The 144,179-nt window shown below is 32.3% G+C and overlaps 3 protein-coding genes and 1 long non-coding RNA gene across 4 annotated transcripts; 1 reads left to right on the top strand and 3 right to left on the bottom strand.

Moving 5' to 3' along the window:
• Positions 1-87,002: 87,002 nt before the first annotated feature.
• LOC143079652 (uncharacterized) lies at positions 87,003-101,350 on the bottom strand. Its single transcript, XM_076255112.1, has 10 exons — positions 101,107-101,350; positions 99,679-99,823; positions 97,730-98,858; positions 95,428-97,274; positions 94,731-94,836; positions 94,240-94,341; positions 92,084-92,326; positions 91,434-91,506; positions 90,694-90,896; positions 87,003-89,702 (listed from the first exon to the last, which is right to left on the bottom strand). The coding sequence occupies exons 1-10, from the start codon at positions 101,124-101,126 to the stop codon at positions 87,877-87,879; spliced, it is 5,694 nt and encodes a 1,897-aa protein (XP_076111227.1). The 5' UTR covers positions 101,127-101,350; the 3' UTR covers positions 87,003-87,876.
• Positions 101,351-111,764: 10,414 nt separating this feature from the next.
• Positions 111,765-122,051, bottom strand: LOC143079648 (uncharacterized). Its single transcript, XM_076255106.1, has 5 exons — positions 121,961-122,051; positions 116,401-116,538; positions 115,491-115,706; positions 112,708-112,940; positions 111,765-112,370 (listed from the first exon to the last, which is right to left on the bottom strand). The coding sequence occupies exons 1-5, from the start codon at positions 121,994-121,996 to the stop codon at positions 112,253-112,255; spliced, it is 741 nt and encodes a 246-aa protein (XP_076111221.1). The 5' UTR covers positions 121,997-122,051; the 3' UTR covers positions 111,765-112,252.
• Positions 122,052-129,418: 7,367 nt separating this feature from the next.
• LOC143079645 (cytochrome b-c1 complex subunit Rieske, mitochondrial-like) lies at positions 129,419-137,980 on the top strand. The gene is made up of 4 exons (XM_076255105.1): positions 129,419-129,679; positions 131,100-131,243; positions 136,067-136,369; positions 137,700-137,980. The coding sequence occupies exons 1-4, from the start codon at positions 129,481-129,483 to the stop codon at positions 137,861-137,863; spliced, it is 810 nt and encodes a 269-aa protein (XP_076111220.1). The 5' UTR covers positions 129,419-129,480; the 3' UTR covers positions 137,864-137,980.
• LOC143079646 (uncharacterized) lies at positions 133,238-135,486 on the bottom strand. The gene is made up of 3 exons (XR_012979454.1): positions 135,024-135,486; positions 134,209-134,276; positions 133,238-133,447 (listed from the first exon to the last, which is right to left on the bottom strand). It is a non-coding gene; the product is annotated as an uncharacterized LOC143079646 (long non-coding RNA).
• Positions 137,981-144,179: the final 6,199 nt, after the last annotated feature.

Here is a 144,179-nt window from a genome sequence, read left to right as displayed (position 1 = left end):
ATAGATACAAAGAAACAAAGTATGCTAAGTGATAATGATATTGTTGATGACGACAAGCACACAATATGATATGGTTATTTTGATAATTCTGACAATTATACTTTGACGTTTCAGTGTTAAAGTCACCACATAATTTGATTTCTACCTGTCTATCCTAGCTTGTATCGGGTAAAAACCAAAAAAGATAGATCAAAGTCCTCTAAACGTAAAAGTTCTTATCACAAAACGTAATATTCAATAAAATGATTTACAAACATATTCAATATACACCTGTTCTACCATATCATATATCGTACAAGCTATTAGAGTACTTGATCATTTACGCTTTGCCTTGATTATCGCAAGTATAATCAGTCCTATTTAACTCCTTTGAACAAAAAGCAACGAACCCTGTGGTCCGTAGAGGGTCGACCAGTGTAAAGCTATTTCCGTAAATAGGGGATTTTTGTCTTACATAATATAAGGAAATAACTGATGTAACTTATAGATGAAAAGCGATAGTAAGACTTATTAAATAGACAAAACAGAATATTTTATGACCCAAGAAACACACAGTTACGACTAAAATTCCACAAATTGCAAAACACAAAATTAGATAAATAACACAAACCAAATAAATATGTAAAAGGGTATATATGCGTTATAAGTCGGAAGATTTCAGCATTCCTATTTTCTTATATCGTTACCGTGGTTTTTCTCTTAAAGTTTTAATTTTTATATACTTCCCGACTTGCTAAAACGGAATAACCTATGATTAAGCAAACAGAACCTTTTCATTTGACACATACACCTCACAGAAACGTGATTTCTAACATCACTTCAACTAAGTTGAAATGAGCTTAATTTTGATATAGTTGCTTTCAGCAGAAAACTCACTAGAAATGATATGTTTTATCCTAAAGTAAAACTGCTCAACTCCAAGGGAAATTTAAAACAGGAAGTCCTTTATCAAATGACAAAATCAAAAATTCAAACACACCAAACAAATGGAAAACAGTTGTCATATTCTTGACTTGTTACATGTATTTCTCATGTAAGAAATGTAATATACCTGGTTTTATAGCTAGCAAAACCTCACACTGTATGCCAGTAGTTTATAAATCACTTGTATCGACAACATCGTATGAGCAAGACAAACAGTAACAATAGTTAAAAATGGCAGAAATTGAGGAACCGCAGTCAACATTGTAATATAATCTTAATCGCTACAAAAATATTACAGAAAAGAAAGAAAATCAAAATTGGTATATAGACATTGTTAAAACTGAAAAAAAAACACATAATTTTGAGGAAAAGCAGAAAACAATCAACTGTTTTATCAAAGACACAAACACCTACAACAGCCCATACGATACAACATAGAAAACGAAGATTGAGCAACATGAAGCTAATCTTAATAGCAGGGTTAGATCAGCTGTTTCAAGAGGATAATTCGTGGATTCTCCAGTTGTGACACTCTGTTTTGTAATTCCTATATCCATATATAACTTAAAAGAGGCAATAATTGTTTACCGATGTCCAAACCTCGTAAATACATTTTGTTTATATAGACTAAGCGAAAAGAACCAATACAAAATTATGAATTCCAAATGGATAACGATTATTTTGACAGGAAAAGCTTCCAATGCTTGTCATGTTGTGCACCCATCACCCGTGCCATGCGTTGTACCTCAGGAATAGATTACCTTAGCTGTATTTGGAAAACGTTTAGGAATTTTGCCCTTCAACTTAGTACTTTATTTGGCCCTTTAATCATTTTTGATTCGAGCGTCACTGATGAGTCTTTTGTAGACGAAACGCGCGTCTGGCGTAAATATAAAATTTTAATCCTGGTATCTATGGTGAGTTTATATAAGAGTACAGTATGTGATACATATATAACATTATGATTAACTAAATCATGAAACGAATATGTATTATTTATTGTTGTAAAATGTTATAGAAATGTTAAATGGAGGCAACAGATACCAAAGGGACATTCAAATTCATAAGTCGAAAATTAATTGAAGTTTTAAGACAAATTTTATAATCTTTTCCCAGTTCAATCCCATAACACATTAATTTTGATATTTTGCAATATTGCTTATTATAACAGAATCAGTTATAACAAAGGAACTTATAAATTCGTGCCGACACGTCCATGGTTACAGTATCATGCAGCACGCAACATAAACTAGATTTCGAAAAAAAGAACTCCACAGAGAGGAAAGCAGTTTTATATAGGTATGAAATGAGAGTTTTCTTTTTGAAATAACGACAAACATCTGAAATACCAATAAGGAACCCCTTAACATTCGAGATTTAAAACAAGAAAAATATCCAAAGTATGCATTCTACGCTGCTCGCTGGAGAACCTTGAATACATGGTTTTTAACATAACGAATATTTAAAAATGTGAATTCCTTGTTGCTTGGTGGACCACCTTTTAAACGAGACTTTTAACAATAAAAACATTTAGAGTATGCACTCCACGTTAGTGATGGACCACCTATATAAGAGACTAATAAGATCCAAAGTGAGAATTCCAGATTGCTCGATAGACTACCTTAAATATGAGACCTTTAAATAAAGGCAACAGTAGCATACCGCTGTTCAAAACTCATAAATCCATGGACAAAAAGCAAAATCGGGGTAACAAACCAAAACTGAGGGAAACGCATTAAATATAAGAGAACAACGACACAACATTAAAATGTAAAATTAAAATGATGAATTATTAACTTTCCAAGTATGCATTTATACAGTTTCGGTTGCTGGATCCCAATTATTGTATCATTATTAATCTATTATGTCTGTTTTGGGTTGTTCACCCTATTTGTCAATATAAAGAAAGTACAACATACAGTTAGCTATAAAACAAGGTTTCACCCGCCGCACTTTCTTCGAAAAATGTCTTGGTTTTGTGGTCCATCTTTAATACGACACAATCATATTTCACGACGTAAATTCGAAGTATGTGTTCAATATTTTTCACATACGAGTCTTATAACAGTTAGAATATTCATAGTATGCGTGTCAGGCTCTTTGATGTACCACTCTAAATACAACATTAAGAATATTCAATGTATGTATTCCACGTTACTCGATTGACGACCATACAACACAGGACTGACAATAGGAAGTCAGTTCAAAGTAGGCACTCTTCTTTGTTTTACGAGGACCACATTAAAAACGAGACTTATTGCAAGAAGAAGATTTAAAATTTGCATTGCATGTTGCTATCGGGAACAATTTCGGTTTCGAAATCAGTTAAATAATCAAATAGTTATATATCTTCCTTTAGAAGAATAAAACAAATAGTTCATTGATCGAACAACAAAACTGTTACGTCACCTAATCAATGGACTTATACAGATTTTGACATCACACATATCTATTAGAGATCAGACATGCAAGAGGCAATATTGCTATTCTTATGATATGTCAGTTCTAGTGAATTTTCATGATAAGAATTCTCAGATTGCATGAATATTTAATTTCACAGTGATTGAAACCTAACCTTTTTCTCAGAGTTGCGATGACAAAATTCATAAAGACAAAACGGGGGCAAATGCATCAAAATATTATTGATACTTGATATGAATGTGTTTATATCTGGCGAAACCGAAAACAAATACATTTATTGTAAAGACCATTAATTAAGATGCGAGATCAACTATATATTTATCACGGGAATACCATTTTTTTTATAATTATATTATTTAAAAATGTGAAAACCCTTCTAATCAATGCAATATGATTAGCAACGTTTAATGGTCGTTATCAGACAACAAACAGTCTTATAATAATTTAGAATAGCATTTCGTAATGAAACTCTAACTTTTACACCAATACACAGACAAAGGGTCATAGTCGTCCATTTGAAACTGAGCATTTGATGACAATCAAAACTATATTTAGGAAGAGAGACAGAGGAATTTATTGATAATACACATGTAAAATTTTCTTGGTGTAGTCACATTCTGCGATAAAAAGGAAAAATGACTATCAGAAAATTTAAACAAATAATCTTGTGTTAAAACTACATCTGTAACTCTTCTATTTAACTTGAACAGAAATATGTAAACCATGTCTTATATTTTCGCGGTGTATTTGAGCTTGACATAGGAATAGGAAGTGCTTTAAAGACATGAAAATAAACTAATCAACTTTTGTTTTATAACTTACTGTATACTATATATTGTGCAACCACTACTGTTACACGGAACATCCTACCATTAGTTTTTGCTTCGATTACTTGACAATTTGTAAGTTCCAACAATAAGGATGAGAGGGAGACTTTTTTCTTTTTCAGATATAAGGGATTACGTCATGAGTGGGTTCATGTGCGTCTGTGAATATTTTTTACTAATGTCTTATAAATATCTTATTAATCATAAAAACTTTAAATTTAAAAACTAGGTTTGTTCTGCGGTTTGTAATCTAAATTTATCCTAAATATAAACCCAATATAGATTCAAGGCCAAAATTCCGAAAGGATTTTTACAAATACAGCTTAGGTCAACTATTCCTAAAATAGAAAATCCTTGGTAATACCAGAGACATGTGTATATATGTCTATGGTAATACGACAATTTGCGACCAATGATTCTTTGGACCTCACATTATTTCACAATCTAACACAACTCGACGTACATTCGTTACGTAAGAAAAACTGTTTTCTACGTAACTTCAATTTTTTTACGCATGTAACAACTTATTATATACGTTCTTGTATATTTGATATATATCTGTATTCTATCTATAATGGAAAAATGGGGGTGGTGGTGTTTTATTATTTCTGTATTTTATATGCTTTTGATAGTTTTCTACATGAAACATATGATTTTTATTGGTTCTGGTTTTATGTTTGAACATTTTGGGTGTTATTCTTTCAACATGTATGTATTCATAACTTCATGGCATAATTTTTCTTACTTGTATTTAATACTTCTGAAATTATTAAATTTGATTTTTCATATTTTGTTTTGTTTACTTCGGATTTAATTTTTATCAAAGTTGGACTTCACTCGATCATAATATAATATTACAAAAGACTTGTAACATATAAAAGAATAATTGATGTTTGAATTTGATAAATAACAAATGTCAAAAGGCTTTTGTAAATTTTTATTTTCCTTCAAATCTTTTAATTATTTAAAATTTTAAAGTCTTTTAGCGAAACACGATCAAAGCAATTTAAAGTAATAGACCTTAAAGACAACGTGATATCATCAATCTGTATGATATATCTATCTTGATATTTTTTCATGTTTATGCCCGTCTTATGAGTAATATTTTGTAGATTAAGCCATATTTTTTCGCAGGGGAGGTAATTAGACAGTTTTTGACATTTTTTTCCATGTTACATGGTTTGACATTAGGAAAAAAAACTACAAATATTTTTTAATCATTGAATCAGAACATTTGTGGTAGTTTTGAAAACGGATGATATACATTATCTATATCATTTTGAAATTGCTGCTTTACATCTATGCTGTCTGCCCTACCAGAAATGAACCAACCAGGGTAGAATGGGTACAGTTTATAATTAACAACACGTGCATGTAAACAAATCAATTAATAATAACTTTAAATTATTTTAAGGGCAATTAACGTCTTTACTGTAATTCGAAACTTGGTGCCCCGCGATATGGTTTATAGAAATAATTGTCTTTAATCATATTGAAATTTTTGTTTGAAAAAGATGACAGAAGATATCAAGATTTTTAGTTATGATTATATTCTAGTAATAGATTATCATTTATAAAGAAAACAATACAGAATATGGAAACAAAGGCTTTGATTACGTTTAAAAGCAAGTTAAAAAAGATGAAAAATATAGATATATGTAACGGGCACTAGTTTAGCTCATTCAGGCATGTTAGATGTTGCTTGTAAAACAACTGGGTACAAAACTTAGACTGTAATGTGTGGTCTATAGGGTTATGAATTAAATATCGGCGATGACAAAAGAAGATCATATTTTGCTATCAAATATCAAACACAAGAACTAGTAAAGGAAATATGTTTACAGATAACGTTGACATAAGTTATTAAAAGGACAAAGATTGTCATATTTTTATCCGTCTTTCTAAACTTCAAAGTCAAGCGAAATACAAACCAAAGTATTGAAAAATATGTAACAAGTGACTAATTGTAAAAGATATACCGATTACAAGATAATCAAGATGAAAGTAAACTTTTTACCTTACCCTTGTTTCGAAGGATACTTTGAGGAAATGTAGATCGTGGAACACATAGATACATCGATACTGTTGAAAAAATTTCAAAAGACTGGTTTAATGAGCAAATATTGTATTCACTGATATAAAACCGTATTATTTCAAATATTATGCAAACATTGATTTGATATTTGTTTATATATCATATTTGCTTAAATGATATAAGTATATTTTTTGGCTAGTTATCTTGGTTAATAAATTTACCTGTCCGGACCCCGAATTTGGTTCTTGTTTATCTCTATATTGCATTTTTATAATTAACGAAGAATTGTGCTTAAAGTTTCTGGACCCATCCGTTGCATAACCTCAATGCCAAGTATTCTACATCTTTGCTGACTTCTATTTGGGTTCTTCATAAAGGTAAATGCAGAGACTTGCAGTGTACTCATCAAAATTGGAATGATATACCTTTATTTTGTCAGAATGATTCATGGTTAATATTTCGGATGTTAATGACAATTTACATGCAACAAGGACATTGAAACTAAATCTAAATATTTAAAAAATGTTTTTAATTTATATTTCCTGAGATAATAAATTTGTCAAATCAAGATGATAGTGGAAAGATTGTTTATTGGTATAAATGGTGAAATTTTAATAATTTTATTTTAAATTGAAATTTTTCGAATAGTGGCTGTCGCGAACTAATTTGATGTGCAAAACACAAGTTGTAAATAGTCTTTTGTGCATTGGTTGCATGCATAAACTGAATTATGCATAAATATATATATATATAGACAAAAGAATCTATATATATATATATATATATATATATATATACATACAACTCGTCTAAACATCAACCCAACAATGTTAGATCTGTAAATTTGCTTTCCCAAATTTTTTGTTCTTCCCTCGCCGGGATTCGAACCCATGCTACTGTGATTTCGTGACACCAAATCGCCTGCACTGCAGCCGTCCCGCTAGACCACACAACCACCTGGGCTCTACAAAAATAAAGCTTTCGGTGGCCGTGTGTTACCTTTCCTCGTCAGTTTTAATCTAGCGTCGTACTACAGTACATGATATATAGGGCATGGAAATGTTATTGTTACAGATCAGCTCAATTATCTATAGTAAAGGATCCTACAAATTAATGTAAGATACAGTCACAGAAAATAATTATATTATTTATAAGTACGTCTGAGTCAGTGACAACTCTACAACAGATTTATCCATCGGATCGCCATCAATGATGGTGATACATGTCTGTGTACATTATGTATATACAACTCGTCTAAACATCAACCCAACAATGTTAGATCTGTAAATTTGCTTTCGCAAATTTTTTGTTCTTCCCTCGCCGGGATTCGAACCAATGCTACTGTGATATCGTGACACCAAATCACCTGCACTGCAGCCGTCCCGCTAGACCACACGACCACCTGGGCTCTACAAAAATAAAGCTTTCGGTGGCCGTGTGTTACCTTTCTTCGTCAGTTTTAATCTAGCGTCGTACTACAGTACATGATATATAAGGCATGGCGATGTTATTGTTACAGATCAGCTCAATTATCTATAGTAAAGGATCCTACAAATAATGTAAGATACAGTCACAGAAAATAATTATATATATATATATATATATATATATATATATATATATATATATATATATATATATGCAAATCATGTATTCTCTGACGAATGCCATATCAATAAATGTAGTAAATATCTGCTTACATTTGTGTATTTATTAAATTGTTTAATGACTTGATTGTGATCTCACCTAATGAGAATCGTTACCGAATTTCCATCTTCCACAAGGAACACGACAGGTGCCTGTAGTGGAGCAAGATATCATTGCCTTTCAGAAGTGAAGTAAATCATTCCCAGCTTTTGTTTGGGTTTGTGTTCTTCAGTCTTAAGTTTTCTATAAAGCATTTTGTTGACGTGTTTGTCTTTTCCTTGTCTTTCATTTTTTTGTCATGCCAAATTACCATGGCGGTATCAGCTTACTTCGACTAACAAGTTTTGAATGACCTCTTGCTATAATCTTCCCCTTTTTAGTACAGGAACAGATTTTACAAGTGAGAGATTTAGCTAGCTATAAACTGGTTGAATCAACCATGTTTATATAAAGAAATGCCTGTACCCAGTCAGGAATATAACCGTTATTTTCCATTCATTTGGTGTTTTTGAACTTTTGATATTACCATTCGGCAAATGACTTTCCGTTTTGTATATTCCTTGGAGGTCGGTGTTTTTACTATTCTACTTTTCACTTGTTATTGCTTGATCTTTATGGATGTAACACGCGAAACAAGGATATAATTGTTTTGAATAGACATTGAACGACAGCATTTCTTTTTTGTGACGTTTGCATTTTCTGACGCCCAACACACGAAACAATGAATGTGTTTTTAATTTGATATATGCTTTTTGTGATTTTTGTGTAGGTTCGTTTGTCTTGAGATTGTAACACAGTGATGACTGCTGTAACCATATTTTGACTATTTTACCGATCAATATCTGTTTTGTTCACTCATCATTGTAAAAATAATGGAATTTGATGCGACTGTCATAAAAGTGAGAGGTTTAGCGCTATAAAACCAGATTCAATCCACTATGTCAGTTGTTGTCCTTTGATTTTGCCATTTGATTAGGGACTTTTCGTTTTGAATTTTCCTCTGAGTTCAGTATTTTTGTGATTTTACTTTTTGCTATAAAGATATTAATCAAATGTTGTTTTTTTTTTATAATTTATATATAGGCAATACTTATTTACCGATGGTTATATCCCGTGTATCGATTATAATGAGACAAATCAAGGTAACACAAAAACGTGATGGAATTGCATGAAATCCCAAAAGGATCGAAACATAAACGTCGACATGGTACGCGTCTTCTGCTATGCAGGCATAACCCGCCATGCAAATTAACACTCAGGAAAAATATCACAATCGGGAATGTAAGACCCCGTTTACACTGACAAAAAAGATCGATCTTCAATCGGACTTAAAAAGTCTACCTCTAGAGGTGGTTTTAAACAGATTGATCTTATCTGAATCGATCTTTTTTTTTTTTTGGTGTAAACGCATAATCGATCGCGATCGATATTTTTTAAGGTGAATGTTATATTTAGATATGAAAATAAAGGTCAGATCGGTTCTTTTTATGTTGTAGTGTAAACGCACTGTATTAAATAAGATCGATCTCGGTCGATCTTGCTTGTGCAATGTAAACGCGAACTGGTCTTTTTAAGATCGATTCAATTTCGTTGCCAGTGTAAACGGGGTCTAACACAATCGGTCAAATAACAGATCATACAACTAAACTAGTATCTAATTATCTAAATCCGCAAAAACATGTCGCTAGTTCGGTCTGAGCCAAAGCTCCGTGTTGAAAGCCGTACCTTGACCTACAATGATTTACTTATATAAATTGTTACTTGGATAGAGAGTTGTCTCATTGGCACTCATACCACATCTTCCTATATCTATATATGAGAAATCGACTTATCGTATTTGTTCACCAATTCAATATGGTGAACGAAAATTTATTTTTAGTTAGAGCAGTTTAGTGAATGGGCACACCTCTGTTTATGATGTACGTATAGCGTGAACGTGTATCAGCGTAACTGAAATATGTATACGCCATGGGAAAGAGCAGATGATTTGTTATTGCTGAAAAATGGGAAATTGACAATTGAAAAGTTGGAATCATTACGTTTGTAATAACTTTTAGTTTGAAGTCATCCATCTGTATCAATATCGAGGGACAGCATCAAGATACGAATATCCTTACAGTCAAGTTCACTAGAACACCAGAGATGTTTAAACATTCATTGAAATGTCTTTATTTTTTTTTTTGTCTATCAAATTTTTATTGATTTCATTTTTATTAATTTACAGTGTATTGTATGTTTATTGTCACTTGTGTATTATATTATATTTGCATTTTAAACCGTCAGGGTTTCACTTTTTGCAATTTTGTAGAGGAAACCGCACGTCTGGCGTAAATACAAATTTTAATCCTGGTATCTATGATGAGTTTATTTACATCCACTGGTTGATGCAACTGCTGGTGGAGATTTAATTCTACGAGGGTATCACTAGCCCGGTAGTCAGCACGTCTGTGATGACAGGAATTATCATTGATATGGTAATACATTTGTTGGTAATACATTTGTATTTATAAATTAACTGTTTACAAACTTTTGAGTTTTTCAAAAACTAAGTCTTTTCTACCTCAGGAATAGATGACCTTAGCTGTATTTGTCAAACTTTTAAGGAATTTTGGTCCTCAGTGCTCTTCAACATCGTACTTATTTTGCCTTTTTAACTTTTTTGGTTTTGAGCGTCAATGATGAGTCTTTTGTAGATGAAACGCGCGCCTGGCGTAAATACAAAATTTAATCCTGGTATCTATGATGAGTTTATTTGCAAGATTCTTATTCTTTCGTCTTCTAACAAAAGGTTCTGAATTAATTCAACTTTCATGAGCACAAAAGTTCTGCCAGTAGTGGTTCACGTTAATTTATCAATAACAATATTTAAACTCATATTGGTCTAGTTTCTCATGTCAGCTTTTATCCCTTTGTTATGTTAGTATGTCTTTCTTTTGTTTTTATAAGGGATGAGAGGGAATACAACACTTCATTAAAAAGTAAATAGTAATAAAAAGTATAATCTTAAAAATTTCTTTTTTTAAATCATGCAAAAAAATGATGAATTAAATGAAATAGTCCAAAAAATGTCCGTGATGCTTTCATTAGGAAGAAATATCATATTGAATGAACATTTTTATGGACTTTCCGTTCAAAAAGTTGATCGTAAATATGCACCAATAGCATTAGCATCTTCCAAACATTCAGTTGTTCGTATAAAACCCAATTAAACATATTGTTTATGCCTTCATTTCGATGATAAAGAACTATTAAAAACGAATGTTTTTAATATTTTTTTCATTTTATTTGCTATTTTTTAAATGAAAATAAATTTTGATGAACTGAAAGATCAAATTTAAATTATTCGAATATAAAATCTAATTCAAGTCATTAAACCTCAGTTTAAGATTAATTTTCAGCATTTGTTTACATATTTTTATTTGTTTAAAGAACATTACTTTACAATAAAACAACATGAATATTGTATCTAAAAAAATATAGCTTTTCATTTAGTGAAAAATAAATATAACAAAAATACCGAAAGTGAATTCAAAAAATAAGTCCATAAAAACAGAAAAAAAGAATAAAAGAATAAAAAAAAAACAGTTTAATATTCCATTAAACTGTTTATTAGATGTTAAAATTATATAATGTTGTGACAATCCAAATGTTTTGATTGGAGCTCATCTGGTCTTATGTCAATGAAACGAGTGTTCAACTTATTAAAACATTATCCTATTATCTTTAATAGATATTTACAACCACTGGTTCAGTCCCACTGCTGGTGGATATCTTCTCCAACAAGTATTACAAGCTGATGGTCAGAACTTCTGTGTTGCATAAAACAATACCATTGATAAGTCTGTACTGTTCAATATATTGAAACGCAATAGAACCACTAACTTTTTCTTTTTGACGGTGTTCGAAACAACTTTCTTGCTATTTTGTATTCCAAACAATTGACTAATCTACCATTCATACAATTATTTCCTATACAAAACTTGGAGAAAGATTGAAAGATTTGGCATAATAAAAGGAATGACAAACGTAGATACAAATATCTTCTTTTAAGGAGGATAAGTCATACCTCGCATAGAAAATATTTGCTTTCAACAACAAAAACTCTAAAATTTAACATTGGCAAAGGAAGACAGAATATACCAATGGAATATTCAATCTCGATGACAAACTGACAACCCCATGACTAAAAAAGAGAAAAACGACCAAACCAAACCGAACAGCAATCTACAAAATACAGCGTGGTAAACTATAGACGCAGCAACAAGAACCCCACCAACAAACAGCAGTTTTTCAGCAAACAATCCGAATTCCTATGCCGACTTGTTCCTTTATTCGAATGAGGCTGAATTTATACAGGAAGAATGAAAAGAAGCTAGCATTATCCTTGACCATGTCTGATAAGAAGATGGTGTCTTCTAAATAAATAATTCATGGTATTGTGACAAGGAAGAAAGTCAAATCACAAAATTACTGAACTTCGAGGAAAATTCAAAACGAAAAGCCCTTAATCAAATGGCAAGATCAAAAGCTCAAACACATCAAACGAATGGATAACAATTGTAATTTTTCTGACTTGGTACAGGCATTTTTTTACAAAGACAATGTTGGATTGAACCTGGTTTTAAAGCTAGCTAAACCTCTCACTTGTATGACAGTCGCATCAAATTCCATTATATTGACAACCATGTGTGAACAGAGCAAACAGACACAATATGTCAAAAATTAAAAATGTCAAAAATAGGGCTACAGCGGTCAACATCGAATTATTATCTTAATAACTATAAAACCAAACAAATATGTAGCAAAGAAGCACAAAAATGCATATAGACAAAGCACGTTAGCAAAAATTTTAAAAAAAATGCAAAAATTTACATTAGCACAATAACATGATGACGGGATGTTAAAGTACAGAGCCGCATCATATATATCAAAGATGCAAAGAACGCATTTATTTCATCGAACTTATAATAAAGGATACCACAGATAACGTTCTGCTTCATATCTCCAACAACACTTAACGAATTTTGAATTCAAATTTTATATCTCTATGTAGCAAAAAGGCATTAGCGCTTTTGGAGTGTTTATCGCCCAGTTGAAACAGTATTCAAGAAATTGCGTTACGCATCCTGATTTTCTCGAAAGACATACAAAGAAGCCATCAAAACAAGGATTCCAAGAGGTAAAGTTGAGGTCATCCCTTAGAAAGTTTTAGGACGCCGTCACGAGTAGGGTTGACTTTTACTGGATATCTGTTTAACAGATACTAGTGCGAACGAAAATGTTCAAATTATCGAAACCCCATTCCCGTCTTCTTTTCCTCGAAAGTAACATAATCGAATGAGACAAATCTCTGAATTTGTAAGACGGCTGCCATTTGTGGAGCAGGATTCTGTGTTTTAGTGGGTTTTTTTTTTGTATGTCGTTTGTCTTTTCGTCGTTTTTCGGGTTTTTTTGTCATGGGATTGCCAGCTTGTCCTCGAAATAGCCTGATCTATAGGTCAAGGTCGCAAGTAAATTTGACGTTCTAGATTTTGACATTTTTTCAACTTTATATTTATACATGATAGTGCCATGGGAGTTTCTGCATTATGTTGCAAACCATATAAACTTTAAAACGTCATGAGAAGTGATCTGGTTAGAACCGGAAGGGGCTATTTTCTGTACTTATTTATTTAAAATGTAAAAGTGTATATAGAACCATATATTTTGGAATCAGTGTCAAGTAAACTATCATATTATACAGGAAGAAACTTTTTTTATAAACAGGAAGTAATAAACTATCTTTCTCTATTTTAAACAAAAGTATATAAAACCATATATCTTTGGAATCAGCACATAGTTAGCTATAATCGAAAAATGGAAAAGATATTTTAAACTCAATGTTTTCATTTTCATATCAAAATACATGTTGTTTTGGGTGGAAAGACCTGTAATTGTTCTCTGAACAGTTGGTTTTTAATTTATTTAGATTTTTTCATTTATCTATACAAATTAATTTAATTCAAAAAGTACCGTTATACATCTAGCAGTGCTTATAGTTGTTTAAGGTAGATTCATGGTATACCGCCATCTTGGATTGTATAATCACAGTACAAAATCGGTCTAGTTATTTGATCAAATCTGAAAATTTGGAGACATTTGCAATTAAATGGTAAGACTGTTTATGTATATAAAGAAAACTTGGTGATTTAATGTATTATTCATAATATTTAAACAAATATCTTTTTTGTTTTGTTTTTAGAATATTTTTTTCAATTAGCCTTTTAAGGGGAGATAACTCTTTAGTTAAAAAAAAATTATACTGGACAATTAGAGAAGAGATTTTTTTTAGTTTTATTTATATAAATCATAAAATTGTTCGATATTAAAGAAGGAAATTGATATCGATGTCTACAATGTTCCTGATATCAGTTCGATGTCCATATACCTATGATATGAAAAAAAAAGAAAATGTGGTATGAGTGCCAATGAGACAACTCTCCACAAGAGACCAAATGACACAGACATTAACAACTATAGGTCACCGTACGACATTCAACAATGAGCAAAACCCTAATGCATAGTCAGCTAAGGCCCCGAAATCACAAATGTAAAACACTTCAAACGAGAAAACTAACTGCCTATTTTATGTACAAAAAATGAACGAAACCCCAATATTGAGCACATCAAAAAACGAAAACTACTGATTAACAGGCTCCTAACTTGGGATAGGCATATACATACATAGTGTGGCGAGGTTAAACATGTTAGCGGGATCCTAACCTGGGACAGTGGTGTAACAGTACACACTTAGAATGAACTATAAAAATCTGTTGAAAAAGGCTTAACTCATCAGATGGATACAAATATAAATACATCTAACAAAACCACAGAGTGGACGTGGCCGGGTACTTGTATATCCCAACAACAAAAAGACACAAAGTACTAATCTGAAAGTACTCGTAGTTACTGACAGCTTGTTCAAAGCCACTAACAACTAATAAAAATAATCATGCATCTAAGACTAAATAAGACTGCTGGTTCACATTACTTTCATTTCCCTGTTTGTTCTTTTGATGCTTAATATGCTAAACCTTTTCATGTCATAGTTTCCTCACTTTTGAAATTTATCTTGGTTAATCTAGAAATGCTTATCGTGGCTTTAAATTTTACATAAATAACTGCATAATCCTAACTTTACAGACCTTTTCTATCGAAAACTTCATAAAATATCCAGACAATTAAATTTTATACATATTAAATTTGTAATAACACGCCGGAAACTTAAAATGATATAATATAACATTGTAATTTGCTTATAGTTTAAAAATGCAATGGAGGAAGAAAAAAGCCATGGAAATAATCTTGTAATTGGAAGGTCAATTGCTTTAAATTGCGAGGAAAACATGATCAGCATATTTTCATTTTCCATTTCCTAAATGAATTAAGATGAAATTGACTTCAAAGAAGGACTTAATTACATGTTATAATATAAATATCAGTGATAAAAATCTACGATGTATTTTATATATTAATTCAATAATGCAATTATGTTGAGGCTTGCGTGAGAAGGTCCATCAAGCGACCGCTGACTAGTAAACCGTGGATTATCTCTGAATTGAAGATGAAATTCTGATTATATCAGACAGAATATTTTTATAAAAATGTTAGGGTGACGAGTACTAGCACGATATCATTTTAACCAACTTTATATTCCAGCCGTGTTGAGTGTCTTCTGTTCAAAAGGACAATTGCGCGTGCAATCAGCAATATGCAACTGCACCGATGGTCTTAATGTTCGCATGTCATAATGTCAACTGTACTTAAGGACAATCCAATATGCATCAATTTTTACAATTGAAGAGAAAGTTTAAACAAACATCAATATGATATGAGTTAATTTCTAATGAAATTCATATGTTACACCGATTTGATTCTTTTATTAACATTTTTAGTTGATTGGTCTACGTAATGGAATTTGCAAACTTGTTATGAATTCGCTTTCAGTAAATTACTCAAAATATTATGTAAATAATAATAATCATTTCTTTTTTTTAATACTGATATTCAATAATGCATATGAACTAACATGAAGTTGCGAAATAAAGTAAAATCGATATCAGATTAAAGAATGAGAACTTGGTCATGATGAAGGAACAGGTTTTAAAATATCTAAACCGGAAACGAACACTCGGAACACAGATTTTACAGTGTATAGTTTATAAAACCATTCTGTTCGTAAGTTTGCAACATTTTTAATCGTGTCATTCGATTGATACTAATCCTAAGCGATATTAAGCAAAGATATATTTGACAGAGGTAGCTCCGATTTAAAATCCCATCAAGACCAATCTTAAAAAGTTTGTTTTATACAAATTCAAAACTGTAAAAGGACACACAAGTGGCTGATTTTACGTTACGAATATGGTGTTAACCTCTAAATGTCTTTAAGTTATTAGTACTATTGCTAATCTGTTTCATTGACATAAAGTCCACATCTCTTTTCATTGTGTCATTGCTGCTATTGGTATGCCGTTTCATTGAAGTTAACCCCTACTAGTCATTTTTTCCGTCATCGGAACTTTTGGTAATCTGTCTCATTGACATTAAGTCCATATCTCTTTTTATTTTGTCATTGCTGCTATTGGTATGCTGTTTCATTGACGTTTACCCCACTTCTCTTTTTGTGTCATTGGAACTTTTGGTATGCTGTCTCATTGACATAAAGTCCACACATCTCCTTTCATTGTGTCATTGCTGCTATTGGTATGCTGTCTCGTTGACATATATTTAACATCTCTTTTATTTTTGTCATTAGTACTTTTGGTATGCTGTCTCATTCACGTATACATCACAACTCTTTATGTCGTACGTGGTTGTCCGCATCCACAGTTTACCAGAATAATTTGGAAAAACGGGTCTACAGATCAATCAAACAGCATAGATCTTCTGCAGGATATGAAATTAAGCACTTGATATTCATATTATTTTTCTTACTGAAACCTTTCACCTGCTGTTTTGTTTTTTTATGTTTGGGGGGTTTCTTTTTTGTTGGTTGCGTTTATTTGAAAACGACAGGCCACAGACATCTTAGACAAACGAAACCTCATCCCTTTTATTCTGTTTTATCTATGATAGAGAATGTGGTTTATATCTTAAAGCATAAATACTCTGTCGAAATATAGATATACCAGGCTGTAGATCTACACCAACCATTTTGATTTCAATCGGTAATCCCATTTTTAAATCACAGAGTTGAAGAACTGGACATTTCAAGTGTCTTGTCAACTAATAGACCAATTGTACCAAAAAAGCTCCATGCAGAATCTTTGATAACCTCACGAGAGCAGTCAAAAATTCAAAAGTAAATAGCTATTTAGATTTAAATAACTTAAATTTTTTTTTTATTATTCTGAAATATTAAATGCATATGTACACAAACGCCCAATACAAATTATGATAACCCTGAACCGACAGACTTCCTAGTATATGTAATCATATATCATATATTTTGTCAATTGTGAATTTAATGGTCAGTTTAGTGAATTTAATGTTCCATATTAATATTCTTCATTCATAAGCACTCGAATAAATATTCACGCCCTGTTAGATTTTAATGAAATGTTGTGCTTCAAAGCGAATCGTTAATCTCCGGAACTGACCCAGAACATGCGCATCGCTGTCATAAAATTGAGTTGTAATGTCAAAAATCATCCATTAGCGCAATCATACCTGAAGATGAAGATGAAATATGGCTGCCATATACCCATTTAATAATTTGACCTTTATCTTATCTCTTAGTGGTTTCTTTCATCATTTCACGCTAGTCCAAAAATAATAAAGAAAAATAAAGCGGGTATTGTTCTCGCCGGGTTCAGTCTATGTTTTATCATGTTTGTATTACAGTCAAATATACAAATATGAAATTTCAGACAGCCAATAATCCTGTTGAAGTTGACAATTGAGGCGTATGATATTCTTTTATGGTTTTATTATATTTTGTACTTGGATATTTTATCATAATTGCAAAATTTATTGTATTATTACATCTGATTATTGTAACAAAAGTATTTCTAACAGTTTTTTTCACGCACGATACCACCAACCTGTTAAATTTAACATAGATTTGAAGAAAAATACTAATGCAAACAAAACAACCTATCATTATATTACCGTTTATAAAAAAAATAAGTAAAAATTAGAGCGCATTTGACATTTTCTGAATGAGCACCAGCATCATAGATTTGAAGTGACTGGTTTTGGATAAAGGTTTAGTAGTAATGTAAGAATAGACCTCTTAAAAAAAATAGAAAATAGAAATAATATACATTCGAAATTATAAATGTACTAAATCTCATAAGTTATTTCAAATATTCCGAGGTCCAAATTTAGCGATAAGATCAGATTAGCTGTAAGCACAACAACTGGCCAGTTGAATGGCACTTTTTTTTAATTTCTTCGTTCGAAAAGCTAATTTGTTTCTATCACCAGGCATACACGGCCCTCGCTTGTAATCCATATTTACTATTCTAATGCAATTATGTTGTAGAAAACGCACGGTGTTTATGTTTGACGCCGGAAGCATACCTATGACGTCACCTAGTGTAGGGACCAAAGAAGATAACATCTTTTCGCGGAATTTTCTTTAATGAAGGTTTTACACTGAAATAATGATTGAAATTTAATTATGAACTTGTTTTGCATTAGAATAGAGATAACTGTATTGTATTTGAAGCTTTGCGGACGTCCATCGGTAGTTTTACTGTCGCAAATACCCGTTTACCTGTCTCCGCTCCGCGTCGCCAGGTAAACTAAATTTGCGACAGTAAAACTACCGATGGACGTCCTTAAAGCTTCAAATACAATACAGTTATCTCTTAATTTAGTGACGCGAAAAGGAGGTTAGGTCCTGATGATCAATGAAAATGTAAATTTTGATCAGAACTTCTTTGTACAATCCATTTTGCCTCCCCCTTGGATTTTTGTTGATGTCTTTCGTTATTTCTTGGCCTGAATCTATGTCTATGAACCTTCCACTTGTAAACCAATATTCAAGTTTTAAAAGAGCGCTTTAGATGGTCTAGGATGTCATAACTTCTCGAATTAGAAGATACATGTATAATTAGCATACATTTAGCTTTCAAGAAAAGTATGATTTGCTCATTTTTTGTATTTCCTCCTAATTTAGACATTTTGTTTTATATCATCTCGGTCATATCTCTTTTAGTTTATTCTTGACATCATAGTCTCTTCGACCCTCCTCTTGTTTTCACAGGAACAAAGGAAAACAAATAAGTGCACATATAGTTACAAAAAGTATGTTGATATTATAGCTGATAGCTTATCTCAAAACTTTAATTTTATAAAAAGTTCGGAAGCTGTTTTCAGAGAAGCGTAAAAGTTGATATCAAACCGTAACAACAGTGCAAAATTGACATCAAGTTTTGACTAATTCTTTCTGAACTTTGTAAAAAAGGTTAATTTTCAAACTGATATGAATATCCAGATATATCAACGGTGCTATAACATTTGATATGATAGACTGACATATACCGTAAATATCTAAGAATTATCTAGATAAAATTATTTAATTGTTGTTTATAGGTAATGATGCTGAACGAGAAATTTAAAACGAACATCTGTAGTTTTGAAACATTGTAGGAAATGAAATGATAGAGATACGAGTAATTTAATTTTCTGTGAAAAAATTAGACTCGCGTTGATCTTTAGATAAGTATACTGAAAGTAGGTAGGGTAGGATGTAAACTATATAAGTCAGTTTTGATTGACAGTTTACGTTTTGCACTTTTATTTTTATTGTACACTCTGATAATGGCAGCAATAATATTTGTCGTACTTTTTGAAAAATTGGTCGGAGGAAAACATAGATTTGCGAAAATACCGACAGTCCAGTCATAAATAAAGCACTTTGTTTCCATTCATATTTAGAGAATATTTTGCAGAATACGAATATGGTTTTGAAAATGAAATTCGCGCCATTGTGTGCTAACATGAATTTTCAGGTGTTCCGATGTCATTACTGAACACATCAATATATATAGGAAGTCTAAGTATTGTCCGAAAGAAAGATGTTATATGTATTCAATAGTTCTATGACCATGATAAATTGTTTGTTTACGATTTTTAATGGATAAAGAGCTAGTGTTGCTGTATCTTAACAATTGAAAACTCACAGGTATGAAAAGTTTCCAAAATAGATCAAAATGACTGCGCTTTCTCGCGATTTTAAGGTTCATTGACCCAAGATAAGATATTTTCATCACGAGGCACAATCAATCTTATTACAAGTTTCGAATACTTCGATTATCGGTAATAGTTAAAGAATGAACTTGAAGCAAAAGAAATCGGAAAAATGTGCATGATACTGAAAGTCTTATATTATTGTACATGAGTAAAGTTTTGTGGAATGCTTTCGACCGCCGTGTTGTTTGTTCCGCAATTTGAAGTATTGGTTGTTCTCTTTTTATTTCTACGTTGTTACGTTTTATTTTAAGCTTTGGATGTTGTGTGATAAGGGCTTCTAAGGGTCTGGTGTTGGTGGTTGATGTGGTCTGTTGTACTGTGTGGTATTTTGGCGATTCCTCGTATCCCATATGTCACGTTAAACGTTACCATAATTCTTTTTGTAAATAAAATTGTTGCCGTTTTGCTTTTTCATATTTCTTTTTTTTTTTTATTTATATTATTTATTTTAGTATTTGTACATACAAAATTTATTTGAAATACTCTCAACTTTAGATTTTTATCGTCCGAGTTAAAAATCAATCACTACTCTTCGTGATTTTTTATCTCGCCAAGTTAATAAGGTTAATTGACGGTCTCTTCTATCATATTTAAGTGAACTGATATTGTTTGGATATTGTCTCATTGAACCATACCCGTTTGTTTGTCTTTTTGGCCATGCTGTTTCCTGTTTTTATTTTGACTTATTATTTTGTATCGTTTCTCTCGCTCTACCCAGCATTATGCTCATTTGTACTTCTAGCAAGTTTGCACTTCAGTATGTTTAGAGAAATTAGTCGTATCAAATACAGACAAAATAAAACTGATGTCAATTTCATCAGACCTGGACATTATTTACAAATGAGTAGAGGTCATAGAAAACGAACACTAATTGTAGAAAAAGACAAATTTTATTATTTTGATGAAATTACCAACCAAATATAAGACGTAAGACCTCGCATTGTAATGCGACGCAAGTCAGTCAATGTTAAATAAATGTAATGTTTGTTAATAAGAAAGGCGGGATTCTTTGTCCAAATTACTACTTCTTTTATGTCGTATCTCTTGATTATTGTGTGAGAAAATGAGGAATCTAAATCGCATCAAAATAATTTTCATGATAAGAATTTATAAGATACTTAAATGTGATCCTCCCCTTGCTTTTACAAGAATGTAATATATGGTGTAAAATGTTTTCTAATTGTGCTTTTTGAATGAACGCCTCACTTGGTGTTTTCATAAAAGTTTTGTAATTGACAACGGATTTGATTTCACAAAAGTTATGATTTACGTAATTTAAATTTTTATGCGGTTAGATTAAGTTATTCTAAATTAAAATACAAGGGTATTTGCAATAATTTATGACCCTCCAGGTTTTTTCAATCCAAAGGGGACAGCTGCGTTATTCAAAATCTTTTATATACTAACGCAAAGCATCATTCAACAACCAGAATGCAGCTTTTATGGTAATGATTAAAGTTACGCGCCAAATATAAATGTTGCCGTGCAACCTTTTTTCAATGTTGAAAAATTGAACACGAGACGTATGTGTCCCAATGATCTGAATTTGAATCGAGACAATAGTGTATAAAATAATAGTTTTGTCGAACTAGATCAAAAATAATATTGTATTGACACATGAATCATTTATCTTAGAGTTTCGTTGCGCACACCACTCTTTTTTACTTGTCCCCTTTAGACATGCTTGAGACCAAAAAGTTTGAAAACTCAAAATGAATAACGTTTGATACATAACATGTGCTAAATTTTCGTGGTGATTTTGCTTTGTTAAAACTGCCCTTTAATCAACAGGTCCGGTAACCATATCCTGAAATCCTTCTTTTTTGTTTTTTTTTTTTTCGCGGGGGTGGGGGGGGGGGGGGGCTGTATAAAAAGTAAAATCACAAAAATACTGAATTCCGAGGAAAATTCAAAACGGAAAGTACCAGGCTAATCGAATGGCAAAATCAAAAGCTCAAACACATCAAATGAACGGATAACACCTAGCTGTCATATTCCTGACTTGGTACATGCTTTTTCTTATGTAGAAAATGGTGGATTGAACCTGGTTTTATTGTTAGTCTGCTCAGACACAACGACAGTGCAGACTGGGCTTCCTTTCTGTATTCATAACCCAATATAAAGTTCAGAAGTCATATCCAGTAGCTAATATCACGACATAGAAAACACTTAAACTATGTTGGACTATACAAGAGGCAAGCGGAATCTATTGCAAAGTAAAAATGTCTTTACGATGAAAATGTCTTAACTATGTTAAGACATAGACTTCAGACAATGGAATACTCGATTTTCGAAAATTGAAAATCGAAATCTCAGCTTTATGTGATTAAACAAGTCTTTTGTAAATGAATGGCATGTACATGTATTTGGCAGCATATATAAAAGTCATTAAAATTCACAAATTATATTCGATATATATTCAAATTTTCTTTTTTTTTAAATCAATTACTCTTTACAATTACATTTTAACAATCTAATTTAGGGGAAAAGTGTAAACGTTTTTCATATAATTATTACGCACAGTATTATATCTTTAAGTAGAAGAAGACATTTATAAAATTACTTGCATGAGTATGCAGTAATGAGTTACTTAATATTACAAAATTTGGAATTGCACTTTTCGTGATTCCAATGTTATGAAGGGGGCTCTGGAAATGGGGTTCTTCAATTCTCTATTCTTTAATTTTTCATGCCATTTTTCTCTACCCTGTACATCTTTGCTTCCCGATTTCTATTCTTTATATTATATTATTTTAAAAAATATTTATTTTATAATAATTTAATTTTGGATGTAACGCGTCTTCTGATTGGCTGACGTTATTTTGTTATGAGCCCATAGACATAATTAAGTCATGGGACCGTGACGTCATCAACGTTTTTTTATGGTTTTCTATGGTTTAAAATGGAATTTAGAATTAAATTATAAGAAATGACTGTAATATTTTTTCTGTCTATTCGAAATAACATAAAAAAATGTGGTGCACACTGTTAAATAACCCGCTACGCGCGTTATTCAGTGTGCACCACATTTTTTATGTTATTTCTTCATAGACAGAAAAAATATTACAGTCATTCCTTAAGTGGATTGGGAAACAATTTTTGCAACTTATATTTATCCCCTTCAACTTTGCGGGTGCGAGTGTTGCCTTGTAGCGACATTAGCCTGCTCCTTTTCGAAATCTACATGAGTATCTTTAACGTGCAAGAGATATGGCTCTCTCTTAACACGGGTCAGCCATTTATCGTCCCCTTCCGACGGACTATCATTGTTTCCTTCATTTTTCTCCATTCTTCTATTTTTCTTCCCTTTTCATTTGTTTCCCCCGTATTTGTAGTATTGGTCCTTATTTGCAATTCTGTAAAGCCTATCCAGACCCTCAAAAAATTCTACCGCAATATGATCAATGTTTGGAATTGAGACAGTTATTAGATTTCAAATATTTACACTCTCATCGAAGATGATTGAAATATGAAAGTCTTCATCTGTTTATTGTGTAAAACAGTAATAATCCAAGATAGTCTGAAACAGCCCACTTCAACGATAGATTCAATTCGCACTTAATATGACGATATAAGATCTTATGATTTTCTTTTCTAGTAACTTTTTTTCATTTGTTTTTTGTTTTATCAAATTTTTATCAAGCGGCCACAAAAAGAGCCATTTGGAAATCTTCATAAGAAACATTTATCAATAATGATTTAACGAAATGGTAAACCATTACTTTTCCCTTAGCACATCTAAAAATATGTTTTGACGCCATTTGTAACACGTTTTTCAGTTCGTTTCATCGCATTATTATTGTTTTTTACATATATTTCTGTGAACGATACTCCCATGTGCGCTTCTAAATATGCAAAGATGCATTTCTAGATAGCATTTAAAAGGTATAATCTTTTTCATTTACATTGCTTTTTTTAAGTTATCACTTATAAGGCATAATTTTTTTCCCAAGATGACTCTAAGAAATATATGAAGTTGCAAAATCTGATAAGATGGTAGTCGTCTCTCTGTAATGTTACACGCAAAGGTAGCTCTCAGAAGCGTGAGAATAGCTGAATCTAGGATTAATAAGCGTAAATATGTATGATTGCGTATTGCTGGGTACATTTTATTATTAAACTGACTAGAATTTATAATCATTCACAAAAAGATACCAATAACAATTTTACTTGCATTTGAAATAATATCTCTTGGATACAGAATACATGTTTGAATGCAAAAGAGAGAAAGAAAGAAATTAGTACAGAAGTAGACAAAGAAAAGGAAGTGACATTTACATTGAACTCATTTAAATCTAGATCTCACACTATTTCATCAGTTCAGCTTTTTTTTTCTGTTCTTCATATTTTTGTGTTCTCCATATTTTTGTATTCTCCATATTTTGTGTTCTTCATATTGTATCATTTTTTCCCATAAATGTCGAATTACGTACGTGACTACGAAATATGTCTAAATGTAAATGAAAAAAACGTTTTATTTTTCAAAATGTTTGGCCTAAACAGGTTAATTAATATTTTCTTACAATTCCATGTAAATACAGAATCAAACGATATGTGATTTTGTTAATCAGTTTCAGGTGTATTGGCGTACCTGGCTATAAATCTTGTTACCTTTACAGTGTATATCGTGTTCAGGTTGTATTTTATGTTTAAATGAGACAGAAAATTATTTTTTCTGTGTAATTTCTGATTAAACATCAAGTATAACTGTCAAATAATGTGTTCCATATTAATAATTAATGAAATTGTCTGGAATTATTTTGTAAATTAGTCAAAATTCGGTCAAAATGACGAGTTATAGTCTGGGCTATGAGGTAGGGCAATAATGATATATTATAGTAAATTCACATTAATAGCAATTCAAGAAATGTTATCTATGAAACAAAATTGTAAGGAAATACAAACAAACAAGCGATTTTATTGTTTCACACCAGGATAATTCAGAATAAAAACATGTTGAATTCTTGTAGGCTTAATCTTAATGTTTTTCTGTTGAAATATGGAATATTTCATATTGTTTAAGTATGTGTCAAACTGACATGCAGTTTAGTTCAGAAAAAAATAGTACTGAAAGAACTCAAATATAAAGTTGCATGCAGTTAATATATTTCTGCAACAAAATATGTCCATTTTTACTTTTTCTTTCCGCAGTGCCTGGCATGACACGGTTCTGCTAAAACAATGAGTGCAGTACTGAATGAACTTGGGACAATACAAATTGTTTCTAAGACCAAGAATTATGAATCTCTACAGGCTTTTTGTACAGATTCCATATTTTTCAATATTTTGTCGATGGAAATAATCACACTTTATTCCTCACACAAAACAAAATTACCGCATAGATCAAGCTATACATTTTGACATTCGTTAATTGTTAAATTATGGCTAATTTGGATTATTGCCACCGAGTTCAGAACCGAAAACAATTGGCACATCTCGATGGAACGAACTAACCTGAACTATTGGTATTTCAATGAAAGAGGAATAAAACTGTTGATTTTTTATAGAAAGAAGTTCATATTTTCAATAAAAAGCTTAAAGTAACATAATACACTCTGTATGTATCCATATTTTCTTTCAATAAATCCATTTTAATAAAGAATTTCTAACGGAATAGATTTGAATTGAACATCAGATTAATACTTCACTGCATGCCATGTTAGATTTAATATTTGTGATTAATTTATCTATTTATTATAAAAATGCAATTATTAGATACTTTATATTTTTATATTGAGACTTTCGCTTCAAAAATTCCCCGGAAGAAATAATGTGGAGAGATTCAAATTGAATAACTTTATTGAGCCAATATTTCCGATATTAGGACTATCTATCTCATAAACTGTAGATTGAAAAGCAATATTAAAATATTCACATAAAAGGCAGTTATTGATATTAGAAATATGTACGCAATGCCTTCTATCATTTTATCAAGCAAAGCCATTGAGCAGGAAACACAGTTTACAGTCAACATTTTCATTCGATGTAAAGGGTAAACTGTATTAAATAATATTTGTCTTCTCTGCAATAAACAAAGGTCAACTGGGGTACGTTACAGAACCGCAGCAAAAGGATGCGCCATGTTCAAATACTCTGCAGTAAATGGAAGATGTCATGCTGAAACTTAAACAAATAAGGTCTTTACAATTAAATATGAGTTCGAAATGTCATAAAAACTTCGATATCGGTATATGAAAATCAGATTAAGAATCAATTTTGTAAAATAGTCAAGTGAAGTAATGATTTTAACATCTCAGCTTAAGTTAATTGTACAAAAATGGACACCAATTAACAAAATTGTTATGGACAGGGGTGATGCACCCAAAAACCATGCGTCATCACGTGTTTAAGATCAGTTGATAAGTTAATTAATTTCTCCATAGATGTATAAACCCATGCTATGCTTTCTCTTAGAGTACATCCAAAACCATTAATGTGTTAACCACTTTTTTCATGCGGTCCATTCTGTTTTTGGAAAACAAATAATTATTTATTTCAATTAAAAAGGCTAGTAGCTGCTATAAAACGGGTCAGCAGTCAAATTGTTTCCTCGATATGAAATAAATCATTTAACACTGTAGCCCATGTAAAGGGGCCTACATTCACTATCTACAAAGCAAGACCTTTCAGTTGTTCAATTAAGGTGAAAGTAAAATATATCAAAACTGTACATATGCTGGTGATTCGATGTATAAATCGGTTGTAGAGTTGTCACTGGTTCAGACGTAGTTATAAATATAATTATTTCTGTTACTGTATCTTGCATTCATTTGTATGATCCTTTCCAATAGATATTTCAGCTGATCTGTAACAATTCCATCTTCATGCCTTATGTACTGTATTACGACGCTAGATTAAAACTGACGAGGAAAGTAACACCCGGCATCGAACGCTTTATTATTGTGAAGCCAAGGTGGTCGAGTGGTCTAGTTATCAAGAGAAAAAAGCATGTCGGATGTAGCGCAGGCGATTTGGTGTCACGATATCTCAGTAGCATGAGTTCGAATCCCGGCGAGGGAAGAACCAAAAATTTGCGAAAGCAAATTTACAGATCTAACATTGTTTTATGAATTTGTATCAATCGTTCATTACATGTATCAATTTCTTCGCCTGTTGGAAACTTCCAGATTTTTTTTTTTTTTTTTTTTTTTGAAAGGGAAGTAACTCCTTAATGCCAAAACTAATAACTTGTTAGTTTTAATTATGTTTTATGAATTTATTTCAACCTTTCGTCATCAATTTCTTCCGTCTGTTGAATCCTTTCAGATCTTTCCTCAACACCGTGTTGTCTTTATTAAGGATTGTGCCCTCTTTTTTTGTTTTGAAAAGGAAATAACTCCTTACTTACCCCATATGGTTGCTAACCCTATATGGTAACTAACCATGTATTTTTTAGGACACCCTATATAAAATATATATAGTCACCACTTGTACTTCTTTAACCAATCATATCTCTATAAATCTATAGGAGGTAAGATATATATATGTATATATATCTCATATATCATATATTTCATCTCATATATATCATATATATTATATATCTAAGAAACTTGAGAGGTAGCATGGAGCAATGTTAAACACTAAATAGCCTTTTTCAATTTTGTAAAATAGTTAAGTGCAGTGATGGTTTTAACATCTCGCATTAAAAGATTAAACAAAAATGGACACCAATTAACAAGATTGTTATGGAAAGGGGTGGTGAATCAAAACTCTGTGACACCGTGTGCTGAAAATCAGTTGATATGTTGTGAATACTGTTTCTAATATCTCATCCAAAACCATTATTTTGTTAATAATTTTCTGTGCGGTCTATTCCATTTTATGAGAACAAAATTTTATCAGGTGTTAAAATCATAACTTCTTAAGCAGAACTATGGTAAATATATGATATAGTCAACGGAATCAGGCAATTCTACAGAAGAATGCTGACATAATTTCATAACAATTTTATTTAATAAAACTGAGAAAGGAAATGGGGAATGTGTCAAAGCAACAACAACTTTTTTTAATTTGCTACCGATACACTTATATACGAATGTAGAAAATGTTCTCTGGTAAGTATTAAATGACGTTTTATGTTTCCCCCTTCTCGGACGATTTGTCCCTACTCAGATTCCGTCATACGCAAACGTGATTTATTTTGCATAAGAAAATGACAGTTGTTATCCATTCGTTTTATGTGTTTGAGCTTTTGATTTTGCTATTTGATTAGGGACTTTCCTTTTTGATTTTTCATCGGAGTTCAGTATTTTTGTGATTTTACTTTTTATATTGGACAAACACATAATATTTATTCGTGATCTATTGTCTTTGATGGAATCATATATCTTATTGATAAGAATTGGTGGTCTTCGTATTATACAACCGATATTTAAACCACACTGACTTCTATCGAAACTTCTTCTAAACAAAAAGTAGAATTTTCTGATGCCAATTACTAATCTCAACATAGACACAAGCACGATTAAAAAATAAGTACACCAGACGCGCATTTCGTCTATAACAGCCTTACCAACGTACCATGAAGAAACGTCAAACAAAATACGACGGAGGAGAGAATTTTGGACCAAAAACTCCGAAAGGTTTTTCCAAATACACCCAAGGTAATTGTTTCCTTAGGCATAAAATCCTAAAGTATTTCGGAAAAGTAAAATTTGTGTAAACAGTTAATTTATTATTAGGACCATACCGATGATAATTCATGTCAATTCAAAAGTGGTACGCATTTCTACCTTTATAATACAGTCACAGAAATGCAAATTTACTCTGTAAACACTTAAACTTGGTTGCAAGCAAATACTTCGTTCTTGCATCCTAATGTTCAACGGGAATTAACTCTAACTTACCTGAGAATTTACCTGAAAAACACCTGGTTGTTCAAAAAAATAAATTTACATTGAAGGTTTTTACAAATAACAATAAATGGTTAAAGAAAATGTTTTTTTTTTTTGACAAGTTTATTCAGACGATAGCTTTGGGCAAACCCCATACTCACTCGTTGAGTTGGACTCTCTCTGACGCATACACTGACTACCATTTTATGCATATGCAGATATTATATCAAAAATGGGAACTGATTTCTTATTTACTCATTAATTTCACCAAACAAGTGTACAATGTACAATAAAATGCAAGTTTTGATTTTATAGATAACATTCCTCTAATAGTCGGTTCCTAAGTTGGTTCGATTCCAGAATGAAACTTTCAGGGACTGAATTTTCGGCTCTCCCTTGACACCATTTGCGAGCATGGCTTGAGGAAACGATGACAGTCCGTCGAAAGGGGACGATAAATGGCTGACCCGTGTTAAGAGTGAGTCATATCTCTTGCACGTAAAGATACCCTTGTAGAGTTCGAAAAAGAGCAGGCTAATGCCGCTACAAGGCAGCATTCGCACCCGCAAAGTGGAAAGGGATTAATATAAGTTGCAAAACTTTTTTCCCAATCCACTTTGAATAAGTATGTTTAAACTAAGTTGAATTTCTATTCTATAACCTCTCCGTATCTGTTTACCTTTAAAAGTAATAAAATGTAAGGATGACGTAAACAATAATAACGACATGGCTTGATACAAATTCAAATTCAAATGGTTTGTTTAACAACCAAAGTTCAATATCCATGGTGAAGTTAAGAGTGAGAAAAAGATTACTTAACACAAGTTGCAGACAGTTTTTATGTGACACAACTGAATTATAGAAAAGTTATCCCAAATCAACTAGAGTCCAATTAATGTCAGGTTCAAAAAAAGTGTATAATAAACCAAAAAAAATATAAATTTATTTCAAAGAATTTCAAAGCAATGTTAGCATTCAATGCATATTGACTGCTTGTTTCTGGTTGACTTTGTGGTTTCTTATTTGTTTTGTCAACATAAACAAATAAAACCTCTTGAATGAAACTCTGGACTGTTAATATTGGTTTCTTGGTTCTTTGAAAATAGAAATAATGCTCATTCCACTATTTCTCTTTAAAAACAACAAATCAATTTTATATTCAATATAATATTTTCTTGAAAAGATACTTGTCTTTAAACAATTTGACTGATGGCATGTAATATAATTTGCCCACGAGTATCGTCTGGTGAAGTTGTCGTCTGCTTGTACAATTATCAAAGATGGAAGTATAATACAATATGAAAAATTGCAATTGTTCTTTCTTCTTGACAGTTTAATGGAACAAGAATTATTTCTTACATCAAAAATTAAGATGTGAAACAAATGATAAATTTGCTGTTTGCGCGATATTAGATTGCCCTTTCTCAGATTATTGCATTAAATGGAAACATAGCCGAAAAAGAGTTGCGAATGTGAAGGTTTAATTAGAAATTTGAAAAATGATGATACCATTTATACTCACAAATGAAAACAATATCATATTGCTCAAGAAAATACGTCGTCAAGAGAATTTAAGATAGGGATAAAGAATGACTTTTCAGGTTACATTAAAATTTTAATTCCGAACTAAATAGATGACTGTTTGTTGAACCTCCTTTTGGTCTCTAAGATGGAATTTAGATGAGTAAAAACTTTAATAATTTATTGGTGAAAAAATGTTAATGCAGTTATAGAATACACTAGGGTGGTTCTTTCAACGGCATATATTGACAAAAGTCTGCTGTAATTACATAAAAAAAAAATCCATCTATACTTCACATATTGGGATTTTATATCTTTTATCTAAAAACCATCGATGTTTTGGGTTTTTAAGAAATGTATATGTATAAGCTTGAAATGCACATTTTACTAAAAATTATCTTATTCATATAAAAATAAGCAGCCATATGCATTTTTTCACATAATCAATAGTACAACAAAATATCGCAGATTTTTGGCAAATGCATTTTTTTTTTTGTCTATGTAGACAAAGGTAAAAATGTTTGGATGTTTTACCACATCTGAGGTAGAAGTTGACGTGTTACCATATCTAAGTAAACCAAAGATAAATAATCGAACATGCATAATTTCATATGATGGAATGCTTTTGTCTTGTACAAATGACTACCACTGAATACCGGCATTTTAATAACACATCTTTCATATTTCCTTTATTAAGTAATGCCTTAACAACGATTGGCAGCAGCCATCATCTCAATTTCGCGATACATCCAATAACCAACGAGCTGAAATGATTGGTGACTATAATATCTGTCACACAATTCATCCATCATATTTCCAATAACTAGTCTTAGCTTTAAAACAATTTAATTCTTAGAAGCAGCTTTATGATTAATCACCGATTAACCTTTCTTCAGGCTGCCGTAGGAAATCAATCAAATATATAAACAAGGTTAGAACCTCGAAACAGATAATTCATAGCTAAATGATTTTCTATATAGTGAAGGAAATGACAAATGATATTCATTATTTTCATCCCGCAGATTCCGTTGATGGCGATGTAGGATCGACAAAGACATTAAAGCTGACATCTTGCAGACGAGAAATGATAAAAAGAGATCATTTCTGTAGACAAATGAAATTACAGTAAACGTAAAACATTTGTCTTTTGTCATAACTGTTTGACCAATCATCATTTATATTTCCAATTGTTTTATTGATTATATATATGAAATCAGATCGTTGAAATGGAACTAAAGGTATGAACATAGCATTCATAGTTAGCTTTGCTTTACACATTTGGTTCATTGGACTGCCAAGTTTAGGCGTCAACCTTTTTCGATTTCTACTATCGGAAAGGGAACTGATCTCTGAAGGTGATTTAAACTTATGAAAATGTTGATGTATGTGGATTGTAAATGAAATTAGAATATGTTTAACACTCCGAGAAGAAGTAAAAGTAAGCATACCCGCATGTCGAACGATCGTTGTCCTTTTAGGTTGAAGTTAAATAGTACATTGCTATATAACTATAAATGTGTTCATTATGAGGAGTATTTCCTTGGTTTGCTTTAATCATAAACACTCTTCATTTGTGGTGGTAGTGGTAAGAGTTCCACTTTAGGGTTGGTGGTAGCGTGTTATTACTGTGCCAGTGGCCCGGATTCGACCACTGGATAGTATACAGTAGTAATTTTGGAAGGAAACCACGCTATACCTAAACAAGATATCATTTTTATAACCGTCTTCCATTGACTACGCTCTTTTAGCTCATTTGGCTGTTTACCTTATCAATGTTCACGGGGCGACTCATGGATAATACAACGGATCGTTTGTAAGAAGATCATGCTTTACTGTTACAATTGGCGTTTCAATAAGAATTAAATCTGAAAAAAATGAGATGAAAACCCTTGTCTATTATGTTTTTAGCTTGCCAAGGGGGTTACAGATACCAAACTATTCTGTTATATAGGAAATTTTGGGAAGAGACTCATACCCGACTGTTTCAACTGTTTATTCTAGTTTGGCCACCTTTTGTTTTTCTGATGTTTTCTAAGGTTAATGAACAATTAATAAATTAAATACACGTCATGTGTTGTTTATCCATAGAAAACAATTACAATATTTTAAAAAAACCTTTGAAATAAAAAAAAATGACCAATCAGAAACAAAATACATTGTACAACAGGAATTTTTCTCGTAGTGTTACTACAAATCATTTTTATATTGAAGGATATTGAAAAGTTTAAAGGAACATTCTAAAGAAGAACAGTAAATACTGCTCAGCAATTGAGCATATATTTTGGACAGGAGATACATTTCTGATCTATGAATAACACTTAAAACCAAACACAAAAAGCTATCACATTAAATATTGATATTTGTTTTGTTAGAAATCCAGAATAGAAAGAACAGGAACCAATAAAATAAATAAAAACTTAATCATTCGTTTGACAAAATTCTTTTATTTATAGAACAAAACTTTGTGAAAATCAAATTAATTTTCATTATGTGTTGACAAGACATATCATTGATATGTTCATTTTCTATAAATTTGCTGTTCATGAATAAAGGCAATGATAGTATACCGCTGTTCAGTAGTCATAAATCGATTTAACTAAAACAAACCGGATCACAGACCAAAAACGGAGAGAAACACATCAACTTTAAGAGGGAACTAATGTTGATTTATTCAAAACACTTAGGATTTTCTTTCCCTGGAAAAAAATTTCCTTGGACGTATTTGGTACAACATTTTAGAATTTTCGGATTTTTACCTCTCGTATTTGATTTGACTTTCTAACTGCGTTACACATTATATACCCCGTGTCTTTGATGAGTTTTTAAAGCACTCAAACGAACATGTATTGTTAGAAAAGAATACCATTAAAAAAACACTTAGAAATTTTTGTTGGAACCCTTTGCATTAATTCTTGAATTAACTTATTGTATGTTTACTATGATTTTGTTTGCCTTACTCATGCCACCAACTAGAATCATATTCCAAACAGTGTGGCTGTGGCCATTGATTGACGACCTAAATTATCCCATTGACTGGGACATATTAGGTGAACGTTTGTCTGTAACGACCACTGTTCACTACTTACTTATTATAGAATTTAAACTGTGGGGTCACCAAAGGCTCTTAACGCCTTTAATATTAAAATAATCCGAAAAATTAATCAGGAATAACTTTATGTTTTGATTTATATTATTGATATAAATCAAAACATCGTGTTATTCCTGATTATTTTTTCTAATTACTTTATTTAGGTGTTGAGAACCTTTTGTGACCCCACACTTTAAGTGTCTTTAACAAGTACATAGTGAGCAGTGGTCGTTACAGACAAACGTTCACATAATCTGTCCCAGCCAATGGAATAATTTAGGTCGTCAATCAATGACCACAGCCACACTGTTTTGAATATGATTCTATGTCAGGCGACCAACCATGTTATACAAGTACGTACTACTCAAATGTCTATTTTGTCTTGCAATACGCTTTTATAAAGAGGCGAGACTCTTATAACCTATAAAAGAAAATCGTCTACTTCAGCAACTTTTGCAACATATTTTGCCTTGAAGATTTAAAAATGCTGCCAAAAACCACTTTATTGAAAAGTACTTCAAAAACTTACAAATACTAACTGAAAATCCGCTACAAATAATTAATACTAGAAAACTAGTACTTTTTGTATCCAACCAACAAATGTTTAAATAAATCAACAAAAGAGGGACGAAAGGTACCAGAGGAACAGTCAAACTCATAGATTGAAAATAAACTGACAATAAAGTACGATAAGTTCATCCAAGAAGGTCTAATTATTTATAAAATTCTGAGTTCTTTTCGTCAGCATTTCCTTCCAGTAAAGTTGTTCTATTAATGTCCATTGATGATTTGAGCAGGAAACATAAACTTTTATAAAAATCATATCAGATGAGAGTCATTCTATGAGCTACTACTCTCGAGGGTACTAAATTTAAAATTCATCGTTCAGCAACAATCCTCCTCAGAAACAAACCAATAGACACAAAATGCATTGAACATATTATCTTGTAGTCCTATTTTATGATGTTTCACAGATTTTCTTTGTTTGTTTTTTGTTTTTGTTTTCCCTGTTGGTAAGCGTAGTAAAGTTTGACAATGCCATGAGTTTCAGAAAACCTTCAAAAGAAAGATATGTCAAAAGTTTTCGAAATCGACTTTACGGTGAACCCATATGAAAAAACCGAATTGTTTATGTGTAAACTTTTATAACACATAAACGTTTTAATTTAAATATCATTCACATATAAACATATCTTGAGCTTTGTCCTGTTACTTTTTAAACCTTACAGAATTTTTATAATTTTGTTTCGAACCAAGCATTTTACGTTCTTAGACAGGACATTTACGTCGAAGATATCTTTTATTTGAATTTAATTTATAGATCTGCAATGTTATTCATCTATAGTTTGCAACCTGATCTAGATATGTTTTTCTAATCTTAAAAGACCCTACACGAAATGTATTTGTTTTTCATTTTCAGAAAAATACTTTCTTCTTTCGTAATTTTTGTCTTTTATGATTATCCGTTGACATTCAGTGTAGTTTATGACAATGTAGAGCATCACGTCGGTTCAATCGTTCAAATAATTTTCCATAATAAAAAAAGAGATGAGAAGATATCACGAGGCAATCGACAATCGTAAGTCAAAGAAAGAACACGGTTTACACTATGGAGAAAATGAAATAAATAATCGTCCAAATAAAGTCAACAAAACACTTGTCAAACATATAAAAACCCTACTAAAACCTTGGGATGATATCGGAGAGTATTCTGATCCTGCTCAACTAGTAACAGCCGTCGTGCTGTCATGAGAAGTAAAATGTTGGCTGTAGGTTGCTTTTGACAGAAGTCCGCGTCCTAAATTGATATTTACCATATAATCGTAACGAGGGCACACCATTCCATTTCATTCTACTGAGTTTGGTAACAGTTTTGATTTGTCAGGGGGTGTGTGGAAATTTACATGAAAATAATAAAATTACAAAACGTATCAAATTGGACGTATTTATTTCATCGTTTATTTGTAACTCAAATCAAGGTGAACATTAAAAGACAAATCCCACTTTTTAGTAATCTGGTATTATAGTTATTTCCTTGAAGTGAGACTTTGAGCTTTTTGTTACGAGGCTATTCTCTTGGACGTGTATGCAATGCATGGTCACATCACACCATTATCTGAACTTAATCAGGAATTTTATAATCATCTTTAGATTGATACAACTAAATGATTAATGTGAAACGAATAATACATCGCCAAATACGATGAAATAAAAAATAAAATGGCTTCCAGAAACCACCAATCAGAAAGAAGATATAATTTTCAGTCGAAGATATTCATCAACTTTCCTGGTCACACGTTAATTGGGATATTAGATACCGCTAAAGTCAGTGAATAATAAATACGATTGAAAGAAAAATAATTCATCTGTAATCTTACTTCCTAATAGATAAATATTTTTCTTGTAATTATCTGAAAATATCAGCTGAGACTAAATCTCTGGAGACAAAAGGACAATGTTTCCTTGATAAAAGGACAGCGATTTAAAAGTGCGAATACTTGTTATGCTAAGTTGAAATTGATAATTTTGAAAACTATTGTGTATTCCTGAAATGATATAAAATCAAGCTAATGATATTTTATTGATATATATTCAAAGCGAAGTAACTCAGTCGTCTCCCATGTTGTCCTAAAGCAAGAATACAGCGATTCGAGCGTCACTAATGAGTCTTTTGTAGACGAAACGTGCGTCTGGCGTATATACAAAATTTAGTCCTGGTATCTATGATGAGTTTATTGTCACATGCTTTTATTTTATTTAACTTATTTGGATTCGAGCGTCACTGATGAGTCTTTTGTAGATGAAACGTGCATCTGGCGTAAATACAAAATGTAGTTCTGGTATCTAGGAGGAGTCTATTTACCAAAAAAGAATGAAAATTCCTGAATAAAACTAAAAAAAAATTTGAAAAATAAAACAATGAAACATCATCCGAAAGTCCACAAAAATCAAAAGACAACCAGGGATCGGAAAACAGTCTATACAGTTTATCTAGATTGAAAATGCATTGAGCCTTGAAAATATAACAAGAAATGACAAGCACAGACGGGGATTCTGTAGTGAAATAAGAAAAAATTGTCGAAATTAAAGATTTTAAACTTGTCCGTCTTTTTTTCATATTTCAACCAAAGGTACACATAAGTTCGCCTCAGCTGACAATGTTTTCTCGAGGTAACAATCTGCACTATCACTCATTCAGCTATGTGTTATTTATATAATACCCAACACGTTCACAACTTCAACATGTTTGAAAAATATCTATAATACTAAAATAACGAGGTCCAATTTGTCAGCCGTCATCACGTAAAAACGATGAATCAAATAATTCAACTTTATATAAAGTTAATATAGGACAATGGTGTTGATTAAAAATTACACCACTCCAGACCCTTTTGTTTTCCACATAATTGATATTGCCAATAATTAACAAGTTCCGAGGCGAATCCGATACCGATACCAATAGTATATTCACCTGTTACCTATTACCTTATCTGTACGTTCCGCATCTGACAGGCGCACCACCAATATTTTGCTATATACACGGGTTATAGTCACAGGGTTGACACTACTAAATTCAAGCATTGTCACATTGTTCCATATTGCAGTATTTCAAGCAGTATGACTTTCTAAGATGGCGATACGAATACAAAAAATCTGGACTTAAAATAAGGCGTATAGTTAGTTTTCCATTTGTTAGCCAGCATGACGTAAAACAGCGAATCAAAGAATTCAACTTCATTTATAACTAATATAAGCCATTCCAGGCCCTTTTGTTTTCCAAATAATCAATATTACCAATAATTGATAAGTTCCAGGGCGACGGGTTCAAACAGAATAATTTTGAAAGCAGAGAAAATTGTGCATCTTATATTAGCCATGACTTTATCAGATGACAATATCAATACTAAAATAAGGCTTACGCATAGTTATATACTTTAATTCAGTCACGGACCCGCGATATTACGGGTTCGTTCTAGAATATTAAATAAAGGGAACAGTAGTATACCGCTGTTCGAAAATCACATCGATTAATTTTAAGAAAATAAATCTGGGTCACAAACTAAAACCGAGGGAAACACATCAACTATAAGAGGAAAACAACGAAACAACAGAAACACTGAAGTGCAATAAAAAAAACAAACGACAATGCAACACACAAAGAAACAAACTATAAGATTACAATTGACCGTTTCAGAATCTAAAGAATCATGGGTAATTTCATTGTTCGTACCCCAAAGTGAAAATAACGTTACGTCATTGGTTGAATTTCCATTGTTTATAACGTTTTAAACCAATCGAAACGCTTTGGTGTACGTTTTTGAAAATATTACCCAGGATGCATTAGATTATGAAACGGCCAATTGCCATTTTCTTGACTTGGTACAGGACATTTTAAAAAAAGAAGGCAATAAAAAATCAAGGCAAAACAAAGATTTCCCTTATACTTTTAGGTTATTTGACGAAAAAAACAATGTTGACATATACTATCAATAAAATCCCCTTTCAAATCCTTTGGCGTTTGAATATTTATTAGTAATTATAATATTTCTGTCTTGATAAAGGATTTAAAAAAAACTAAGCGATGGTTATAACAATTTTTTTGTGGTTTTAAAATGGTATATTTTCATATTATTAAACTAATAATATCAAATACCACAATTCAATGTTTTCTCGATTTGCTTTTCGAACCAGCGAAAAAAAATAATATACAAAATATTCATGACAATTTTCATAAACTTAATTGAACAGTTCAGTATATCACATACTAAACTGTTTACTAGAAACAATAACAGATATTGATTAGCAAAACTTAGTATTTTTAACAGCAAAACGTTTTCGTAAAAAGTCAAAAAAGGTAACGACCTTATCAATTTATTTATTTTAAACAAAATAGGTAACGACCATATCAACTTATTTGTATTAATTTTATTTGCTTCATCTCAGTAAATTCATTTCGACCTTGGGTTGGGTGTCAAATCAGAATCGCTTCTAAATTAATTTTTGGTTAACTTGTGAAAACGTCGTCTTTTGTTGGATTATTTTACAAAAAAGACGAAAAATTAATGATGGAATGCTATGAGAAATTTACTTACTGGCACGGTCACAAATATTACATGTCACATTTGCCTTAAATAGAAGGCGGCCTGTTAAATACAAGTTATTCAAATTTCAATTTTTAATATAAGATAAGATTACATCGCTATAAATCCTAACCGAGTCTTATACAACAAAATAAATGTAGGTGATGATAATTTTCACTCAAGGTTTCGAATGTTACAAAATGGCAAATGTAAATGTTTTCACTTGACTTGACAATTACTTTGCAAAGATCATTTAAAGATATGCAAACATGTTAAAAGGGCTAAGAAAAAAGTAGTGTCCATCTGAAAGTCTAAAATTGAAACAAATGTTTTATGGTTCAAAAATGAAAAAGATTCAATAACTGTATGAACGTTTTCATCATCTGCAAAATTATAGTCGGATGGTCCCAAGATACAACTTGGACACAACGCATAAATTCTTCGCAATGGAACCCCTTTTAACATCAAGTGTGTCATCCCTTCAAACAGCTACTTTTATGTACTAGAAGATTGTTGGGTTTAATGAAATAAAACTACTATTAGTATTTTTTTATTTTTCCAATAGAAAAGTTCCAATTTAGGAAGGTAGATAGTTATGTAATCCTTAATTTCGCGACAGTAGTTTATCGATGCTAGGTATCGAATTAATTTAAAAAAACAGGATAGGTGCAGGTGTGTCATCAGGGAAACTGTCTTCCGTTATGCCTGCCATCGTAATCCTTATTTAGCCCAATGTTACAATAAGGCAAAGGTCACTTGCAGCAAATATTCGGATCAAACGACTATTTTTTTTAAAGATATTAGACCGTGATGTCATTTTAGACACATATATATATATATCGTATCAGTCCAAGAATGTATGATGGTGACCATTACATAGGTGCAGTAATGATTTTGGTCGTTTTGCCACGTCAGGCGCAGTTATTGCGTCAGGGGGCATTCTCTAGTTATTAAAGTCAATATAATTTGTACATGCACGAATGTAACGTATAAACTGTAATATATAAGAACAAACCAATGGGGACAGAGGGTATGTTACCGTCGGTTTCCCAATGAGCAATAATTTGCAACCCTACTGGCTGACTTGTTTTTTACTCAAATGTAGCAATCGACAAAACATGTAAAATTCTGTAATTTAAGATACCCATGCATAGATATTTATTGGTGTCTTTTCACTAAATAACCCACATTTCAGTGAGTATTTGCTTCTCACATATCCCAGTAAACTCGAAATCAAAACTAGAAGGTCTGCTTCTTGTCCTCAATTTTGACTCAGATGGATGATTTCAAACTAGAATCTTTGACACATGTGATTATTTCAACTTTCGAATTGTCATCTTTCTATTTTTCAGCAGTACCATACTCTCTGTCCCATCGTATGACGTAAACATATATTAATTAATACATTAAGGTAGTGTATTTTCACACTATATGTACTTCATTGGCAGGGGTTTGCTCTTTACACAATAAAAAGAATTGTAATAGAGTGAGTTTGACCTATTCCCAACTGTGAAATTTTGTTTATGTGTGGATTTATATGGCTGGTATTGGGTTCATAGCAGGAGACACGTTTCTTGTCCATGCACTGATATCAGCTTTGTTAAATTTCATGAGATTCTCTCAGGTTTTCTTTGTAACTTTGGGGGTGTAATCGGTAATCTATTTTTGCCTTCATTTACTTCTGAGAAATAGAAAATTGACAATAGGAAAGCTGAAAATTGATATGGTCATATTTATAAAAAAAACTTATCAATTTTTCAAATACTAAGGTTTTCTACCTCAGAATTAGATTACCTAAGCTGTATTAGGCAAAACGTTTAGGAATTTTGGTCATCAATGCTCTTCAACTTCGTACTTTATTTGGTCTTATTGACTTTTTGGGATTCGAGCGTCACTAGTGAGTCTTTTCTAGACGAAACGTGCGTCTGGCGTTAATACAAAATTGAATCCTGGTATCTATTATGAGTTTATTTCACGTCTGTCACATATGTAGTGTGACCGTCGTCCATCTGAGTTACTATCAAGAAAATAACCCAAATATGGAGCAATCTTTCCACTTTGGTAGAATCTGATATGCGAGATTCACCGGCATATATGAGATAGAAACATTCGCTGAAATGTGGGTAATTGAGTTAGCGGACAACATCAATATATTGGAAAGTGAATTTCAAGAACTTGGCATATTCTTTTTTCCTTGTTGTCATTGAGAAGGTTTGAATAAATTCTGCTTCATAATGGTTCAGATATAGTTCGGTCAGTAGGGATATATAACCAGTACCCATTGGAATACCGTCTGTTTATTTAAATATAAATCAACGTTAAACAGCTACTGTATCTTTTTTGTATAATTGATATTGGAATCACTGTGTTGCTTCACAGAGTAAGATTTGGCGACATAAAGGCTTGTTTCTAAGAAACTAAGTTTTGTAGAAAAATAGTGTTTAATTAGAAGATGAAGCCGATCTTTTATATATAGTGATGACGAGTGTAGAAAAATGATTTCAAAATTGTAATAAGTGTAATCGAAGATTTTGGATAAGATCTTAATTTAATAAATACCTCATCATAATGCTGTTATAAGGTCATATTTTACTTTAAAAGGAATGTTGATAATTTTATTTTTTTTTTTGGCTTAAACCGTTTTTTATCAAGATTTTGGCCGAGTATTGGTATCCAGTAATAAGCAGGAAAAAGTGTATCTTATTTTTTATTATATTACCAAAATATGAAATGAACGGATTGGCTATTTTCTAAAAGTAAATTGGTTTCCAGGATTTGTTTTGGGTACCAATTTTGTTTTAGGCAATATAAAATGATATTTATACTTATAAACCTACCATAAGCTGTTCTTATCGTATGTTCTTATCTCAAAATGCGGCATACATGACTGCACATGCTCTCTTCGACAACGTTACAGCAATGCTTAAGAATACTTGAAAAGCCTGATTCAGCTCGTTAAACATTTTATGTTTTTAGTGTTGAAATGCAATTACTATATCTAAAATGAATATGCACACCATTTTTCTGTAAAGCTCTCACCCCAAACGATTTTAGAAATAAGAAAATTCTATTATTTTGGTTTATTATTTTTATTATTCCCATTATCATTATCGTCATCATTAAACACGTATTATGTATTTTTTTTGAAACTTTTCATTTATATCAACTTTTAATTTACTTAATGTTAATTTATTTTATCTAAACATCTATATTTAAGTTTGACATTCGCATTGAAGACGAAGTATTTTTTCCAACTCCTACGGAATCGTTTATCTCTATAAGAAAAAATACCATAAACATGAAGGAACGAGAAAAATAATTCGAAACACATTAAGACGACAAATAGACGTGTCTCGGCTCAGCAAGGTACATTATTTTGATGAATCTATAGAAATGAAAATGGTTTCTACTACCAGGTTGGCATGCAATCCATATATCTTTTACTTAATGTTTCAAAACCAATTTGATCCCTTTATCTTATTTGTTTGTTATGTTACGCTAGTTTAGAGGTATTGTGATTATAAAGATTTTTCATTGCCATTTGATGACAGCAAAGAAGAAATAAATTTTCACCGAGTCATCCGGGGATCTCCATTTTATTAAGATTACTGTCGATTTCTATGAAATCCATTGCAGAAACTTCTATAACTTAACAATCGGCTGTCTTTATTATTACTTTTAGCACAATATTCTTCTACAGGGAGAAATAAATTTTCTCAGAGGTCGCCCATCAATTAGACAATCGTCGTAGGCAATCTGTGCAGGGCGCACTAAATATTTCTTCATATGTCTTCATAATATCTTAATTTTGTTGATGTGTTAAGATAAATCACTCGGTATTGATAAGGGAGGACCATGGTGAGGGATAGGTCAAATCTTTATTGGCCATCAACTTACTCTTATGCCAAACTGCAAAGAAACACTTAGCTTAAGGGTAAAAAAAAACTATCGATATTAACAAAATGATATTTTTTTTAAGTAATTACATTCATCAATGGTGTTATAGTAAAAAGTAGCAATTGGATATTGACTTGAAACAAAAAAATAACAAATATAAAATTCGTTGCATGTCTACATTGCCTTAATCAAGCACTTCAATAAAATTAAATCGTTTTTGAAAAGCGCACCGTTTTCAGAAAATTTAAATATCATAGTAGAATACAAGAATTGACACAAAAAGAAATTAACTAAGTATTCCTCTCAATTCTCAAAAAAATAAAGACAACAACGAAACCGACATTTGAAAAAGAACATTATATTTCAATATCAAGATACATTGAAGAGGTATTAGTTGTCGATTTACATCAGGTGCTTTTAAATTGGTGTAGCTAATGTTAGTGATCGCAATGGGTCGATGCCACCAGCCCAGTGGCCGAAACATCATTGGCAGATATATACGGTTTTATTTAATGCTGTTTCCACTCATAGTCATACATAGCTCTGATTTCTATTCCTTTGGTCCTTTTTTCAACAATAAGCGAGTTTAGATTTTATAGATTAAAGGTGTTCAGCTTTCAATAAACCGGATGTCAAAAATCGTGCGATGTGCAACACGGAAACCTTATAACTGATAAATACTGATACTCGGCATCGTCAACATACTGGTGGTATGCAGTATAAAAACCTTTAGATGATATGTATTATCGGTGAAGGTTTCTATAATGTACCTGCATGTTTGTTGATTTATTGACTATCGGTACAATTGGATACCGAAAGTTCAAATCGTCAATAAACTCGTGGTGTGCTGTCAACAAAGTGTTCCATATAACAGAAGTGCTACACTAATGGACGCTTTCTTAAACTCATATCCCGTAAAACGATACCGTTAATAATTTCTAGATGTTTAACACACAAAAAAATAAAACAAATGAAAATCAAATTTTAGTACTGTTGATAAAAAGTAAAATCACAAAAACACTGAACAGCGAGAAAAATTCAAAAAGGAAAGTCCCTAATAAAATGGCAAAATCAAAAGCTTAAACACATCAAACGAGTAGTTAGCAACTGTCATATTCCTGACTTGGTACAGACATTTTCTTATGTAGAAAATGGTGGATTAAACCTGATTTTATAGTTAAATTAACATATCACTTGTATGACAGTCGCATCAAATTCCATTATATAACACGCATTGTGCAACTCAGAAACATTTTATATATATAACTGGTATCGATAGTCTATATCGTAAACAAACATGAGGTGTGCAATACACAAACCTTCAATTTAATGAATAGCAATAGTCCATATCGATAACAAACATGCAGTATCTAAAAAATCAACGTTTAAACTGATTGGCACCAAATTTCATATGATATTACATTTTAACGTAACCACGAAACGTTTAACTTATAGTGCAATATAATTATTTACATTACAAAAAACGTTCTTTAAGGTAAAATGAGATGACAACTATGCTAGACGTGGTAATTATTGGTAAGTAATTTTGTTAAAATAACAAACTAAAAATCTGGTATGCATAATTGAGTTACCATTCGTTTGGGCGTAAAGTATTGGACATGGTCCAGGTGTAATTTACTAGGGCCATGATATTGTTGAATATAAGTAGCGAGGATGGACAATTTTTTTAATTTCTAAAACGAGTTATGATAAATTATCTGACTTATAACTCAACTACACTTGGACTATTCATGTGAATTTGCGATTCAAAATGGTTTTTAAAAAGTGAAAACCAAGCTTTGGTGTTCCTTATTGCTAATGAACTCATAATTAAAAAAAAACGAAGGTAAACAGATGTTTTTCCCGTTTGTCGTGTTGTGTCATCAATATCGAAAATCTTTTTCTAATTCCGGAAAACTAACAAGCAATCAATAAAAAGAACATTATGAAGTATAATAAATCTACAGATGAGGATAATGATAGTGGATAGCAAAGTGTCTTCCGTCAAGATGACCAATTTCTCTCTTGAGATGGGTGTAAGCTCTATATTCATTTGTTAGATCTGTAATTTTATATCAGAGTCCAGAATGATCCCGAATAAATGATGAATGCGAATCAAATCACAAGAAGCTAAATTAGAAAATATAGAAATAAAATGGTTTCCGCTTGCAATCCAATCTGAAAATGATCTAAATTCTCCTGCGGAGAAATTCATCAATTTTCTAAGACACATATTAATAGCCTGATTAGATCTATCTTAGTTAAAGAATAATAAATACGTTTAGATCTTGATAGATAAATATTTAGTTGTTATAATCGGAATAGAGACAATCTCCTATTCAGCTTACAAATCATGCTTTTTAAATCTTTTGTTCCAAATAACATTTTCTATGCTAGAGTTTGGTTGCACCTTTGGAATTAGGTCTTTATAAGCATTTGGGTCGTCTTTTTTTTTTTATAATTTACTTAATCTTTTTCTCTTACCCGTAAAATACAGATACAGGATACTAATGTTGATTCAATACTAGATAGAAATGCAGTACATGCATATGCACATTTCGAAAAGTCATTTTTCGTAAGTATGATCAAAACAAAAATCAAACATTGAAAATCCTTAAAATCGTTTTGAAAATGATCATTAAAACTGAAATTATACCAAATAAATGATGTAAAAAAACTACGAAGGATAACACTTAGAATAGAATCAATAATGCATATTTTAGATAATAATCTTACTTTCCCAATTATCAATTTAAATATAAGAACGCTATTCTACCAGTACAGGAGCACCGGCTACCAGACTAAAACCGTTAAATGGTAAAAAAAAAAAAAAACACCAGGAAAACAAATTATTAACTTTAATGAGTTACGCCATTCAATTGGTTTTAAATGTGTGCTGCACTGTTATGACTTCGTCTTTAGTTTGCCTTTTAACATAGATTCAAGCGACGATAGTTTTGCCCGTCTGACACAATTTTCAGCCTGGTACCTAATATTGGTTGATGCTTCAAGAGTAAAATACAAGTTTATGAGGTATGTTTAACCAACACCAAACGCATTTCAATGTTCCTATTCAATTCCAAGATGATATGTGACTACTTTGAACATTATTTTTTCTGAATCTAACGTTTTTTGGTAATATCTGGCTATCTTGGTCATGCTTTAGGGGGCTTTCTATAAACTTCCTTAGTGTGAGTGCCTTCGTTTATTGGTAAAAGCCGATCATTTAACTTTTTGTTTACCTTTTTGTGCTTCATTTTTAATTTTTTTGGTGTGTTTTTTTTTTTTTTTTTTTTTGTGATTGAGATTATAACACAATATTGACTGCTGTACCCCTATTATTGGCATTTTTATCTATTTTGTCTGTTTGTTTTGTTCACATATCGTTTTCAATGAAATGGAATTTGATACGACTTTCATACAAGTGAGATGTTTAGCTAGCCTAAAACCAGGTTTAATCCACCATTTTCTTCATATGAAAATGCCTGTATCTATCCAGGAATATGACAATGGTTATCCTTTCGTTTTATATGTTTCAGCTTTTGATTTGCAATTTGATAAGGGACTTTCCTGTTTGAATTAACCTCGGAGTTCAGTATTTTTGTGATTCTACTTTTTACCTGTATTTTATAAGATCCTCACTGGTTAGTCTTGTGTGGACGAAACGCGCGTCTGGTGTATTAAATTTTAAACCTGGCACCTTCTGTTAGCTATTATTCGTGTGTTTCTCTGTCCTATATGTTCTCCCATTTATATTGTAGTCCTATAATGTAATGTTGTCATTTTAATGTTTTATTAAACATTGCCATAAAAGCTGGAGGTTTGGCATGCCACAAAACCAGGTTCAACCCACTAATTTTTTTTTATTAAAATGCCCTGTACCAAGTCAGGAAAACGGCCATTGTTATATTATAGTTCGTTTGTGTGTGTGTTACATTTTAATGTTGTGTTTCTGTTGTGTTGTAGTTCTTCTCTTATACTTGATTTGCTCCCCTCAGTTTTAGTTTGTAACCCGGATTTGTTTTTTGTTTTCTCAATCGATTTATGAATTTCGAACAGCGGTATACTACTGTTGCCTTACTTTAACCCTCTGGTCGATATGTGTTCTCATCAACAACGATACCGTATATCTTCATATTTGAATGATGCTATTCCTCACATTCAAAGTATATAAATTACCTTATTTTTAATGAAGCATACACAGAGACTATCCAATAAAGTGTTCATAGAATTTTAGAATTAGTTCGAGCGTTTTTTTTTTGTGATTTTTAAAATACATAATACATGCATGTGTTTTATTCAGAAAAAATCACTTTAAATGTCAAATAAAAATTTACATAAAACAAATTGTGTTCATTCCCAAACAGTGCCTGTTCTTATCAATATTGTATGCTTTATAAAAAAATAATTTTCTTTCAAATTTCAAATATACATAACTCATATCATATCAGGTTTTTGTACATGTGGGTTGCTTTTTTTGGGGGGGAGGGGAGTTGCACCTGTAATACTGTTACTTAGTGGACATGTTGTTTTTGTTATACTATTGACCATGAATTAGAAGAGAGATCAACTCCGTATACTGCAACTTTGCAAAATTAAAAAAAAATAAACGATATAACTTTATCTAAATGTAAAGTTCAAGAAGTTCATAGTATAGCAAATACCAATAGCCTCATGCCATTTTTCTAGAATTTAATGAGATGTGTGGTACAGGAAAATCTGTATCTAATTTGAATGTTATATATTCTATTCAAGCATCACTGATAAACATTTTGTATTTTACATCAAATATGGTATCGCGTAATGTTACAAAATTGTAATTTGTATTTCGTGGATTTCTATTAGAAAAAGTAAACTGTTTAAGTACTTAATCGTATTTGCGTCAGTGTTAGCTGCTCATTTCAATATATTATTGATATCATGTTCGATGATTAAATCAGGAGGTTGACCTATCTTTGTTTTTTAAATTGTAAGTCTATCTTAATCAGTGTGTTTAGTTTTAATAGTTCAAGGGTGTCAGACATGGGTTAATATGGATCCATAAAACTTTCCAATGTTTGGACATATTGAAGAATTCCAAAACATGGTTTGATAAATGGTAAAAATGGAATCTATCCATCATTGTATAAAAATCGTTATCAAAGTATAAATAAGGTTATTATTTTCTGATGTGATCAATGCTTTTACGTGAAGGAATTGACAATAAAATTGAGCGACATGACAGGGCCGCAATAAACGTCTTAAATAATTGTCTAAATACACGGCTGAATAGAGTTATCAGAACTCAGAATTATAGAGAAATGCTTCCAAACGTTGACAATGATACGCGAGAAAATTATTATATCATGGATGGATAAAGTTAACACCAGTTAATTTCAACTCCTGACATTTCTTCAATTTTCAGTATTAGAAAGATATTATCAATGCCAACGATTCTTTCCAATTTGATGGATGGATTGACGATTTGATTATTGGACAAGAGAATTTTTCATCATCAGCCCAAATTATTTTCATTTTGTAAAGACTTGAATGATAGTGTTTGTACGACAGAAATGACAGATATCACATAATTTACCAAGCAAAAATGTATAGATCTTAAAACTACTCTACTACTACTTCATCAAAATCACCACAACGTGTCTCATATTTGTCCCAAGTATAATGATTGTTTGTCTACTAATCTTGAAGCTGACAAATGTCCGTACTTGTGAACACCTTGATGAATGAGTATACGGTAATCATCTTTATTTCTTTTCAGGTTTTAGCTACTTCAAAAGAAAGACGAAAGAAACCAAAACGACTTCCAAATTTATAAATCTGCAAGAAATTACTTTGCAAAAGCAAAACTAGATAAAAGCAACCAAAAGACAAGCAACAATTTGCAAAACACACTATAGAAAAGCAAACACTTAGCTACACAAACTCCCCCCCCCCCCCCTCAAAAAACAGGGGTGATCGCCGGTGCTATTGAAGGTACCTTTGTGACAGATAAAATAGTTATGTGTTATACATGTTTGTTTAGATTAGTTGATATATAAGGAGAACAACAAGTATCAAAACTACATCAGAGCATACCAGTCACCAAAAAAGGATTTTTCTGAGAAAACAGACGTACAAACAAAGACAATGCGTCAACGAAAACACATCGACCAGATAGTCTAAGGTGTCTCATAAGCAATTGACCAAATCTACCTAGTGTTTTAAGTTATCATTTAACTGTTAATCGTTAAGACTTGGTAAATAGTTTATTTTTATAACACAAGACCGACGAACAAGAAAAGTTATTAGTATGTGCAAAGACTACATTAGGCTATGTATTTGTGTTGTTACATTTTAAAAAAGTAGACCTTGTAGATTGTCAAACTAATATCTAATATCTTTGTCTTCTAGTAGAAAAATTAGTACATCGATTCCAAATATTTTTTCAGTAGCCATCTGAACAAAAGTATATAGGATGTGCATCTATAATATTAACTCAGACAAGGAAAATATATCCACTTGATTACAGCAGAACCTTTGAAACGAAAAAGGAGTGTCAATTTCTTAGTCATAGTTCTAAACTTATAATCAGTATGTCTAAATTTTAACACGTTAATGTTTTATATGTTGTTTTTTTTTTTAATTTAATATTGAAGCCATATGAAATAATTTTATGCAAATTTTATACTTTCATTGATATAATGAAACTGTTAAAAGTTTGACGTAAGTAGGATAATTAAGTAGATTGAAAAAAAAGATATATAAAACTTATGCCGATGGAAATAGGAATATTTTAATTGATTAAACTTAGTGGCATTTAATCTGAATCTATAGAATTGTAACAAGATATAAAATTTTCAATGCAATTTTACTTAACAACAGTTTTTTTTTTTTTTTTTTTTTTTTTTTTTTTTTGCTTTTTTTAAAGCTTTAACATTCTAACATTAATTAGTTTTTAACGCATTTTAGTGGTTTCCAATTATAAATCGTTCATGTAAGGTGCTTAAATCGTTCAAATATGAAGCGATTACCAAACGTAATTGTAATAAAAAAAAATACTTCATGACCTTGAAATATCATAATAAAAAAGTTTTCGACAGTGATACATCTATCCATATAATCACAATGTTACTCCATACTATCCTCTGTTGTTAAATGGAGTTTTGAAACAATATCGCAAATGTTACACTAGTATGTGTTTACAATCTTTAAAGAAGATTATCAACAAATGTACCTCAAATAGTTATCAAAGGTACCAGGATTATAATGTAATACGCCAGACGCGCGTTTCGTCTTCAATATAAAGGCAACAGTAGTATACCGTTGTTCAAAACTCATAAATCTATGGACAAAAAACAAAATCGGGGTAACAAACTAAAACTGAGGGAAACGCATTAAATATTAGAGGAGAACAACGACACAACATTCAAATGTAACACACACAGCAACGGACTAAGCATTAGACAACATCCGATGAGAATAACCAACATAACATCAAAACCAAATACATGAATTTGGGATAGAAAAAAGTAAAATCACAAAAATACTGAACTCAGAGGAAAATCAATTCGGAGAGTCCATAATCACATGGCAACATCAAATAACAAAACGCATCAAAAACGAATGGACAAGAACCGTCATATTCCTGACTTGGTACAGGCATTTTCAAATGTAGAAAATGGTGGATTGAACCTGGTTTTATAGCTAGCTAAACCTCTCACTTGTATGACAGTCGTATCACATTCCATTATATTGTCACCGATGCTTGAACAAAACAAACAGACACAATAGTCAAAAATGTCAAGAATAGGGGTACAGCAGTCAACATTGTGTTATCATATTAATCACTATAAAAACAACAAATGTAACGAAGAAGCACACATCAAATTAACATCCTCATTTTGATTATGATTTTATTTGTCTATGTAAAATGCACCCATCAAGGAAGGAGGGTTTTGAGTACTAGTGTAAAATTGCGCGTTTGAAATTCGCACAGGTAGACATGAAATAATTTTGTCGTTCAAAGTATGACGGGATGCATAAATACAGTCACGCAAAATAGATATAACAAAAACTGACTAAACAGTAAAAAGTAATAATAAATAAAATAATAGTGTGGTTCAAAGTATGACGGAATACATGAGTACAGAGTCACGTCAAATGTATATCACAAAAAAGTGGGTCAACAGTAAAAGTACTATTAATAAATAAAATAATTTTGTCATTCAAAGTATGACAAGATACATAGGTACAGAGTCACATCATAAAATAATTTTGTCGTTCAAAGTATGATGGGATACATCAGCACAGAGTTAAGTCAAAAAGGATATCTAAAAAAAAAACAAACCCCGACTTAACAGTAAAAGTAATATTAATAAAGACAAATAAAAGAATAATATAACACGTTATTAAGATGATAAACAACGTCAGTACGCGAAATCTATACTTCAAGACCATCGTGTATTATTTGTGAAGTTGATACGGAATATTTATCAACAAGTTCTGGGTACCTTCCGATGAACTTTTTTAGAAAAAGGACGAGACGTTCTTTGACATACCCTTGGTTCATCAACTTTCTGCTCAGACATTGGTGACGTTTTACAAAGTCTGAGTAGGAGCTGCAAGCTCTTGAATACCGAATAAGTTGGGAAATGTATATTCCATATGCAGTTGAAGTTGGTATATTGCTACTAAGGTGGGTTAAATTGATAATTTCAAAATCAAAATCGTCTCGTTTGTCATAGATTCTGATACTAAGATGACTGTGTATGTCAAATTCGAGGTATAAGTCTAAAAATGAGGCGGAGGAAGCCGTGTCTGTTGTCTCTTTAATTTTTAGTTCTGGTGGATATATTAATGGAACCCAATCAGAAAAGTTCGGATTGTTAATGGAAAGAACATCATCAATATATCTGAAAGTGAAATTAAATAACCTGGCTTCTTTGATCTTCTTGTTTTTGACAAGTGTCTGAAGGAACTCCGATTCATATGAAAATAAGAAGAGGTCAGCAAGGAGAGGCGCGCAGTTCGTTCCCATAGGAATGCCGACAATTTGTTGAAAAAGTCTACCTCCAAACTCAACAAATATGTTGTCGATAAGAAACTCCAGCATACTGACCACTTGTTCTTTTGTGTAGCATGTTTTACCTTTTTGTTTGTCACTATTAACGAAATATGCCTTATGAAATCCAAAAGTAATAAATTTATAGCGTATGCTACCATTTTTATGTTGAAAGGCATTGTGGATTATTTCTTTTAGGCGATTTTTCAATTTCACATGGGGAATGGTGGTATACAGGGTTGAAAAATCAAAAGTTTTGACAGAACTAACTTCAGAAAAAGACAGAGATTTAAAATTGTCTAGAAGTTCTTTAGAATTTTTAAGAATCCACATACGGTTAATACCACTACGCGAGTAAACAGTTTCACAGTATTTCTGAAGACCCTCTTTCACTGCGGATAGAATTTTAGTCAATCTAATGGACAATTCTTTAGTGGAACATGAAGATGAGCCAGCAATATGCTGTTGTTTGTACGGAATTTTATGAAGTTTTGGTATCCAATACAAACAAGGTAAGTCCTCCGATTTGGTGTTCAATGTAATGTTTATTGAAGCCATGAAAGACTTATGATTTGCTAAAATCTCATCCTTGTCAAATAATATGTCTTTGTATGTGGGATTACCTGAGTGCTCCTTTATACCCAATTCTTTTGCAAGACATTCGTAGTAATACGATTTACATACAAAGACAATATTATTTGAAGCTTTGTCCGCAGGAACAACAACATATTTATCATGAAGAGATGATAGACATTTCATGGCCTCTTTGTCTCTGAAAACGGACTTAGGTCGATCGTTCACACAGTTTTTCAACTTGTGAATGCGACGTTTTATCAGAGACCTGATAGTTTTAACCCATTCTGACAAAGTGTCCAGTTCAACATCTTCTCGCTTAGCCCATGCTCTGGCGTAGTCCTCAATGGAATCCATAATTATTTTGAAGTTATGGTTCCAATTGATGTGTTGGGGTTCTCTAAACTTAGGACCATGAGAAATCACCTTTCGGAGATTTTCATGTTGAATTACGTTTAGATCTCCAGTAATAACATGACCAGAGGGGCTGTAATTATAAGGCGAGTGGGAACATTCACATGTCGGAGGGTTTTTTAAGTATTGTTCTAAGTCAAGGTCCTGCAATGCTTGTTTGTAGTTAAATATTTTAGGTGCAATGGTTTTGGTGTAACTGTAGGATACAATAGGAACAGATTGATTTTGAAAATAAATAGGAATTTTAGATGTTACTTCCTTGTGATGTAGAACGTTGCCGATATTGATTGCATCAATTCCTCTATTGGCAAAATCAACAGGAAGGAATTTCCTCTTTTCCTCATGTAATGGTTCCGATCTTACTGGTTTGAAAAGACGGAAAAGAGCTACATCACAAATAATACTGACTAGTCTGTATATTGCAGAAAATGTATTGGTGCCTCCTTTGTCAAGTGCATAATCTCTCAAACGTTTTAGAAAATTAACTGGCAGTGAAAAGAGAATAGTTCTTATGTAATGTAACCCTAGTAGATGATGAAGATGTGAAAGAAGGTCATCAAAGCTCCCAGAGGGTGATCTAGATTTGGAAGACTTTTTTACATTAGGCCGATGGTAATGTTTTTGCCCATGACTACGTTGTTGTCGTAAGGTAGTATTAAATAAACTCATTACATTAACATCACTGCAGGCAGGACTTGACAAATTTCCTACTTCTTTAATATTGTCATTGCAACCATATGGCATTGCAGTCCCTAATTCCCTTATCCAGAAATTTTCTCTATCTTTGCGGAAAGGAGTATTTAGTACAGGGCTATTTGTGTGGTGATAAATTTTCTCAATGATGCGTACTTTCATAGATAAAGAAGGGTCATGGTCCGGTTGATTAAAATGGTTATAAAGAACCCTAAATTGAGGATCTTTATTATCAGACCGGTGTTGATTCATTCTTTTACGTAAAGTTTGACGAGTTTCACCAACATAAAGTAGTCCACACAAAGTACATTCGATTCCGTACACGACATTGTCCGTGGAACAGTCCAGAGGCTCGAAAGATTTAGTATAATATGTTTTAGATGTTTAATTACTAGTGAAATCAGGAGTCGTGATTAACATATCACATGTCTTACATGTGCTCCTTTTTCCCTTTTTATGTTTACAAGAAGAAATGATAGGTGTTGATTCACTTGTAGCAGGTGTCTTTAAACAGTCGAAAATATTGACACAACATGGCTTTAATTTATGAAAGGTATCTGAATTTTTGAAATAGTAATTACCTTCTGGCTGAACATATGTCAAATCAGGGGTATCCCGGAGGATATTTCGTGGAACACACAAATCAAATGCTACAGTGTTCCGTGCAGCAAAAAAGGACCTTGGTAACCCGGGCGACGTCCCAGCCGGTTTGTTATTCGTATTTTTTGTATTCATCATGCATAAAGCTACCAAGTTAATGCCCTCGGGGAATAATCCACCAGCAGTAAAGTTTCTTCTGTGAAGAAACTTGACATCGACTTGGTTGTAGTAAAAAATAAAATCACAAAAATACTGAACTCAGAGGAAAATCAATTCGGAAAGTCCATAATCACATGGTAAAATCAAATAACAAAACGCATCAAAAACGAATGGACAAGAACTGTCATATTCCTGACTTGGTACAGGCATTTTCAAATGTAGAAAATGGTGGATTGAACCTGGTTTTATAGCTAGCTAAACCTCTCACTTGTATGACAGTCGTATCACATTCCATTATATTGTCACCGATGCTTGAACAAAACAAACAGACACAATAGTCAAAAATGTTAAGAATAGGGGTACAGCAGTCAACATTGTGTTATCATATTAATCACTATAAAAACAACAAATGTAACGAAGAAGCACACATCAAATTAACATCCTCATTTTGATTATATTATACGATTTTATTTGTCTATGTAAAATGCACCCATCAAGGAAGGAGGGTTTTGAGTACTAGTGTAAAATTGCGCGTTTGAAATTCGCACAGGTAGACATGAAATAATTTTGTCGTTCAAAGTATGACGGGATGCATAAATACAGTCACGCAAAATAGACATAACAAAAACTGACTAAACAGTATAAAGTAATAATAAATAAAATAATAGTGTGGTTCAAAGTATGACGGGATACATGAGTACAGAGTCACGTCAAATGTATATCACAAAAAAGTGGGTCAACAGTAAAAGTACTATTAATAAATAAAATAATTAAAAGTACCGTGACACGTCTTATAGTAATGTGAATTCACACTCAAAAATAGGAGAAAACAAACGACACAACGGAAACACAACGTAAAAATGCTACACACACAGAAACGAACTATGATATAACAATGGCCATTTACCTGACTTGGTACAGGACATTTTTAAAGAAAAAAATGGTGGGTTGAACCTGGTTTTGTGGCATGCCAAACCTCGCACTTTGATGGCATTGTTAAATATAGCATTAAAATGACAACACAATAATACAGGACTACAATACAAATAAATAGCAGAACGTATTAGGCAAAGAAACACATGAATAATAGATAACAAAAGGCATCAGGTTTAAAATTCATTACGTCAAAAACGCGCCTCGTCCAAACAAGACTTACCAGTGACCCCCAGATATAAAAGTTCGAAAGTCAAAAGACTCCTCAGTGAAGCTCAGATGGTTTTAAGGCCAAACAATTTCAAAGTTGAAGAGCATTGAGGACCCAAAATTCCAAAATATTGGGCCAAATGTGGCTTAGGTAATCTATATCTGGGATAAGAAAATCATTAGTTTTTTTTTTAAATTTACTTAAATGACCATATAATTGTTATTAATGTCAACATCGAAGTACTGACTACTGGACTGGTCATAGTCATTAAAAAGGTACCATATATCATTACTATAGCCAATCAAACAATACTGTTAGAAACAAAATGATAACTGTAAAATAAATGTTGGCCTTATTTTTCCTGTATTTCAATACCTAACATAATAAAGACTTCATTTTTTTTACATAAATAAGGCCGTTAGTTTTCTCGTTTGAATTGTTTTACATTGTCTTATCGGGGCCTTTTATAGCTCACTATGCGGTATGGGCTTTGCTCATTGTTGAAGGCCGTACAGTGACCTATAGTTGTTAATGTCTGTGCCATTTTGGTCTTTTGTGGATAGTTGTCTCATTGGCAATCATACCACATCTTCTTTTTTATATATTCATAGTTCACCTTACAATTCAATAATCTATACTTTTATGCAAGAAGTACACATTAAGGATTTCATTCGTAAATTGTCTTTCGTAAAAGTATATTACGACAAATCGCCTAGAAGGAGCGCACACTTAATGCCCATTTGCATACCATATGCCTTTCAAAGAGTTCGTTCATCAAACTCAACAACTATCATTTCGTAAATCGATCAAGAACTCGAGCAAGTATGATAATAATAAATCTTGAAATCAGTGCGGTTCTTCATCAAATAGGAATGCTCGATATGTGACAAAAACTGAGATCTCCGATCACCGTTCTTATAAAAGAGTCACTGTCTAATGAGATGGTATGAACAAATATTAGAAATAAGAGTTTTTTATGGTCCATCGTTTTGATTTTGTTGTAAAAAATCAAAATATTAAATGAAACAAAATTTAAGTTTATCTCGATATTTTTTAAAGTCTCCACATCTCATAGACACAACTTTGATACTTTTATTTTTGGTAAAGAATTTAGGGGTACAGCAGTCAACATTGTGTTATCATATTAATCACTATAAAAACATTTGGATCATTTTCATCTAAGTTTTGAGGGGAAGCATTATAAACAATTGTTTGTTTTCCTGTGTAGACAGTATTGTTAGATGTTTTGTCAGTTATAACAAAATTAAATTTACCAAATAGGATTCTGATGCAATCTTCATCATCTCGGTCACCAAAATATTTGAATTTTGTTGCTCATTAAAATTCTCCTGTATTCGTATTTTAATTGACTAAAAAAAGGTCTTGACATAGAATATAGTGCCGTGCCTGAAAACATTAACACAGCTTAATTCTATCATGTTGAAGGAGAGAATAGCTGGCGTATAAAATTATAAACCTGGATAACTATTTGTATAGTTCAAATAAAACAAAAAAACTAAAACTAATATTTGACCTTTTTTATATCGTTTCATTAATCTTGTCTTTTCTTTGCCATCTGAACAAAGTCTGAAAAGTGTTTATTTCAATAAAATATTGCATGGAATAAGCGAGCATCTCTGCGTCAATAACGTGAAAGTTAATTAATTTTGTATAATATTGGGTTATAGAGATCAACAATAGAGCATTGAAATTGATGACGGGGTCGAGTAATAATTACTTTATGCTTAATATAAACTAAATAACTGGTATTTGTTGGAGCACGCAGTGCCATCAATGAAATATATATCATTTAGTCGATAAAATGTCTGAGAACCATGTATAATTCACATCTTCAGAACATCTAAGAGGGGCTTTCTCATTAAGGAAATGATAGTACAGTTATTTTAGATATAGCATTGACCTCTATCATCTTTCATTCAATTTTAGTTACTGTTTCTAAGCATGAGATGTCATGGCGGTTGGTAAATGATGATATCTAATAACAATTTTCTGTCGCTTCTTTAAATGATTGATGCTCTTAATATGTTCTTTCTCTGTTGTCGTTTTGTTAATTTACAAACTGGAGCTTTGCCAAAGTCTGAATTTTAATTAAAATGTCATTTCAAAATCCTAGTATTATACAAATGACAAATAGTATGGAATGAATATTCACTTGTTTAATTTGTTTATTTATTATTTTATTAGGTGTATTGATTTTTGAATTCATCAAACAAAGGTTCTGTGTTGAATAAAACAGATGAACGGATAATATAATTGTAAAACATATAATACTAGTATAGATTATTACGAACTATATACAGCTATTTTTTGAAAGACTGGACATTTTTAAACAAATCTTTAATTTCCAAATATTTCCATATACTAGTACTAGTACAGAAATGCATCAGCAAATTCTATTTATTTCAGAAAACTACAAGACTCATATAGCACACTTTATAGTTCTTAAAAATACAAAGCAATTAACTGTGCTTGCCTTGTGAAAATAACCATATGAATTGCTGTCATAATTTTAGCATATATATAAATATGTATTCAAGCATACGTACCGTATAGGTTTACTGTTTCTTTAAATCTTCCCGTATCGGTTTAACAAAAAAATAAGCAACAGATACAGAAACATCATGTTGAAAAACAACCGAAAACTACCATAATGAAAAATGTTGAAAAGACAAACAACTCTCCCCTGAACACTTCCTAACTGAAAACTAAAGACTGAACAAATATACCAGGGTGGTCTTGGTAATCCTGACTGGTAAACAGATCCTGTTCCACATGTGGTACCGTCGTGTTGCTCATGGGTCAGTACGAATTCATTGATGTCACAATCAATAATAGGGGGAAAGGATAAACGTCTTTATGTGTGTTCGGGTCTTGTTGCTCCATTCATTATTAAGTTTCGGTATACAATTTTCGTATGATATTGTCTGTATTTACTTTTCCAAGATATTTACTTCAAACGGATGTCTCTGACACTGCCTGGGAACTATATCAACTGTGTAGGGTATTATAAATCAAGTAAGATCTGCCAACGAACTCAAACAAGAGATGAGAGTATACAAACAAACAATATAATATGAAATATGTTGGAAGAATGGAATACCGTGGTATTCGTTATCAAAATAGAAAGAAAAAAGGTTTTTTGGCATAAAAAAGAATAAACTAAAATACCTAACCGTCTGAGGTTAATTTAAAACGTCCATTCAAAATGACAAAATTAAGCGTTAGACTGTAACAACTAAAGACAAAACGAATGGAAAACAACTATTACATTCTAATATTGGTAGTGTACGGGCATTCTCCAAAGAAAATTGTGGGGTTAATTTTGCACATTCCCTTACTTCAAATCTTGTATGAAGCTGACAAAGGTTTAATAAGGATAATGATATTAATTATTCGTATATCACACCTTTTTTCTTGTTGCAATTTTTTAAGTAGATTTTTTAACAAATATATATATGGTAAATTAAATCAAACATGATTTAGTTTACGCTTGCTTTGTTGATTTAAATTGTTTTGCGAGTATTTGTTTGGCAATCTAATTTAAATGGAAGAAATATTGCAAGGCATGTCTACATTGTGTCTTGAAATTTCCTTTTAACCTGGCTATATTTGTTTCTGATATCGCCGTGCTTAATTGATGTTAAGCATTTTTTGCAACTGGTCATATCTGGTTAATTTCATCATGGAAGTTCAGATGACAAAGTGCTTCTACCATTTTGCCTGCTATGATTCAATTAGCTGCAACGATACAAAGTTGATAACCCAAGAAGACAGCTATATTTATCTTTCCCCATTTATGAATGATTTGTCATAATTTGATTGTCAGTTGAAGATATCTTCACAAATCTGTCAGAGAGGATTGCCGTACAAAACAATATTCAGCCTTAATATTGTTATAACTATCAATTTTCATCGCCATCATGACAAAGAAAACCGCTCAACTGTTGGCATGTTACTTAACCTGGTTATAGTTATGAAAGATAAAATATCGACGATCTGTCTTCGTCATAACAAACCTCTTTGATCCAAATTATGAACTCTAGTTTAACCTTACTTTTATTTCATTATTATTTAAAGCCACTTTCAGACTTTCAGTTTCGATTGCAAAAAATAATCATACAAATAACAAAAAAAAAACAGCAATATTACTGAAATATTTTTTTTATTAATTATCAACTGGGATATTTATTGAAACTGTACATGAAAAGAACATCTAATTTAAGAGTAACTGAATGTTTGTTTGTATCTGAATGCTTGACCAATACAATTGAATATATGTTCCTCCAAGTTCTTCCCTGTCTTGGCGTTATGTTTCTGCAGAAAAAAAAAATTCATTACTAGAAACATTAGGGGCATATATTGCCTAAACATAAATAAACACTGGGGAAACGCAACTACTTCTTACTTTGCCAACGATCATATGGTGTTCTGCAAAAGAGGAACGAAAGATACCAGAGGGACGGTCAAACTCAAAAATTGAAAATAAAATGACAACGGCATGGTTAAAAATAAAAAGAACAAACAGACAAACAATAGTACACATGACACAACATAAAAAACTAAAGAATAAGCAACACGAACCCCATTGATATCGTTAAACATCATGCAGTAGATTGAACGAAGTAAACAAGCAAAACATCTTCGCATTATAGCTGATATTTGACGAATAGTGTGCGCTGAAACCCGAAAATAAGAAGCACTATTACTAAAAGTAAAATAAAAAATAGTATTGAAAACTGTCATGCATTCAGATCCACATTTTCGTCAATTTAAGGCTGACATGTTTGGGGGCTTTTTTATGGAATAAATCATGTAAACACACCCTAATTTATTTGTTACAGTAAAGGTTTTAATTGGCGTTGTTCTATAGAAGCGATGGACACAAGTATAGGAATATGTTTTATATAGTTTCAAACAAACAAAAAGTAAGATATCTAGGCGATAATTAAAATAAATGATCAAAGGACATGATGAAAAGGCAAACAACAAACCTCATAACATTCGACAGAAAACTAACGATTAATTGCAACAAACCCAACCAATCAGATTGAACGTATGTACTCCAGGAGAGACGCATGTTTTGTTTCATTACTGGCCTCGGCCATACTACTCAAGCACGCTGTTCATTTATCGTTCAAGTGTTTATTCAAAGAACATATGTTCTGGTTATCGGCGAATAGTACGTATATTATTACCAAATCGATATGCATCTTTCAACTTCGCTTGTGACTAAGGTTTGAGCACAATATAGATCCTCAAGATGAGGAACATCATCATAGTATGGCCTTTTATCGTCGGACTGTCGTATCTTGTGCATACAAGTCATATCCTTTTCTATCAAAGGAATAAAGCCATACATAACTTTAAAAATCGGAAGTATGTCGGCAGCAAATAAGGACAAAAATGCATTTGATATTACAAAATGATAGATTGTTTTTGTTAAATAAATAAGAAGCAATATAACTGTCGGTGAATAATTCATACACTTTATATCCAATGGTTTATTTCTAGTTATGAACAGTTATGGAATTAACCCCATCTGTTATGTTTCCCTGCGCTAATGGATCGTTTACTATCGAGACGTGACTTCAATTAATCATAACGCATTGCCTTGCTATAATAACTTATTTTCTAAGTTCATGACATTATAAGGATATTATTTCCTAATAACTCAATGATATATGGAAATGCATTTATTTGCTTTTCCAAATTGATCATATGCTTTAGAAGATGTACAAACAATGTGGCTTTTTAAAAAAAAAATTTTGGTTCCTCAGACGATACATTGCGTTGTTTTATGGTGGGAAATAAATAATACAAATGTGAAAATCAAAATCTAACAATTTGGTTTAAAAGGTGTATGTCAATAATGATTACACTAAAATATTGCAATATATTACATAAGAAATATTCCAAACCGAGGTATGCCGAATTTGGTTATTCTTAAATCAAAACCTTGAGATCGTCTTGACTTTGTTCATTTGACAATACGATAGATGTCACATGCTCTTCAGGATACCCTTACTCTTTCCAAAGCACCTGCAATTACTCCAAATGTTAGATAACAGTATTGGCCAAAGAGTTAGTTTTCAGTCTTCACAATTGAAAATAAAGAATATGTCAACTCATGGCATAAAATCACTGTACTCATATGTAAAAAAGGCAAAGGAAGACAGTCGGTATGTGTCTACATTTAAAACCAGAGACTTTAAACGCCGAACAGCAGCAAAATACGTCTTCTTCTAGTTTTTCTGTACACATGCCTTGTTGCTTTTGGTGTGTTTATTTCGTGTTTGGTCCCTGTGTTTAGATTTTTATAAAAGTTGTTTTGGTATCCGGCTCATGTTTTCAAATTATCTTGTTAAGTGTCCTAAAATAGAAACAGCTTTTAGTATGGTCATTTATCCTTGCCTAACAAAATCATTCTATTGCATTATTGGAGAAAATCCTACAAAATTCTGTTATTCAAAAATGTAAAATATCATATGTGTTCAAGAAATAGTAAACGGGATTTATGTAATTTACAATTTTCTGTTTTTTTAAACCAACAGAAAAAAATGAAGCCAGAAAATTCTTTGTGATTATGGACAGTCGGGTCACTGTCCATCTGGTATGGAAGAATTTTTTTATGTTAACTCTTTGTCATAATGAAATCATGGCATCATTTCCTTATATTCTTAAGTTTAATTTTTCTGCTTTGAAAAATTAAATGTGGAAATAGTTATGAAGTGGAATCCCCCATTGTTCATCAGTACATTTGTCCATCCGAAGAAATCTCTATTAATGAAAATATGGTTCAAACGCCCTTTTGTCATAAAAGTTTCATCTCCATATCCTTTTTGTAATAAAGAAAATAAATCACATAAATTGCGTGACTTTCTTCGCCCTTCATTACATTAACCCCACTCAGTATTGATATCAGAAACAATACAAGTGTTCTAGGATTTTCATTTATAATAATAAAAATGCATCACCTTGTCAACCATAACCATTTATTATCTTCAATTTTATTTCTCTAGACGGAATATTCGTTCTTAAGGTCTTGGAATAATCTTGTTTTTAGATGAAGAATGGATGATATTATACCCAAAAGAAAAGTATGACACTCGTAAGATTTCTCGTCAAAATAACCATGTCTTAAATAATCACAAATCTATGGGTTCCGTCAGATTATTAAAGACACTTTAGGGACTTATTGTGGTGCTGAAATTATCCAATCTCTTACTTATGACCAGTATTAGAAAAAAGATTTAAAATAAATTAATACAAAATCGTACAATTTGATGCTTTTCGAGACATAATTCAGAAAAAATTAATGATTCGTAAGCTCCTTGAAATGTTTATATCCGTCGCCAAAATGAAATGAAATTCCTGCAGAACAACAGAATCGTTAAACGATAATAACATCTCTAACCGTTCGTTACAACTTATTTCTTTAAAATCAAATTAAGCAAATATATTGCTTAAGTGTTTATTCAATAAAAGAATTTAGACATAAATATTTTAGATAAAAATAGTAAAATGTGAAATGTACTTCTATGGTATTACATTACTTAAATTACGTATATGTCAACTTTTATTAGCGAAAAAAAATCGTTTATCGGATTTATTTTTTATTTGAAATATTTTAATAAAATCACTGTAACCTTTAAGAAGATGGCATTAAGGTAGCACCCTTTTCATATAGAAGATCAAATTTTAATCTAATGAGGAGTTTTACGGGGTTTTTTTTCAAAGAAATGAAATGAAATTTTTCAAAGAAAATGAAAATATTTTTTGACGTTACGCGCGATGTTCGTACCTTTTACGTGTATGCATGTTTCGTGAGTAAAACAGCTCTGTAGGTGCAGAAAAAAAACGTATTTTAATTAGAAAAAAGATATCAATTTACTGGATATAAACGTCCTTGTTCATTTATCTCCATTAAAACAATATAAAACGCATTTGTTCGAGTTGATAAGCATTTAATTCTGGATTTTTTGTAAAAAATGGGTTGTCCCGGGTAATATTTGACGATGAAAACTGAAGTATAAACCTTCTTTTCGCCTTCTTTTTTTGCCGATTTTCTTATATTTTTTTTTGCCGCGAACCGCCATGAAATGGCAATACTTTATGACGTATTTGAATGGCGGCTACTGACGTCATTTTCTGTTTCGCCAAGCAAATCGGCAAAGTTGCATTGTGTCCTATCTCCATTTCCGAAACTAATTCACCGAAAACAGTCCAAAATACGGATAAATGATGTCATCAGGTGAGAAAATGATAAAGCTAGTATAATGTTGTTTTTCTGTAATTAATTAATTTCAAAAGCAAAATCGTTTAAACACAAAAACAAAAAAGATGATAAATTTTAAAATTTGGTGAAAAAATGTCACACGTTCATTTTTTGCAAAAACGTTGCGTACAGTCGTTATTAAAGTTAGCTAGGTTTCGTTTTGCACTTGATTGTCGACAACGGCATTCTAATATAGACATGTTATTTTTCTAGTCTTTCCAAAATATCTATATTGATCTCCATAGCATTCGTACTTTCCGAAAGAAAAAAAAATGTTTGAAAAATGGTGAAATTGATGTCACACGCATTAAATTTATAACGGCGGCAACCTGACGTCGTTTCGAATTGTGAAAACAACAAAATACGCGGCTCCATGAAAACACATTGAACAAGCGCACAACTTAGTCGATTGTCGGTGCATGCATTTTAAAACTATAAATATAGAGAGAGAGACCTTTTAAGCTACGATTTGATTTATCTATATGTTACTGATTTTTCCGATCTTTTTTGATATTCCGTGATATTAATAGGTGCTGCCCTCGACGCAGAACAGATTGAATGTTTTATTTTGCCCGCAAATTTTAACTTGGGTGCAAAACTTTCAAATTTTTTAAAACAAGTAAAACGTGGGCGCGTAATAGTTCGAGCATTTCTTTTATGCGTTTCTATCTTTTAGCACGAAAGAGGTTTCTTTTAAACACGCGTTCCATTTTTCAAAACTCAATCATAATTTTTTGGTAATGATTTTAATTTGCAGTTAACAAAAGCACGTCTGCTTTGAGATTTGAAATGTGGAAGGAAAAAAAGGCACAGAAAAACAGAGAAAGGTGTAAACAAAACTACGAAATGAAGAAAAACGACAGAATCAATGCATTAAAACAAAAATGTCACAATTGTGGTTATTCCGAAACTTCCGCGGCCAAGAGAAAAAGAAAAGAAAGGAAGATAAAAGCTGATAAACGACTTTATGAAACTGAACGGAAAAGAAAATATAGGAAAACTCAAAATAAAGATTCCGATATTCACACTATAAATGACATTAAAAACACGTTTTCGAATAAGATGGAGAAAAGCAGGGCTGTTAAGGCAATGAAGAGCACTCCCTACAACACCGAAGAAAAGAGTAGCAGTAATGGCCACGTATTTAGACAATAAACAATCCCCAACTGTTCAATCGCTTGAAAAATTAAAGTTTGTTGTAACGCCAGAAGAAAAAACGGACATTCAACTTGGCAATGCTGTTCTGAATGATCTCAAAGAGATAGTCGACCAGGCAAAATTTTCAAGATTTGATTCGGCAAGAACTGCCTTAAGTGTAATCGTAGCAAGCACAAGTGGTAAAAACAGAACTAAAGAACGAAAGAAAACTTTACTTTCAAGAAAGTTGGGACTACCCCTTAAACGAATATCGAAAGGAAAAAGAGTACGCACCCAAATATTTACTTCTGAAAAGTCATGTTGGACATATATTGAGAGAAAAACGAGGAAAGATGCTATTACTGACGATGTAAAGAAAATCGCGTACAATTTTTGGACAGATCCTAATACATCCCGTCCGTCTGGAAACAAAAATGACACGAAGCGTATCCGTATTGGCCCCAAACAATTTTTAAAACATCCTATTTATATACTTGATAGATCTCAAACTGAAGTGTTCAATGACTTTTGTATAAATAATCCAAACACAAAAATGAACCAAAGAACATTTGAGAGATTAAAGCCGTATTTTGTTCGGTCAGCAAGACCAAAAGATCGTGTTACCTGCTGTTGTCACTACCACATAGAAGCCAGAACTTTGTTTTCAAAAACAATGGAGTTTAGAAAAAAATACACGATTCCGAACATTTTAGATTTCGAGAAAAGCGTATACCCTATTTATGAACACCTGACTGAATCGCCGTTGCTACTCTATGTGATAAGGATCAAGTTAATAATTCTTACTCGAAGGCCTGTTTAGATCGTGAATGTAGTAAATGTGGACTTTCGTTATTAAAATTTACGGACGAAGAGTTGAATGTTTCGGATCATGCTCCCAATGTATCTTGGGAACGGTACGAATATATCACTGTAAATTCAAAGAAAAAAATTACACTTGTCAGAAAATGCACTAAACCGGGTGAAATGTTTAATTATTTTAGAGAACTTTTAGAAAAATTTGCTGGACATCAGTTCCGTGCACAGTGGCAAAATGCACAACTTAAATGTTTGAAAGAAAACTTATTACCAAATCACTGTATTATAATTCATGACTATTCCGAAAACTACGGTTGCAAAGAAAAGTTTGAACTTCAACAAACTTATTTTCAGCGCACTGAGGTATCTATTCATGTGTCCGTAATTTATCGACATGCAATTTTGGAGGTAGACGGAGTAGAAAGTTTGCCGGATATTCCATGTATTATTACTGAGCATTTTTTTGTAATAAGCCCGGATGAGAAACATGACCAATTTTTTACCCAAAAAGTTAAAACCCTTGTCAAGGAGTATTTAGATACGATTCAATATGATGTAAAAGTTATTCATGAGTTTACTGACGGTTGTCCGGTTCAGTATAAGTCACGAAATTGTTTTGGAATGTTAACCGACATTTGTTCCAAACACGGATATGAACTTTTCATTCGAAATTATTTCGAAACTTCGCACGCAAAGGGACCTCAGAACGCAGCCGGTGGCTTTTTAAAGAATCAAGTAGACATGGCTGTTTTTCGCGGGAAGGAAATAATACAATCTGCGAACGATTTTTTTAAATATTGCGAGGAACATTTGAAGGACACTAAGTCATTGTATTGTAAGCGCCGAATATTTAGATATGTCGAGAGTATAGATCGTGACACAATATCTTTTAAACCCGTTCCTGGTATTAGAAGTCTTCATCAAGTTTTTTCTTCTTTGAACGATGCTAATTTGACAGTTAGGTACCTGTCATGTTATTCTTGTGAAAACTGTTTGGTTGGTACTTACAAAGACTGCATGAATAATTCCATTGGGAGTAAGGCGACCGTACCGATAGTTGTCGAGAACAACCGAACCCGCCTTTCGGGTCCCGAAGAATCCACGGAAAATTACGAAATGGAAGACCTGATTACACTTGGCACAATACTGGCAGTATACACTGATGAAGCAGATTCAAATTATTACCTTTTAAAGCAGATGCTTGCCCCGAAACTCTTAAAAAGGACACCACTGATGATTGGGGCGTAACTTACGTAAAGGGATCCAAAGTTGTTCGTGGTTTATACTTTGACCAAACAAAAAAACTGTTGTCGTATAAACTATTGGATAAGAAACATTCCATCATTTCCATTGCATCTGTTATTTACATTTCACCAACTCTTCAATGTTCGACGCGTGGAACTGTAACTCTTCCGGAAACTACACATCTTGACATTTTATCAGTATTGGATGAAATGGAAGGAGCACAATAAAGTTATTGTTTAAAAACTTCTTTCTTCTATAGTTATATCCCCCAACAAAAAAAGTTTTGGGCTATACAGGAACCACCATGTCCTTCTGTCTGCCCATTTTTCTTGTTAGTGGTTATCCTTGTAAATTACTTTATGGATATTAATGAACTTAACACAACGTGATGTAGTTGTAGGACACTAGTTATAGATGGGCATGTAGGGAGATAGATCGATTAGCTAAATATTACAATATATAGCTATAGGGTATTATATATAGTCTTGTTATGTAAGTGCAACTTATTCTAAAACGTTTATTGGATTTCAATGAAACTTTACATTAGTGTAGTATACTGTGTGTATAGGATGTGCATAAAAAATAATAATGTAGTTTGACAATTTTTTCTTGAGATAATCCTAATAATTTGAGGGGGGAAGGGAACATGATCGTGACCACAGCTCTCGTTTTACCTGTATTAGAATCACATTAAAATGAATCATTTTAAAAGAGGTCAAATGGTTTGCTAAAAGTGATCATATTTATTTGTTTTGGGAATACATATCATTATAGTACAAATGTTATTAACGTTACTTATTCTAGAAGTATTTTTGTAACGTCTGAACCATAAAAAACGTCCGATTTTAGCGATAACGTCTGTTACGCTTATAGGCACGAACATCGCGCGTAACGTCTTTCTATTTTTTTCTTTCCCTAATTATATACAGTGACCAATGACTGCTCGGACAAAGAACCATAACAAAAGCGATGTGTTCTTTGATAGTTTTTGTCTTATATCTATCAACACCATCCACGTTCTTTAACTGGAACATATCGAAACAATTAAAAAAAACTTAAAATACCACCTACTCTATGTCTAAAGATTAATAAGCCCTACAACGAGTTGACTGGGAAGACATACAATTCAATTACAAATTGTACCAAAAATGATTGAAAATAAACCCGATCGTCTTGTCAAGTGTAGATATTTAATAAAACGTAAGTTGTAGTTTATAGTAACCTAAGTTATATAGTAGCAGCTATGGCTAAATAAAGGCAACAGTAGTATACCGCTGTTCAAAAGTCATAAATCGATTGAGAGAAAACAAATTCGGGCTACCAACTTAAATCGAAGGAAGTGAATTAACGACAGCAAAGGACACCACAAACTGTACGTCACATGAAGGGATCGACGCAACAAAAAGTAACACACATATACATTGTGTATGAAAATAATACATACATTGTGTATGAAAATAATAATATAACATCTACACACGCTTAAAAAACACGTGTCTCATGTCTATCTCTAGATTCACCTTCCGTGACAAGGTAACACTACGACTATTGAAATTATATTTTTATAGCGGATGTGGTCGAGTGGTCTAGAGCGCTGGACATGAGGCTAAGCGATTGGTGCTGTAGTGTATCCAAGGTGTGAGTTCGAATCCCGCTGAGGGACGGACAAAAATTTGTCAGTATAAAATCTAACTCTAACACTGTTTGGTGTAATTTTCAGACTTATATAAATATTTGCATTAACCTTGTATCTATATCACTCTTAGATTCAGTGGACATGTATATTGTATGGTTTGTCACTTGTTTAGACTTGTTTGTAATATATATATATATATATATATATATATATATATAGGGATCGACGCAACAAAAAGTAACATATATATATATAATATATATATATATATATATATATATTATCCCAGGCAGTAAACCTTAGTCGTATTAGGTACAACTTTTTGGAACTTTTGGTCAACGGTGCTCTTCAAGTTTGTACTTGTTTTGGCTTTCGAACTTTTCTTATCTGAGCGTCACAGGTTAGTCTTGTGTAGACGAAACGCACGTCTGGCGTATTAAATTATAAACCTGGCACCTTTTGATAGCTATTATTCGAGTGTTTCTCTGTCCTATATGTTCTCCCATTTATTTGTATTGTAGTCCTGTAATATTGTCATTTTAATGTTATATTTAACATTGCCATAAAAGCGGGATGTTTGCCTAGTCACAAAACCATGTCCTGTACCAAGTCAGGAAAATGGCTATTGTTATATTATAGTTCGTTTCTGTGTATGTTACATTTTAGTGTTGTGTTTCTGTTGTGTCGTAGTTCTCCTCTTATATTTCATGTGTTTCCGTCAGTTTTAGTTTGTAACCCGGGTTTGGTTTTTTTCTCAATCGATTTACGAATTTCGAACAGCGGTGTACTACTGTTGCCTTTATTTATCACAGGTAATCTTGAAATTCATACAGTGATATGGAATACCTACATCATTTGGTCTCTGGTTGAATTTGGAAAGGTGTCTGATTGGCAATCATACCTCATCTACTTATTTTATATTTTATTTCAATGCTCTTAAACTTTGTACTTGTTTGGCTTTATAAATATTTTGATATGAGCGTCACTGATGGGTCTTATGTAGACAAAACGCGCGTCTGGCGTACTTAATTATAATCCTGGAACCTTTGATAACTATTATGTAGACTACAGTCAATATTTAAAATAACAAGTAACTTAGCATATGGAAGGTGAAAATCAAACATTTAAAAATGAAATGTTGTAGAGAGTGAACTTATTGCACAGAAAATAAAGCATCCATAATTTTAAATGATTTTTGCACTGATAGTCTAGAATCAAACCAAGCATCAATCGAATATGTTATCAATCTACCATCAAAATCTGTTAAAAATTGAAATTAATTTACTGATGTATAGTAATTCAAAACAGACAAGTATTGGATCTAAAACGTGAAGAACCACACGTATTCCAAACGTACTAAAACAAAGTGCGAAGTTTCTCCTTCTATACATGCATCCCACGCCAGACGATTCCATTTAGTAATGTTCATGATATGGGTTTACCTCATTTTTGAAGCCTTTGTGATGAACTTCTACCTCACTTGGTCTCTGATGGCAATCATTTTCACTTCTTATTTTTTATCGCTAGTAAGTAACAAAGCCAGGAACAAAGTCAGTAATGTTGTCATAGTGGCGTTAGTAGCTAACTTTCATCGTTCATCATTAAAGGGATGACCGTTTGATTTTCGGTGGAGTGGGAAGCGATTAATGGGACAATAACAAGGTAGAAATCACCATTCTGCCCCGCAAATTACAGGACATGATTGTGCACAAAATCGAAAAATAAGTAAGCGTGCATAGTTACCGATAAGAAAAGAATATTCAATCTGCCTTAAATCTTCAAAACCGCAACTTCCCATAGAGATTTTATTTTCGACCCCTAGAAATGACTTAAAAAATATTTCAATGCTCCGCAGTATTAACTTATTGTTGCTTGGTGAAGTCTAGATACAAATACATGTATATGTATATTTAGGACTAACATACATCAATTAGACATTTAACCATGGAACTGTAAACTCTCAGACTAGCCAACGAGTTGTTGCACTGGTTCTTTAAAGGGAGGTTCGTTCACCAGTTAATGTCGCCATTCCGACTCGACGTGACTGAGTATTTGTACATCCCGCCAAACGGACATCATACTTCAACATGGAAAGATGTGATACCTGATGGAGCGTATGAAGCAAAAGTTGAATGATATGATAGATATAATCAAACTAGTATTTCAAATACACAACCCCTTGATTGTTGATTCACATGGTTAAACTAATGTTATTTTTGTTGTAACGAATAAGTTACTTATCCGCATTTTTGCGCATGTCAGACATCTGGAGCCTTCGTTAGTATTGCATGTTGTTTTTTTTTTATTTTGATCAATAAATATGTTTAGTTGTTTAGTAAGACGTCCATTTTTGCTCAACTAGTACACATTTTTATTTAGGGACCAGCCTCTGGGTGCGGGTTGTTCTCGCTGTGATTGAAGACTCATTGGTTGCCTTTGGCTGTTTTCCGCTTTTTGGTAGTATGAAGTCCATTTTTGCTAATTTAGTATACGTTTTTGACTAGGGACCAGCTGAGGCCCGCCACTTGGATGCTCCCGCTGTGTTGAGGAACCACGAGTGGCTTTGATCTGTTTTCTGCTCTTTGATCGGGTTGTTGTTTCTTTGACACATTCACCGTTTCCATTCTCAATATTAGTGTTCTTCTTATCAAATTTTATTCTTTTTATATTGTAATAGCACGTATCATATATTAATTCAAAAATCAGATCACCAAGTATCTACAATTGTGTCGGTTCCTTAAGTCTACTGAAACGTTAGGCTCTCCCTTGACACCATCTGCGAGTATGGTCTTGAGGAAACGATGATAGTCCGTCGGAAGGGGACGATAATAGCTGACCCGTGTTAAGAGAGAGCCATATCTCTTGCACGTTAAAGATTGTAGATTTCGAAAAAGAGTAGGCTAATGCCGCTACAAGGCAGCACTCGCACCTGCAAAGTGGAAAGGGATTAATATAAGTTGCAAAACTTGTTTCCCAATCCACTATAAATAAATATGTTTAAACTAATTAAACTACTGAAACGTTCAAAGCTTTAATTTAATGACAATGGCAGCATCACAAACTAAAGTCAGCATAACAAGATTTTGTTTGTCCAATAACTTGAATTAGAATAAAATCAGAGTTTATTCAAAGCAGTCTGGTATATTGTTTGTCCTTAGATCGTATTTTCCAAACATAAAATGGGACAAATTCTATACTGATCTATATGCATACAGCAACATCCTTTTTCTCCATTATTTCGAATTTTACTCTCGAATTTGCGTTTTTCTTTTAATAGTGAGAGTAAATTGCAAGATATAGGGTGGGTTGATATATATAGGCCTTATACCACGTCTTCTTATATCTACTTCCTGCAAGACCACAGTGCCCCTATATTGCCAAACTATAAGCTAATATCTGATTTAACTACTACATGTATATTCAAAAGAAAAATCTGCAATGAAATTCATACATTGCACATTTAACTAAGGATTCCATAATCGGGGAATTGTTTTGATATTGCATGCAAGACAACCTTAAACACTTAAAATCCATTCTATAAAACCACAAGGCAAAAAAATTGATGGATTATATATATTTTGTTTCTGTCAGTCTTTGTGTCAAAAGATGCTCTTTTTTAATATTTCGGGTCGCCTTTTCGATTTCTCAAGAGACTTAGGCAATTATTCCTATCAATCTTTTATGGCAATATTTTCATCTAAAACTAACTCTTTCTCCCTTCAGAATCATTTATTGTACATGTCTGTCTGATTCTGAAGCTTTTTATCCCAAGAGATCAATTTATGATCAATAGAGAAATCTTTTTCATAATAAAAGTTCTACAAATTTTACATTTCATAAAGAAATAAGACAAACGCAAGGAAAGTAATCTCTCATATTCCTGGCAAAAAGAATACTTCGTGCTCATTGGAGTTTCATAACAATGTAGGCGTCAAGGGAATTATCATTCATCATGCATCATGCATATTTATACATAAAAAGATAGTTTCCTGCATATATAGTTCTAAACTTTATTTATGTGTTTATAAAAAGTAAAATCACAAAAATACTGAACTCAGAGGAAAATCAATTCGGAAAGTCCACAATTACATGGCAAAATCAAATAACAAAACGCATCAAAAACGATATAACTATATAAACTTTGTAATAACATCAGTGTTTGATTTTAATGCCAACAAGACTGTGTCCAAAGTACACGGATGCCCCACTCGCACTATCATTTTCCATGTTCAATGGACCGTGAAATCGGATAAAAAAAGGATTGAACTATAGGAAACATGTGTACTAAGTTTCAAGTTGATTGGACTTCAGCTTCATCAAAAACTACCTTGGCCAAAAACTTTAACCTGAAACTTCCACTTTCATTTTCAATGTTCAGTGGACCGTGGACCGTGAAATTGGGGTCAAAAGTCTAATTTGGCTTTAAAATTAGAAAGATCATATCATAAGCAACAAGTGTACCAAGTTTCAAGTTGAAGCGGGACGAACGGTCGCACGGACGGACGAATGAACAGAGCCACAGACCAGAAAACATAATGCCCCTCTACTATCGTAGGTGGGGCATAAAAATAATTTTTGTTGTTTGGGTTATGTTTTAACATCGTGATTATATGTTCATTCGTTTGGTAGTATGCACTTTTCATATGAAGATATTTTTTTTACGCAAATCGCGCGTTTCATCTTTTTAAAGACTCATCACGGTGAAGCTTCGTTCAAGAATCTAAAAAGGGCAAATGAACAAAGCATATTTTTTTTGCTCTGTGTCGAAAGTCTCACTATGACTTTGAGATGAAGAACAATAAAAACGCTGTTCCTTTGCTTTTTATGTGTGTGGGTTTTTCGGTTTTTGTTTTCTTGTTTTTTTGTTTTTTTTTTGCTGTGTATGAACTGATTTTATTGTCATGGATGAATATTATTTGTTTTGCTATTATACATAAATGTTGCTACCAAGAGTCGGTCTGAAGTACGAATTTGAAGAGTATTACGGACGAAACTCGTCCTAAACAGATGACTGGATTTTTGTTTAAACTTTCAAAACATGTTCGTGCGAAATGACAATTGTGCACCTTCGATTCATTTTATATGTGATTTATTTATATAATATATATATTAGCAAACATTGATTGAACCATACCTAAAACAAAGCCTGGAAAATAGGATGAACATTTTGTATCAATAAACTCCTCCTAGGCAAAGGGCTGAACTTCCATGTGAGTTTCAACGAATCTCTATTGCCTGACGTAATAGTGCACCTAGTAGATAAAAATAAACACTTTTATATCTGACTATATGGTATTTTTTTTTTCTCGTTGCTGGAGGCCGTACAGTTGCATTTATTTTTCTTACACTCAAAAAAATAATATAAAAACTGTCCCGATTGCCAAATCTTTTCAAAAAGATAGACCTTTATAAAACATACAGATGACAAAAGAGTTCATTTTTTACATATTTTTATTAACATTGAGAGATGTGGGTGATTACTGCAAGTTTAGCGCCAAACAGTCTTTTGAAAATAATTTAAAGATCGCACATTGGCTCTGATAGCCCTCCCTAAATTATTTCTCATCAAGATCTTCACCTAGAGAATAATGATTTTTCAATGGTAGCCCAAAGCTTCCTTATTCATCACCTAATATGATTTAAAAAGTAATAAAAAATTTCTGTATCCCTTGCGTGTAAGACGAGACGCTTATAATTTCTTTTTTTATAAAATATGTAATACAACCAGTCGAACATATTAGAGCAGAGGGATAAGTGATGAAAAACGTCAACTTAAAATTGAAATAATTAAATCAAAGACAAAATTAACAATTTTTCCCTCAGCAATTGTCACTTGTGTAACAATATTAGTATATGATTGGCAGGCTTAGCGTCAAAATTTGTCATTGAGAGGTGAGGAAACCCTTGATAATCAAATATAACGGACTGATATGAGTTCATATTCTTACTTAACACTTATAATAGATATTTATTGCAAGCATTGATTTCAAGACGAAGTAACGGTTCTATTGCTGTCACTTATAATATTAGAAATAATTATTTACACAGATTACAATTTTCTTGCCTTTGTATGTTTTCCGGGGATGCTGACAATTCTATTTGGAAATAAATGAAATGATGGCATGAAATTAAGAATGATATGCTCAAAACAGTGTAATAAGACTAATAACCGAAAGCAAATAGATATAAAAACGCCATTGTATAACATAATTTTGTTTCGTTGCTGTAGAATGTCACAATAAATTTGTAATTTAAGGAATGAATTAATTTACTACATATAACCATTTATAATTGTTTCACGTCGATTAGCCGTGTTTTAAATCTTCTATATAACCAAATATGGTACTGTATTTTGATAAATCCGATGATTTTTATCAGTCTTTGACAATTTCCAAACAATTTGAAAAAACGATTCATCTGCGTGAAAACGCATGTCAAATAATTCATTTAGAAGAGAATCTAAAGGATTGAATGGGGTTTATAAATTTGACAACCTTTCAGTATTCTCAAGTCTTGCAGTAAAACTCGTCCAAGAGAGGGATTTCGTTTTTGAGGGCCCTCATGGGGTTTTTGATTATGTGATTACTTGGCCGTTTTTTTAATGATTATTTGATTATTAAGCCAAATATTTCATGATTATTTGATTACCTAGGACTGTATTTTTAGTTTATGATTATTTGATTACTAAAGATAAGCAAATATTTAATGATTATGTGATTATATTGGCAAAAAAATTGTGATTATGTGATTACTAGGACCCCCCCATGAGGGGCCTCGTTTTTGCAACATGCAATCAACATATGAACATTCATGTTAGGTCGATATTGTAGGTGATTTAATGTTCCACGTTCTCACCGTGTCAAAGAACACTTTACGTGCAATAGTTGATTAATCCAGCTTTCTGAGCTTTATGTCCATTGTTGTTTATAAATATGTGCAGACTCTTGTAAAATTATTTTACTTACTTTTTAAGGAACTCTTTGAGGGGGTCTTAAAATGGCCTGTTGCATGCCAAAATGTAAGGCCCTTTCAAACATTCTCTCGTATTCTAGTCGCAGAAAATCTGTCCTTCACATAACCAACTTGCTTACCACAGTTCATTAATTTGATCTCGTCCTTAATAAGTAAGTAAGTAAATTGTTTATTATAGTGACATGTGTATATCAGCATAAATATATAAATGTGTACAAAATATAATTACATATAATACACCCGGCCCAATGGACCAATAAGTCACCTTTTACTTTAAGTTCAATATAAATGATCTAATATCACGTGTCAATTGCCAATTTAAATTTAAATCCAGATAATTATAGATTAAGAATTAACGATTGTAAAAGTTCATATATTATTCATCTAAAGTTTGTGAAAAAGTTTAAGAATGTTAACTCGAGTAAACTGTTTGTTTTCTACGGAAAAGTGACGCTGCTAAGTATTTAGCTATTTTCCTTGGATGGTAATATTAACCATTAGATTCATATCATATTTGTGGCAGGGGAGGAAAATTTAAATGATATTGCCTAAGCCTTGCTCCATCTTTCCATTTTTCGCTGATTTATTTTTATCGATCATTTGCATGTATCTATTTGTATCATCCTGACGTCCCTTTTTGACTGGACTGGCTTTTTTTCAATTACAACAATGGTATCAAAATCATTACATTCAAAGAAATACTAGTGACCCTCCATTGTTCATAAATCATCACGTTATTGAAGCTGACAAAATGATTGCTGTATAATTACGAAAAATTGCGGAAAGTCATAACCGATATGATCCGATATGATCCAATACTTTAACTGATCGTCAGATATGTCATTTCAAATTGTTTCTTCGACAAAGAATTGATATAATTCAATAAAAAGGAACATCATAACTATCGAATTTACACGAATATGATATTTAAGCCATATAAAGTAAGTTTAAGTCAATAATGAGGCTATGGTGGAGATAGCCTTCAATATTTCCGATATAGATATGAATGAATAAAAAGGAAATAAGTGCCTTTGAACCAATGCAGTTTGCGGCATAAGCATATGACGACATAAAAGGGGCTTCAAAATGTAATCTTGCCCACATTTCTTTTTCATACTTGATGGCTTATTTATTTGAATCTAACGTCTTTGTGAATGTATAATGCAGACGATAACTTCTCTAAATGATTAAAATTCATATTTGTGAACAAATTATGAATGCCGAAAAATGGTTCCACTAGTTTTGCCTCTTTTTATAATGTTTATCCCTATAGTAAATTAGAAAATTCTTAACCAAACATTCTATAGGAAGTGAAGTTATGTATTGTCTTTCGAATAAAAAAATGAATGCATGTAGTTTGAGAATTTTTGTCAAAAACATGTAAAATTTGCATATCATTTCAAAATAAACAGCAGCGTTGAATAAAATAAAGTTTTAAAGTAAATTAAGAGAACATTGGTATTATTGGTGAGAAGTTGGCTCTACCTCATTTCATAAAAAGGATGCTATAGATCTCTGAAACTCATGTCGACAATGTTATGAACTTACGAGATGAGACAAAAACGTCAACAGTTTTACCCCTCCGGATATTCGGTGTTGAGTATTGTATTTTTTGGGCCCCTTTATAGCTTGCTGTTCAGTGTGTGCCAAGGCTCCGTGTTAAAGGCTTTCCGTTTAGAATTTTCCTCGGAGTTGGGTATTTTTGTGATTTGATTTTTTAGTGTTTTAACGCCGCTTCTAAGCACCGGTTTTTACTATTTCGTGACGGCCAGTTTTTAAAGGTGGGGGAGCCGGAGTGCCCGGAGAAAACCACCGACCTTCGATAGACAAGAGTGCACACGCTGAAACGTCTCGCCTTCTTTACTAATCATTGATATTATGTTGATAGTCCTAAGTATAAAGCTTAGCTTTATTACAACTGTCACATAAACTTAACATTAACCAAGACAACTAAACAAAGACCAATGAACCTTGAAAATGAGGTCAAGGTCAGATGAACCATGCCAGGCAGACATGTACAGCTAACAATGCTTCTATACAACAAATATAGTTGACCTATTACTTATAGTTTATGAAAAATAGACCAAAACACAAAATGTGCAATGAACCGTGAAAATGATGTCACGGTCAAATAAAACCTGCGCGACTGACATAAAGACCATAAAATATTTCCATACACCAAATATAGTTGACCTATATCACGTAAAAACGATGAATCAAAGAATTCAACTTTATATCTAACTAATATAGTACAATGCTGTTGATTAAAAATTACACCACTCCAGACCCCTTTGTTTCCCATATAATTAATATTGCTAATAATTAAGAAGTTCCGGGTCGAATCCGATACCGATACCAATAGTATATTCACATGTTACTATTACCTTATCTGTACGTTCCGCATGTGACAGGCGCACCACCAAACGCTGTATTTAGGATTTTGCTATACGGGTCGTTATCACAGGGTTGACACTACTAAATTCAATCATTGTCACATTGTTCCGGATTGTAGTATTTTAATCAGTATGACTTTCTAAGATGACAATACGAATAATATAATTCTGGACTTAAAATAAGGCGTATAGGTACATCATGTACAGTTTTCAATTTGTTAGCCGGAATGACGTAAAACTTTAATTATAACTCATTAAGGACAATGCTGTTGATTAAAAAATACTCCTTTCCAGGGACTTTTGTTTTCCAAATAAAATTAATAATACCAATAATTGATAAGTTCCAGGTCGACGGGTTCAAACAGAAAGATGTTGAAAGCAGAGAAAACTGTGCATCTTATAATCGGCATGACTTTATCAGATGACAATACCAATACTAAAATAAGGCTTACGCATAGTTATATTCTTTAATTCAGCCACAGACCCGCGATATCACGGGTGTGTTCTAGTAAGATAAAAAGACCAAAACTCAAAAACTTAACTTTGACCACTGAACCATGAAAATGCGGTCAAGGTCACATAACATCTGCCCGCTAGACATGTACATGTAGAGAATTCAACATTACAAAAAATCAACTTTTTTTCAAGTGGTCACTGAACCATGAAAATGAGGTCAAGGACATTGGACATGTGACTGACGGAAACTTCGTAACATGAGGCATTTATATACAAAGTATGAAGCATCCAGGTTTTCCACCTTCTAAAATATAAAGCTTTTAAGAAGTTAGCTAACGCCGCCGCCGCCGGATCACTATCCCTATGTCGAGCTTCTGCAACAAAAGTTGCAGGCTCGACAAAAAACTGACAATCCTAGTCAATTAAGAGTGGAGTATTTTTGTGATTTTTGTAATTATTACACCTACTGCAATATTCTTATAAACTGTTCAGAAAGGAAACCAGCATGTACGGAATGACACCCGATTTTTCATTACTTATTAAAAAGTGTATTTACTTTTTGTCTTTTTATGGTTTCGCACTGATGTTTTTACAAAATAGTTTTATATCAACACAATAAGCAATCAAGATCATTGGTGAATTTATATTGGTATCTTCAGAAAAGAAATCTTACAGTATTTATAAGATTAATATAAATTTTGTTGAGTGTTTAAAACGCCAATTTCTGTCAAACATTATAAAATTCCTTTTATAGCTGTTTAATGAAAAATTCTGAAGATTGAATGTTTACTTTGCATGGTAGGGTTTCCGCCAATTTCTTAATTAGAAATGAGTTTATTAAATGTTTTTAAAGATTCAGTTATTACGCTGAAAGGGGAATAACTTTTTTTTTCAATTCTATAATGGTATCTGATAATATAATGTTTATTATCATGACAAAAGATGAATTGTGCGATAGCATAAAAAGTAGTACCAATTGTTCTGCACCAAATACCGGTGCACCAGATGCACATTTCGACAATCATTGTCTCTTCAGTGATGCTCGAGACCAAAATATTTGAAAATCAAAGGCTTACTGAAAATATGAAGAGCTATAAACAAAAAGGAACCAAAAGTATAGCCAAAGCCGGACAAGGAATCAGAGCTTTGCATGAGGCAGATACATTCATTAATTTTAAATAATTTCCAAAATTTTGCAATCTTCTCACAGCATGTTATTGCCAAAGGCGTAAACAACTGTTCCAACAGGGCCGTAACTACATTGAGGCAAATGAGGCAAATGCCTCATGTTTTAAATTAAAAAAAAAAAAAGAAAAACAACTAAAACAAAAGATTGTCTTCATATCAAATTGTTTTCACTGAAAGTGTCTTGCAAGAAGCAAGTTCTCTTCACTCTCTGATGTCGCCCCTGCATATTTTTCGTAATCCATGTTTCTATTTAACTTTTGGTTTTCAGAGTTGATGGTCTATTGTATGTACTTCTGTGTCCCGGGTTTGTCTTTTGTTCATTTAATGTCCTACTTAATGACTAGTCTGAGTGTTGATTTTCATTTGTAAACGTGTCACACTGTGTAATGTTGCATGTCCACCGATGTCCAGGCATTATGCGAGAAAATATTTTAAGAATATACGATGCTACTGAACACAGAAAAAAGTGGTCGTTTCTGCATGGAGAATTGAACTTGATATCAAAGAATACGAAACTGCCTTTCTTGTATATAAAACCATACCCAATTTTTCTTAGTATGGATTGCAAAATTAGGTATTTTCTGTAGGTGAGATATGCACAGAAGTGATAGATTTGTATTATAAATATAGAAAATTGAATATCTTAATCAATAAAAAAATAAAAAAAAAATAACTATCATATACCCAAGCGCCTGTGGATAAAACTAGATAGCTGACATGGTTTAACTTAAAGTAAGACCACCAATTTCCCGGTATCAAATCATTTGTTGAAAAAAAAACATCAATGTATTGCCATATGACCTTTTACATTCAAGGGTTAAATTTGCATTAAGTCGTGTTCAAACCCTTTAACAGAAAATAAAGGAATATGAAGTACACGTGCACGGGAGCTAATCGCACACAATGTCAATGTATAGAAAAAAATACAAATGATCAATGGTCAAACTTTTTATTCCTGTTCTTCATCTTGATAGTTGCTGGAGGGTCTTTAATAATGAAAGAATCACAAACACCGTAAAACAAGGTCAATATGGTCCCTAGTGTCGACTTGAGCAGTACTAGTATTTAACGTATATTACTGCACAAATGACTGTCACTATATTTAAATCTAGTCATAAAAAATCTCAAGTCAGCACAATACAAGACAAGAACAGACAGACAGATTATGAGAATTACGATTTTTGCTTTATCCTACATATCGGTCTTTTAATGTTTTGAATTTCCCTAAAACTTTAAAGTCTTAAATAACAATGAATCTATGTTTTTGCTATGAGACCAGAATATTGTCGAAAAAATAGCTAAAAATGATTTGCGTTTCAATGTAAGAAAGAGTCCGGGAAACGCTCAGAATGCACGATTTTGCGTTATTTTTTTCAGAGCTTCTGGGGGCCTTCAGCGGCCCCCAGACCCCTCGCCAAATATTTTTCGCCTTGCTACGCTCGGCGAATATATTTTGCCTCAGTATTAAAAGGGGCTAGTTACGGCCCTGTCCAAATATATTGTTGAAATACCAAAGACGTTGACTGATAAATGAAAATGGTTTATAAACTAGAAGATGATCCATATTAGAGGGGCATTCGTTTGGCTGGCTTACTTTTTAAGCACACAAATGAAGACGCACTCGTGTCGATCAAGTGGCGCCCTCTCTCTCTCTCTCTCTCTCTCTCTCTCTCTCTCTCTCTCTCTCTCTCTCTCTCTCTCTCTCTCTCTCTCTCTCTCTCTCTCTCTCTCTCTCTCTCTCTCTCTCTCTCTCTCTCTCTCTCTCTCTCTCTCTCTCTCTCTCTCTCTCTCTCTCTCTCTCTCTCTCTCTCTCTCTCTCTCTCTCTCTCTCTCTCTCTCTCTCTCTCTCTCTCTCTCTCTCTCTCTCTCTCTCTCTCTCTCTCTCTCTCTCTCTCTCTCTCTCTCTCTCTCTCTCTCTCTCTCTCTCTCTCTCTCTCTCTCTCTCTCTCTCTCTCTCTCTCTCTCTCTCTCTCTCTCTCTCTCTCTCTCTCTCTCTCTCTGTACGTTTGAATACCCTTGCTGTAAATCTACGAGGGGTGTGCAGTTGGTAATTTGCAAGACAGCATTTCTGCTCCTATCCGACGTATTATTAGTTTTCAGTTGCAGTCGAATTCATGTAGCGAATCCTCCATTCACTTACAGTCCAATTTGCGAAAAAGATCTAGATGTTTGAATTTTTTGGGGGTTAATTTGTTCCTGTCCTCAATCTGCTTTAAATATTTGTCAACGGACTTCAACATACAATTACATAATCATCCACCCATGCTCCTCTTCGTTTACAGTATCAAATAAATAATTTGGGTTTAATGTTTTACTGCTTTTCAGTATCTTATCAATGAAAACATATTTTCAATAAAACTGAAAGTTGATTTAGAAAATCTTTAAACCATGAAAATGAGGTGCACACGCTGAAATGTCTCGCCTTCTTTATTAACCATTGTTATTATATTGATAGTCCTTAATGTAAAGCTTTACTATAACTATCACATAAACTAAACATGATCCAAGAAAAATGAGGTGAAGGTCATATAAACCGAAGGAGAAATACATGTACAACCTGAGACTACTATAACACATGTGTTATAGTAGTCTCAGGTACAACTTACAATCATTCAATACGCTAAATTTAGCTATTGCTTATAGTTTTTTTTTAAACTGACTTAACCAAGAAAAATTAAACATTGACCAATGAACCATGAAACTTAGGTCAAGGTCAGATGAACCATACCAGATAGACACGTACAGCCTACAATCCTTCCATACTACAAATATAGTTGACCTATTGCTTATAGTTTCAGAAAAACAGATTAAACACAAAAACTTAACACCGAGCAATGAACCATGAAAATGAGGTCAAGGTCAAATAAAACCTGCAAAAAATATTTTCATACACCAAATAAAGTAGACCTATTGCAAACAGTATAAGAAAACCAGACCAAAACACAGACTTTACTATAACCATTGAACCATGAAAATGAGGTCAAGGTCAGACGACGACTGCTGCCAGTTGGACATGTACACCTTACAATCCTTCCATACATCGAATATACCAGACCCATAGCTCATAGTATCTGAGATATGGACTTGACCACCAAAACTTAACCTTGTTTACTGATTCATGAAATGAGGATGACGTTGAGTGAAAACTGTCTGACTGGCATGAGGACCTTGCAAGGAATGCACTTACCAAATAAAGTTATTCTTTTACTCATAAAAGAGAGAAGTTAACATTACAAATAAATATCTTCGCTGAGCGCAGCAAGATACGACCGCAGAGGTTGAACCCTGAACAGTTGGGGCAAATTTGGACACAATATTCAAGCTTGATACTGTCTGAATTTAGATTGTGATCTCATTTTTTATATAATATATGTTTCTTACACAAAACAAATGTTAAGATCTTACAATTTTATGGTGCAATATTGTGCAAATAAATATTTCTTCTTGAAAATTCGAAAAAATTTGAAAAAAAAATTGGACCCCCCCCCCCCCTAACTTTTTGTCTCCCCCTTGGAGTAATTACCCCCACACTTGATTCCAGTCTTTCCTTTGTAGTATAGAACCTTGTAGTACGATTTCAGAGAGATCCATACACTAAAACACAAGTTATGGTCTGCCAACTAGAAAAATGCTCGTCTTTGGCCCTTTCTAGGCCCCTAATTCCTGTTAGAATGGGAAAATAACCCCAAACTCAATCCCAGCCTTCCTTTTGAGATATAGAACTATGTGGTTCAATGTCAGAGGGATCCAATAACTAAAACACAAGTTATTGTCCAGAAACTACAAAAATGCTTGTTTTTTTTGCCCCTTATTTTCTAAACTGTTGGTACAATAACCCCAAAATTGAATCCAAACCTTCTCTTTGTGATACTTAATACTGTGGTACAATTTCAGAGCAATTGAAATACTTATACACAAGTTATTATCCTGAAGTAGAAAAATGCTTGTTTTGGGCCCTTTTGGACCCCTTATTCCTAAACAGTTGGGACCATCATCCCCAAATTCAATCCCAACCTGCCTTTTGTGGTATTGAACCTTAATATCACTAAATTTCAAAGAGATTCATTCACAGAAACTAAAGTTATTGTCTGGAAACCAAATATGTCTTCTGACGACAATGACGATGCAGTCGACATCATACCATTTTATGATCCCAAATTTTTTTCCAGTCCTATAAAAATCTTTACTTTTTTTCAAGTAGTCACTGAACCATGAAAATGAGGTCATGTGACATAAGGAAACGTCTTAACATAAGGCATCCAAAGCTTCCCCTCTTTAACAAAAAATAGCTAACGTAATCGCAGGATCACTTTCCCTATGTCTCAGGCTTGACAAAAATGGACATATATGGACTAACAAGGGTGAATGTATATGCTCATTTTACTTCAAAGGAATATAATATAAAGTTTAAACAAGACTGTACCTACTGAAATGTCCTGCCTACTAAGTGAGTTTATGATGAAATTTTCAAAGATAAAGGCTAACCTACAAGTATCACATCAACTTTAACATTGAAAATTACTATAAGGTCAAATAAACCCTGACCGACAGCCATGTAAACCTTACAATCCTCCCATACCCAAAATAAAGCTGACCTATTACTTCTTATGTCCAAGAAATAGACCTAACCACAAAAACTTAACACTGACGAACCATGAATATGAGGTCAAGGTCAGATTATACATGACAGGCATACATGTACACCTCAATATAGCTGACCTTCTAGTAGCAAATTAACCTGACGATATCGGGATATGGGTATTTAGTCGGATCTTAACACGTACATGTACTTGTGATTTGCTTAAAACCGGAAATGTCGAAATGTTCAGAACTTAATTAAATCTGTTTTTGGGTGAGATGGTGCAAGCATACGATTTTTATTGCGTCTTACACTTTGAGAAGCGAATAATCTTTAGCTACTTTATTTAAATATTGTGTAAAAACGTTAATTATGAGCTATGAAAGTCAAGTGGCTCAAGCATTTTACTGAGGAAGTTTTAAAAAAATGCAAAGAAATATTTTAACAGTGGGTTAGATTTCATTAGTCTTTACTATCTATAGATTAACAACTTTTGGTTATATTTATAATTTAGAATCATCATTGAAGGTGGAGCGCGATTGCACAGTTAATTAATATATTGATGTGCCATTTGTATGCAAGAGTGACATTCCGTTGTATTATGTGCCAATTCGAAAAAGTTATGCGAGTATTGTCTCCCTTTTTAACAGGTTCATTATTTTATAATTAAGTTTAGGTTTCTGATATTAATTTGAATAGTTACAAAATGTATCGATTCAATATATTTCAGTTTTTGTTATTGGTGTATCAAAAACATTGATGTACGAACATAATTTCATAAATTTGAAACGTTTAAAATGATTACATACCAATATAAAGAACCGTTCATCATTTTTGAAAAAGACTATGATTGAAAGCCGTATTCATTAACTTCCCTTCATGATAGATTGATTGGGAAATGAACCGAAGTTCTCTAAAGATAATCACAGAGAGGGACTAGCAAGCAATTTTTAATTGTAGCTTATTTAACGTTAAAACAACTTTCCACTATAAACAAATGTTATTTTATACAAATATAAGGACCTTGTTAGCTAAATCTACAAATTTTATTAGATATTATGAATTTTTATTACAATAGATTAATATGATACTTCTAGTATTACTTACAGTACCTTAGAAGGACTGTAAAACAAGGAAACTAAACATTAATGAGTGAACCATGAAATGACGTAAAGGTCAGATAATTCATGCAAGACAGACAAATTAACCTTTCAATCATTCCATGCACTAACTATATTTAGCCTACTGCTTATAGTATTAAAGAAGAGGAACACACTATGGAAACTTACATTGTATAATAACAATTTGTTTTGGTAAATAATTGTCCTTAAACACCTTTTTCTCTTGGAATACAGAATAAAACAATTGGCCTCAGTGATAATGAGTTTTAATAAGTCAATTATATTTTAACCAAACATTTGCATACCTCATCTGAAGACAGATTGTTTTATATGTTTTATATTTCAATCTTTTAACACTTTTCTTCAAATCAATAACAAAACAAAGATTAATAATGAGATCTATAGCCCTTTATAGCTGCTAGTAGTGTGAGCCAAGGCTCCGTGTTGTAGCCTGTAGCCCTTTATAGATGCTAGTAGTGTGAGCCAAGGCTCCGTGTTGTAGCCTGTAGCCCTTTATAGCTGCTAGTAGTGTGAGCCAAGGCTCCGTGCTGTAGCCTGTAATTTCACATACAATGATTTACTTTTACAAATTGTGACTAGGTTGAAGAGTTGTCTCATTGGCACTCATTTTTTTGTAATTATTTTATTTTTCATGAAACATGTGAAATTACATACTACAGTATTCGTAAACATTTTAAAAACTAAAAGTAATACTCGAAAGATAAATTAAGTCATAGGGATATAATAAGATATAAATATAAATATTACAAATAATTTTGTTAATTAATTAAATAAAAGCTGCTTCTATCAAACTCCATTTCTGATCCATTTTTACTTTTTGTACAGGGGTTAAGAAACATACATAGTATTTTTCTATATTAATTAAATACTTTTAATATTCTATTCCACCATATTTTGTGAGGTCATGTTCTTACAGCTACATTTGTATATATAATATTTGAATAACAACAAAATATTATTAACTATTTTACTGTTGACAAAATCCTCCGACACACCTAAAAAGACTTCTTTTGCACTGAAAGGCAGGAGAATGCCATAATTTTAAATCCAATCTACGGTTTAACGGATAGCCAGAAGTTTTGTGATACATTACATTCCCAAAATATGTGAAAAATATTTCTATAATTTCTGAACAAAATGTACATAGTTCAGTTTCTTTTGATTTACATTTCAATAAAAATGAATTACATGGTAGAATCCTATCAACAATCTTAAATTGAAAGATTTGTAAAAAAAGAATTTCTGGTTATAATGAAGGGCATGGAATAAATAGCATTCCAATCTTCAATCTGCATACTGTGAAAGTACTTTAATTCGTGGATATTAATTTTCGTGGTTTAAGCAATTTTTACATGTTCGTGGGTTTTTAAATTCGTGGATTTCAGTTTTTAAAAAAAAATTTAATTAAAGCCTTATGAACGAAGGTTACAAATAGTCTGGATTGAAGGAAATTGCAAAGAAAACATTGACCCATGTAAATCGTAGTGAAAACACTAATTAACCCAAGAAAAAGTGATCAACAGATTAAGGACCATCAAAGGTGTTAATTAGGCTATAAACATGTCACCTAAATAAATCAGTATCATAAACAAATGCTATAAACGTATCTTGAATTGTCAAATAATTCTTATCAAAATCAAGCCCAGCATTAAACTATTATTTCTCATATTTCTCATTATGAGGATATAAAATGAACACTTTATCATACTAACATATCAATATCGGAAATCTGACTTTCATCGGAAAAAAATATTTTTATGAGAATTAAAAGATCAAAAGTTATGTTCTGTGACTGCTATTAAAGTATTCTCTGATTCGAGGTTATACAATATATTCTCTAGACCATATCAGTAGTCAAACCTTCATGGGGATCTTTCCATGTCTTCATTTTGACAATGGTTATTTTATTTCGTTGGACACTTAAATTCGTGGATAAGGTCATCCACGAAAACCACGAAAATTGGTACCCCACGAATAAAAGTACTTTCACAGTATTTAAATCTCTTTCCCATTTTTCACAGGAAGATAAAGATATCACTTTATTATCCTCCAAAAATAATGTATAGAAAAATTTACAAGATTTTGGTTCCTTTTTATCTTTATCTATTAATTCATTTTCAATAATTTCCAGTTTTGAACAACCCTCTATTATACTTTTCCATCTATTCGGAATCAAACTTAAAATACCATAAAACTCTACAAAATTAGTATTAATATCATATTTTTTTTAAATTCATCATATGTGAATAATGTATTATTATCTGACATCAGAACATTAATGAAGAATATACTATTTTCAATATATTTGAACCTCATTGGCACTCATACAACATCTTCTTATACTTATGTTAGTTATTCTGTAAGTTTGAAGATGTTTATCTACTTACATACATGTACCAAATACAATTGAGGATTTTTCATATGTGAATTCTATTCACAAAATTTCCAGCCCTTCATGCAGTTTGACCTATATTACACGACCTTTCTATTGTACTAGACGTCAATTAGTTCTCGTCCTGAATGTACATGAATTTTTTCCAATAAAAGTAAAGCAAACAACAATCATTAAATTGATACCTACATTTTTGTTGAACCTTTTTAAACTTTGGATGCATGCTAGTAAAATACAACAGTAACGAATGTCCATTAAACAAAAAATGTCAATTATTTGTTGGCATATCAATAACCTGTACTGGTACAGTCATAACATGCAGTGGGGATAACATTTGTTCCATCATGCCCCCATGATCTGATATTGTAGAAATGTCAATTATTTGTTGGCATATCAATAACCTGTACTGGTACAATCATAACATGCAGTGGGGATAACATTTGTTCCATCATGCACCCATGATCTGATATTGTAGAAATGTCAATTATTTGTTGGCATATCAATAACCTGTACTGGTACAGTCATAACATGCTGTGGGGATAACATTTGTTCCATCATGCCCCCATGATCTGATATTGTAGAAATGTCAATAGTCTGTATTGTTGCATTTGGCATTTCATCAACAGATGCTACTGATGTAGGAATCATAAACTGTGCAGAGACTGGATTACCTAAAGAATCAACAAGCTCAACTACTTGTGTTTGAACAGAGTGAGCAGGGTTACCAGATGGCTGCATCATAGTAACACCTGGATGAGCTACTAGTTGAATTGCGTGTGTATTTTCATTGGCAGGTCTTAAAATTCCAGAACTGACAATAGGTTGCTCTATATTGATTTCTGGTATAAACTGGTGCCCTAACTGAGGAATCTGGTTCCCTAAATTAGGTCTCATTATTTGTCCATCGGGTAGTTGCACTAGAGGCAAAGAGATATTTTGCACTACTTGTATATTGGGGACTTGGAAAACAGGTTGCTGCTGTGTAGCATGTTCTCTGTTTTGTTCGTTCAATGACACAATCCTGGTTTGTTCACTGTTTTGTATTACCCCAGAACTCAATTGACCTTCAACAGATGTCATAGAATGAGAACGTTTGTTTTTCTGAGATCTTGACACCTTTTCGTTCCCTTCATTTCTCTGATTATTTAATGTTTGAGCATGCCCAGTCGACTGTCTATTTGACCTTAGAATACTACTATTGTATGCACTGTCTATAAACTGCAGTCCTTGTTCAAATCCTTCAATATCTCTACTAGACCTTTGTGAAGCTCTTTCCTCTCGTAACAATTCTCTAACTGGTCTACTTGAACTGCTTAAAGTGTCACCAACACTTTTGTTTCTTTTTGAAACAGAGTGTTCAGTATCACTGGGAAACGAAAGTCTGCGATGGCTTAAATCTTTCTTTGATACAGATGGTGTTTCAAATGAATGACGCTTGCTTGATGCATTATTGCCTCTGCCTGAATCAAAATTTAACTGTCGCCTGTGTGCTTGACTAGAATTTCTATCTTCAACATTTGGCATCTGAATATTTTTATCTCTCTCTTGTCTATAAGTTGATTCTAAAATATCACTGTTAGGGGTTGGTTCTTCCAAAGCAGACGCCTGATCATAATGATGATACTGACTATAAGTGTGTGCTGCTGACCTTTGACCTCTATCAGGTGGCATAGCCAAACTGTCTGCTTGTTGGTTAGAACTATGCATTGCCACAGAGCGCAAAGTGAAACTACTTTCTTCATTTACTGGAGGATTTAAACTATGACTAGGGAGTTTTAAAACTTTCTTAGTAGTCAGTTGTAAATTATTACTAGCTAATTCTTTATGAAGTTTGACATGGCTTTTTAACGAGTCCTCTCGCACAAAAGATTCATTACAGAGGTCACATTTAAATAAACGCTGAAACTTTCTATAAACTAATTTATCACTTCTGACCTCTTTCTTTGAAGAACTATCTTTAGACTTCTTGCTACTACTATTGGTGGTGTTTCGTTTTGGTCTGTTCTCGTAATAATGTTCGCCATGTTTACGTTTTATGTGTTGTTCCAAATTTTGTTGATGTCGAGTGGTAAAGTCACAATGGTGACATTTTAAATAGTCAGACTTATGCATTGTCATATGCTTTTTAAGAATTTCATTGCTTGCACATCTAAAATCACATATTTGGCACGTATTGTCTGGATCAAACGGTTCATGAATTTTGGAATGATTCCACAGTGAACGCTTTGAAGAGGTTTTATATGAACAATGACTGCATTTCAGGTTTTCAGCAGAATGATGGACTTTCATATGGCTGTGTAAGTTACCTAAAATAAGTTTCATAATATTAAGATAAAGCAATGAATGTATTCAGAAATGGGGTTGTGTTCCCTGGAGATTTTCAAATTTTTTAAAATGTTTCTGTATTTTACATTGAGATGTTCAGGTTATATATGACAGAAGAGAGCCGTGGTGTAGTGGTTAGTGCATCGGACTACTAACACAAAGGTTCCTGGTTCGATTCCTGTTTGGGATGAAAATTTCAGGAACTCAATTTTCGGCTCTCCCTTGACACCATCTGCGAGTATGGTCTTGAGGAAACGATGATAGTTGGTCGGAAGGGGACGATAAATGGTTGACCCATGTTAAGAGAGAGCCATATCTCTTGCACGTTAAAGACACCCTTATAGATTTTGAAAAAGAGTAGGCTAATGCCGCTACAAGGCAGCACTCGCACCCGCAAAGTGGAAAGGGATTAATATAAGTTGCAAAACTTGTTTCCCAATCCACTATAAATAAATATGTTTAAACTAAGTATTTATTAGATTTTTTTGCCAGACATCATATAAAGAATAACACCACTGTATTTGAAAAATTGCCACAGTCAAATTTTTTTTGATTTGAAAATAGCAAATGCAGTTATACTGGCTAGGCGAAGCAAAAGCCAGTAAAACAGATATTTGTGACCTTCAAATCCAAAATGATGGCAGATATCATCCAATCAAAATTTGTGTTGCCTTATTGCTAACCTTATTATAATGAGTTGATATTACCCAGCAACTGTTTTTTTCAATTCACATTTGTAGTGTGTTTAATAAGAATTCCAATCAAACAGTTGTAAGGGGTTGTCTTGAACTTGCAGCGAGGTGAGAGTTTTGATTCCATGTTAAAGACCTCACTATGAAGGCCAAAAAATGTAACCAGTGAACTACTTCCTTATCTTTTTTCTTTAGACATGAATGTGTAAATAAGTCAAAATGTAAACTAGTAACAGTGACATCATATTCTGTTTTCAATAAATTAAATTCCATTCTTTACCTTGTGTGGTACACTTGACTTGACATTTGTCACACTGATACGGTTTTTCTCCAGTATGTGTTCTCATGTGTCTCCTTAAATCTGATTTGATTTTGAACTTTGAACTGCAGCATGGACATTGAAATGGACAATCTCCAGTATGTGTTCGAAGGTGGACGGTCAATTGACTAGATGTTCGACAACAGTAACTGCATAGCTGACACCTATAAAATAGACATATCACAAAATTTCACAAGTTGGGTAGCACAAATCATCTGAATAGGATAGCATTACCCATGATTGAGTGAATGAGAAATCTATGATAAAGAAAACATGATACATTACTTTCCATTTTAGTCCTGATCTTAGCCTTAAACAGCCCTTGACTGACCTAAGGGGGGCCCCACTCCAGTCATGCTTCAATGATTCCCTATATAATCAACCAAATTTTTCCCACGAAAGGGGGGCCCAGGCCCCCCCTGGATCCGCCTATGATATTCCCTGTTAAAATTATGACACAAAAGAACTGTTCAAAACTGAGGAGAGATGGTAAAAAAAAAAGTATTCCATAATGTCAACATGGTCAAGTGCACATCCAAAATGTGTGCAAACATTCTGAGAAAGTTTAAAGATCTTTGTCTATCTTAGGAGGAGAAATTGGATACACAAAACATATCTCTTTTTTTAACCAATCCACCACAAATTATTAACCCCAAGCCAGATTTGCAACCCAGCCAAAAAATGCAATCTACAATTCTTACATGTGAGGTCTTTCATCTGTATGTATAATAGCATGTTTCTTCAATGTACTTCTATCTACAGCTCTGTATTCACCTGGCAATTAGACATAAACATATATTTTGATTGATGAAAGTTAGATTTCCGGTATAGATTTAAGTTTCTATGATAAAGAGTTCATACAATATTCTCATAATTCTTGTACGTATGGGAAATAATAACTTCATGCTGGGCATGCTTTTGACAAGAATTATTTTACAATTCAAGATACGTTATAGCATTTGTTTTTAGCATTTGTTTTTGTAACTGTTTTCTTTAGGTGCAATTATGGCATAATTAACACCTTCGATGGTCTTTAATCTGTTGATCACTCTATCTTGGGTTAATTAGTGTGATCACTATGATTTTCAAAGGTCAATGTTTACTTTGCAATTTCCTTCAATCCACATAATTTGTAACCATCATTTCTAATGGCTTCAATTTTTTCATATTTATTTTTTTAGAAAACTCAAATCCACGAATTTAAAAACCAACCAATGTAAATGTTGCTCAAACCACAAAAATCAATACCCCCGAACTAAAGTACTTTCACAGTACATAAAATACTTTTTTCTCTCAGTACAAACAATTTAATTACATGTATATACAATATTACTTGTTTTAATGTACTTACAGAGATCACACTGAAATGGTCTCTCTCCAGTATGATGGCGAATGTGGAGACGTAATTTATCTACTCGACTAAAACTTTTCTCACACATGCCACATCGATAAGGCTTCTCTCCTGTGTGTGTGCGGATGTGTCTAGTCAGATCTTTGAAGTACACAGTAGAAAATTTACACTTATCATATGTACAAACATACTTCTTTTCCCTTTCCTTGCTGGGTTTATTTGCTGTCTTCTTGGAAGATGAACCTTTAAAAAGAAAAAAAGGAAACCATCACGTTATAACAGAACTGATTATTCATCTCACTACCTACATCAGTGTTCTCCCTAGAAATTTTGGATAGCATCACATTTTGCGTAAAATATAAACTGTATTTTTTTCAATGTCATTTGCCGCGTTGCGGCAATGCTCTATTTCCTTTATATTATATGTTTATATTGTTCAATTCATAACTGAGAATGCAATTAAACTATAACCATGATAACAGTTTTTTTTCAATTTATGTTTTCTATATTCATTTATAGTTACAGAATTATTTTTTTCCTCTTGGGCCAAATATAAATATATGCGTGGTTCCAGTTACCCTACATGTACCTTCCCAACTAAAAATGAATGAATGCATTTTGTATAAATAAAAAAAATGGAAGAGAAAGTATCATATAGCAATAAAATTTAAATTTTTTCTTTGTCATGTTTATGAAATTCCTTGTTTCATGGTACTCAATTGCAATGAAATAGTCCTAGTTGTTTCTTTATATCAAAATGATATACTGTGGATTCATTAATTTTCATGGGTACCAATGTTCGTGGATTAAGGAAAACTTGCATATTCGTGGATATTTAATTTCGTGGTTTTGCTGAAGTCTATATACAAAACCTTAGGAAATTCGTCATTCGTTGAACATTGAATTTCGTGGTTTACCTGTTCCCACGAAATCCACGAAAATTGGTATCCAACGAATAATAATGAATCTACAGTATATTTTCTGAGACTACTTTAACACATATTGTAATAGTAGTCACAGATATTTTGAACAAAAGTTAAGCTACTTTAATCATCAGTATATTGAAACAATGCATTTTCTAAAAGAATGCATTTAGTAAGAAGATCTAACAATAAGTCTGTTAATGCGTTTGGAATTTGTATTTTGAGATCAATTTTTCTGTCTACTGTGCCATTTGTGCATCTGTAATTATTATCGTAAAAATGCAAATTTTTGTTGTATCTGGTCCGGTTCCGATCCCTAGTTTACACAAATATTTCAATGTCGGTCGTAGGAAAAATTTATGAAACTAAACAATGTTTGACAAGAGATTGGGAATGCATATGATGCTTTTAATGCATTAAAGGATGAGACATTAACTAAATGCATTAAAGGGATGAGACATTAACTAAAGCTAATTATGATCTCTTTCTCAAGAAGTATCAAACTAATTTGGCTCAAAATTAAAATGTTTTATATACGCTGTTGATTGGCAAGTACCGGAAGAGAAAGCAAGTAATTTTTTGAAAGTAGTAAAAATATACGATAAAACCGCTTTTCTAAAGAGATAAATCATATGTATCTTTGAATTTTTATTATGCAAACATAGATTTCGAATTGTTTTATGATTTTCTGATTACGTTTTCTGCATGTCAAATTTTGCGATTTGACCATGTGGTATAAGTCATGTCACAAGTGTCAGCTTGGGGTATTCAATTCATAGCCAAACAGTTATCACCCAAAGGGCAATTAACAACTTTTTTTAATTTCTCTAAATTGCTTCTATTGTTGGACTTGAAGGGATTACAATTAAAGGTGATACAGTTTTATGATCACAAGTGGTAATTAAATGAAATTTCAAAATTTCGAACATGGTTTTACGATAGAGACAAGAAAAACAGCATCTTCAAAATAATTATATTGTTGCGAAAATTATTATGGCATCACAGAAAAAAAATATAGCGTCACGGCTAAAACGGCCTGGGGAGAACACTGCCTACTAAGTATGATTTTTTTCTTAAAATCAAGTAAGAATATTTTTTATGTATCACCCTCTCTCTTCTCTTGCTGTGGTCTAATTTAAAACCAAATAGTGATATTTTTACAGTTAAGAAAAGGTCTAGGCATTTTTTTTAAATTAAGTACATCTTTTATGAAATGATTAATCTTATACAAACCTGTATTTTTCTTTGATGGTATGTCAGGGTGTTTTTGTGGAATTCTCCCTTGTGTTGTCATATAGTGTTTCTCTGGTGATAATACTTGTATTATACTTCCATCTGTAAAATAGATTTATAAGCATTACAAATAAAGTAACTTAATCAAGGACTGACAGTTTTCATCAGAAGTGAAATATTTAACACCGCAACATTCTGTATGTGCCTGGTCCCCAGTCAGGAGCCTGTTATTCAGTAGTTTTTATTTTTTGCTGAATGTGATATATATTGTTTTGTACATAAATCAGTCCATTAGTTTGAAATGTTTTACATCTGTCATTGTCAGCATTTTTATAGAATGCTGTGTGGTATGGGTTTTGCTCTTTTTTTAAAGGCAATACAGTGACTTATATGTCCAAGAGAAGTAATTTATTCCAAACCCCCATTAGAAATCTTCATCTTCCATTCTAATTCTACTATTTGAAAAGGTGTAAATAAAACACTATACTTACCAACTGGGTGCACTTGATGTAAATGAACCGTGTACTGAATTTGTGCAGGAGAGGCAACTTCATTAGAACCATCTTGGTGTAGAGGAATATTCTGATTTTCTAATTCCTTCAAAAGAAAATAATAAAAAATAATGCTTTGCTTTTAATTTTCAAATGCAATTGCAGTTAAAAAGGCATCCCTTCAAATGAATCAAAAATACACATAACTGGTACTTCATTTATTTTTTTTTTTTTGCAAAAACATATTTCAATAAATAGTTCTTTTAGCAAATAATCTATCTAACTTTGGTTATTTTTTTGTATATTTTTGAGAATGTTTATAATAGCAGAAATGATAAGATTCTTTTTTTTAACTTGATGATATTTCAAACTGAGTACGGTATATTATTTATCCTTCACAGGAACAAACGTTTCAATAAACCATAAGCCATGGAGCCACGGACTTCAACTGTTGCCAAGGTATACAATTTTAAATGTTTAATGGAGGTACTGATGTTTCTGTTTCTGTTTTATTTTTGATATGCTGAATGATTTTAATGGTTTTATTTAAGTACAATGTATTCCAAATTAACCATAGGTTCAATTTCACACATTTGAATGAAAAAGGCATGGTTATTTTAAATTAAAATATCTAAATTGAGAGGTTTTGTGTTGCTAGCTGCTATATTAAAATCACTATATGATTAACTGTCCATACCTGCACTGGTTGATATGTCTGTATATCACCTTCCATCCTAGACTCAGCAGTGTTGATGGGTAAGAAATAGTTTTTCTCTGGTGTTTTATGTAAAACATATTGTATTCCTGATGCGTTTTTTTCTGAACTTTGGTCTGTATTCTTAAGTTTCAGGTTGATTTCTGATTGTGTATTTGCTTCAGCCCTATCTTCTGAATTTCCTCTCTGTACACCATGTGCTGAATTTCTATTTGAATAACTTTGCCTATTATATTTTTCAGAACTCTCCTGTTTCCTTTCTGTTTCAATATTTTGTAAAAGAGGATCACTGGAACTCTGAATTAAATTTCTTTCAGGCAGAGGATCATTTTGAAAAAAAGAGATTTGTCCCATGGCAACATCATGAGCCATTTTAAAATTTTGTACAGATTCTATTTGTTTATCTGAAGATTGATATTTACTAGTTGAAGAAGTCATGTGACTTAATGCATCAATAGTTATTACTTTTCCTTTAGTAACTCTTTTTTGTAACTGTTTTTCTTTTAGTTTTTCAATACAGTCATTGTTTATTAAAGAAACACCCTGTTCATTCTTATCGTGTATTTTATTCACTTTAAGGACTTGCTCTTTATTATTTCCAGACTGAACTAGATCAATATTCATATTCAAAGCAGGTTTTTCTTTCTCCTTTCTTCTATCAGATTCCAGCTTTTGTGTTACTCTTATAGGTAATACAGAAGTACTGTTTCTCACCTGTTTGTCAAATGCATGGGTACCAACTCCTTTAACTGAACTTTGAGGTATGATATTTTGATGTTGTTGTTGTTCTGGTTCCTGTCTCAGTACAAAAGGTTGATTTTCCCTTGATCCAGTCAGTGTTGCTTCATACCCATCAAGAGCAATTCTATTGTCTGGTCGTACAGTTAGAATACCAGATTCTAAGGAGATAATGTCTTGTACTGGATTTGTGTTGGCTGGAATCAAAACTTGTTTCACTCCTGGAGTGCCATCTTGCAAATTTTCTTGAGTAGGTTGAATATCTGGATGTTTCTCACTAGAATTTTTTTCATGAACAACAACAAACTGTGGTTGATCATACACCTGAACATGTTCCTGTCTAAATGATGGCACTGCTGTGCTGTTTGGATTTAGATTAATGTTACCTGACAAGTCATAATCTAAACAACGACCATATGATTTTTCATTTTGTGCAATAACATTTAGTACTTTTGATGAGGCAGCTGAACTGGAAGCTAGAAGTTGTGTAGTTGTTGCCTGTGTATCCAGTGCAGTATCTCTCACACTGTTGTCTTGGTAACTTGTAATTAGATTTCTTACAACTTTCAAGGGACCAGTAGATAAAGTATTCAGTGCATGATCCTGTTGGCGAATGTTCCCAGAATTGACACTAGAATGCAGAACAGATTGAGATCCATATTGCTGTAATCCGAGATTGATTGTTGATTTATTAGACTGAGATGGGTGTAAGTTGTGCTCTTCAACAACAGCAGAAACAGATGTACGCTGCAATTTACCGGAACTGAGATACATTTCATTTTGAACTGCAATTATCTGATCAGAAGTGATTTGTGGAGACGATCTATTCAAGTCATTTGACACACTCAATATCATTCTAGATTTGTCTTCATAGTTGGGAAGGTGAACCACTTGTGGTATGTTGTCAATTGGAATCGACTTTTCTGCCAAGTGTGATCTAGGTCTGGTTGTATCTTTACTGGGAAACAATGATAATGGTGTAATAGGGCTGAGAAATTCTGATATCTGTGATCTTGCAACCAAAGAATAAGTGCCATTATGATCAATGACCATGTGTAAAGTTTGTGGAATCATCTCTTGTGCAAAATTTCCTGAAAATAAAAGGGAAAATTTGTCAAGTGCTATGAAAGAAACAAGCATATTTTTTTTAATGATAAATTTTGTGCCATTAGCACATAACACATCTGTCAACATATTTAAAATCACATCCATAACATGTAAATCTGAATATTTCATTGAATCTAGAATTTAGAAGTTTCCATTTTTACCAAATTCCAATAACTCAAAAATTCATGAAGTGAAGCTGCTTTATTCAACTATCAAAGACTCCTATTAGAAGTTCATACTTTGACCTATTATGGTTTACATTTAACAAATTATGACTTGAATGGAGAGTTGTTTCATTGACACTAAACTCACATCTTATACATGTATATCTATTTTGTAAAAAAGTTGTCAGACCAGCTAAAAAAAGAAGACCTGTATGCTAGTGAAAATAAATAGTTATAAAGATAATGACAGACAGTTCTAACTTATAACACCTTACCTCTAATGTCAGTTGACAGATCTTGTTGACACACATCACTTGAAAGTACCAAAGATTTTGAAGTTGACACGACAGGTGTCATCTTATCCAGCATCATTGAAGACTCATTAGTTGACACTACAGAGGTCATTTCAGATGACATTGTAGTTGGTATCCCCTCGGCTGACATGTAAGTTGACACACCACAGGGCAATTCAGTCGATGTCACAGGTGATATAGTAGTTTCAGTTAATAAATGAATTGATTTCAGAGGTGAGCTTTCAGTGGTCAATACTGGTGGCACAATAGTAGAAATAGCAGGAGAAACCTCTGTTGACATTATAGGTGACATAAGATTCAGAGGTGTCACTTCAGTTGACATGTTTGAAGAAGATGTGTTGTTTAGCCTTGTATGTAAAGCGGGTGAAGTCTCATTTGTTACTGACCATGCTGACGGATCTTTGTATACGATTCCATCACTTGCCAATCTGTTCTGAAGTGTAGATTGTATGTATTCATGACCAGGAGGTGGTGTACAAACAACCGATTCAGCTGAGGAATATTCAAGATGAGTACTTCCTTCACCTAAATGTTTTGATTCATTCTGATCATTGTCTGAATAATGATCCTCAACTAATGAATTTGAAACAGATTCTTGTAATGTTTTTTGTTTTATTTCTGGTGATGCACATTCAATGTCTGATTCTTTAGTTGGTGTACTGCATGACTTACTAGCAGTTACAGAGTGTTCATGTAATGCATTTAGATCTGAGCTTTCTGTTGGTAAATGGTGCAAGTGTCTTGATTTATTCAATACTAACTGTATTGATTCAGCTGTAGTATATTCAGTACAATGATACACAGCGGTTTTATCCACATGCTGTTCTGATTCCGATAATTCCTGTTCTGTACATGGATTGGCTGGTTGTTCAATATTTGATTCCTGAATCTGTTGATTTTTTTCATTTTCAGTGTTATCTGTATCTGTCACTGTTATATTATGCTCATATCCAGAAATGTGCAATGAATTTGAAGGTAAATTTGATTCGGAGTGTTTTCTTAAAATTTCTTCACTTGTCGTCTTAGGTATGGAAATGTGTTGAAATGAATTATTGCTGTTTTCTGTTTCATTTTCTTTTGAAAATTGACCCTGAAATTAAATTTTAAATTAGCATTTTTACAACAGATTTAATAGAATTTGATTTTGATAGTATTTGTTAAATCTATTATCAATTTTTATCAAAGATATGGTTGAGAGACTTGTTTATTGTTATAGACAATATGATGATGTCCAAATGTCAATTTTGGTTTACTTGTGCTTTGAGGTTGTAATCACATTGTCATATATACATCCTGTATAGAATTTAAATCAAACTATCAATTAAAAATATTATACAATTTCTCTACCAAATATGGCTTATGGTTAAATCTGTTGTATTGTTTGCTAGCATACCATTCTCTTATAAATTTTAATTTCTCAGATCAGGTTATCCATTTGTTATCCATTCATTTGATGTGTTTGAACTTTTGATTCTTGCATTTGACTAGGGACTTTCCAATTTTGAATTTTCATCAGCAGTAGGTATTTTTGTGATTTTACTTTTTGCAGTCTCATTTATTTTAACTCAACACATATTTTTAATGTAAATTAAGAATTTATGTGTGTATTTATTATTGCAATAACTGAAAAATTGACAAAATGCAATATTAATTATTGCTACATGTTGTATAATTTACAAAAATTTAGCACATGAATAAAACTGAAAAAATTTATAAAATGTAACCTATCGTTTTCGCAAAACCTATACATGTTCAATAGTGATTTTTGATGTTCACAAAAAATACAATAATGTCTCAATTTACAGTATTCATAATTCCTTTACATAAAGTATATAGTTTTTACTCAAATCTAATTCTATGACATACCGATAGGCTAAATAGAAATAAATGAAGATTTATCATTAACTTACTGAGTCGTGTGATTGCTGATCATGTCTGAATTCTTTCTGGACTGCATGTAACACAGGACAAGTTTGCTTTTTGTGAACAATAAATTCATCCAAATCATTTATTTCAGCCTTGCAGGCACCACAAATATGGGTATCCATAATTAATCTAAAATATACAGTAAACTGTTTACACACTGACAGAGATATGTCTTGCTTTATGTAATTTTGACAGTATGAAGCATAAGGGTTTAGTCACTTTTAGGTTAATGAGAAATCAACCTTTTCGGGTAACAGCCTATAGAGCACTTCTTCAAAACATTTAAAAACATGTTTCTATTTAGAGCCAAACAGGGGCGTACATGTAGCTAGAAAGAAAAGATGTGCAAGCAACTACCGCCGAGCGAAGCTATGCAAACAAAATTTGGGACCCTTTTATGCAGATTTTTATTTTTTTCAGTTTTCGGTCATAGGACAGTTTAAAGAGGAGCTACATGTACATAGGACTTATAAACAATTCATGAATGCAAAACTATTCAGAAATCTTCTGAATAGAGTAAAGCATGGTTAATTGAATACGTAAGCAACCCATTTTGTGATACAGAAATTACTCAAAATTGTTCTTCGGGTCTCAGCAGAAACGAACTTCTCTATTAGTTTGTTAATATTCACAAAGAAAATCCAGATGAATATGCAATAATGCTAGTGATGATAACCTAGCTGTAGTTGTTCATGGTAAATCGTAAATATGTTTTCAACAGACGTAGTACACTGAGAATCTCTCCGAGGTAGCACTGGCTATGTGTTAATCCAGCGTGTTCGCCATAGAGCGACCTCCCGATTGAATTTGACAAATTATATGCCAGGTCAGTTTCGTATGTCTCAGCGATTTGTTCGTTTGTTGTATTTCCTACAACATGAGAAAGCAGATAATGGGCAAAGAAGCAATTTTCTGATGATATCAAACACAACTCCAGTTACATTATCATGTGGTCTATGAACACAAAATATAATGAGACTTTCCAACAATTACAAACTGAAACCTCATTAGCGACAAAAGATGCTGGCCCGCCTTGTCGTCCCCTAAGTTTTGAACCCGTTCTAACGAGTGGACAACTACCGGAAACGCTGTTTTGAACCTTTACAGAGCATCTGCGCGACTAGTCCACCGAGTTTTGCATAGAGTTCGTAATTTAGTTTGTTTTTCCATATTTTCCTTCGTAGCCGTGTCTGATGAAAGCTCGTCAAGAAAGGCTTGTAGTCGCTTTGAACGACTGTCATGACGTTACAAATCGAATTGTTCTTTCTTTTTTTTAGACCCCACGATGTGCACGCCATGGCGTGACAGCATATATGGAGCTACACCACAGAATACACTCATCATTGCTAATCGAAAGATACTATTAGGCTTACTGTGACTAGGGTGTCAAATAAGGAGCAGGATCAGCTTACCTTTCCAGAGCACCTGACATCCCACCTTGTTAATGATGGGAATTATGTTGCTCATTTATCAGTTTTCTGTGTAAGTGTGTTGTGGTTTCTGCAACTGATTATATTTTTTTTCTTTTCTCGTTTTTGCCATGGCATTTTTATTTGTCAGTTTGTTTTCGACATCCCTTTGGCTTTTCCAGTTTGGTAGCTTTTTTCTCAAGTTGTTCTTTTTTATATTTTCACTATCCCTTTTTACCAATTTATAAATGTGGTGTCTTGATTTATTTTTCTTTCTTCTACTGGAATTTGTCTACATATTCGATTTGAAAAGGAAAATAGAAAGTCAGGTAATCGGTACCCAGTTGGAAAGGAATATTAAAACATACCACTGTGACGGACCAACAACTCCGGAAATGATTAAACAGCAGGCTTGGGTCAAGCTATTTAAAAATTTAACCTTTAAAGGAGAACAAGGTGCGAGATAAGATATAAACTAAAATATGTTTCAGTGTATTTCAATCATTTATAAAAGCATAATGAAATAATAATTCGCTTTATCAGTCACACTCAAAATAAACAAATAAACATCGCTAATGAATTATTCACTTGCAAGTGAACAATTCGACCTCATTGAATCCGTATTCATGTGACTTTTAATTAAATCAATTATCTAGAGATTTCGTATAAGTCGTGTTTATTATGAAAAGGAAAAGAATGTCAACATTGAAAGTGAAACGAAGGTGAACCATTTTGTTGACTGTCAGTTTCGATCCACAAAAACCATTCTTAACAGGTAATAACGATAATTTTTTTTTTTTCTTAAATCTATAACAACAAACCAAACAGACATAACAAGGTTGCTTTTAACAAACTTTAATGTTTATATCGCCTGGTTATGTGACCGTCGGCAGTCTTCGGATGTCATCTCGATGGCGTCTAGTCTTTAACAAAACTTGACCAACAACATGAAATTCTGATATAGATTATCGAGTACATGCATCTTTTACTGTTTATTTCAAATTTATTGTAATTTGGATATGTGTTGTAGTATGTTATAAATAAAATATTAGATTTTGAGTCAAATCGGTGAGCATTATTATGACAGGTAATGCCCCTTAATATTAAAAAGGGGATAAATTTGTATAACTTGAAGATTTCTTTCCAGCATATCCAGTGAAAAACATGGGGGAAATTGTAGAACAAAAGATTAGCCCGATGAATGCCAGTCAATGAAAAACATACGTTCAAGGCTGAGAATACGACGAAAAGATAATCATTGATAGTCAACAAAATACCGGGCACTGAAATGACTTAAGGTGCCCAGGACGACTGTACAGGTAGAAGTCCCGCTCCAAAAGAATTTCTCCAACCTCCTTGCAAGTATAAGATGATTCATAAGTTGTATTAAACTGTGGGAGAATACTAGCATACTTAAGACCGGTGGAGATGTGTCAAGAGTAAATTATTTCGCATATGCTACAGTTAATACAGCATATGCTATATAAACTACAGCTTAAGCGATAATTTATGTATATTAAATGCGGCCTATGCTGTAATAAACAGCATATATGCAGCTTAAGCGTCCAAACGCTTTCCATTAGTTAGATATATAGTCCAATCAAAACAGATTATACTGCCTATGCTACTTTCGAGTTTTGACCCTTTATTGATGTGTTTGAAATAGTACAGCATATGCTAGCCTACAATTTGAAAATATAGCATAGTCAGTGTTTGTAATATAGCATATGCGATTAAGATGCAGCATAACCAGACAAATATATATTGACCCATTTGGTACGTAAAATATATGCTTTTGACAATTGTCATGTAGAATTTAGAACAACACTATAATTATGACTCTTTATTATGTTAATGCTTTAATCAACATGTAGTTGATACTCGTTATGTAATCATATCAGAGGCATACAATACAATGTAGTATATGGTCTTCAGTTATGCTGCTCTTTTTACTTTTGACCCTTTCCGTACGCCTTAGAGATGCTGAAGAATACATATTAAACTTATCTGAAAAAATATTTAATTGATTGGTTTTTTTTACTTAATCTAACAATTTTCTTATCGAAAAAGGCTCCATTCGCCTCTGCCTTTGTCTTGTCTTGAAAGATCAAAATTGTCACTTATAGTTACCGCTTAAGAAAATTCCCAAGATGTGGATATAGTGCGTTTTCTGTTGAACCAGTTCCAAAAATACGCGTTAATATTGATATGGAATATTGAAAAGGAATCATTCCTTAGTCATAAATAGCATGAATGTTTACTTTGATCAGAATTCTACTAAATTCACAAGGTTTGACAGCAAAGCTTGGACACACTAGGATATGCATTTTAATCAGTTTGCTAAAATAGATTTCACTGTGATAAATCTTATTTAATAATTATGTATTCATATCTATTGTATGTAAAGCTAGCTACAAGCGAGACCAGTACATATCTTTAAAACTCTTTAAGTTAGTCAAAAGGAAGCTAATAACATGCTGTTTCCGAGATTATGAAAAAAAATGTCGCACAACTTAGGCTTCTTTTTTATTCATTTTTATTTGCGCTGCAGGATTTGGAAAATCCCTTTTCTCAAAAGAAAATGTATACGAGGTATGTGAGAAGAGAGATGTACTATACATTTGCGAAATATAATTTGATGTCAGTTATATCTATTTTTATTTAAAAAAAAAAGTAGGTGATAAAACGATAAATACATGGTACCTAATTCTCGTTTTCTTGCTACATGTACATAAAGTAAATCCTTAGCAAAGCATAGTTTAAATAATACATCAACCCTATAATGCAAAAAGAAATCACTAATTTTCCAAAATCCATGGACATATAAGTTTGTGGTCAATCTTAGGTGACATATATTATTATCTTTGATATATACCCGCGAAAATTACCAAAACAAAAAATTTAATTCGAGCATACTTTCCATTAACAGCATTCCTTATAATATTTGTAATTATTCTTGACGACTGAATTCTAAAAATGCGTAAGTTAAAATTTTTTTATATATATATTCTGTGCCTATATTCATATATTTTCAGTTTTTACAAGGTACTTTAGGTGTTGAAATGAATTTTGAAACAAAACTAAACTTAACTTGCTTAAAGAATAAATTTAAGCGTGATATATATATAGCTACTGACGACAATTAGCTAGGTAGAGGAAACACTTGTACTCTAAAATTTCAATTAGGGATAGTAATGAAACTATGTCTCTGATGTCAACGATACAAATTACCGCCGATTTACATAAGCTCTTAGGAAGTTTTTAATTTTGGGTATACAAATATTTCCTAAATTTTCTGTGATATTTCAAAAAGGGAGCCATTGTTTCCCAGTGGATGTGCCAAGTTTTTTAGACATAAAGACGATTTTTAAATATAAACTTATTCAATTGGTCGCAGATGAAAGATGAGAGACTGACTACTGCTGTTCGTGGACGTGACATTTTCTAATCATTCTCATAACTAACGATTGCTGGGGTGTGTTTATATAGCATTCGATCTATGTTGTATACGGCCTTGTTATGACATAGTTTGCTGAACTTTGTAAATAATATTTAATGGTAAAATGAAACTTCATCAATGAATACACCAAGACATTTGAACTCCCACAGATAAGTATCAAAAGAGGTTAGAAGTCAGTTTCATGGTTCAATGTACTTAATTGACAAAACAGTTGCTGTTTTATTTGAAGTAAAAAAAATATCAGGTGTGGGGTAAATTAATCTAGATATTATGTATTCAACCTTGTAAAATAAAATAAACTCTTAAACCTGATTGAAAAATGCTGAAGCGTTTTTCCCGTTTTTAAAATGTTTGTGAAAAGTATTATCGTCAGAATTGCGAAAATGATGAGATGAACCAAACTTTTAGTTTGTTTTGTTAGGTCGCTGTCTCATCGACGTTTTACCTAACGTCCACTCCCATTCATACAAGATCTTGACACCTGTTTCAATGAAACACAGGCCCAAAATGTCATAAGTATACTCCACTAAATTCCTTTCCTTCAGGATTAAAACTATAACACTCAGTAAATACTGTCATATAACCTCCTTGCTGTAATATAATAGTTTGTTTTCTAAATGATGCATGTATATGATAAACATTTTTTTTAATGTGATTATTAAAAATATGTTTTTGAATAAAAACAACCTCATTCAGTTGGCAGTTTTCTAGCTTCTGTTATCTAAGACGTCAAAATGTTGCTACCAATCTGCAAGCTTGTCTAATTTCTATAATCTATTTCATAGGTTGAAATTTCTCATTTAGATATCAAGGGACAAAATGATAAATACATGGTACCAATTTTGCAAGTTTACTTTATATAAATTGTACTTTAATTCTGTGCAGTCAGAAAGTGAGATCATCCAAAAAGGCAGACAAACACCATGAAATTTAAGCATATAGTTTACTTTGGCATGTTTTGTGCCTGCTTGTTGTCAAATATCAAAACACAACCTGAAGATCTCTTTAAGCTTAAGGCCAATATAACATTGTATTTGGCAAAACTTTAAGGAATTTTGGTCCTCAATGCTCTTCAACTTCGTACTTTATTTGGCCTTTTTAACTTTTTTGGATTCCAGCGTCACTGATGAGTCTTTTGTAGACGAAATGCGCATCTGGCGTATATAAAAAATTTAGTCCTGGTATCTATGATGAGTTTATTCTATACAGGAAATAGCCACTGGATGTTCAGAAACCAACAATCAATCAATACATGGAAGGAAATTAATTTAAAGTTTTTCCTGTTAGCTTGTGACTAACCTATATAGCATTATTATTAGATCTCACTTGTATTTGAATGTACAAGAAACTGATCAGAGGTCACAACTTTGCTTACTACACAGCTACTTTTGCATAGGTACTATTTCTGTACCAAAAATCTGTAGTACTTGAAATCTACTTTTAATATTCAGTGCTATTTTGTTACCTTAAATTATTGTAATATTTAGGTACCTGTATTTTACAGTACTTGATTTGTACTTGAAATTTAAGTACTGCAGATTTTTGGTTGCACGGTTACATTTTCAGCATTTTGAAAGTTTGTCTTTTTCAAATCTCAAAACGTTATGATGTTCAAACATGGAATACTGTGATCATTGTTGGTATTATTTTTGTACCAATATTTTAAGTACAAATCAAGTACTGGAAAATACAAGTACCTAAATATTACAATAATTCTAAAGTAAAGAAATAGTACTAAATATTAAAAGTAAATTTCAAGTACTACAGATTTTAAGTACAGAAATAGTACCTATGCAAAAGTAGCTGTGTATGAACAGGAAAAATTTTACAAAATGATTTAAGGTCATATCTCAATGTGATACAAGCCAAATTAAGAAACTTTGCAGGAAAAGGCACTTTTTGTAACCACTTATGTACTTTGTAAACCCAGAACAAATAATCTGTAAGGGTTCCGTGGAACCCAGTGTCTTGCCTACTTTAAGAATGTAATTAATGTTTTAAGAACTTTAACTGCAGACTGTGCTGTATGTAATGTTAACTGGAAGAAAACTAAGTCACATACTGAAAAACTGGAAATATATTTTTACAAAATTTCCTTCTGCATACTAGCTTTTGATCAGAAACAAGTTTCTGTCCAAGTTTGGTAGAAATCCATGATAGTTTAAGAAAATTATTAAATTTTTTGAAACTTTAACAGAGTGAATGTAATGTTAACTGGCAGAAAAACTAAGTCCATTTATCATGAAGTAAAATACGGATAAACAGGATTTTTTTTCACAAAATTTACTTCTTGATGCTATCTTACGATCATAGACAAGCTACTGTCCAAGTTTTGTAGAAATAAAGGATAGTTTAAAAAAGTTATTAAATTTTCAAAACTTTAACCACAGAGTGAATCAATGTAATGTTAACTGGCAGAAAAACTTATGATAAATGGATTATCATGAAGCAAAATACGAGTAAACAGGATTTTTTGTACAAAATTTACTTCTTGATACTATCTTAAGATCATAGATAAGTTGCTGTCCAAGTTTGGTAGAAATCCAGGATAGTTTAAAAAAGTTGTTTAACCACAGAGTGAATGTAATGTTTACTGGCAGAAAAACTAAGTCCATTTATATTAGTTCAATACGGATAAACAGAATTTTTTTTTACAATATTTAATTCTGGATGTTATCTTGTGATCATAAACAAGCTTCTGTCTACGTTTGGTAGAAATACAGGATAGTTTAAGAAAGTTAACAAAATTTCAACCAGGTGCTCCGCAGGGCGCAGCTTTATACGACCGCAGAGGTCGAACCCTGAACAGTTGGGGCAAGTATGGACAAAACATTCAAGCGTGATACAGCTCTGAATTTGGATTGTGATCAAATTTTTGACATTACATGTTTTTTTTTTACACAAAACAAATGTCAAGATTTTACAAATCAATTAAAGATTTCTTCTTCAAACTTTTTAAATATAAAATTAAATAGTTGATCATGACAAAGCATAGGTTTCTGACACAGAACGAATGTGGTCTAATGAACTTATAAGTTTTTTTTTGCCTTTGAGCAATTCACTAAGCTGTTGAATATTAATCCTCTCAAAAAAATGTTTGAAGAAATTTTCTTTTTATTTATGAAATCTGAAATGAGAAAAATTTAAACCCCCCCCCCTTTTTTTTCACATCCCCGTTTCCCTTTTTCCAAAACTGATATCAATTCAAATTTCTAATGGAGTTTGCAACAATAACTACTCTTTTAAATACATCATAAAATATTAAAATGTAAAATATAGTGCTTGTTATCACTGAATGGTAAAGATTGGTTGGTAGTAAAAGTGAATAAAACAATAAAAAAAACTTCATCAGCAACATTTTATATTGGCAAATTTCCAATGAAGTTATTTACATAAAGTTATTGGCAAATAAAAATAGAAAATGACATCATAGTCATGTCTGGCAAATTTCCAACATATATTATCAACTACTATTCTATACAAAGAAAGATAACTCAAATTGTAAATTAATTGCTATTGCACAATATTGTGCAATTAGATATTTCTTGCTATTGTGCAATACTGTGCAATTGAAAATTTCTTGCTATTGCACAATACTTGATATGGAATCCTGATTTGGACCAACTTAAAAACTGGGCCCATAATCAAAAATCAAAGTACATATTTAGATAAAGCATATCAAATAAGCCCAAGAATTTAATTTTTGTTAAAATCAAACTTAGTTTAATTTTGGACCCTTTGGACCTTAATGTAGACCAATTTGAAAACTGGACCAAAAATTAAGAATCTACATACACAGTTAGATTTGGCATATCAAAGAACCCATTTATTCAATTTTTGATGAAATCAAACAAAGTTTAATTTTGGACCCCCATTTGGACCAACTTGAAAACTAGGCCAATAATTAAAAATCTAAGTACATTTTTAAATTCAGCATATCAAAGAACCCCAAGGATTCAATTTTGGTTAAAATCAAACTAAGTTTAATTTTGGACCCTTTGGACCTTAATGTAGACCAATTTGAAAACGGGACCAAAAATTAAGAATCTACATACATAGTTAGATTCGGAATATCAAAGAACCCCAATTATTCAATTTTTGATGAAATCACACAAAGTTCAATTTTGGACCCTTTGGGCCCCTTATTCCTAAACTGTTAGGACCAAAAATCCCAAAATCAAACCCAACCTTCCTTTTATGGTCATAAACCTTGTGTTTAAATTTCATAGATTTCTATTTACTTATACTAAAGTTATGGTGCAAAAACCAAAAATAATGCTTATTTGGGCCCCTTTTTGGCCCCTAATTCATAAACTGTTGTGACCTCAACTCCAAAAATCAATCCCAACCTTCCTTTTGTGGTCATAAACCTTGTGTTAAAATTTCATTGATTTCTATTTACTTATACTAAAATTATTGTGCGAAAACCAAGAATAATGCTTATTTGGGCCCTTTTTTTGGCCCTTATTTCCTAAACTGTTAGAACCAAAACTCCCAAAATCAATCCCAACCTTCCTTTTGTGGTCATAAACCTTGTGTCAAAATTTCATAGATTTCTATTCACTTAAACTAAAGTTATAGTGCGAAAACTAAGAAAATGCTTATTTGGGCCCTTTTTGGCCCCTAATTCCTAAAATGTTGGGACCAAAACTCCCAAAATCAATCCCAACCTTCCTTTTATGGTCATAAACCTTGTGTTAAAATTTCATTGATTTCTATTCACTTTTACTTAAGTTAGAGTGCGAAAACTAAAAGTATTCGGACGACGACGACGCCAACGTGATAGCAATATACGACCAAAAAATTTTAATTTTTGCGGTCGTATAAAAAATTTAACCACAGAGTGAATATTTGTGGCCACAGCCGGCGGTGGAATGAAGGATCACTATATCTCGCTTTTTCGACAAAAATCGAAGGCTAGACAAAAAGTCTAATTTTCAGTAGGCGAAGCAACTAAATAACACTGTATCTGTGTACACATCTTTATAGGCAGCACCAATACTGTACTGTGTGGTATTTATTTCGCTCTGAACAAGTTACTTTTTGTGTTGTTCATCTGTAATAACTTTAGAAACAGTGATATGTCTACCATGTACCAAACTTTGATAGTACAATAGCAACAATTTCAAATGTGAACTATGTAAATCATTCAATTAATGAACCAGGACCAAGTTTGCAGGACAAATAATCCAAATTTTTATTGAAATGGTTCTGCTATAACTGACCTAATCACAAACATTCAATGTCTCTTTGACACATTCCCCATTTCCATTCTCAATTTTATTAAAATTTGTTGATTTTGGATGTGATCCTTGCTACAATTCGGTTCCCTTTTCATGAATGTGACCTAAAGAATTAGAATATTTACCTGGTTTGTAATGACATAAGCAATAACAGATGCCACATGTGTACCCATCAGTAGCAACTGAGATCACTCAAAGTTTTTGGTGGGAACTGTGTTGCTTAGTCTTTAATTTTCTATGTTGCATTTTGTGTACTATTGTTTGTCTGTTTGTCTTTTTCTTTTGCAGCCATGGCGTTGTCAGTTTGTTTTTGATCTATGAGTTGGATGTTCCTCTGGTATCTATCGCCCCTCTTTTGAGGATGCCTTCTGGTTTGACGAGACAAAATAAATAATGGTTTCAGTTTCAATTTGGAAGCAGACGTTGAGACTACAGGGTCATTTCAAACTTGCATGTCATCTCATTTGTAATAAATGTGTAATAAAGTACAGAATTATGGAAAATACTAATTCACCATTACCTTATTTGGTCTCTTGTTGAGAGTTGTCTTATTGACAATCGTTCAACATCTTTAATATTTATACATTTGCATGCCATTTTTATGATTTCATCACAGCATCCCTTTAGTTATTCTGAATTAAATCAGAAAAAAACTACTTAATTTCAAGCAGTATATAAAATTTGCCAAGTATGTTTGTATTTTTGTTCTGTAGTCTTAACTTCATAAAACAAACAAGCGAATCAAACATTTGTTGAAAAAAACTATTTTAGAATGGAATGGCTCTAAATGATAAAAAGATTTGTTAAGTATATTACATTTATTTATGATGTATATGATACAGGTAAAATGAAGACATTTATATGAAAATTTCACAAATAAAATACATCTATCAAATGTTTTACCACATGAAAACATGGATTGGTTTAAAAAATATAAAATGTAGGTGGATTTAAATGAAACTTTGATTGACAATAAGGATTTATAACAAAAACATCCCAAAATCCTGTCTAAAAAAGAGTGTGCAAGTCCCATATGGAAAATCATGAACAACCATCTCATTAGATCTTAATATATTTAAGGTTTATGAAAAAATACCCCTTTTGAATCTATAATATTCAAATGTTAAAAAAATATGTGTTAAAGATTGAATTCACACTGAAATGAATTAAGTTGACATTGTTTCTATATGAAATGTTAAAAGTTTATATACCATACAATATGTTTTTACTCAAACTCATTTTTCTCCAATTTAGTTAAGCACTTCTTATTAACTTCAAATTGATTCACTGAACATTATAATTTATAAAGTGTGAGAGAAGTATCATTTTCTTAGTTATTTTTTTTTTTTTGCACTTGTTCCCTTTTTCTCCCATAAAGCAAAGCATCTTTCAGACTGACAAAATAAATAAAATCTAGAACAAAAAAAAACACATGTAAAGTACAACAGTTTAAAAAAAATTATTGAAACACCGCTATCATAATGCTGACAAAAAGTAAAGCAAAGACAAAATAATTAAAAACTCAAAATGCAACCTAAAAAATTTAAAACACAATATTGATATCACTTGTAGCTGTTTTACTGTAAAACTTATATTTTCTAAACTAAAATACTCAACAAATATTAAGAAAATTTGGTGCAAATAAATTTTGCGTAGCTAAGCTTATTAAATTGATATCTTATAAAAGCACTATTTCGTACATAATATATTTATCATTATATATAAAAAGTATGCAATGTTTCAATTTATACTGGATTGAAAAATTCATGAAACAAAAAGTATTTACAAAATGTCATTATTTACATCATTTTAAAAAATCTCCTCTTTATTGCCTATTATTCCAGAAAAGATTGTCTGTAAAAAAAAAAGTTTAAATAGGTATTCTAAATTGACTTTGTTTTAGTCATAGATATCTTCCCTTTCAATTTCTATAAATCTTAAACAAATCAGTTTAACCCTCTACAGTAAAATGTAAAATGAAAGATTTATGAAGCTTTATATCTGAACACAAGGCACATAATATGTAACAATCACTTTCAGAAAATATACCAATACCTCAAATTGACTCTTTTTTTAAAATTTCAGTCACTGCTTTAAAATGGACCGTTTAAATTTAATGTTTAAGTTAAAAAAAAATCTAAAAATATCAAAATAAGTCATTCTAATCATTCATGTAGAAATTTCTGTTTTATGCAATTTACTACGCTGCTATGAAGTTTAAGGACAATAAAGTCACAAGAAAAATGTGTGTATTCAAACAAATCTTTTTTAAATACTGACAGTGAGTGACTTCTCATAAAAGTGACAACCTGAACCAGACAAGAGTTCGCCTATGAAGTCTCTACTCTACATCTATAGTAATTTCAATACATGGTTAAATGTGCGATCGATGACATTAGCTGCCACAGGTTATGATCGATACACTAAATGTTTGGTCAATGTTCTTCTATTTTCCTGTCTGAGAACCTGTAGATTTGGTTTCAGGTGATGATGGAAACACACTAGTCATCATCAGAACTAGACTGTTGAAAAGATTCTTTAAGTATTCCCATATTGCTGCAAAGCTGAAATGAAATAATTATACTTGATATATAACCAGCTTAAAGATGAAGAGCAACATAACAAGTTAATATGTTTGTTTGTGTGAACATTGTCAATATGGTCTTTTTTCTATGTAGAGTTGTTTTTTTAATTTCAGAAAGAACTGTTAGAACAAACTAAAGGATGGTGAGAAGTTTTGGAGACCAAACTTTGACCTATAATGGTTTACTTTTATAAAATAGGACTTGGATGGAAAGTTGTCTCATCTGCACTCATACCACATTTTCTTATACATGTATCTATTGAATGAATGTTAAAACCATGTATTTAGTTTTCTAAAATGTTAAAAGAATAACTTACTCGACTTTATTTTCCAAAACAAAACTTAGTGTTATTATAGTGACACAGGTAAATACTATAATCATGGCATAATCTGAGTTGTAATATCGACCAACGTCTGGTAAATTTCGTTTCCATGCTGGGGCAGAGTCTGAAAATCTATTGATGGGTGATTTTTTCACAGAACTAGTAACTGTTTTCTCTTCCGTCACTGTCCTTGTTACTATACCAATGTTATTCTGTGAAATGTCCGTCTGCAAAATAATAATGTACAATATATCAGTGTCTTCCCTAGAAAATTTTTGATGGGTATAAGGTGAATTTGCAATGTGAAGCGCAGCGTTGTTTTGTAGAATTATTTTTATTACACTAGTGAAATGAATTGTGCATGTCAGTTTAAAAACTTCACAAAAATCTGCAATACAGTCAGGAATAAATGAATTGTGCATGTCAGTTTAAAAACTTCACAAAAATCTGCAATACAGTCAGGAACAAATCTTAACATTTTCTCCAAAGGCCAGTCTGGGTCCAAAAGTTTTTTTCAAGGGCCCAGACCCTGTATATTCTTTTTAGGCTCTACCAGGTCTGTTTTTACTGCAGGTACATACTTATTAATAGTCTTGAATGTTCTTATATAAAAGCCAATAATATATGTTCAAAATACCTTATACATGCATGTAGCTTGTTTCTGATTATGATGGAAATAATAAGGGAATTAAAAAACCATATTGAGTTTTTCAGAATTAAAATCCATTTTAATAACAATGTATTTTCAGATTGGTTAACTTATATTTGTAATATTATGAAAAAAAACTACCCCCCATCCCTTTCCATACCCCTAGATGTAGATTATTTTAATAAAAAGTATTATCAGTTTTACCCCAAGAAATTATTAATTTTTCATGAATAAATCTTGGCAGTTAATCAAAATGATTCCAAAATGAAATTCTTATTGTCTATAAATAACAATGAAATGTAACTGTTTCCTGTTATGAAAAGAGGTTTCACAATTTTCCCGCCAAAAAGCACATGGCTTTCAACAATTGTAAACAAAGCATTCAATTTGTGATCGTGGCTTACAGCTTTAATAAATTTGATTTGGATATAGATATTCAACTGAAGGTACAGTCAAGCAATGTTTTACTTTCTTCTGGATTAAAATTAGTTTGAAAGATCTGTTTAAAATATAAAGTAATCTTTGACATCAAAACAACAGATGATCTGAAATACATTGTGAATATTCAGTGACCCATACATTTTTTTAACTCTGCTACGGAGGTCAAAGTTACATCATGTTTCAACCCAATGATGTGTATTCTCTGTTACAACTAATCAACTGCGTTTGATATAAATATTTCAATAAATTAACGATGTCAGGCTTATAATTTCAAAACGTAAAATTTATACTGCAAAAGGTTTACTTTTTATTTTTCGCGGAAGGATATTTGGAAGCTGTGTCAAGCTTTAATTCTTATCTCTAAAACAATTTGAACTTCCGATTTCTATTATGTAATCAAACGCTTGAATGTTATTCTATCTAATCCAAGTGGTTGTAATATCAGAGCGTTGCATCTAATTATGATCAATTATCAGTCCAGTGAGTTTGAAACACCTGTAGAGTTTTGTCACTTGTCACTTCATATTACAAGATAATAAAAATTTCACACATAGCGGGACGCATTGCGGCTATGATAAACGCATGTGGCCGAAATTTTACGCATAGGGGTACTGCAATGCATGAATAGCCTAGGGAAAACACTGTATATACATGTATTCATGTACTCCATATATCCGGAAAGTTTTATTTTATACTTCTTTTCTTTTAACATTTATTACATTTATAATGCTTTTATTTTACTTCATTAAGGTTTATGTACCCTTCTGTAGCCATTTTTGTACGAATTTTTCAAACCTCAATTGCATCAAAACTACAGATATAATGAATAATAGAGATAGGCCATTTAGTACATGTTCCAAGGGGAAACTTGATGCAAAGCATTATTTTTTACTGTTTCATTGCATTTGATAGAAAAAGAGGATTTTGTGGCAAATAAATCAAGAATTTTATAGAAAATCCACAGCCTTTAATACAGAGATTTTTGTTATAAAATTTGAAACATAAATTACTCACTTGATTTTCTATGATGTGCTAGTGTTTATTTTTTACAAAAAGTTCTAAGTAACCTGTAAATTCCAAAACACCTTGTGCTGAGTCACTAAAGTCGAGCGCACCCTAAAAGGTGTACTTGATTTTGGCCATATTTATACTTGTCTTAACCAATAACTACATTTATAAACTTGTTTTAAGGAAATCAATGCTAGCACTGCATGCAATAATCCTATATCTATCAGTCATCAAATTGCCAAATATGAGAGTACAAGGATAAAGGCTATGGATTTTCTATAAAAATCTTGATTTATTTGCCACAAAGTCCTCTTTTTCTATTGAATGCAATGGAACAGTAAAAAATAATGCTTTGCATCAAGTTTCCCCTTGGAATATGTACAAAATGGCCTATCTCTATTATTCATTATATCTGTAGTTTTGATACAATTGAAGTTTGAAAAGTTCGTACAAAAATGGCTACAGAAGGGTACATAAACCTTAATATAAATAAACATACAATAGGATACAGTTTCATAATGGAGACTGATACATGTAATATGAAAACATTATCATTCTCCATAGTACATTTAAGACAATTAAAATATGAAGGGGAGCATTGAAGGTGCTATATAATATAATATAAATATTTTTTCTTATTTCATTTTCAAAATTTCAATTCTACTTAGACAAAAAATACCTTTGAAGTTAAGGTTTCTGTCCTAATTTCAGATTCAGGAGTCTTTGTTTCTATAATAGATCTTCTAGACTGTCTAGTTGGAGCCCCAGTAGGAGCAGATTTTCTCCTAGAAGGTGATTTACTGGCTTTACGGGTTTTTGATCTAGAGCGACCTCCTCTGCCTCTGGATGTTGAACGAGTTCTCGACCTTTTGGCAGGTGTTTTCTTTCCTGGTGACTGAAAGATAATAACTGAGATATTAGCCTATATTTACATTTATTAGACAGTTACTCAAAACAGACATCTGTATAACACTTTTCAACTTGTAAAAATCATAAATGAGTTAAAACAGATACAGTTAAACCAGTTTCTTATAATAAGGTATAAAAATAATAAGATGAGCCTTTTGTAATGTAAACTTTACTAGCTTAGTCAATCATAAAATGATTTTTTTTATGTGACTAGGCCTACATCATGCATGTTTCTGTCATATTCTGCTGAAAAAGTTTGATAGTATAATAAATTTATATTAAACTGCAACCCCAAAAATAAACCAACCAAAACATGTACATGGATCCCTTCAGATTTAAAATTGTATATGAACCTATCCTTAAATATAAATATGCTTCTGCACACATATACATGTAGATAAAGGGTCATTTCAGATGCATCAGGAAAACAAACAACACTGTATTAAACACAGAACTAAGAAGAAGGGCATTTACTACAGTATATATTTTTCTTGAAAATTATTTCTGGATCAGCAAAGGTCATTGATGATCAAAAGAAAGAATGTTTGAAATACATTTGTACATAAAATGTGATCAGTTAATACATGTAATAGGAGTTAAAACTATAAACATGAAAACCAGACAATACTGATTTACTATCAAGTCAACCATGGAAAATATTCTGGCAATTTTGAACTTACTGAAAATCTTTTGACAATTTTTTGAGGTACACTTGAAGCTGCTTCCCATGAATCACTTTCTGGTCCTTTTCCTACCCATCTTACTAAATATTCCTTTTTTCCTCTACCTCTACTTCTCTCTTGAAGAACTTGTTCTGCCTAAAAAAGTAATTGTTACATGTTAGAGAGTGGAATAGACATAATATAGTCATATGGACCATAATTTGCTATTGGGCTCCGTTTCCTATAACTATAGAAAAGTGATAAAATTTGAATTACTGTAAGAAAAGTTGTAACTACATCTAAAGATGCCATTATTTTTATTAACATACAAGTGTATGCTACTCTTCCCTAGAAAAAAAATTGAAATATACAAATTTCAAAGATTCTACAACCGTATTTTTGTGTCGTTTCTCGCGTTACTTTTTGCTTCCGAAGAGCATAACGCTGACTGATTTATAGATAATCGTCACCGGCAAATTCGTAACTTTTGCTTTCAAATAACAAAGAACATCGACCAATATTACAGTGTTCTCCCCAGGATTTTTGGATAGCGCTGTGGTAAGCGCGTGATTTTCGACAATTCTCAGTAACTTTGTCGCGGCGCGCGGTTGGTTTGTAATTGATTTGTTATGTGTTTTTCTTATATAATGCTATTGATGTTTTCTCTTGTAATGATGTCCTCATCATGCTCATGGAAGTTACCCCTTTGTTTGCTAATGTTATTGTCTGGATATAGACATGATAGAAGAAAAGTCTTTTTGTCTCCATTGTAAATACATATAATCCTCATATCATTTGTCTATAAAACCCAAGGAGAAGTCTTTTCCATGGTGGGTCTATACCAGACTGCCTAGATGTGAAGATTTCTTATCACTAACAGGTGATGTTGCAGAACATGTAGGACCAACAATAAAGTCATTGTCAGCTTCTGTGAGAAAGTTTTCAATGACAAGATTGGTATTTTTTACATTTACTTTTATTAACATTTCTAGCAAAGTACAACTTTTCAATAAAAATGAGTATAGTATTTCAAAGGAAGAAATGAAATTGCCCTTTTAATAATATTCAAATCTTATCAAAGACTTGCTTAAAAAAAAGGCTAAAATATTCCAATTATGAATATGAAAGAAATCCTTTAAAAATATTTTAAAGAGATTTTTTTATTTCAAAGGTGAATTACCAATCAAATACATTATGTATGTCAATTGAAACAACTACCACCTTTAAAGGTTTTGTTTGAAAATTTTATAAACATTTGAATACATGCCACCAGATAAGTTTGTCAAGATTTGACAATACTTCTTTTAGGTCTTTCCCTCCCAAATTATCTCCCTTACTGGCTGACATAACTTCCTGTTTACACCTGTGTCTTTTTTTAGCATTAAATACTATTCCTTATCCAAGCCATCCTCTGTTTACATTAAATTTAAAGCAATATTTAATTAAGATATATTGATGATTGGTTGACAAATATCGATATTTTATATATATTTATACAAAATTTTCGTTTTGTTTTATTCCCTTATCCATTTGAAAAAGAGCCATGTATGGTCAAGTAATCGTAAAATACGGGCTTATAATGAATCCCTTGATAACAGGGCTGCTTCTTTCAAGCAATACAGGTTCGACAGTTCGGTTGTAAACGCAAAAAAAGTAATGATATAATCGTAGATGGTTCAAAAAATGGTCGAGACAACGTTGTCAGAGAAGGGGGTAAAACTTCCCTTGTATAATTTAGAAATGAACTTTTCAGCACCCGAGACATGTATTATATGTCTCTGTTAGCACTGTCCATTCCTTTCATACGTTTCGGCATCTTTATAAAGCGAAAAAATGTAGCAGTGTTCTGTTAACCTTACGACGTTTAACTTGGCTTCACCCAAGCTGGACATCGAGAAAGTGAATTTCTCAAGTCTAGTATCAGCTTGGGGTTTGTTTTTCTAATCATATCCTCTTAATTGTTTTCAAAGGGTAAAATTCATTACTGTAGAATTGCTGATTAAACAGGTATTAGTTCGATTGGGTGATAATTAATACTTCAAAGACTAGCTCATTGAAGCCAATTTGATCGTTGTTAAAATCTGTTTGTTCAAAGTTCGTTAAACAAGTTTGTGAATGTCGTTGGGAAATGCGGTCAATTTATTTCTTCTCATTTCATTCATATATGCCTCTATATATTCATTAAATAGATGTCAATGTTGAAATCTTTGTTTATTTTGATCTCTCAACGACGCCATTTTGTAAAATTTATTAGACTGGTCCCGCGGAGTTACTTTAATACAACGGAAATAATTCTTTCAAAAATCGTTAACCATTCAATCACGTGATCCGAAAAGAAAAATAAGCGGGAAATTTTAAAGAATACGAAAAAAATATAGCGACGCGGTTGAACGGGATAGCGACGCGGTCAGTGCAATAGGACAGCGGGAAATTGAAATAGCGCTGAAAATCGCAGCGCTAAAACGGCCTGGGGAGAACACTGAATAAGAATAGTGAGAAAAAAATGCCGAGAACTATAAGTATTTATGTAGCAGATGTAAGAACAGTGGCGTGATTTTTGTGTCCGATTTCGTAACGCAAATTTTAGATGATGTAATCTGCTTTGTAGTAATAGAATTCTTAAAAACAATATGCAAATATGAACTCTCGCGAGATGTTCAAACAGGTAAATCAGAGATGATTTACATTCTTGTTTTGATCTTCGTAATAATTAAGTAAGAAAATGATGTTATCGTTATGCGTTACATTTCACACGAAACAGAAGTCCAGTTATTTATTAAAATTGTTTTTGTCCTTAAGTTCTAATCATTTCCGGTCATACGTGAAACATGTGACTAACATGTGATCACGCCCTTACAGCCGGACATACGATATACTAGTTCTAAACATTGTTTTTGTTTCCAACGGGATGTTAGCAAACATAATCTGTAGACTTGTTTCGACTTGTTTAAAAAAGGAAAATACAATTTTCAAAGAGATTGCGCCGGGGTTTATTATTATTCCTATGTGCATAATGTTACATACGATCTTGTGTGAAAATAAATGCCCAATGACTTGACAAAATCGATTTCAAATTTGACCGACGTTTAAACACACTACGTTTCCCAATAACGATGTAAAGGGTCCTTGGAAAATTCAATCGAAATTACGTCTCTTATCATGGTGCCGATGTTCGTTGGATTGATTTTGCTTCAGCAGTAAATATTACTGGATATTTTAGGTGAATAAAGATAATTAAATGAAAAATGCATGTTAATATACCGTTACACTAGGAATGTACAAAGTTGGTAACTTTGTCACAATTTTTAATTATTTTTTTTTATTCATGTTCTGCAAACACTTTTCAGAAACGCAATAAACTTGTCAAAGGAAAAGTAAACTTTTACCAGGCATGACTTGAAAGGAAGTACTTTATTGAATTTAGCCCACTAAAGTAGGTTAAAATGTGGAAACCATGTAGATGGTGTACAGGTCACAAATATCACATGGTGCCTATTTTAAAGATTTTAATTCCAAGTTAAAAGTTTTTTTCTTTACTGGATTTAAAGAATTTTACATTGCCAATGATTTGGAATAAATTTTATATAACTGGAATTTCAAAACCAAATATAAATATATTTTTTTTGCCAAAACATCAAGATACAACGATTATGGTATCCTGTATCAATGAAGAAAATATGGAAAATTCTGAATAAATTGTACTAATTGTTTTCAAAACATGCACATATTTAGGAGTTTTATAATACTGTTACATTTAAGATGGATTTTAAGAAAAAGTATACTGTTCAGATTATTTTAAGCAGATTTTGCAATAAAATAAAACTAAAAAAATGCTTTCGGTTTCTTATGGTTTCCTGTCACGTTTAAAAAAAACTTTAATATAACATTGAAAATAGATTTTAAATATTAACATGAAGCAAGTAACACTTGTAATGGTGTTTATTTATGCCTTTTGAATTATATTGTGCAAAATAAAGAAAATAAAGATTGGTTTCCTGTTTGGTTTCCTGTCACGTAAACGGTGAATCAAAATGTATTAATTTTTTCTCGAAAAACTCAATTGTTCCATTCATACTATTCTAACACCAACACAACCCACAAAATAAAAGTTAAAATTTTAGAACTTATAAAAAAGGATACAAAAAGAAACCAAAGGCCGAATATCAAATTATGGTCCATATTAGAATCGAGATAATTCATGGACTTACTTCAACGTGTTACACAGCAAAAAAAATGACAACCAGATTTACAGGCTCCTGACTTCGGACAGGCACAAGCAGAATGTGGCTGGGTCATACCTGCCAACTGTCACTATTTGCAGGTGATTTCCCCCCATGGAGGCGCCAAAATTGAAAGTTTAAAAGAGCAATTTCGTCCACAATTTTAAACAAAACAATTTATTTTACAATGGCTACAGGCTTTTTAAAGTATAAAGAATCCCCAAACCAACATTAAAATATAATTAAAGGCCCTCTTGAAGGTTTTGAAGGCTTATAAGAGCCATCTTGCACATAAAAATCCCTGGCATTTTGGAAAGTTGGCAGGTATACTGGGTTAGACTAATTTGAAGGCAGCAACCCTTTGAAGGTCATTTACCACCCAAAACTTTAATTTCAAAATGGTTTCCCAGAAATTCCAAAATACATTACTTTGGGAAAGTATAAAATATCAAAATCGGTAAAATTTGATGGAACATGGATTTTTATTAACCAGAAGTTCGTCTTCCAAATTTTGGTATTTAGTACTCGACGGAAGTGACATATTTAGAAAATCTAGGAAACAATTTTGAAATTAAAGTAAATATTATTTGACCACATCATATAGAATCGTATTTTATTTTATTATTTATTTTGGATATTTTGTATCGATAAGAACACAAAAGGGACTTTGTTACATGTACCTTGCAAAAATTTCTGGCCCACTATGAAGATTTCAACCTTAAATTGTGTCTCAAATTTCCCCCCAAAAGTCATTCTCAAAGTCCAGAAGTAAAATATAGCTTCAGCTTCATGACGTCATACATGTGACTGTCGTAGGAAGGTTTAATTGAAAAAAAAATAGCCTTGCCAAACTTCATAATTATTTGGACAGACTCTGGTCATCATGGCACTAAACAACAATGTAGATGAATTGCAGAACTAAAAATTGACAATTCAGGTATACTATGCATAATGTCTATTATCTATAACAATGACCCAAGTGGGTGTTTATCCACAGCCACAAGCACAACCTGTTCATGACGTTATATATAGTATTTGGAATGTCTTGAATAATATAATTGTCCCACACGCCCATTTAGTATGGTTATGACTGGTGTAACTGGAAGCCATTATTATAATATTTCTAAAGAAAATAAGCAAAAAAATACTTCGGCAGATTTGTTTACAACCTTGTCAGGTGCGTGGGGACGCCAAAGTGAAAGTGGCTCAAGTGCTTTAAGTATATCAAATGCAATATAAGTTTTGGATTCCTTTATTGGTGATAATCATCATAAACATGACTAAAGTACTGCATAAGAAACCCAAAGTCAAAGAATTAAACATCAAGTATCGGATATTTGAAAATTTGAAATACAAACCTCCATGTTTAAATTTCCCGATTTCCCGTCGTGCATTGCAAATGGGTAAGGTATTTAGCAAACAAAGATTCAGTCGCGGACATTTCGAAGCGAGATTAGGACATTTCGGACCCAAAAAAATAAATCAATTTTAAGAATACTTGGACCATTTTGAAAAGAATTGTGAAATCAGTTTTCGAAATTCGAACCAAATTTATTTTTCAATCACGATTTGCAGAGACATAGAGTGGGCGCTCATATTCGCCGGGGACACAATTTCGCCGTTTTATGATTTTGAGGTGTAAAAACTTCAAAGGATAGGTAAAATGGAAGAAATATGCCGGTAAATTATATTATTACAAAAAATATGATTATTTTTTAAACTCAGACAAAATGTCGGAACTTACTGCAAAGGACCGAAAAACAGACAACGCTTTTCGGCCAATTTCCCAAATGAAATAATGATTTCAAAGAAGTATTTCTTAGTAATTCTTTGACTTCAGTTTTTTACACCTTTGAAGAGGGGGGCAAGGGGTTTAACTGTTATGTTGTTATGGGGCAATTTAATTCTTTGTTATCTGTTATTTTGAAAATATATTTGCTGTTAGCTGTTATTGTCTTATTCTTTGTTAGCTGTTATTGGGCTTCTAGTTTTTTTGTTATCTGTTTTTGTGATAATGTATTTGCTGTTAACTGTTATTGAAAATTGGAATGTTAGCGGTTTTTTTTTTGACAGTCAATATTCGATATAAATTGAAGATCATTGGACATTGGGGTCTTCCACTACTAATATGTTTGTCCCGTATTCAGAGAAGGATTCCATTAACATATACCCATCACAGAAGTGAGGTCCAGGACAATTCAAGTATATCTTATGATTATCCTTTGTAATAAATTCTATTTTTTTATGAATGTGTATTTAGAATTATCTTAATTTTTTGTATGAGAATAATGTTCCTTGTTTCCCCTACGAACATATTAAATTAAAACAATTCTTAATATGACAAAAAGGAAAACATATGGCCAGGAATATCTGACAAGGATCTCAATTAAGGACTAAGTCCTAACAACCACTTAACCTTTTATATAATATGGTACATAGACTCGGCTCTGTGATTCTTTTCAAAGCAGAACCAAATGCATTGTACAATGAAAGTTCCAACCATGTACTTGGGTCCTTAAGCTGCACATAACTCATTACAAACAAAGACTTATTTCGTTTCAAGCCATTGTTTCCATACTAAACTATGTATTCTATTTACTAGTACACTTGGTACAATCAAAAACCTGATAAAAAATTGTTCAAATAAATTGCTTTTGGAGTGTCAAAATTCGTTCGAAGTACTTGATAAATTGCAAGCTTATAATTGGTGCTTTTGATTTTTCTACCCTACATACCACTTTGCCTCATAGTCTTATTAAGAAAAATTTACACACCTCATTAGATGGTCATTTAGAAAAAGTCAGAATGTTCAAACTCTTTTAGGTCATTTTTTTTTATTAGCAACAAAGGGAGCTTCAGTCAATATATATAAACAATACACCAACGTTTCATGAGAACTGCTGAACGCATTTTTTAGTAACTTTTGAAAACTAGAAAATGCCACCTTTTTCTAATGAATAAAATCCCTTAACTCAATAACATAAAATCGAAAATTAATAAAAATCGAAAGGGAGTTTACAACAATAGATATAAACATTTCAGCAAAGTTTCATGAGAACTACTGAAAACATTTTTGTGTTAATGTCTGAAAACTGGAAAATCCCCCCTTTTTAATTAATAAAACCCGTTAACTCGGAAACGTAAAATCTAAAATTTATAAAAATTGAAAGTGACCTCATGTTAACAGATGTAAACAATTCACCAAAATTCCTTGCTTTGTGAAAGCATTTTTGAGATATTATCAGAAAACTGAAAAAAACACCAATTTTATTGAATAAAAACCCATTACCCAGAAACTTAAAATCTAAAATTTATAAAAAAAAAAAAGAAAAAAAAGGGAGCTCACGTCAATAGATATAAACAATTTTCTAAAGTTTAATGCAAATTGGTTAAAGAGTTTTTGTGTTAATGTCCGACATGTTGACAACAGACGGACAACAGTATACCATAATACGTTCCGTTAACGAGCGTATAAAAAATATTATAATATATTGAGTAGTAATTTAAACACATTCTAGATACATAAATTAATACTAAAACATAGTCATAGAAAATGGAATACATTACAAAGGATTATGTCCGTAATAAGAAATACTGATTTGTCAAAGACGATATTATTTTAATATTTCATTTACTGTTATCTGTTTTTGTCCATTTTAATTCCTTGTTATCTGTTATGAGCCAAATCAATTTGCTGTTTTGCTGTTATTGGGACCCCCCTTGCCCCCCTCTTTGAAATGTCTGCTATTCATATATAATGAAATTGATTTGATGAATATGCTGTACTTATTTGGTTTTAAATAGATGTATAAAAACCACAGGCACTCGTCTCAGAATTTGTTTTCCCCAATATACCTTAATATTAAGGTATATATATAGGGAAAAAAAATTCTGAGACAAGTGCCTGTGGTAAAAACGGCGAATATGTGTCCCCCTTTGACAAAACATCAGGAAATTTCAAATAGCCTTTAATCTAACTGTTCAGATGATTTTTTTTCAAAGAAACACATTTTCAAGCTAAGAATATTTTGTTTTTGATGTTATCTTCATATAGAAATATCAGTAAACTTCAAAAACATAAAGACCTGAACATAAACTGCAGAAAACATGGAAAGTTATGGCGAAAATGAGCACCCCATTCTATACTGAACACAACTTATGCAGTAAGACTGGCAAAAATATAAATGATAATCTGTTCCGGCAAATTAACGCAATTTGCGACAAGCCGTTTTACTACAGTATAGGAAACAAAGTTAAACATATGCTATCATATGCCAGATTGTATGTCCTGGCAAGAAAATGACAGAAAATTAAATTTCTTCTTTGCCCATCAACCTCAAAAGATGTAGAAAGCTTATGGTCCTTTTTAAAACAGGCATTAGAACTGCAGGACAGGGGACTCTTGATTTATTTATATAAATATAGTAGTATATCATACAGATAGATTGTTTTGCTTTTGAACTTTTTATGTTTTATGACTGATGTTTTCCTTTGATTTTTGTTTGTGAAATGTATATTGTGTACATGTTTATATAATTTGTCACAAACTTATTCATAGTTTACATGACAATAAATCTGATTTGAATTGAAAAAAAAAGAATTTATTCTAACTTCAAGATATCTCATTGACTTTATAAGATATCTTATATAGTTTATATAAAAAGGAAGATGTGGAATGATTGCCAATGAGACAACTCTCCACAAGAGACCAAAATGACACAGAAATTAACAACTCGTAAAGGGTCACCGTACGGACTTCATAGGCGGATCCAGGGGGGGGGGGGGCTGCGGGGCCGCCCCCCCCCCCCTTTCGTGGGAAAAAATTGGTTGATTATATAGTGAATCATTGAAGCATGACTGGAGCGGGCCCCCCTTAGGTCAGTCAGCGGGCCCCCCTTTAAGAAAAGTTCTGGATCCGCCACTGGACTTAAACTTAACAATGAGCAAAGCCCACACCACATAGTCAGCGATAAAAGGCCCCGAAATGACCATGTAAAACAATTCAAACGAGAAAACTAATGGCCTTATTTATATAAAATATGAAAGAAAAAAGCTATCTTATGACAGTTTATGGGATATCTTATATGGGTTATAACATATCTCATATAATTTTCTTCATAAGATATCTTATAAACTATATAGGGTATCTTAAAAACTATATCCACAGGCCCTTGTCTTAGAAATTGTTTTTATATAGAAAATAAATTTTGAGACAAGTGCCTGTGATGACATCTTATATAAAGATATTCAGGAGATACCTTATCTTGAAAGTATATCATGTAAGATATCTTATAAGATGTCTTGTAAAGTATATAAGATATATAATAAAGTATATGATATCTTATTTAATGTATTAGATAGATATAGGAAGATGTGCTATGAGTGCCAATGAGACAACTCTCCACCCAAATAACAATTTATAAAAGTAAACCATTATAGGTCAAAGTACGGCCTTCATCACGAAGCCTTGGCTCACATCGAACAGTAAGCTATAAAGTATCTTGATATCTTATATAGTTTATAAGATATCTATCCTATATAGTTTATAAGATATCCCATATAGTCTATAAGACATCTCATATAAATTATAAGATATCTTATATTATTTTCTTATCAATTATGTGAGATATCTTATAAATATTTAACTCATGATTTGATATATCATATAAACTATATAAGATATCTCAGAAATTGTACTAGCTATCTTATATAAAAATATTTATAAGATACTAGTATATCATATACTTTATAAGGTATCTTTTAAACTTTTAAAAGAAGATATCTCATAAAGTATTTAAAATATCGTATAAACTGTATACTGTCTGATAAATGTTGTGTGATGCGTCTAGTGTTCTGTGTTTTTTATCTGTGTGCTTCGCCTTGTCATCTCTCGCTTTCAGCGCCGCTTGCTAACAGAAATGTAAAAAGGTGCACAGTTAGTCAGTCTCTCCCTGTCAGTACATAGCCTCTCCACATCAAGTCCTATGTAGTTCCTTTCCGTGGTAACAGATGAATACTGAGCACCAAAAGGCCTTAGGCAAAACTACAAGGGCGACGGGAAGATGGGTCTTGTGAGCCTAGGTAGGCAGCCTGTCTAGTAGAAGAAAAACTCTGATTTCAAATCCCGGTTGTGGTAACCGTCACGGCGTTAGTCCTTTCAAGACAACCACTCCAGCTATTGGACAAATAGTGGGGAGATCACTGCCCCTGTGGAAGATTGCTGTCAAGCGACAACGACAAAGAGCGTAGGAGGGCAAACAATGCCCCACCGGCCAGTGACTCGTATGTGGAAAGCTGCATTCAAGATGCCTTTAAAAACCCTCCTGGAACCTTAAGGTAGGCTAATGCCCTGCTTGGAGGTAAAAGCGGATTACAAAAACACGAAACGAAAATTTACGAACCTTGGATGAAAGAGAAAGAAGACCTTTACATAGAAGGAGAATGACGTTGGATGGCCAAAACCGAAAGGAAGCTACACAACTGAGACTTCTGAACTCTAAATCCGCAACAAAGATAGGAACATGAAATGTGAGATCTATGTACGTTCCAGGAAAAGCACAAACCATCGCCAATGAAATGAAGGCATATGAAATAGGTTTACTAGGAATAGCAGATGCAAGATGGAATGATGCAGGACAATCAAAACTAACATTAGGAGAAGTGATTATATACTCTGGACATATGGAAGAGAATACCCAACATTCTGAAGGGGTTGCCATTATTCTGTCAAAAGAAGCTCAGAAAACATTAATTGGCTGGGAGCCAATAAGTGCCAGAATCATCATGGCAAAATTCAAGACCACACATAAAAGGATATCATTAAACATCATCCAATGCTATTCCCCTACAAATGACGCAAAGGACGACATCAAGGAAGGATTCTATCGATTGCTTGAAGAAACCACCAGGAAATGTAACTCCAAAGACATCACCATCTTAATGGGAGACCCAAATGCTAAGATAGGAAGTGACAACAACAGTTATGAACAAGTGATGGGAAGACATGGGCTAGGAGAAATGAATGAGAATGGAGATTTTTTTGTCAACCACTGTGCAAATCACAATCTGGCCATTGGTGGAACAGTTTTCCCACACAAAAATGTCATCTAGCAACATGGATATCTCCAGTCATGAACACTGAAAATCGAATAAACCATGTCTGCATCTTCAAGAAGTTTAGGAGTAGTTTACAATATGTCCAAGTTAAAAGAGTAGCCGACGCTGACACTGACCGCCATCTTATTATAGCAAAAGTCAAATTGAAGCTAAAGAAACACCAAATTATTGAATCAATAGGAAAACGGTTTAATTGATTGATTGATTGTTGGTTGCTTAACGTCCAGTGGCAAATATTTCATGCATATTCAGGACGAGAACAAGTTCACAATAAATACAATACGTAGGTTGTTGTAATAGAGGCCATCTAGGATGATGGTCGGGGAAATTTGGACTGCCACTGGAAAATGAGGGTATATTGGATAGGGACAGAAATTTTGCCTTGCAACAGGCCACCTACGGACCCCTCAAAGAGTTGTTGCAAGGGTTCTTAACGTGCAAAGAGCGTGGCACTCTCTTTACACGAGGCATCGGATTGATTTAACGTCCCCTTCTGACCGGACGTGACTGCGAACTTGATACATCCCGCACAGCCAAACGGACGCCCCACTTCAGCAAGCGTTTTACTGCCGGTCGGGAGAAGACCAAGTGACCATATTTCTATACCCCAGTCACCCTTGGGGTTAAAACGGTTTAAAATATCAATGTTGGCAAAAAAGAAATCAGAATTCCAAATAGAGTTCCAAATGTTCCAGAATTCCAAAAAATCGCTCCAAGAATGCAATAGAGGAAACAGTTTCAATAGAAGATCACTGGCAAGTAATTAAAAAAGCTTTCACGACAGCTAGCGAAACATCAGGTGGTTTAAAAAATAGAAAACACAAGGAATGGATAACGCCAGAAACACCTGTAAAAGTGGAAGAATGGAAAAATATAAAAAAAAAATATCCTGAACAACAGCAAAACAAGATCAGCAAAACAATTAGCATATCAGAAGAGTATACCAACTATAGCTAACAAGGATGTCAGGAACAGTGCAAGGAGAGATAATCTAGGAGGGCATTTGTAGAAAACTGACAGCAGAAGCAGAAGAAGCAGCTAGAGCAAACAACATCAAAGCTCTGTATGACAACATAAAACTGCTCAGTAACGGGGAAATGCCAGAAAGGAAGTAGACCAGTCAAAAACAAAGAAGGGAAAACACTCGTCACACATGAAGAGCAAATGAAAAGATGGGTGGAGCATTTCAAGAATGTGCTAAACCAGGATCCACCTGTAAATAAAGGTGACATTCCACCTTCGGAAGAGCTTTCGGCAGTGGACTGTAAAAGACCATCAGCTTCAGAAGAAATAAAGAAAGCAGACATTGAAACTTCAACTCAAATGCTGTATGAGCTGTTTGGAAAGATCTGGGAAGTAGAAGAGGATGGAATGGAAAGAAGGACACATGGTAAGGCTTTAATTGCAAAATGATTTCATATCATACATAGTAATTGTATAATCAGATTTAGATGTCACGGTTGCTGAATTGTTCATTCCCGGAATATGATGTTCCGGGACTATTTTGTTTTTTAATCCTCAGTCGGATTTATATTCATTTTACTCTACCCAAAAGCTCATGTCGTAAAATATATTTTGAATTTTTATTTATTATGTGTCTAAATAAGGTTGATTAATTACACTTAGATCTGAATAAAAATAAATACTATTATATAAGACACCAAAATAGATTTTTAGTTGTTAATTTTCGGATATATACGAGAGCAACTACCGGAATAAATTCTCTTCCGGTCACCTTGAATTTTGGACAAAATTTTGGGATATGTATTCCCTACCTAAATCCGCTGCTATGCCAGCAGTTTCACAAATGATAGGGAAAATAACAAGACCGATTCTACCTTCAGCTTCACTGGCACCAGAAGTTGTGTCATTAAAACCGTCCCAACACGATAAGAAATCGTCTTATACGTTACATAAGTTGGCACCGAAGTCTGCAGTCAAAATTTCAAGTAACTGGTGTAGTAAGTACATTGATCGTTGCACACACAATTCTGATATTTTTGTTTCTTTTTATATTTAATTTTTTGTTTAATTATAGAAATTGATGCTCTCACAAATACTATTTCAATACACCATGTACATAAGTCTGACATAACAATTCTAACATGCTGATAATCCGATAATGCGAGGCTTACAGTTTATTTAATAGCTGGCCCATAAATTATTCTCAGGCACTTGTCTATAAAAGAAATTAATTAACTTTAATATAATGCAAGGAACCTAACTAGTTTTATTGAGAAATGACTCACAGTTGTAAACTCCCGTTGTCATGGTTGTATATTGTCTTATTGATTCTGTGGACACAGGAAAGTGTGGAATCCGGGTCCGTTCGCGCCCATTCATGTTCTCACCCACTCATGTTCGCCCCCTTTCACTTTCGCACCCTACAAAAGGCTACATGTTCGCACCCAAAGTCCGTTCGCACCCTACATGTTCGCGCCCAATTTTAATTGGTTTTGGGTTTAATAACTTTGTAATCAAGTTTTGGCAAGTAGTAAATTCTTATAAGTATAATTGTTTTCGTTGTCTCAAAATAAAGTGACACAGCATTTTTTATTGTGTTGAATAAATCTTAATTATGTTTTGGACAGTGTATTGTTAAAAAAAATAATATTCCTTTTTAAATAAAGTAGGATTCTGTCAATGTTTTATTTTGTGTTGAATAACTCTTAATTATGTTTTGGTTAGTTTATTGCTATAACTTTGTTTCATTGACTTGTTTCAAAATGGAGTGAGATTCTGACTACTTTTTTCTTTGTGTGTTGAATAAATTTTATCATGTTTGATCATGTTTTGGTTATAATAGTGTATTGCTATATTTTATTGTTTCATTGTTTCAGATCAAAGGGACCAAGCTGTTAAAAACAATTATCTTTTGTGTTTTTCATTTAATTTAAAATCTTCAATCTTTTACTCATACCAAGCTATACATACATTCAGTATTTACACAAAAGCAATTAAAAACAAATATCATGATTTTCCAATTATTCAACTGAAATTTGAATTAAAATTGGGCGCGAACGTGTAGAGTGCGAACGGACCTTGGGTGCGAACGTGTAGGGTGCGAAAGTATATTGGGCGTGAACGGACCTGATACTGATAGTGTGGTTGTCTATCCCATTCAAACTTGTTTTGTCATATTGAAGAAATCTACGTTAAATTATTTACAAAATGTTTTTTTTTTATAAAAAAGTTTTGTTAGTACACCATACATGTCATAATGAATGAAAATGATTTTATTAATTAAAACAAAAAACATTTTTTCCATATGTAGCTAACAGACTCGTTCGTCTTCACAGGTTATACCTATAGTTAAAAACATAGAGAGACTTTTGGATTTTAAAGTGTGACAAACTTTAATATTGAACTTTATTTTTTCAGGACCACAACAAGTAAGGTATTCCCATACAGATATAAATTTTCCAGACTACTCATCATATAAAAGATCAGGTTCTAAAGATGTTAATGTATCTCAAGTACAATCAGAACCACAAAGGAAACTCTTTTCCTATTTGATGGTTGGAAGTGAGTAATGTTAAGTTAAGCAACCTTAAGCTCAGGTTCATGTGCATTAGTAATGCCATTCTTAAAGTGACACAGTTTTCTGAAAAAATATTTGATGTCACAATTACATGTATAAGTTATTATTGACAACATCAAAAGGTTATTTGTAGCTAGATCAGGAGCACTCAGAGCAAACATAGATAAATCATGTAAATACCTAAATACTTCTTACCATCTTTTGAATGAGGATGGTTTCCGCCAAGACAATGCATCTTTATATTAGATTACTCTAGTTCTTGTTATTTGGATTTGCAAGGAACCAGTGTCAAGTATCGGCATATATTCTGTTGCCTTTAAACTGTCATGTTTTTGTATTGCCATTTATAAATTATTAGATTGATTAATTGATTGATTTCTTAACATCCAATGCTAAACATTTCATGCAAACTCTAAATAAAATAAAGAATTTTTGATTTAAATTATATGAATCCACAGTATGCAAGAACATACAAATACAAAAAATTGGCTATAAATCTGTAGGCACAGCAAAAAATAATTCAATCTAAAACAATGTCTGTTATTTCCTCAATAGTAGGTTCAGCTGAATGATAAACCAACACGATTTGTGTGACCCATCCTCATTGGGATTTACAACTTGATTGAAAAAGTTTGAAATTTAGATTATTGGTACAAATGTACAATTGAATATTCCCCCCCCCCCCCCATTCATTTCAGTTTATGATAAGACATTATTATATGGAGGGAAGTAATATTTAGTTAATGGCAATGAGGCAACTATCTGGCAACACTATAAAACCTAGTTGAAGGGAACTTACGTTGTGGAATGGTCTTGGTAGATTATTACTATTAATGATCACTAGCCTGTGAGTTAAAACACTGTGAGTTTCCAATATCACCTGTAGCAGGGTGTGTACGAATCCACTCTTAATTGACAAGAATTGCCAAAAGAAGCTACCAAATTCCTTCCATCAAAAGTAGTTTTGTGTATTTTTTTAACTATCTAACATGTCTAATATGCATTTTCAGTTAAATATGTGTTGTTTTTTATTAACCGGATTTTTGTGACAAAAATGTCGGTTATTGATTTGGGGATGTACGGCGGTCGGGCGGGCGGTCGGTCGGGCGGGCGGGCGGGCGGGAATCAAATGTTGTCCGTGCATTAACTCATGAACCGTTCAACCAAAGCTTTTAAAATTTTAATATGTTGTTACTGACAACTAAATGAAGGTCAAGTTCAATAATGGCGATTTTGACTTTTACCGTTCAGGAGTTATGGTTCTTGAAAGATTGAATAATGGAGTTTCCAGTCGTGTCCCTGCATTTACGCATGAACTGTTCTACCTAAGCTTTCCAAATTTTTATATGTTGTTACTGATGAAAAAATGGAGATCAAGTCCAATAATGGCGATTTTGACTTTTACCGTTCAGGAGTTATGGTTCTTGAAAGATTGAAAAATGGAGTTTCCAGTCATGTCCGTGCATTTACGCATGAACTGTTCTAACTAAGCTTCCCAAATTTTAATATGTTGTTACTGATGACAAAATGGAGGTCAAGTTCAATAATGACGATTTTGACTTTTACCGTTCAGGAGTTATGGTTCTTGAAAGATTGAAAAATGGTGTTTCCAGTCGTGTTCGTGCATTTACGCATGAACTGGGTACAGATGCGCATTAGTTTTTCCATAGGCCGTAATGGTAACGTTTTCTTCTGTTGCTCAGTCCATATCGTTAACTTGGATATGTGTGATGGCTCGTTTCGAAGCTGAGACATTTTGACATATGTGGTTAAATTTTCGGGGTACGAAGTGAGATTACTTTTTCCGTAAATTAGCAAACCCCGAGTATCCTTTTGTGATGCGGCTCCTCATGGTAAATAATCCCATTTTTAACACAAAAAGTTCTTTGAAAATTTAATACTTTGAACACATTTAATAGCTCCATAGATTTTACACATTTATTCTGTGTTCCCCTACTTTCTAAATTAACTCAAATGGTTAAGCTCAGTCACTTGTTTATCATAGAAAAGTGTCAAATATCACTACACAGAGAATTTTTGTTTACACGTGACTTTTGAGTTCCTCATTTCAAGGCGCATTAGGGATCTTGTCCCATATTGAAATCCATACTTCTGATTTTTCCAAATATTTTTATGTGATCTTCATCGGTATAACATTCTGAATAAATCTGTGTATTTTTGTCCATTTCTGAAAAAAAATAAAGTTGTTTTAGCACTATAAGGCAATGACACTTTCGTCGCTATATTCATTTATTTTGAATACAATGAGTATGTATAAGTAATTTCTTCCAGAATACCTTCACTAGTCAAAACAAGGACAAAACTTCTGATTATAACCTCTTATTACAATACACAGACCCTGTTAAAGCATTCTACAAAATTTTCTTGTGCCTTAAAGTGCATTTTGACAGAGAAATTATGCAAAAATGAAGGTTGTATAAAAAAAACAACACCAAAATAATTATTCTTACTAGTGGAAATCTGGTATTTAATACTGTTAAAACCACTCTAAACTACTTGGAAATCATCCATATCATATAATTAGAGTACAATATAGTGCAAATTTTCAAAACTTGTCCTTTCACATAATTCTATTTGAGAAAAAAATGTTTTTTACATGTATTTCAGTGAAAACCTTTTATCAGTGAGAAATCCACAAGAGGTCTTAACGGAAACATTGTGACATCACATGTATAATGGCGTCATTAAATAACGACAGATCAAAGTAGTGCTAAATATAGTTTGCAGTGTTACATGAGAAACAGTTGCCGCAAGATTTAACTCGAAATATTGAGTCGTAACGATCTGTAACTAAGCCTTTTCATTTAATACCAAGACCATAGCAACAGTTTTCATATTAGCATATTTTTAACATACCGTCTGTAATTTCAATTGCATAAATATCATAAAAAACAATTTAGAGCTTGCCTAATAAAACAAAATGCTTACCAGTTATTCAGGACTTTTTAAAACCTCTAGTTTGCCATCTCAGGTTGAAAATAATGATACGTCTGGAACTGAAATAAGACAAAAAAAATACTCAGGCTTTGTTATCATTTGATTTAAATACATAAGTATTATTGAGAGAGAAAAATCTTATTCTTGAAAGTTTAATCACAAAGAAAGACAAATGCTTCTCCCTTGTGGCTTAGCCACCTTCATTTAAACCTTTTGTATTAGAAGCAATGGGTAGTAGCTAACTAGCTTAATAATTGAATAGGTGCAGAAATATTGTTTTCAAAAAAGTTTGACCCTCCCCCTTTTTCAGTGCTGAGAAATGACAATATCTTTTGTTTTGCTCATGTGCATTAAAAATAATAATTCATGATTTTCTTAAAGCATGTAAATGTTTTTTCTGTTTTTTATGCATATGATATCTACTGACCAGGGGTCAAATCATTGGTTAAAAGCACATGCGATGATGTATCTCACTTTACTCGTATGAAGTGTGTTATCTCCCTTGATTATCAGGTATTCCTGTAGACCAGAGTGATAATTACATAACAAAGACTATATTGTGTCATGTTTACTTACAATTTAATAATATTTAAAAGTTATTTCTTGCCTTTTCAATGTAGCAAACAAATTCCTTTCGAATCTCTCGGAAGTAAACAAAGTTATGATTGTGCCTAAAAAAAGTGTTCAGCCCCGTGCCAGTAATGTATTTTAAAAGCGAAAATTTCCTTGAGTTTTTGCTGATCTTTATCAATAATATTTATCTTAAACCATTTATGATAACTAGGTATAAATAAAAAAATACTAACCATCATTTTCGGTGGTGTACAGGTGAAATCATCCATAAATCAGTCCGACAACTTCTGGAATTGAGCTTCTAAATTGGGTACAGATGCGCATTAGTTTTTCCATAGGCCGTAATGGTAACGTTTTCTTCTGTTGCTCAGTCCATATCGTTAACTTGGATATGTGTGATGGCTCGTTTCGAAGCTGAGACATTTTGACATATGTGGTTAAATTTTCGGGGTACGAAGTGAGATTACTTTTTCCGTAAATTAGCAAACCCCGAGTATCCTTTTGTGATGCGGCTCCTCATGGTAAATAATCCCATTTTTAACACAAAAAGTTCTTTGAAAATTTAATACTTTGAACACATTTAATAGCTCCATAGATTTTACACATTTATTCTGTGTTCCCCTACTTTCTAAATTAACTCAAATGGTTAAGCTCAGTCACTTGTTTATCATAGAAAAGTGTCAAATATCACTACACAGAGAATTTTTGTTTACACGTGACTTTTGAGTTCCTCATTTCAAGGCGCATTAGGGATCTTGTCCCAACTGTTTTACCAAAGCTTCCCAAATTTTAATATGTTGTTACTGATGACAAAATAGAGGTCAAGTTCAATAATGACGATTTTGACTTTTACCGTTCAGGAGTTATGGTTCTTGAAAGATTGAAAAATGGTGTTTCCAGTCGTGTCCGTGCATTTTCTCATGAACCATTCAACCAAAGCTTTTGAAATTTTTATATGTTGTTACTGATGGCAAATTAGAGGTCAAGTTCAATAATGACGATTTTGACTTTTACCATTCAGGAGTTATGGTTCTTGAAAGATTGTGAAATGGCGTTTCCATTCACGTTGTTGCATTTACTCATGAACCATTCAATCTAAGCTTTTCAAATTTTAAGATGTTGATACTGATGACAAAATGGAGGTCAAATTTGATATTGACGATTTTCACTTTCACCATTCATCAGTAATGGTTCTTGTGATATTGCCAGGACACAAATAAATATTAATAAATCCGGTTTGCTGTCGTTGTGACAGCCTCTTGTTAATTTTTTACAGGTGGAGCACTTGCAGGTACATATGTGGCTAAATCCTTTGTACAAGATTTAATGGGAATAATAGATGTATCAGCTGATATTTTAGCCTTAGCCAAGGTTGAGGTAGATCTTGCCGATGTCCCTATCGGAGAGAATCTGACAGTAAAATGGCGAGGCAAACCAGTATTTATTAGGCATAGATCAGAAGAAGAAATCGCAACAGAAGCCGGTGTTGATTTAGCATCATTAAGAGATCCCCAACACGACTTGGATAGAACACAAAAGCCAGAATGGGCTGTGATGTTAGGAGTCTGCACACATTTAGGTAATTGTCACCTAAAATATACCGTTAATTTGCTTGCTTCATGTACTGTGGTACCATAGACTTGTATGTTCTTACAAATTGATATAGTTCTCTGAAACCTAGTTCATATTGGTACAAAGAATTTTAAGTTATATTTCTTATTACTCAAATTACTTTAAATTTGGTTTATATACACTAATGAGTTCCTACCGAAGGTTTGCCAATGATGGTTCTCTCCAGGCACTTCAGCTTCCTCCACCAATAAAAACTGACTGCCATAAAATAGCACACTAGTGTTGAAAATGGTGTTAACATCAAGCAATCTATCATTTATAAACTCCTCGGTAATAGATAGAAGAAAGATATGTTTTCTTATGTTTCTATATAGATATAGGAAGATGTGGTATGAGTGCCAATGAGAAAACTCTGCACAAGAGACCAAGTCACATTAAACCATTATAGGTTGAGGTACGGTTTCAACACGGACCCTAAGCTCACACTGAAGTTGACAGCAAGCTATTAAGGCCCCAAAAATTACTAGTGTAAAACCATTCAACTATGTACTTATGTTAACTTGAGTGTTCATTACATATACATCAATTTTATCATTCTTACACAATTGTCATGTCATAGACTAAAATGATTAATTGCAAATTGCAACCAAACAAATATGAAAAGATCCTTTCCTCACAATATATTGTTAAGATTCAATTTGAAAACATAAAAAAAAACAGTTTTATGAACATTTTGCAGTGATTTTACATTCAGCAGAGACATGTATTTACCTGAAAACTAAACACACTAGTATAATAAGTATAGACAAATTTTTCAAATGAGCACAAATTTACAAATCCGAGAAAGTGAAGTTAAGAAAACTATGTTCATTGGAAGGCACCAGCAAAATGCTAATCTGATTCAAATTTGATACAAATCCCTCTAGATGGACACTTTCAGTGGCACAACAAAATAACATTCAAGATTATTCTGCTCAACTATGTCATGTATGTCACTACATATAATGCTACCCATGTCCATCATTCTGTGTACACATTTATTTATATTCATTAGTGTATATGATGATTAACATATTCAGTTTTCACTGTTGAGGGATTCATTGGAAGGAACAGCATCCATACACATATTCACAATCATAGACATTTTGAAAGATGACATGCTAGACTTAACACAAATTTTATCAAATTCCATTGAACCGTCTGTAGACCGTACATATGTCCCAAATTTGTTTCGGTTCTCCAAATTTAGTTTGCCATAACCGTTGTTTATTATGAAATTATACACAATGCTTATTGTTTTATAAAAGACTATGAATTACTATTTGTTTATTTTTTAGGGTGTGTACCTGTTCCCATGGCTGGAGATTATAATGGTTATTTCTGTCCCTGTCACGGATCTCATTACGATTTATCTGGAAGAATAAGGAAAGGTCCAGCTCCATTGAACCTTGACATCCCTGACCATTCGTTTCCTGAAGGAACAATGCTGGTTATTGGTTAACCAAGGATTTTAAATAATAGAACAATGATTTTATTTATTTCGGTGAAAATATGTACAATGGTACCAGTGGATGATAGTTTATATGTTCACATATTGTAATGAAATTTGACAAGTTTTTATTAGCTTTTGAGTTTTGTTTTGCCTTTCACGAAAGACCTAGATATAACATTTCTGATAATACCTTCATATGTCATCCCAACTTTCATGTAAGTGAACAAACAATTTTTATGCAGCAAAATACACTTATATTATCAATGTGACTTAACCTTGGCATTAAAATCACCCTCTGGTCGTTGGGATAATAGATCTTAGAAAGTTTCAACCTAGCCCTATTTTTGTGTCTGTCCCAAGTTTGGGCCAACTGTAGCCTACTTCCAAATGTGGGATTTTCTCTCTGTGTTGAAGCCCCATTATTGGCCTCTGGCTGTTTTCTGCTCTTGGTTGGGTTGTTGTCTTTGACACATTCCTCATCTCCTTTCACAATTTTATCTGTTAAATTTATTCACATCACAGATTCTAGACTTTTAGACACTTCTCTTGTCAAAAACCCTGTATGGCCCTCTGGAAATTAGGATTATTATTCTTGCACAATGGGTAATGTGCTTCATTAACTTATTCCAAACATCTCCCTATATTCATACTGCAGGTCGACAATAATTGGTACATGATTTTTTTTTTGTGTGGTTTGGCCTTTGCTCATTGTTGAAGGCCTTATATATGGTGACCTATAGTTGTCAATTTCTGTGTCATTTGGTCTCTTGTGAATCATACCACATCTTTGTTTTTATATATGTGAAATTTTTGTAGCAAGACCTCATTTCAGTTGTCAGGTTAAATTCCAGGATTAATATTAAAAAAAAAAATGTGGTATGATTGGTATTGAGACAACTATCCACCAAATGACCTAGATAAAACGGTATATAAAATGGTTGTTTATATGGGCATATGTCAGTGTTACAGGGTTATGTGAGGTGATCTCTACCTCATTTTCAGGGTTCATTGATTGATGTAAAGTTTTTTATTGGTGTGAAAAAATAAAAAGATGTGGTGTGAATGCCAATGAAACAAATATTTACAAAGGTCAAGGATGTAAACAACTGGTCACAGACAGCAATAGTTTGGGAATTAAGGGCCAAAAAGGGCCCAAATAAGCATTTTCTTGGTTTTCGCACTATAACTTTAGTTTAAGTGAACAGAAATCTAAGAAATTTTGACACAAGGTTTATGAACACTAAAGGAAGGTTGGGATTGATTTTGGGAGTTTTGGTCCCAACAGTTTAGGAATAAGGGGCCCAAAGGACCCATATAAGCATTTTTTTGGTTTTCGCACAATAACTGTAGTACATGTATCAGTAAATAGAAATCTATGAAATTTAAACACAAGGTTTATGACCACAAAAGGAAGGATTGGATTGATTTTGGGAGTTTTGGTTCCAACAGTTTAGGAATTAGAGGCCGAAAAGGGGTCCAAAAAAGCATTTTTCTTGGTTTTCACACCATTACTTAAGTATAAGTAAATAGAAATCTATGAAATTTAAACACAAGGATTATGACCACAAAAGGAAGGTTGGGATTGATTTTGGGAGTTGAGGTCCCAACAGTTTAGGAATTAGAGGCCGAAAAAGGGCCCAAAATAAGCATTTTTCTTGGTTTTTGCACCATAACTTAAGTATAAGTTAATAGAAATCTTTGAAATTTAAACACAAGGTTTATGACCATAATTGGAAGGTTGGGATTGATTTTGGGAGTTTTGGTCCCAACAGTTTAGGAATAAGGGACCCAAAGGGTCCAAAAATAAAGTAAGTTTGATTTTAACAAAAATTGAATTCTTGGGCTTCTTTGATATGCTGAATCTAAACATGTACTTAGATTTTTTATTATTGGCCCAGTTTTCAAGTTGGTCCAAATTTGGGTCCAAAATTAAACTGTTTGATTTCAACAAAAATTGAATTCTTGGGTTTTTATGATATGCTAAATCTAAATATGTACTCATATTTTTTATTGTGGGCCCAGTTTTCAAGTTGGTCCAAATCGTGGTCCAAAATTAAACTTTGTTTGATTTCAACAAAAATTGAATCCTTGGGGTTCTTTGATATGCTGAATCTAAACATGTACTTATAATTTTTATTATGGGCCCAGTTTTCAAGCTGGTCCAAATCGTGGTAAAAAATTAAACTTTGTTTGATATCAACAAAAATTGAATCCTTGGTGTTCTTTGATATGCTGAATCTAAACCTGTATTTAGATTTTTGATTATAGGCCCAGTTTTCAAGTTGGTCCAAATTGCGTTCCAAAATTAAGCTTTGTTTGATTTCAACAAAAATTGTATATATGGGGTTCTTTGATATATGCTTAATCTAACCATGTATTTAGATTTTTGTTGTTTGGGCCCAGTTATCAGATTGGTCCACGTTGAGGTCTAAAGGGTCCAAAATTGAACTTTATTTGATTTCATCAAAAATTAAATTCTTGGGGTTCTTTGATATGCTGAATCTAACCATGTATTTAGATTTTGGATATTGGACCATAATAGGTAATGTCCAATTTAAAATTTAAAGATTTTAAGTTGAAGTTCTTAGACCACATTCATTATGTGTCAGAAACCTGTGTTGTGTCAACTATTTAATCACAATCCAAATTCAGAGCTGTATCAAGCTTGAATGTTGTGTTCATACTTGCCCCAATGTTCAGGGTTCGAACTCTGTCGTCGTATAAAGCTGTGCCCTGTTGAGCATCTGGTTGATTATTTGCCCAGTTTTCAAGTTGGTCCAAATCGGGGTCCAAAATTAAACTTTGTTTGATTTCAACAAAAATTGAATATATGGGTTTCTTCAATATGCTGAATCTAACCATTTAGATTTATGATATTTGGGCCCAGTTATCAAATTGGTCCACAGTGAGGTCTAAAGGGTCCAAAATTGAACTTTATTTGATTTCATCAAAAATTGAATTCTTGGGGTTCTTTGATATGATGAATCTAACTATGTATTTAGATTTTGGATATTGGAATACCACAAAGGGATGGTAAACATTGTCTTTGGAAGTTATGGCTCAAACCGTTAAGGAATAAGGTGCAAAAAAGGGGGGAAAAGGGTTTCCAGGTTAATGGACAATAAATACTTGAGTACAAAACATAATTTAAAAGCAGTGTAAGGTTGGTAATTGAAACTCATTTGAATATCTCACCTAAACTGCTTTTAAATTATGTATATTGGAAATTTGCCAAAAACTTTATTATTAATAAATTCCATTGGAAATTTGCCGACAACTTTAGTTTAATGAACTTCATTGGAAATTAGCCAATATAAAATGTTGCTGATGAAGTTTTTTTGTTTATCTCACCTAAACTGCTTTTAAATTATGTGTATTGGAAATTTGCCAATAACTTTAGTTTAATAAACTATAAGTGTATAAATCTCCCTGAAATTATATCACAAGTTTCCATACTTGGTTATGGGTGTAATGGCTCAAATCATTAAGCAATTAGGGGCAAAAAAGGGGGAAACAAGGGTTATTCTGGTTAAAGGACAATTTAAAAACAGTGTAAGGGAGGTAATGCAATTAAAATTTAAAGAATACTGTTATATATATGTTTGATTACTTGATTACCTCCCTTTCACTGCTTGTTTTCAAAAGTTTAAAGAAAATTCCAATTGCACAGTATTGTGCAATAGATTTGTAAGAACTTTGACCACATTTATATTGTGACAAAAACCTATATTATGTCAAAAACTTTATCACAATCTAAATTCAGACGTATCAAATTGAATCTTGTGACAAAATTTGTTCATGGTTCGACCACTGCGGTTGTATAAAGCTGCACCCTGCAGAGCACCTGGTTTTCTGTTGCCCTTCTTATGAATATTTAGTCAGTTATATCTATAAAGATATAAGAAGATGTGGTATGTGTGCCAATGAGACAATTCTCCATCCAAGTTTCAATTTGTAAAAGTAAAACATTAAAGGTCAAAGTCAGTCTTCAACTCAGAGCCTTGGCTCACACCAAACAGCAAGTTTTAAAGACCCCAAAAAAAGGCTAGTGTAAAACCATTCAAACAAGAAAACCGATAGTCTAATCTATACAAAAAAAGAAGAAATGAGAACCACTTATGAACCACATCAACAAATGACAATCACTGAACATCAGGTTCCTTGCTAACTAAGGACAGGTGCAAACAAATGCAGAAGGTTTAAACATTTAAATAGGTCCTCACCTGAAACAATAAGGTTACATCACAACAATATTTACATGTATTTGTATTCTTGGTGAAGTTATATAGAGATATAATTTCTTTGTCTCAAAAACTACAGAGTCAAAGTGAAACATAGCAAGTTTGCTGAAATTATAGCATGGTTTTTTTTTTATAAAACTAATTGACCTAAGTAAACCATGTATATATTGAAGGCTTTCCAAATTTTTTAATCTATCATTCATTTATGGCACTTTAAACCTGTTTGCCAGGCATTGATAATGACTTTGAAAGAAAAGGGAATTTAACCATGATCACAGATCCATCTTTTGATTAAGTTGTCCGGATATCTGATTGTGTTCACAGAAAAGAGAATAATAGGGAAAAAATGGAGAAAAAATGGCATGAAAAATTATCAACCCCCTCCCCCAAAATCAAGGTCCTCATATCTTTTGTATTCTATTCTGTTGAAAAATTCCATTGTAATAGCTTAAATTGAAACATTTTAGCGTCATTTTACTAAAAAGTTGGCACTTCATTTTTTGGTACTTGGCATAGAAACTGTATTTCAATACTGTTACAATGAAATTCAATTTAAAATTAGATGTCAGTGACTGATTATTTAGAATTATTTTTCACAAAGACAAAGACTGTTGAAATAATTTTGAAGAAAACTTTAAACTTTAACAACATTTGTTTCAATAATTTGGCAATGGAAGTGAATGTAGAATATTTAAAGATTCATATGAGTAATTTTTAACAAAGGTATTTTGACAATAATCTATTAATTTTTTTAACCAATTTAAAGAGATTATTTAAATGTTATGTCATTTGATATTCTGACCATACAGATTTATGTAATATAGATATAAGAGACTTTGTTTCAATTAAAGGGCCATTGACAGCCAAGGTTATTTTGTACTTAAAAAAAACACAATCTATTATCAATATATAATAATCAATTTAGATATAAATATGGAATGTGTCCATAGGGACACAGATGATGCCCCCGTTAGCATATATCGCTATAAAGGGACATAACTCAAGAACTTTAAAAGTGACACTTCCAAAAATTGAACTGAAACTGGGTTTTATGGTAAAATGCATATATAAATTTCATTACATTAAGTTGAGACAAAATCAAGTAAGAGAACGGAAACGAAAAAACTCAGCATTTTTTTTCATTTGTAAAGGTGCATATTAAACACTAGAAACGGTAATCAAAGTGCTTGTAAGAACTGAATGTTAAACATTGCTTTAATTTATCAGCAGGAAGTTAAATTGAGGTTGTATTTGATTCAACTACCATTTTGGACAAAGAAAGATAACTCAAATTTTCAAAGAAGACTTAAAAATATTTTCAGAAATGAAGGGTAAAAAATGCTTTAATTTATCAGTGGAAGGCAAAATTAAATATTGCATTGTATAAACCATAGATTGTAGTTGATTGAGCTATAATCATGGACAAAAGAAGATAACTCCAATTTAAACCAGGTGCTCTTCAGGGCTCAGCTTTATACAACTGCAGAGGTCGAACCCTGAATAGTTGGGGCAAGTATGGACACAACATTCAAGCTTGATACAGCTCTGAATTTGGATTGTGATTAAAAAGTTGACACAGCAAAGGTTTCTGACACAGAATGAATGTGGTCTAATGAACTTAAACAATTTTTGTTTTGCTTTTGAGCAATACACTATGCTGTTGAATATAAATCCCCTCAAAAAAAATATTTGAAGAAAAATTCTTTTTCATTTCTAAAATCTAAAATGAGAAAATTTTACAATGTCAGAGAGATCAATACAGTTAAACATAAGTTATTGTCCTGGAACTTCAAAAATGCTTGTTTTTTGCCCCTTTTTGGCCCTTAATAACTAGACTGTTTGCCCCATAACCCTTAAAATAAATCCCAACCTTCTTCTTAATGGTATGAACATTGTGGTAAAATTTCAGAGTAATTGAAATACTTTTACACAACTTATTATCCTGAAACTAGATAAATGTATGTTTTTGGCTCCTTCGGGCCCCTTATTATTTCTAAACCAATAGGACCATAACCTCTAAAATCAATTCCAACCTTCCTTTTGTGGTTATATAACATTGTGTTAAAATTTTATTGATTTCCATT

The sequence above is a fragment of the Mytilus galloprovincialis genome, chromosome 6 (genome assembly GCF_965363235.1).
Source record: "Mytilus galloprovincialis chromosome 6, xbMytGall1.hap1.1, whole genome shotgun sequence".
NCBI lineage: Eukaryota > Metazoa > Mollusca > Bivalvia > Mytilida > Mytilidae > Mytilus > Mytilus galloprovincialis.
The sequence above is the reverse complement of the archived record's forward strand: the minus strand, read 5'-3'. Positions and strand labels throughout refer to the sequence as shown.

Bases quoted from the DNA above. Each gene is read 5' to 3' on its own strand.
- LOC143079652 (XM_076255112.1), bottom strand. From the start codon at position 101,126: ATGTCAGGTGCTCTGGAAAG. The intron at 99,824-101,106 runs GTAAGCTGATCC...TGTATATTTTAG, and splicing joins ATGTCAGGTGCTCTGGAAAG to ATTAATTATGGATACCCATA. The intron at 94,342-94,730 runs GTAAGTATAGTG...TCTATTTTACAG, and splicing joins ACATCAAGTGCACCCAGTTG to ATGGAAGTATAATACAAGTA.
- LOC143079645 (XM_076255105.1), top strand. From the start codon at position 129,481: ATGTATTCCCTACCTAAATCCGCTGCTATGCCAGCAGTTTCACAAATG. The intron at 129,680-131,099 runs GTAAGTACATTG...TTATTTTTTCAG, and splicing joins AATTTCAAGTAACTGGTGTA to GACCACAACAAGTAAGGTAT. The intron at 136,370-137,699 runs GTAATTGTCACC...TTTATTTTTTAG, and splicing joins AGGAGTCTGCACACATTTAG to GGTGTGTACCTGTTCCCATG.
- LOC143079648 (XM_076255106.1), bottom strand. From the start codon at position 121,996: ATGCACGACGGGAAATCGGGAAATTTAAACATGGAG. The intron at 116,539-121,960 runs GTTTGTATTTCA...TTACTTTTTTAG, and splicing joins CGGGAAATTTAAACATGGAG to GCAGAACAAGTTCTTCAAGA. The intron at 112,371-112,707 runs GTAAGTTATTCT...ATTTCATTTCAG, and splicing joins GTTTTGGAAAATAAAGTCGA to CTTTGCAGCAATATGGGAAT.